Source organism: Amphiprion ocellaris, chromosome 1 (genome assembly GCF_022539595.1).
Source record: "Amphiprion ocellaris isolate individual 3 ecotype Okinawa chromosome 1, ASM2253959v1, whole genome shotgun sequence".
Taxonomy (NCBI): domain Eukaryota; kingdom Metazoa; phylum Chordata; class Actinopteri; family Pomacentridae; genus Amphiprion; species Amphiprion ocellaris.
In genome coordinates this window covers 42,783,703-42,893,702 of record NC_072766.1, presented here as the reverse complement: position 1 = coordinate 42,893,702, position 110,000 = coordinate 42,783,703, and the positions used below count along the sequence as shown (strand labels likewise).

The 110,000-nt window shown below is 37.6% G+C and overlaps 3 protein-coding genes and 2 long non-coding RNA genes across 13 annotated transcripts in view; 1 reads left to right on the top strand and 4 right to left on the bottom strand.

Moving 5' to 3' along the window:
- The window catches only part of cngb1a (cyclic nucleotide gated channel subunit beta 1a), a 41,264-nt gene extending 40,368 nt beyond the window's left edge, over positions 1-896 (bottom strand). The window contains exon 1 of one of the 8 annotated variants that reach the window (XM_055006796.1): positions 661-896. The gene's annotated coding sequence lies outside the window, so the exon portion shown is untranslated. The remainder of the gene's footprint in view (positions 1-660) is intronic. The other 7 variants (XM_035955323.2, XM_035955321.2, XM_055006678.1 and 4 more) reach the window with 7 other exon arrangements.
- Positions 897-8,272: 7,376 nt separating this feature from the next.
- Positions 8,273-20,995, top strand: LOC111578891 (annexin A2). Its single transcript, XM_023285871.3, has 13 exons — positions 8,273-8,367; positions 11,711-11,772; positions 14,109-14,202; positions 14,923-15,017; positions 15,611-15,724; positions 16,747-16,837; positions 17,932-18,011; positions 18,422-18,481; positions 18,626-18,719; positions 19,439-19,534; positions 19,883-19,941; positions 20,014-20,136; positions 20,799-20,995. The coding sequence occupies exons 2-13, from the start codon at positions 11,722-11,724 to the stop codon at positions 20,856-20,858; spliced, it is 1,017 nt and encodes a 338-aa protein (XP_023141639.2). The 5' UTR covers positions 8,273-8,367; positions 11,711-11,721; the 3' UTR covers positions 20,859-20,995.
- Positions 20,996-33,628: 12,633 nt separating this feature from the next.
- Positions 33,629-50,454, bottom strand: LOC129348543 (uncharacterized). The gene is made up of 3 exons (XR_008601120.1): positions 50,001-50,454; positions 40,562-43,757; positions 33,629-37,465 (listed from the first exon to the last, which is right to left on the bottom strand). It is a non-coding gene; the product is annotated as an uncharacterized LOC129348543 (long non-coding RNA).
- A 17,179-nt stretch (positions 50,455-67,633) lies between these two features.
- Positions 67,634-101,925, bottom strand: LOC118471325 (uncharacterized). 2 transcript variants are annotated; one of them, XR_008601118.1, is made up of 4 exons: positions 101,141-101,925; positions 73,842-73,940; positions 70,634-70,694; positions 67,634-70,401 (listed from the first exon to the last, which is right to left on the bottom strand). It is a non-coding gene; the product is annotated as an uncharacterized LOC118471325 (long non-coding RNA). The 2 variants fall into 2 exon arrangements; XR_008601117.1 differs by lacking the exons at positions 73,842-73,940; positions 101,141-101,925 and having other exon boundaries at positions 70,634-72,449.
- Positions 84,026-86,830, bottom strand: LOC111578892 (forkhead box protein B1-like). The gene has a single exon (XM_023285872.3). It carries the CDS (start codon positions 85,719-85,721, stop codon positions 84,816-84,818), a length of 906 nt encoding a protein of 301 aa, XP_023141640.1. The 5' UTR covers positions 85,722-86,830; the 3' UTR covers positions 84,026-84,815.
- Positions 101,926-110,000: the final 8,075 nt, after the last annotated feature.

Here is a 110,000-nt window from a genome sequence, read left to right as displayed (position 1 = left end):
CAGCTGTTCAGGACATCAGTCAGTATTTAACCAGGTAGTAAACCAGCTTGTTACTCCAGAACCTCAGGTTTTAGGGTTTCAGAGTTGATAAGTCTTCAGACCATCAGATCTGAGAGTTTCCATAAACAGTCGTTTGTCCAAACATTCTGGTTCTGAGCAGCTCAGAGGATCAGAGGAAGTTCTCCAACAACTGAAGTCACTTCTTTCCTACAGACGCGAAAATGTCTAAAACACCTTTAAAGAACTGAACATACTGAGTGTTCTGTTGGTTTCTGGTTCTGTTGGATCTTTACAACATCCTGAAGTCCTCTCTGATAAACATGATACATCTTCTCAGACTCACCAGACTTTAACTGAAAACACAAGTAGGTAGTATTCACGCTTTCACCCAAACACCAAACTCAGGAGCCGTCCCAAAATAGTCGACTCCAGAACCAGAATCTGGCTCCTCTCGGGCAGTATGGAGGTGGTGTGTGGTTGTGTTGATGTTCTTATGTTGGTGGTCTTTGTCTTGTTGTGTTGGTCTTTGTGTTGGTGTTGTCTTGTTGGTATCATGGTTTCTTGGTGTGTTGGTGTCATTGTGTCGTTGTGTTGATAGCTTGGTGTGTTGTTGGGCTTTATGTTGGTGTCTTGCTGTGTTGGTGTGGGTTCTGGTCCTACCTCAGTGTTCAGTCAGGTCCAGCAGCATCCCACAGAGCTGCGGTGAAGAAGCCGTGGAGCCTTGCAGGGATCTGGGAGGATTACTGAGGAGCTCTGCTAACAGGATTACTGAGGGAGTGAAGGGCAGAGCGGGACAGAGCGGGACGAACCGGACCTCAGATTACACCGTCAGACGCTGCAACGTGGAGGGAACCTCTGCAGAACCAAACCTCCGTCCTCGGGCTGAACAGAACCAAAACCAGACGAAGCAAGAAGATGGAGAGAACATTTAGAGAAATCCTCTTACTGCCTGGCAGATAAATATCAGTTTCACTTCTGTCCACCAGCTGCAGAGAAATGTCCAGCAGGTGTTTATGTTCAGGACATATGGAGGTCTTTAAAAAGCTCCATATCAGTGTCTGTCTCTATGCAGACGACTCCCTGCTGTTTGAAACTGATCTGAAGAACACTCAGTGAAGAACATCCTGCTTCTGATCAGAATAAAATGGATGCAGAGAATTTTTAGAAACACATCAGTGTCTCTGACTCGCTATAAACCCAAGATTCAACGTCTGAAATAGAGTTTAGACGAGTTTGAAGAAAGATCTTAGTCTGATCTGGAGGTGGAGCAACAGAGACATGATCTATTTTGAAATACTTCACACATTTATTACTGAAACTAAAGATGTCTTTGATAATACACACTTTAAGGACAATAAAAAAACTATATAACTGCAGCTCTGCATCTATTAGAGGGTAAATGTAGTATTAGAGGGTAAACGTAGTGTTCAAGGTTTTTAAAGAAGAAAAGACAAAACAAACTGGTAAAAGGAGGTAAAAAAGAAAATTATGGCCAAAAAAAACCAAAAGAAAAAACAACAACACATAGTAAAAATTGAATTTGATCCAGAAAACCACTAATGCGGAACTAAATGATAACAGAAGTTAGTTCCAGACATCTGGATCAGTTTATTTCTTACATTTATCTCAATAAACTCAGTCATGTTGTGGTTCAGACAGAACCTAAGGAACCTGAAGGGTTTTTCATCATTTCAACAAACTTTAAGTCTCAGACAACCTGAAATACCTGAAAGAACATCTTAAGGAAGCCTTAAGGAGAACATTCAGGTGTTTCTTCCAACAGATTTCATTTTGAGGAACCTTGAACTTGAAGTCTGAACTGAAGGTGTTCTGATGAAACACCAGCAGCTGAGGTCTCTGAGATGATTCTGTTGTGAAAATAGTTTGGTTTAACTGTCTTAAAGCCGGTTCTGGTGTGTTTGTCTGCAGCATATTGTGGCGGCGGCATCAGGTTAAAGCTGTTAATGATGCCCCAACCAGGATTAGCTGCTAACGAGGTTAATTCCAGCGTCAGCGAAACAGAGGATTGGAGCTGCAGCTACCTGAACCACATCCAGAGAACACTTCAGACCAGGTTCTGGTTCACTGGGTCACCCTGAAGTTCATCGTTCCCTCTCTGCTCGTTCTGCCTCTACAGTCTGCGTTCAGTGTCTTCATATTATCATCTTTATCTTCAGAGTCTGTCCCCATAAAACCAAACAAATCTGAACCAAGTTCCCCCAAAACCTCCCCAGAACCATCTGATTATTTAGTTTATTTAATGATCAGAGTTCTACCTTCATACTGGGAATATTTCCAGAGTTCCAGGTCCTTCAAGTCCATAGAGGAGAACGTCCCCTGGAGAAAGTTCTAGAGTAGACCTACCGACAACTGGAGAAAGTTCTAGAGTAGGAGGAGGTTTGGGAGGAACCTTAGTCCTATTTGGTTGATTTTTTTGTGCCAAATTTGAGTTTTTGTCCCAATTTCACCTGTTTTGTGCTAGCGTTGGTCCTTTTTGTGGTGATTTTTCCGTAGTTTTGGCTCTTTTTGTGGTGATATTATGTCTTTTTGTAGTAATTTTGGCTGTGCTTGTGGTGATTTTGCATGTTTTTTGTGCCAAATTTGAGCTTTTGTCAAAATTTCACCCGTTTTGTGGTAGTTCTGGTCCTTTTCGTGGTAAATTTGGTACTTTTTGTGGTGCTTTTCCATGTTTTTATTGGCATATTTGAATGTTTCAGGGTAATTTTTGGGTTTTGCTTTGCAAGTTTTTTGTGCCGAATTTAAGTTTTTGTTGCAATTTCCCCTGTTTTGTGGTCCTTTTGTTCCTTTTTGTGGTGATTTTGTGTCTTTTTGTGGTAATTTGGGCCATTTTTGTGGTGATTTTCCAGTGTTTTTTTTTTTATTTTTTTTTTTTTAGTTCTTTTAGTTGCAGTTTTTCCCAGAACTCAGATGTGTTTTCCTCCTAAATATCATGGTTCTATCTGCTGGACTGATGAAGTTCTGAGGCTCAGAAATGATGGAAAAGTCCATTAAAAGGTGATAAATCTGGACCCACCTCTATGGACTTCAAGGACCTGGAACTCTGGAGATGTATTGGTTGGTTTTAAAATCCTTCATACTGCTTCCTTCTGACATTAAAAATAATTTCTGTATTTATTTAAAATAACCCAGTTCTTCTTTAGTTTTATAAATGTTGTGTTTTGTCATTAAATGAACCATCTATCAGTGTCCAGGTGAGCTGCTGCTGCCCTCTGGTGGCTGACCTGTGAACTGCAGCTGATGGATCTGGTCCAGGTTCATCAGGAAGGAAACTCCTGAGATCCTCCGTTTGGCTTCCTGAATGTTGTGTTCACGTCTCTGGACTTTCACTGAGCTCAGAGTTTATCGTCTCTTATCTGACTGTGATTGTGTTGCCGTGGAAACGCAGTGTTGTGTTCCAGCGAGGACAGTCTGAACTCACATTCCTCTGGGTTACAGCAACGGGGAGCAGATAGAAGACAGGATTCATGTCAGAAAGTCTCAATGAGCCTTCAAACATTCGCATTTTGTTAATAGATTAGGAAACCTGCCGACAGAACAGCAGCATGGCACCGTGGGTAGAAACTTTATGGCTTATTAATTATTAGGACCATATTGTTGATAGCAGCATTTCACAGAGTTTATAAAATTAATTACAGGCCACACATTCAATCAAATTAAATCAACAACATTAGAGGTTTGCAGAGCAGCTGATTGTTTGGTTGAACGACTTAATAGCGATAAAAAAACATGAACCTGCTGAGAATAAACTGTAAACAAAGATGGCCCACACGTCCTCCTACTGGACAGAAGTGGAATCTGACCAATCAGCTGCTGCCGTCTTAACAGTCATGGACGCTATCTATAATGAGCTAGCTGTGCAGGTAGCTAGCTACATATAAGCATTTTTTCCTTACAGATTGTTGCATTCTTAGCTTGCTAGCTATAGTGTAAATCTTTTCTAATTAAGTTACCTCACAAAGTTCAGCTGCTGCCACCTCAACTATTTCTGACTGTTAGCATCAATGATTAGCAGCTGCTAGCGGTTTACCTAGCTGAAATCATGTCAGCTACGGCTATGCTCAGCTTCCTAACTACTACATCAGCATAAACTCGCAAATTAAGTTCAAAACACAAAGTTAGCCTGAAAAAACTGTATGTTCATGCAGTAATATGAAGCGTCTAACCGCACATAATCCCTGAAAACAAGGATAAACAGCTAGTTTGCTAGCTATACCATTTGTATTATCTTGCTGATTAGCTTAGCTTGTGTAGCTTGTGGTATCTTTTAATCATAAACCGATTTCTATCTTATTCACTTTAGCCTTAACATTCCCTTACTAATTAAATTAGTCTTAAAGTTAGCTTGGTGAAAAAACTGCATTTCTACACAGTAAGTACAAAGCTACAGTCAGTAGCTTGTTAGCTTAGCTTAGCATAAAGATCAGAAACAAGGAAAAACAGCTAGCTTGGCTCTGTGCAACATAATCCACTTACAAATACATCTAAAGCATCTAGACAACAGATAGTAGCTGCTAACTGTTCAACTAGCTTGCTACATGTCAGCTACTTTTCTCCATAGACTGGCTGCACTTTTAACTTACTAGCTATGACATTAACTTGTAAGCTATAATGTTATCTTGCTAACTACATTAGCTTACGTAGCAGTGCTTGCTGTGTGCTGATCATTTTCTAAACAACTATTAGTAACCACTAGCTGTCTAGCTAGTCAGCTGCATATCCACTACTTTCCCCAGTTTTGATTGTGCTCTTAGCTTGCTAGCTACAACATTAACAGCAACTTGCTAATTAGGTTCAAAATACAAGCGAAGTTGTTGAAAAATAAATTTAAAATGTATGTCTGCATTGTAAGCATGATGCTACAGCCAGCAGCTAGTTAGCTTAGCTTAGCATGAAGGCTGGAAAGAAAAAGAAACAGCTAGCTTGTCTGTGTGCAACAAAATCCACTTACAATCACCTCTAAATCTGTTATTTAATAAGCTGTACGCTGATCATTTTCTAGACAACAACAAATAGTAGCTGCTAACTGTTCAACTAGCTATCTATGTGTCAGCTACTTTTCTCCGTAGACTGGATGCACTTCTAACTTGCTAGCCATGGCATTAGCTTGTAGGCTATAATGTTATCTTGCTAATTACATTAGCTTACATAGCTGGGCTCGCTGTGTGCTGATGTTTTTCTAAATGACATTATTAGTAACATATTAGCAGGTAGTTAGCTTAGCTTAGCATGAAGGCTGGAAAGAAAAGGAAACAGCTAGCTTGTCTGTGTGCATCAGCAACAAGGTTCACTTTAAAAACAGCTCAGTAGTCTGTTATTTATTAGGCTATAATTTATTTTGTTTAAAAAAAAAACTAAGTGTAAAAAAACAAAGAGAAAATTTGTTTTTAAGTTTGTTAAAATAGAATTTTAGTCTTTTACCTTCATGTTTTTGTCACAGAATAATGTGTTTTGTCGAGCAGAAGTTAATTATTTGCTCTGATGATTAAAACTGGAGAATTTCTGTGAATTGTTTAATGAATACCACCGAGTGGAGCTGAAACTTCTCCTTACCTCATTAACGTCCATAAAACTATTCGTCTACGGTGCCACTCCTTCATTATCTCCAGCACAGATAAATACCATCTCAGTAAAACCTCCCAGTGTCTCTGAGACTGAAGGTAAAAATCAGTATTAGCAGGAAATCAGGCGTGAACTTTTATATTCTCTGGATCAGAACAGAAAGCCAGAGTTCATCACCTCCACAATCCTCCCAGAACCACAATCAACCAAACAGATGAATTATTAGCATAAAACTAAAAATATGTGAAATTAGAACTTAATAGAGCTGGTGTTTGTTTCCAGCATTAAAGATCATATTCAAACTCAAAATAATGTGAATTTACGATCAGAACAAGAAGAAAAACCATTTGCGCCCTCGTGTGTCCATAAAGTTTTCCAAATGGCTGCTAATTAATGAGATGAACAGAAATAAATGTTTTCCTTCTGACCAAAAGCCACATAAATGTGTTTTAATATCTTTATTTCATACTCAGGTTTTTATTTCTATACTTTGAGCTGCTGTTCAGACCGTTTTCATTGTTATCACCATTATTGACTTGAAGCAGAGATTACATTTGTTTTATTGATCAAATTGTTGCATGAAGGAGTTCAAACTTTTGTTCTGTTTAACAAAAAAAAAAGCTCAGCTTCAATTAACCACCAAGTCTCATGAAAAAAGTGAAAAAATAAGACGGTAGCTCCTAGCTACTGTTAGCATGAGGTTAGCTAATTAGCTGCTGCCTCGTTTGATTATGCGGAATAAATTAAATAATCAATATATCGCCTCATTAAAATGGATATTTTGTTTTATAGATTAAAAAAACGGGAGAAAATCAATAAATAAACGTAGTTTTAAGTAAAGGCTAGGCGTGGCTATGTAAGCAGCTAGCTAATATAGCGCTCTGAGCAGCTAGCGATTTCTGCTAACTTTAGCCATGCAGAAAACATTTTTACATTACTCTGGTTGTGTAATTAGTACTCATATTATAAATACTGAGATGTGATGAAAATCTCACAAGTCAGGTATTAGACTCAAGCTAGTTAAAGCTCATGTTAGCCTTAGTTAACGCTAATCTGGTACTTTTTCAGTAACTAGGAGACAGCAGCTCCTAGCTAGTGTTAGCATGCCTCAGTGCCTCATTTAATTATGTGGAATTAACTAAACAATCAAAATGCCGCCTCATTAAAATGGATATTTTGTTTTAAAGATAAAAAGAAATTGAAGAAAAGCAACAACTAAATATAGTTTAAGCTAAAGGCTAGGCGTGGCAATGTTAGCAGCTGGCTAATATAGCAGTCTGAGTAGTTCGCTAACGTTAGCCATGTAGATAACATTTTTATGTTTACTCTTGTGTGATTAGTACTCATAAATACTGAGACGTGTAATGAAAATCTCACTAGTAAAATTCAGTTATTACACTCCAGCTAGTTAAAGCTCGTGGCTAGCTTTAGCTAAAGCTAATCTGGTACTTTTTCAGTAGCTAGGAGACAATAGCAGCTGTGAGCTACTGTTAGCATGAGGCTAGCTGATTAGTTGCTGCCTCGTTTAATTACGTGGGATTAACTAAATAATGAAAATGTCACCTCATTAAATGGATATTTTGTTTTAAAGATTAAAAATGGACAAAAGCAACAATTAAACGCAGATTTAACTAAAGGCTAGCTGTGGCTATGTTAGCAGCTAACTTCTTCTGCTAACTTTAGCTATGTAGATAACATTTTTCTATTGCTCTGGTGTAATTAGTACTCATAAATACTGAGACATGTTTAATGAAAATCTCAAGTAAAATTCAGTTATTGCACTCAAGCTAGTTACAGCTCGTGGCTAGCCTTAGCTAAAGCTAATCTGGTACTTTTTCTTGTTTTCTGACTTTTAAAATCTCTGTTGATGCTCCAACATTTTAGCAAATCTGTTTGCTCTACAACATAAATATGACAAAAGCTAAGTGTAACATCTTAATGAAAACAAGTTCTGCCAAAAGCTAACTAGCTTAGCAGAGGGACGCTAGCTACCATCTCTCATGGAATTTTTTTTAGCTTTAAATCCACATTTTTAATGAGTACAGCGTATTTAAAGATAGATTTATTAAGCTAACTTAAACAGAATGCAAAAGGCGCATTTTGTTTTAATATATCAGCAGTAAATTAAAGTTAAAGCTCGTGGTTAGCCATAGCTCAAGCTAATCTGGTACTTCTCTTGTTTTGTGACTTCTGAAAACTCTGCTGATGCGCCAACATTTGAATAAATCGGGTTGTTCTAACATAAATATGACAAAAACTAATGAAATGGATATAAATTAAATGAATATAGCATATTTAAAGGTAGATTTATTAAGCTAATTGAATAAAAAGCAGCAGCCTTTAGACTATTTTATTTTATTATTTATTTTATTTTATTTTTATTTATTTTTATTTATTATTTTATTATTTTACTATTTTATTCTATTTACATTTAGCTCATCAGCAAACAAGATTTTTTTTCTTGTAAAGTTTTTTTTTGCATACTTTGAGCTACTGTTCAGACATTTATACCAATAAAGTTTTCAGTTATTACTTCCATGGTTGCTTTATTTGGTTTTATTGATCAAACTGTTGCATGAAGGAGTTAAAACTTCTGTTTAACAAAAAACCTCCACTTCAGGCAGCCAATCAGAGCCCGGCATCGACCCGAGCCTCGCTGAGGAATTTCTGCTTCATCCTGATGTGTAAAAGTTTGAGTCAGAGCTCCAGATAGCAGAGTGGGTGAGTCAGCTGGTATTTAAACGCCACACCCAGACGGTCCTGGACCAGAACTGCTGCCGCTCCGAGGTAAGAACTCTGCAGAACTTCTACACCACACACGGGTTCTAGTGTTTCTGCTGCTTTAGCTGCAGGAAATCAGGAAAAACAAGATGGAACAAGACGAGTTTCTTCACTGAAGGGTTTTATTTTGAAGGAGCTTTAATAGAAACCAACTGGACTTCTACTGGGAGGTTCTGGAAATGTTCTCCTCCGTCAACTGTCCAGTTGAAGGATTAAACACTAACAAATAAAAGCATTAATTAAAGTTTGCAGATTTCAGTGAACATGAGCAACATTTACGACTTTAAAGCTTTGAGTGAAACCCTTCAAAATAAGACTGAATTTTACGGGCAGAAATCGTTTATTTTTATTTACGGCACGTTTTTGTTCATTTATCTGCATCTACGGCGGCAGGAAAAGCACTTTTTCTGCTGGAACAAACCAAATTTCCTTTCAAAGTATTTCTATTTTATTGAGTTTTTCTTTTCAAAAGTCAGAAAACAAGAAAAGGTACCAGATTAGCTTCAGCTACGGCTAACAATGAGCTTTACATTTAATTTACTGCTGACATATTAAAACAAAATGTGCTCTTTTGTGTAGATTATTAATAAATCTATCTTTAAATATGCAATATTCATTCAGAATTTTGATATAAAGCTAAAAAAATATGAATTCCCCTGGAGTTGGTAGCTAGCATCCCTCTGCTAAGCTAGTTAGCTTTTAGCAGAGCTACTTTATCTGATGCTGGTTGTTTTCATTAAGATATAAAACTTAGTTTTTGTCATATTTATGTTGCAGAACAGATTTGCTAAAATGTTAGAGCATCAACAGAGTTTTCAAAAGTCAGAAAACAAGTACCAAATTAGCTTTAGCTATGGCTAACGACGAGCTTTAACCATCTGGACTGTAATAACTAAATTTTACTTGTGAGATTTTCATCACGTCTCAGTATTTATAATATGATACTAGTTACACAACCAGAGTAATATAAAACTGTTATCAACATGGCTGAAGTTAGCGGAAGAAGCTAGTTGCTAACATAGCCACACCTAGCCTTTAGCTAAAATTATATTTAGTTGTTGCTTTTCTCCTGTTTTTATATTAATCTTTAAAACAAAATATACATTTAATGAGGCGACATTTTATTTACTTTTTTCCACATAATTAAACAAGGCAGCAGCTAATCAGCTAACCTTATGTTAACAGTAGCTCAGAGCTGCTGTCTCATAGCTACTGAAAAAGTGCCAGATTAGCTTTAGCTAAAGCTAACCAAGAGCTTTAACCATCTGGAGTGCTATAACTGAATTTTCATCATGTCTGAGTATTTATAATATGAGTACTAATTACACAACCAGAGTAACACAAAAATGTCATCTACACGGCTAAAGTTAGTGGAAGAAGTTAGCTGCTCAGAGCGCTATATTAGCTAGCTGCTAACATAGCCACGCCTAGCCTTTAGTTAAAACTACATTTAGTTGTTGCTTTTCTCCTGTTTATTTTATCTGTAAAACTAAATATCCATTTTAATGAGGCAACATTTTGATTATTTAGTTAATTCCAAGTAATTAAACGAGGCAGCAGCTAATTAGCTAGCCTCATGCTAACAGTAGCTAGGAACTGCCGTCTCATTTGCAAAATGTGCAAACTTTAATTAATGCTTTTGTTGGTTTGTGTGTAAATGTGTCTGAACCAAACATTAATGAAGAAAAGCATTAATTTAGACATTTTAGGGAACGTTTACGACTATGAACTAAAGTTTTGGGTGAAAGTCTTTAAAATAAGACTAAATTTTATGTGGAGAAAGCTGAATAATAATATAATTAGCTGCGATTTTTATCATTTTAATATAATTTCTGGTTCATTGCTGTTATTTCTGTCTTTATGTTGTATTTATTTATTATTTGAAACGTATAAATGTGCAGCTTAATCAATATGTCTGCCGGTTATCTTTATGAATCAACTGATTGTTTGGTTTGGAAAAAGGCAGAAAAGACTGAAAAAAAAACAAAGTGACCAGGATAGATTTTTATATTTCATTTATTTGATCTGAACGACGGTGAAAAACTGAAGTATGTTGAGTTTTAATGACAGAAAACCAGAAATTTTTCCTAGTAAAACTGGATTTTAGGTGTTTTCCTTGAAAAAATAGGTTTGTGGAACAGACGGTTTTAATTCTGGGATCTTCTCATGTTTCATGTAATCATATTACTTTATTTCAAACAGTCTAAAGTGATCCTGGAGCTGTTTTGTTGCTGCCGTTGCTAGGTGATGTAACTTCCTGTCAGCAGGTCGAAGGTGGAGGGTCTCGGTAATGATTGAAGACTTTACAGCCGGACGGTCGGACTTTAATAACGCTGCTGTTACACAGCGACTGTTTGGTTTGTGAGTCATCGTCCTTATCAGTCGCCTCGCCTGGCCAATAAATCAAACACACCTCGGAGTGTTTACTGGAGGATCATTGTTGGGTTGTTTTTAGAGATCCGAGGAGGAAATCCAACGTTTCTCTGCTCTTTGTTCCGGATGGAACTCATCACACGTCTCCGTTTCCTTCAGAGTTTGAAACATCGATAAACTTTAACTTTATTTCACTACAGCTCCTCAGGAATCAGAACATGAGCAGCTAAACGCAGCTGGAACCCACTTTAACAAACAAAATCCATTCGTTTGTTGTTTGAACTCATTTCCTCTTTAGTTCTGTGTTCAAATCAACCAGAACTCCATTAATCCCAAAGAGAAGTTCTGTGATGTTCTAAAAACTTTTTCATTTCATCCAGTCTGGAATCAGCTTCAGTTTGTCCAAAACTTTGAACTTCTGCAGCGATGGAGAGACCAAACTGAGCTAACAGTTAGCTAACAGTTAGCTAACAGGCTAACAGTCAAATCATGTGAATGTTCTTAATCCTCGTGTCGTCCTGTTGGTCAAATTGACCTATTTTAAAGTTTGAAAATGTGGAGAAAAAAAATGTCACACTGAAACTTCTGATGTCCACATTTTCAACATGTTTGGGAAATCTTTGAACATTTTTTGGTGGAAAAAAAGAAATGTTAAAAATGTTTCTTAAGAACATTCACATAAAAATCAACCAAAATCCAGCGAATTTCACTGGATTTTGGTTGATTTTTATGTGGATGTTCTTAGGAAAATATTAGAAGTTTTACAGTTCTACTACATGTAATCACTTTAGATATTTTTAGGATTTCTAGTTTTGTGGTTTTAAGTAAAGTTTCTTCTTTAAAGGTTTTTATAATCTCACCTGACAGGTCGCTGTTGTTCTGCTTCTCTGTTTTATTGTGGAATAATGAATAAAACATGGATAAACGTGAGTTAAACAGCATTAAAGTTTGAAACTCACCTGTGGTTTGTTTCCAGGTGAATCCATCATGGCTCTGGTGTCGGAGTTTCTGAGTCAGCTGACTCTGTCCTATGGAGGGGTGAGTCTGGATCAGACAATATGAGTAAATACTGAGAGGAAATCATCTAAAAAAAAAAAGAAAATGACTGAAAAAACACAAACCAAACACAAATGAGTCTGTAAAAATGTAAACAGTGAAATATCTGCAGTAAGAGTTGGTGACACAATCTTATAGTTTTATAGAATAAATAATAAAGGAAATGTTTTTTTCTATTATTCCATCGTTCTAACGACTGATAGAAGACGTCTCTGAGTTCTCTCTCCTTCTTCATGATGTTCTGGTTCCACAGAGCTGCAGGACTTTAGATCAAAATGAACCACAGTGAAGAAAAACATGGACATATCTAACATTTTTCATTCATTTTGGACAACTTTTGGTGTGTATCAGGCACTTTTTTGTGTGTGTGTGTGTGTGTGGGGGGGGGCAAACTTGAACTAATTTTTCAAGTTTATTTTTATTATACTTCAAGTTGTTGGAGATCCATCCAGCATGGTGAAACATATTTCTACAGATTATGAGCAGAGTAGAGAGGAACCATGGACATAGAAAAACATCTCCAGGATGAGGAGATAAAACCACCAGAAAGAGACACAAAACAACAACAAAAAAAGACAAAACAGGACCTAAAACATCGAAAGCAAGATCAGAAATTACCAAAACGAGACACAAACGGCAAAAACGAGACACAAAATGACAAAAACAAGACACAAAATGACAAAAACGAGACACAAAATGACAAGAAAAAGACAAAACATCTCCAACATGAGGAGATGTTTCTAGAAACATCTTCCAGAAGCTCCTACCATCACCAGGACCTGATGACTGACAATAAATTAAACGTATTTTTAAACTTCAATCTGGCTGTTATTAAACTCTCTAAATATTCTACTGAAGCTTTAATCTTCTATATTATGTAACTTTACAAACTTTACTGCATCTTTACAACCTGACGGAGTTTTACTGCCTCCTAAAGCAGGTAAAGGTGAGTTTCTGAGGCTCTGCCCACAGTTCACCTGCACAACCAGACAGCTGATAACCGATCAATGATCAATCAGAGGTCCTCTGGAAATATTCAGACTCTGAATGAGTCACTCAGGAAACCAGAAGTTCCTCCTGTAGTTCCTCCTGTAGTTCCTCCTGTAGTTCCTCTTGTAGTTCCTCCTGTAGTTCCTCCTGTAGTTCCTCTTGTAGTTCCTCCTGTAGTTCCTCTTGTAGTTCCTCCTGTAGTTCCTCCTGTAGTTCCTCCTGTAGTTCCTCCTGTAGTTCCTCGTGTAGTTCCTCCTGTAGTTCCTCCTTAGTTCTTCCTGTAGTTCCTCCTGTAGTTCCTCCTGTAGTTCCTCCTGTAGTTCCTCCTGTAGTTCCTCCTGTAGTTCTTCTTGTAGTTCCTCCTGTAGGTCTTCCTCTAGTTCCTCCTGTAGTTCCTCCTTAGTTCCTCCTGTAGTTCCTCCTGTAGGTCTTCCTGTAGTTCCTCCTGTAGTTCCTCTTGTAGTTCCTCCTGTAGTTCCTCCTGTAGTTCCTCCTGTAGTTCCTCCTGTAGTTCCTCCTTAGTTCTTCCTGTAGTTCCTCCTGTAGTTCCTCCTGTAGTTCCTCCTGTAGTTCCTCCTGTAGTTCCTCCTGTAGTTCCTCCTTAGTTCTTCCTGTAGTTCCTCCTGTAGTTCTTCCTGTAGTTCCTCCTGTAGTTCTTCCTGTAGTTCCTCCTGTAGTTCCTCTTGTAGTTCCTCCTGTAGTTCGTCCTTAGTTCCTCCTGTAGTTCCTCCTGTAGTTCTTCCTGTAGTTCCTCCTGTAGTTCTTCCTGTAGTTCCTCCTTAGTTCTTCCTGTAGTTTCTCCTGTAGTTCCTCCTGTAGTTCTTCCTGTAGTTCCTCCTTAATTCTTCCTGTAGTTCCTCCTTAGTTCTTCCTGTAGTTCTTCCTGTAGTTCCTCCTGTAGTTCCTCCTGTAGTTCTTCCTGTAGTTCTTCCTGTAGTTCCTCCTGTAGTTCCTCCTGTAGTTCCTCCTGTAGTTCCTCTTGTAGTTCCTCCTGTAGTTCCTCCTGTAGTTGCTCATTAGTTCCTCCTGTAGTTCCTCCTGTAGTTCCTCCTTAGTTCCTCCTGTAGTTCCTCCTGTCGGTCTTCCTGTAGTTCCTCCTTAGTTCCTCCTGTAGTTCCTCCTGTAGGTCTTCCTGTAGTTCCTCCTGTAGTTCCTCCTGTAGTTCCTCCTGTAGTTCCTCCTTAGTTCCTCCTGTAGTTCCTCCTGTAGGTCTTCCTCTAGTTCCTCCTGTAGTTCCTCCTTAGTTCCTCCTGTAGTTCCTCCTGTAGGTCTTCCTGTAGTTCCTCCTGTAGTTCCTCCTGTAGTTCCTAACGTTCTGTTCTCTGTAGGAAGCTGAGCCCAGGTTTCCCACTGTGGTTCCAGTCCGAGATTTCGACCCGGCAAAGGATGCTGCCAGACTGGAGACGGCCATCAAGACTAAAGGTGAGGAGAAGACCTGGACCAGAACCTGAAGTAGAACTAGAACCAGAACTAGAACCAGAACTAGAACCTGAATCAGAACCAGAACCAGAACCAGAACCAGAACCAGAACCAGAACCTCCTATTAAACCATCAGAGGTCTGATATTCAGATCAATACCATCTGATTGGTTTTAGATCAATAAATGATTTGATCCATCTCCCAGCTCTGGTCTGATGATGTCATTACCGCTGCAGCCTATAGGAGGCGTCGCTTTGAGACCTTCAGCCAATCAGACGTTAGGTTTCTAATAAACAGGAAGTTGAGGTCTGCAGAATTCAGCAGCTTCCTGTCGGAGGATTTCCCTCCTCAGAGGAACCAGATTTCAGGAAAACTATAAAAACCTTGTCCTGGTCAAAACCTTTCACAATAAAATACTTTTCATCAACTCTGTTAATGATCCTGGAGCTGAATTTAGTTTCTAATCCATGTTTTTATTCTGTATTTATGTCTAATCATAACTTAAAAAACAAACCAGCAGAAAACACAAACTCAGATTGTTTTCTTTCATTAGAAACATGAAAAACTGGAGTTCAAGTTCCTCGTGTTGCATCTGGAGATAAAATCATAAATTAAAGTGTTTTTAATCCTAAACTTAAAGTGTTTTTATTCATAAATTAAAAGTTTTTTAATCCTAAATTAAAAGTGTTTTTAATCCTAAATTAAAAGTGTTTTTCTCCTCAGGTGTGGACGAACAGACGATCATCGACATTCTGACCAGACGGAGCTACGAGCAGCGCCGAGACATCGCCTTCGAATACGAACGAATCGCCAGGAAGGTCTTTAATTAACTGGAAATAAAGTTTACGTTTATTTTCTGCTCAGATCTGATGAAGAAACAGAGTTTTTAGCTTTTTATGTGACTCTATTGCTAAATTTTTGTTATTTTTTTAAACTAGAAAACAGCGTCAGAGAGGAATAAAGGCTGTTTTTTTATGATATACAAATAGACCAAACATTTATTATTATTATTATTATTATTATTATTATTATTATTATTAGAATAAAACACCTGAACATCTACTGATGACTAAATAATCTTTTTTTTTAGCCTGATAGGAGTTATTTTAGAGATAAATACTAACTTTTGTGAGTTTTTCTGAGTGCGAATCACTAAATATGCAGAAAAAATGAAGCAATTTACCAAAACAAATCAGCAAACTATGAACTACAGAGCAAATTCGGTGTATAGAATAAAATAGACAGTACAAATAATATGGAAAAATTTGTAAAACAATTAAATAAACACCAAAAATGTGGATATTTTGTCCATTTTCAGTTTTATCTTCCCTTCTAGAACCCAGCTTTATGACTTGCTGCTGAATTCTGATCTTAAATCAGTCGTTTCACCTCTTTCCATTCTTATTTCCAGGACCTGCCGACGGCCCTGAAGGGGGCGCTGTCCGGCTCTCTGGAGTCTCTCATGCTGGGTTTGATGAAGTCCACGTCTCAGTACGACGCCTCCGAACTCAGAGCCTCCATCAAGGTCAGAACTGAGGATGTTCTAGATCAGGTCCAGAACCTCCCAGTAGAAGTCCAGCTGAAGGCCTAAACACCAACCAACAAAAGCATTAATTAAAGTTTGGATTTACACCTTTTAGGGAACCAAAGCAACATTAACGACTGTAAAGGTTTGAATGGAAGTCTTTAAAATAAGACTGAATTCTATGTGCAGAAAGTCAAATAATAACATTATTAGCTACTGTTTAAAAAAAAATCATATTTATATCATTTCTGGTTCAGTGCTGTTATTTCTGTCTTCATGTTGTATTTATTTATATAATAAATAATTTATATTTATATAATTTATATAAATAATATATATTTATAATATATAATACATGAATAAATATATATTATATTTTCATATAATATATAATAATACATTTATATGATTTATACAATTTGACACGTGTAAATGTGCAGTTTAAAGGTAATTAACCACCAAGTCTCATGAAATAAGCTCCTAGCTACTGTTAGCATGAGGCTAGCTGATTAGCTGCCTCGTTTAATTACATGGAATATGTGGCTCATGCGTGGCTATGTTAGCAGCTAGCTAGTATAGCACTCTGAGTAGTTAGCTTCTTCTGCTAACTTTAGCTGTGTAGATGATATTTTTCACCTGGTTTGTTTACATCTCATTTGGTTTATTTACTTCTTTCCTGGTTTGTTTACGTCTCTCCTGGTTTGTTTATGTCTCATTTGGTTTATTTACGTCTTTCCTGGTTTGTTTACGTCTCTCCTGGTTTGTTTATGTCTCATTTGGTTTATTTACGTCTTTCCTGGTTTGTTTACGTCTCTCCTGGTTTGTTTATGTCTCATTTGGTTTATTTACGTCTTTCCTGGTTTGTTTACGTCTCTCCTGGTTTGTTTACATCTCATTTGGTTTATTTATGTCTCTCCTGGTTTGTTTACGTCTCTCCTGGTTTGTTTATGTCTCATTTGGTTTATTTACAGTCTTTACTGGTTTGTTTACGTCTCTCCTGGTTTGTGCCTTCTGGTTTTCAGGGACTCGGGACCGACGAGGAGACGCTGATCGAGTTGGTTTGTTCCAGAAACAACGAGGAGCTGATGGCGATCAAGAAGGTTTACAAAGAAAGTGAGTGAAGTTCAAATAACTGACATTAAATATGTAGATTAAATCTTTATTTGTTATTTAGTACCAACATTTAAACCACTTTACATTCTAAACGTCTTTCATTATATCTGTAAGCTTATCTTTATCCTACCTTCTCATGTCATTTACACATTTTGCACATCCTGTCACTCTGTATATTCTGTTGATTTTTTTCTAGCTTAGATTTTATATATTTTTATCATTTTCTTTAATTTTATATAGTATTATTTTGTTTTGCTTTATCATATTTTATTTTATTTCACTTTATCTTGTTTCACTTTCTTTAATTTTTTTATTTGATCTTATTTTATTTTAAATTTATTACACAAAAAAATAGAATTATTTTGACATGGTAAACTTAAATAAATGTACATGTAGGCTGCCATAATATGGTAAAAATAAAACTGGTTAATTTGTCACAAAATTAATCCTAACTGTAAAACAAAAGCAAAGATTTCTCCAGTTTCAGCTTCTTTTATCTGAGATTTTACTTCTATTACAAGAAAATTTAAATAATTAAATGTTTGGGACGTCAATGTCAGAACAAATTACAAAAAATCTAAATTAAAGGCGTCATTGGAAAATGGTGAAATTTTCACTTTTTTTCAACAATTCATACAACAAAAAAACACAACTTATACCTCCAGTAAACAACTTAAAAATTAAGAAAAGTTGAAAAGTTGCAGCTCTTTATTCTATTTATTGTCATCTACAGCAGCAGTGAAGCTAACGTCACTAACGTAATTAATGTCATTACTAGCATCCATATGCTAATAGACGGCATTCATTGCCTACACAGTAATATCTCTATGCTAGCAACTGGCCTCCTTGGGGCTATCGTTAGCATCCCATATTTATTGGGTAGCATCTTTAGGTACTCAATATCTTTGTGTTAGCCACTCCCCAAACTTGTCATTAGCGCTGGTATGCTAGTTATCGCTACAGAGATGGACATGAGCTAGAAATAAAGATTGTAATTGTTCTTTCAGACGTCAGAACATTTGAACTAAACGTCAGTATGTCACTAATATAGCTAACATCGCTAACTTAGCTAACTTTGTTTTTTATTCTGTCAGTGTTTAAGAAGGAGTTGGACAAAGACGTCGCCGGAGACACATCAGGAAACTTCGCTAAACTGCTGCTGGCTCTGGTTCAGGTAAACCACAGGCTTTTATTCTGAAAACACTTCTAACATTAATACATTTCTATACATTTACCTTTAACACAATAAATATTTAATCGCTATTTAAAGTCCTGAAACTCATAGAAATTCAGTTTTATAGAATTTAGGAAATGTTATTGCAGCTTATTTAGATTCTTCTGAACAGAACGAAGACCAGAAGGTGATATTTAATCATGTTTGATGATAATTTATTCAGTTCTTGTTCATTATAAACTGTAAAATGTTACTTTCTTAGTTAACAGTCTGCAGGTATCCACTTTATAATTAATATGTGACAGAATGAGGCATTTTCTCAGCCTAATTTTAATTCTAGGAAAAGAGCACGAATTAGAAGATTAATTTTTCATTTTTAACACCGACTTTTATTTATTTTTAATTTACAGACGAGACGAGACGAACCCTCCAACGTTGTCGACTATCAGACGATTGATGAAGACGCCAGAGTGAGTCTCACCATGTTCATAGAAAGTTTGTTCTCTAAAGAGAAAGTTTTAGATCCTCTGGTTGGAGTTTGTTTCCTGATGTATTGATCGATAGTTGATCGACCATCAATAATCTGATTGATTCGAACCTTCTGAACCTCTCAGCTGCTGTATGAAGCCGGAGTCCAGAGGAAGGGCACCGACGTGGCTGCCTGGATCTCCATCATGTGCCAGAGGAGCGTCCCTCACCTGCAGAAAGGTGAGCTGCTTCCTGAATACTACAAAATAAAAGCCTCACAGCTGCATGTCTACAGATTAACCCTTGTGTCGTCCTGCAGGTCAGAACTGACCCGTTTTAAAGTTTGAAAATGTGGAAAAAAACATATTTTCACAGTGAAACTTCTGATGTCCACATTTTCAACATTTTTGGGAAATCTTTGAAAAAATTTTTGGTGGAAAAAAAGAAATGTTAAAAATGTTCTTAAAGAAAACATTAGAAGTTTTACTGATATATATGGAATCACTTCAGATATTTTTAGGATTTTTTTGAAAGATTTTTACTCATTTTTTGAAAATATTTACTAGAATTTTCTTGCCAAATTTGTGGGATTTTTAAAATAAAACTTTTAAGGGAAACTTTTAAAGAATTATTGGAATTTTCTTCCTGAAGGTTTTGCAAATTTTCAGAAATTTGGGGAATTTTTTTGCTGAATTTTTGGATTTTTTTCAGACAAGGAAATTATTTTTTGGTGCCCGTAAATGAAGACAACAGGAGGGTTAATGTCTTCATTAGACAAGAAAGAACACAAACTGTTTACTTAAAATGACAACCAGTTTACTTCTAATTCCATTTTTAATGTTTAATTTGCATCCAGCACATCTTTCAGTGTCACCGTTTTACCTGGTAATTTACATTTAATACATGTTTTTCTGCTGAACTGAAGCCGTTTCTATGTTTTTTAATCTGTTGTGTTGCAGTGTTTGAGAGGTATAAGAGCTACAGTCCCTACGACATGAAGGAGAGCATCAGGAAGGAGGTCAAAGGAGATCTGGAGAAATCCTTCCTCACTCTGGGTTCGTACAAAAACTTCTATATAACATGATCCAAAATGACAGACGTTTACATCGTAGCTTTGAGCTCTGATTGATCTCCATTAACAGAGGAAGTTAGGAACATCTAGTTCATGTTTTCTGTATAAACTCACCTCCAGCTCCTACCTGTTGGTGGCACTGCAGAGACAAAAGGTTCTTCTTCTCTCCTGCTTCACCATCATCCATTAAACTCAGTCTGGTAGTTTTTATATAATCCTGCTGCTATGCTAGTTAGCGCTACAGAGATGGACACGAGGCAGGAATAAAGATTGTAATTGTTCTTTCAGACGTCAGAACATTTGAACTAAACGCTGATCTTCTTCTCTCCAGTCGAGTGTTTCGAGAACAGGCAGCTGTACTTCGCTAACCGACTCCACGAGGCCATGAAGGTAACGTGCGGCATTTAAAAGCGTCTGTCCTCCGTCTTCCTGCCGCTCTGCTGAAGTTGTGTCTGCTTTCAGAGTAAAGGAGCGAAGGAGAAGGTGGTGACCAGGATCATGGTGTCTCGCTGTGAAGTCGACCTGATGAGGATCAGAACAGAGTTTAAGAGGGAACACAAGAAGTCTCTGTACCAGACCATCGCTGTGAGTGCCTGCAACGCCCCACACTGGCTCAGACCTTGAACGCACCACAGAGACAAACATACAGTTTATTCATAAAACAACAATAACTACATAAAATTAGAAAAACATCTGGTTATCTCTGTGTGTCAGACATCAGAGGAAACATTTAAAATATTAGATAAAATATTTTAGTAACTTTAAGCGACATGAATAAAATAATACCTTATTTTATCTATATATTTTATTTATTTTTTTACAGTGACAGTGTTCAGTAATCAAAATTTCATGCAGATTATACTGAGACTTATTAATAAAATTGTTTTTAAATACAAAATTGCCAAACATATGATCAGTTTTAGACCCATACTATGATTATTTTATAAACCAAACTATTGATTCCTACATATTAATTAACAGCGACAATTATTTAAAAACATCTTCACGCCTCAAAACAGAGATAAAAATTAGTAAAAATTAAAAAAATTATTCATTATATTAACTGTATTATTATTATTATGTTTTTGCTGTGGTTTATTTATATATAAATTAGATATTAGTTAATAATAATAATAATATATTGCTGTGCAGAATGAACTGTAATAATTTTATAGTTCTAGAATATTGTTTTACACAACATTTCTGTCTTTTATGTGATTATTATTATTAATATTCTTGTATTTCAGGAGCACACTAAAGGCGACTACCAGAAAGCTCTGCTCAGTCTGTGTGGAGGCGACGACTGAAACCGTCTGGACTCGGTTTCCCAGAAGGCCGCTGGGTGGAAGCATCAGCTGACCTCCTGTCAGTATTACTGTAAAACTAACGTCACGTCTGCCTGAACAGATTCAGACTGGAAGCAAAATAAAACAGTTTGAATGTTTGTGTGTTTGACTGAATGAACAGCAGGTGGCAGCAGAGACTCACAGCTGCAGCATCCAATACATGCAGAGATACACACACACACACACACACACACACACACACACACACACACACACACACACCCACACACACACACACACACACACACACACACACACACACACACACACACACACACACACACACACACACACACACACACAGACAGACACACACTCACTGGAGATCATCCGTCAGTCTAACTTTATTTAAACTCACCGTTCATACGGGACAGGTGATGAACAGGAAGGTAAATAAGGACTGAAAATAGAAACAGAAGAGGAAATAAAATAAAAATAATAATAGATTAAATACAAAATGGTACAAAACTTATTTCAGAATATTAATTGAATAATAGAGTGAAAGATAAATGTCAGAGAAATTGAACTAATGAAAGCAGAGTCAAGATTAAGAAAAACAAAATAAGCTAATATCTGATGCTCACTATGAACCCAAATATGGTGAAAAAATTAATTATTCATATGGCTGGGAATCATTTTAACTGAAAATAAATAACTCAGGACTTTAATACTAAGAGGTGACAACATGAAGAAATAATAAAAGATGCTAGTCATTAGCATCCCTAGACTACTGAGTATCTCTATGTTAGCCACTAGCATCCTTAGACTACTGAGTATCTCTAAGTTAGCCACTACCATCCCTAGACTACTGAGTATCTCTAAAGTTAGCCACTAGCATTCCTAGACTACTGAGTATCTCTATGTTAGCCACTAGCATCCCTAGACTACTGAGTATCTCTGTTAGCCACTAGCATCCCTAGACTACTGAGTATCTCTAAGTTAGCCACTAGCATCCCTAGACTACTGAGTATCTCTGTTAGCCACTAGCATCCCTAGACTACTGAGTATCTCTAAGTTAGCCACTAGCATCCCTAGACTATTGAGTATCTCTATGTTAGCCACTAGCATCCCTAGACTATTGAGTATCTCTATGTTAGCCACTAGCATCCCTAGACTACTGAGTATCTCTAAGTTAGCCACTAGCATCCCTAGACTATTGAGTATCTCTATGTTAGCCACTAGCATCCCTAGACTACTGAGTATCTCTAAGTTAGCCACTAGCATCCCTAGACTATTGAGTATCTCTATGTTAGCCACTAGCATCCTTAGACTACTGAGTACCTCTATGTTAGCCACTAGCATCCTTAGACTACTGAGTACCTCTGTGTTTGCCACTAGCATCCCTAAACTACTGAGTATCTCTATGTTAGCCACTAGCATCTCTAGACTACTGAGTATGTCTGTTAGCGACTAGCATTCCTAGGCTTTTCATTAATCTCACTAAATTAGTTACTAGCTTCAAATCAGTAACATCTTTGGCTTGTCACTAGCCTCCTACGCTACCGACTAACATCCCTGGGCCTCTCCACTAGCATCTACGCTCCCTACACTAGTTAATAGCATCTCTAGGGTAGTTTCTAGCTTATCTATCAGTTGGTGACTAGCCTACCTAGGTAAGTCATTAGCATCCCTGGGCTAGTCAGTATGTCTATGTTAGTTATTAGCATCCCAAAAGTTTGTCACTAACTTCCCTGAAGTAATTGTTAGCTTCCGTAAGCTACTTAGTAATATATTTATCTTAGCAACTAGCAATCCTACACTAGCTACTAGCATCATTATGTTAATTAATAGCACCTTTAGGCTTGTTACTAGCATCCTAGCCTCCTCAAGTTTGTCATTAGCATCCCTAGGTATGTCACTAGCATCTTTAAGGCAGTTATTAGTGTCCCTCAGCCACTCAATGATACATCTAAGTTAGTGATTAGCATCCTTTAACTCGATGTTAGCAACCCTGAAGTAGCAACTAGCATTCCTAAGCTAGTTACCAGCATCCCCAGGCTAGTCACTGATGTTGTTAGCCTTCTGAACAATATGTCTAGGTTAACCATGTCTAGGTTAAGCTTCTCAATAACACATTTTTCATACAGCTAATGACTAGTATCTCTACGCTAGTTGATAGCATCCCTAAGCTACTCAATATTATCTCTATGGCAGCGACTACAAACTTTAGGCTACTTACTCACATTCTTAGATTACTTAATAATGTCGATTAGCAACTAGCATTCCTTGGCTAGGTGTTAACATCCTTTGGCTACTTACTAGCATCCCTAGGCTAATCAGTAATATGTCTGGGTTAGCAACTAGCATCCCTGGACTAGTTAATAGCATTCCTCTGCTGTTCAGTAATATGTCTCGGCTGGTCACGGGTGTCCTCAGCTATGCTAAGCTATGCTAAGCTAACCTGACCCACAGAGCCACATCAGCTATAAATATTCAGGTGAGATTACCTGTGAAGGTCCTTTTACTCTCAGTGAGCCTCAGAATGAAGAATAAATCAAGTTTACTGTGACTTTGTTGTTGTTTTGTAGTTTGAGTCGGTCACAAACAAACAGGTTGATAATGTTCTGGAGGATTTAACGCCGGCTGATGATGAAACTCTCCGTTCTCTGAGGATCATGTTTGTAGGATCAAAGTCAGTATTTGATGTGAAAATATTGGTTATTAATTTGTCCCCAGCAGACTGTGAGCTGTTTGATCGTTAAGTCCAGAAAGATTCTGCTGCTGCTTCGGGATATTTTTCTTTAATCGTTCGTAGATTTTCTGTTGTTTGGTTTGCTGCTAATTTTTTAATTAAAGATGCTAATTTTACCTCCAGCTACACTCACTGATTTACATTCTGCAGCAGAAGAAGCCGTCTGCTGTTTACACTCCAAGAAGAAGAAGAAGAAGAAGAAGAAAAGAAGAAGAAGGAGCAGAAGAAGAAAAAGAAGAGCGGTGAACATAACAGGATTAAAGGTTTGAACCTTGGATCGCTGCTGAACTCTTCAGTGTGAAAATAAAGCTGGATTCACCGAAGTGTTTCTGATTAAACAACTTAAAAATACACATTAAAAGCTCTATTTTCTTTATTTTAGTAACAAATCCACATCTCTGTTGTTCAGATCTGTATTTTAGTCTGAAACTGAACTTAAGTTTGTCAGAAACGTCTCTTTAGCATTTTTAGTTAAGTTGAAATTTTAGATCTTAATCTTAAAATCTCTTTGGTTTTATTTTCACTGAAACGAGGAGAAAAAATGGATACAATTAGCATCCCTCTGAGTCGCTAATATCTGCACATTAGCAACTTGCTAGTCATTAACATATTTTGATTAGCACCTGGCACACCTAGACTAGTCACAAGCATACCTCTGTTAGTCACTAGCATCGTTTGGCTAACAATTAGCATACCTCTATTAGCAACTCTCACACCAAGACTAGTTACTACAAACTCTAGTTGCTAGTGATAGCATCCCTAGGCTAGAGATTAGCATTCCTTGAGTAGAAGCTCATTTTCTAAGGCTAGCAAATAAGCACTAGCATTCCTTGGTTAGTGGCTAGCTTACTCCTAGCATTTTTGGACTAGTCACCAGCACCCATATGCTAACAGCTAGCATATTTTGGCCAGTCATCTGCAACCTTTGACTAATCATGAGAATCTTAAGGATAGTAACTAGCATTCCAAGACAGTAGCCAGCTTTCCAACAACAAGTCACTAGTATTGCAAGGCTAGTCACTAGCATTACTAGACTAACAGCCAGCAGACCTCATTTAGCAACTAGCATTCCAAGACTAGTGACTAGAATTTCTAGACATTGGCATACTTCAGCTAGCTATTAGCATACCTACATTTGTCATGAGAATTGCTAGGTTAGTGATAGCATCTCTAGGCTACAGATTAGCATCTGTTGAGTAGCAGCTAGCTTTCTAAGAGCAGCAAATAGGCACTAGCATCCCTTGGCTAGAAACTAGCTTACTTCTAGTAACAGCTAGCATTTCTGGGCTAATCTGGGCACCCATATGCTAGCAGCTAGCATATCTTGGCTACTCATCTGCATCCCTGGACTGACCACTAAAATACGCAGGGTAGCTACTAGCATTCCAAGACAGTAGCCAGCTTTCCAACAACAAGTCACTAGCATCACAAGGCTAGTAGCAAAATATTAGCAAAAACAACATGAGACAAAATCAGTCAAATGGTAAAAATGATTGAGGATAAACAGAGCATTTATACGTTAAATTAATCCGTGTTTTATTTCTGTTCTTGTAAAGTTTTAGAGATTCTTTGATGAACATTTAGTCTGAAACCTGCAGAGAAAATTCATCTGGAAACGGTTCATCCACAGGAGAATCAGAACAGCATCAATAAAGACCTTTTCATGGTTTTATGGCGAAGAACAGATTAAATCATCTGATCCTTCAACCAGCTAACTTCATTACAGAACAATAACTGGCTTCCTTCATAAACAGCCTCTGTGGTTCCTCTGACAGATCAGATCAGGTTCATGTTAATGAAGCAGCTCTCAGTCTCAGAGTCCATCAGACGACCTGCGACTCTTATTTGTTTAAAGCTCAGCTAATCCTGGATCGTCACGCTCCTCTAATCCCACCGCCGGCCTCCTTCCCATCCCATCAGGCCCTCTGCTCGCTCAAATCACCACGACAACCACTCCAACATGAACCAAATGTCAGCCGTCGCATTTTCACCGCCTCATCCTCCAACACATCTGGAGCTGAAAGTAGGAGCCAGAAAAAGTTCACAAACACAGATTTACATAAAAAACAGAGAGAATATTCGTCTGAATGAAAACAGCATCACCTGATTCTTCTCCCAGCTGTTGATATTCACAGGAAGAAACAATTAGAGCAGATTTAGAGACGAGAAGACGAAGGCTTCATGAATAATTCAGATCAGAGGAGCATTTAGAGGCTCTCAGCTCCGATCATCTCACATCTAAAAACCAACAATTAGTGGGAACGTCTCTAATTAAGCTCAGAGATCAGCTCCTCTGTTCCTCCAGGACGGTTTCCACCCGGCCCAGATCAAAGCGACGCCCGGGGCGACGACCGAGCGTCGCCGCGACAACACGCCTCGGGCTGAACAAAGATTAATGACAAAACTGGAAGCAGCAGGATCAGAACCATCAGATCAGTTTGTTGAACCATCGACGTCCAGGATTCACCTCAACATGAGACAACGTCTGTCAGCAGCAAAGCATTCTGGGAGCATCGGGGGGGTCACTGGGCCTCCTGCTCATTAGCATAACGCTAAAGTTGAGGCGTCTTTATGCAAATCAGGGCATCCAGCAGCCAATCAGAGCCTCCAGAACTCATTAAATGAAGATGTCATGAACCTCAGACTGATCTTCTGTTTACAGCAAAGTCATGGAGATTTTCTGCTTATGTTTCTGAATCAGTAATTTTCATTACTTAACTATTTTTAATTAATTAAAACACATTAATCACAGGGGCTGCACAGTGGTGTAGTGGTTAGCACTTTCACCTTGCAGCTAGAAGATCCCTGGTTCACGTCCCGGCTTTCCCGGGATCTTTCTGCATGGAGTTTGCATGTTCTCCCTGTGCATGCGTGGGTTTTCTCCGGGTACTCCGGCTTCCTCCCACAGTCCAAAAATATGCTGAGGTTAATTGATCATTCTAAATTGCCCGTAGGTGTGAATGTGAGTGTGATTGTTTGTCTCTGTATGTAGCCCTGTGACAGACTGGCGACCTGTCTAGGGTGTCCCCTGCCTTCACCCGAGTCAGCTGGGATAGACTCCAGCCCCCCATGACCCTAGTGAGGATTAAGCGGTGTATAGATAATGGATGGATGGATGGATGGACATCCAGTAGTGGGTACTGAGACATTAATCACAGTTTGTCCTGAGATCAGGTTGTTTCAGTTCACAGAAACGTGGTTTGTTCTTCAGTCAGATCTGTTTCTATCCTAAAGGAACTCTGTTGTTTCTAGTTTGTCTCAAACATCTGATTTCTGTTTGGAGGTCATTAACCACCACATTAGTCATTGTCATGGTGCCCACTGCTGCTAAACTCCCACAATGCTCTCTGCTTTAACTGAAGTCTGAGTGGCGCCTCCTCTGGTCTCTACAGGATTAAACAGGAAGAACCCAAAACTTTTGAACGGTGGTGTAGATATGTACTACTATTCTACTAGTCTGAACTTAGGATCTACAGACAAACTCATCTTGAAGGCACAAGAAAAGTCTGGGTGACCCCAAACTTTTGAACACTAGTAAAAGCCACCATCTTGGTCCAGTTTGAAGTCAACCAGTGAAGCGTTCGTCCAATCAGGTTCGGCCGGTGTTTGTTTCAGGAAGAAATAGTCGGCATGTACTTCCTGTTTGCAGCTGTCAGTCATTTATGGTCCGACGTTGGAGAACTTCCCTGCAGATACGAGGCATAAACGCAGATTAACGCTGAAAACCGTCAGGAAAAGAGAAAACAACAAATAGCTCGGGTCCTTGAAAGCAGCAGCTTGTTGAATCATCATTACGAACCCAAAACACGTGTTTGTGGGGAAACGGTGGGAGGCCTGGAGCTGCAGAGACACAACATGCAAATGAAGCCGCAGCTTTGGGTTTTATTTATGCTACTGTTCCTGTTCTGGGGAATATTTAAAGCCGATCAGCTGCATCCTGACTTTCATGTTCACGGCGGTGCTGACAGAGATGGAGATCAGGTGGAGGCAGCACCCACCTGCAGGGCTGCTGATGCTAATGGGTGCTGACGTGCTCCTGATGCTAACCGTCATTAGCATCGCTGTTCAAGGGGCTCCGACCTTCTGCGGGACTCGAACGCCTCCTTTGATTGGAGCTCGTCTCCGCTGACAGCTCCTCATCACCGCCGCTTGTCATCTTTTGTGGGAAGTTTTGCAACAATTAGCATAAATATTTCATCTGTTTCCGCCACACCGGATCCGACTGAAAGCTGCCACAAAGCGCCGAACCTTTGTAACGTGTGCTTTAGTCCCGTTAACACACAGAGACGGAGACACTGCCAAACACATGTCGCCTTTGTGGAATCTTTTATTGAACATTTTTGGGAGCAAAGAGAGCAGAGTTTGATTCTGAGGCCAAAGCGACAGCAGATTCTCCTCCGTGTTATTTATCTCACAGCAACTTATTTACATTCTAGATGGAGATGGGTTTAGCGGCTCCCTGCTGACGCTCCCAGTTCTGACAAGTGGGAGAAAGTCAAGAAACTTTCAGGTAAGTAGTTCAGAAAACTCACAGCAACTTGTGCTCCGATAACGAAGCAGGATCCTGAGGAGCATCAGAACGAGGAGCCAATTAGTTCCTCCTGCCAGCGCCTGCAGCGGCTAAATGAAATATACACTCACGTGATTTCAAAGACGCTCGGCCCACTGAGGAAGACTTCACTGAAGGAGGAAGAGCTTCATTAACGGGGAGCCGAGGGTTTGAGCAGCTTCAGCCGCCGGCGACGATCACACTTCAAAACAAACTGCAGGACGAAGAGACGATTAGAGCAGCAGAATCACAGAAACTAAAAACACTGAAAACCACAGAGAACACGTCAGAGAACAGAACCAGAACATCCAGAACTGTGGTGAGTTCACTGACCGCAGGACGTTTCAGCTTCAATCTGAACTCCAAACAGCTTCTGTCTCAGTTTAACTCACTGAAGTTCATTTATAATCTAATGTGGAACCAGAACAACATGAAGGAGAGAAAACTCAGAGATGACTAGAAAAAAATAAACATTTCTTTATTTATTTTATAAAATGAAACAAAAATGATTCATAACTTGTCCCAGATTTTTCCAGAGTGACGTATTCTGTCCAAAATTGTCTGAAACTTTCCACTATTACTTAAAAATGTCTCCAAAATGACTCCAAATTTACCTAAAATGACTCAAAAATTGTCCAAAATAAATTAAAAATTAAAAATATGTTCACATTTTTCCTCACTGTGGATCATTTTAGTCTAAAGTCCTGCAGCTCTGTGGAAGAAGGAGAGAGAACTCAGAGATGTCTTCAAATCAGAAAAAAATATACATTTCTTTGACTATTTATTTTACAAAATTAGTCCAAAATGACCCAAAATTTATCTGAAATTAGCTAAAAATTGTCCAAAATGAATTAAAAATTGTCTGATACAAGATATGAATTATCCAAAATGACTCCAGTTTTTCCAAAACGACCCAAAATTGTCCAAAATTGCTAAAAAAAATAAAAATAAAATTGTCTGACATTGCTCAAAATTCTCGAAAATTATTTAAAATTTGTCCAAAATAAATTTTCAAATTTGTCTGAAACAAGCTAAAAATTATCCAGAAAGATTTCAAATTTGTCTGAGTTAAAATGTGTGCAAAATGACTCAAACTTTATCTGAAATTAGCTAAAAATTTCCCTAAATGACTAAAGTTTTTGCAAAACAACTAAAAAGTCGTCCAAAATTACTAAAAATTTGTCTGAAACAAGCTAAAAAATTGTTCAAAATGCGTTCAAATTTGTCCATAATTATTTAAAATTTGTCCAGAATGAGTTAAAATTTTCTTAAATGACTCAAAATTTGTTTGAAATGAGCTGAAAATTATCCAAAATGAGTTCAAGTTTCCAGAACTGGTTAAAAGCAATGGAACTAATGTTGTCTCCTCAGACTTCTGTGGAGGTTCTCAGTCATCCAGGTCCTGGTGATGTTTCTAGAAACGTCTTCCAGAACCTCCAGTTGGTTTCTCCTGAAGCTCCCCCCATCTCCTCATCCTGTAGATGTTTTTCTATCTCCATGTTTCCTCTCTACTCTGCTCATCATCTGTAGATGTTCCACCATGCTGGATGGATCTCCATAACTTGCTCCTCAGTTCTCTGTTTCTGCTGCATTTATTTTATTGGTGTGTTCAGAGGGTTGATGCTTCCCTGAATGTGTGAACCGAGTGAAAACATGTAAATTTCTGGATTTCGAAGCAGTATTTTAACCGTTCGCTCTGAAGGCCATTCTCCATTCTTCTTCATGGATTATGAAACGAGGCGTCTTGTTAGTGGCTGTAGCGTCTCGTCTTCAGAGCAGGTTTAATGGATTCAGTGACTCAGGAACGAGGATTTGATCTGCTGCTCTGGTGGCAGATTCCACCTCAGTGATCATCCAGGATGAACATCTCAGCTGCTAAACTGTGGAGGAGGTCTAGAACTGAAGATCATCTGACAGATTAACGAAGACGTCAAAGAGATGGACTCAGTCAGCTGGTCCTCCTCCACAGCTCATAGATCACCCCATAATAACCCTCATCCTCCCTCATCCACCCTCAGCTCCACAGGATTTATCACCACACGTCTGCTGGTCTGGAGCTCCTGCTATCATCCTGTCATATTATTATTATTATTATTATTATCATTTGTACGATTTAAAATAAACACAAAACAATCTTTGTACGAGAATCAAGACTTCTACATTCTGTATTTATATTTAAAGCATGTTGTATTCTTAACTTAAACACTTTTATATTAGCCTGCCTGCTAATAGGAGAGAAATGCTGATTATCATATTAGCATGCTAATTGTGTTAGCTCACATAGCTCAGATGTCATTTTGTACATGGTCGCTCTACATTAGTATTTTTCTGATCATCAGCAATGAGTAGCTAGCTAGCTAGCTACATGCTAACTCCTCTACAGATTCTAGTCTTAATATTAGCATTTACTTGCAAACAATGTTAGCTCATGTAGCCCAGCAGCTTCCATCTTAAACTGATGTGATTGTTTTGCTGTGCGCTGATCATCTTTCAGTCATTAGTAACTGCTAGCTGTCCAGCTAAGAGCTATCAGCTACTTTATCCATAAGCTGGTTGTGCTGTTAGCTTGCTAGCTATTATGGTAGCATACACACGGAGCCCAGCTAGCTCCATTGTGACGGTCATGTACGCTAATGTACACTGATGATGACAGTATTTAGTATTTATTCAGTATCTGCTGCGTACTGCAAACCACATTTTGGACCAATCACTGCTGATATAGTAGCTAGCTTCAAACACAGTCAAAGATTTTAGTAGCTGCTAGGTGTCTAGCTACTTATTCATTACTTTCCCCGTAGAACTTAGCTTGCTAGCTACATTACCATTAAGTTAATAAGTAATTTAGCTCACAGCCCAGAAACCACCATCATGTAAATGTTTGCTAAACATCGGTTAATAGTGACTGCTAGCTGTCCAGCCAGCTTGTTACATATGAATTGCTTTCCCCAGAGAGCTTAGCTTTCTAGCTACATTAGCATTAACTTACTAAGTAATTTAGCTCACATAGCCCAGAAACCGCCATCATGTAAATGTTTGCTAAACACTGATCATTTGCTAAACATCAGTTAATAGTGACTACTAGCCGTTTAGCTAGCTAACTACTTGGCCCATAGATTGGTTGTGCTCTTACCCAGCTAGCTATAATATTAGCATTAGCTTGCTAATTCCATTAGCTCACATAGCCCAACGTAGACACCTACTGTGTTTATGAGCTGCTGGTTGTTTAGCTAGTTAGCACCATATTGCTATTTTTCCCTATAGACTGGTTGTGCTGTTAGCTCGCTAAATTAAATGTTATCAATAACGTTAAAGTGTTTTTCTGATGTGATGTTAAAAAATGTGAGTACATGATAGAAGTTCAAGAATTTCCTTCAGGATGAATGAACTTTATCTTTTTTTGTTTTTACTGATTCTGACATGTTTAAACCCTTGTGTCGTCCTGCGGGTCAAAATTGAGTCATTTTAAAGTTTGAAAATGTGGAGAAAAATATATATTTTCACAGTGAAACTTCTGATGTCCACATTTTCAACTTTTTGGGGAAATTTCTGAACATTTTTTGGTGGAAAAAATGAAATTTAAAAAATGTTTCTTAAGAACATTCACAAAAAAATCAACCATAATCCGGCAAATTTTGCTGGATTTTGGTTGATTTTTATGTGAATGTTCTTGAAGAAAATAGAAGTTTTATTGATATATATGGAATCACTTTCGATATTTTTAGGATTTTTTGGCAGATTTTTACTCATTTTTTGAAAATATTTTCTTGCCAAATTTGGGGGATTTAAAAAAAAAACTTTTAAGGGAAACTTTTGAGGAATTATTGGAATTTTCTTCCTGAAGGTTTTGCAAATTTTCAGAAATTTGGGGAATTTTTTTTTTTTCAGACAAGGAAACAATATTTTTTGGTGCCCATAAATGAGGACAACCGAAGGGTTAAAGCTGATCATGCTACTAATAATATTACTAAAAATACTACGGGTACGACGAGTCTCTTCATAGTTCTCATGCTTTTATTCAGCTTTAGTCGTCAGGTAATATTTTTGTTGATTAAATGAAGACAGTTCCGGATTCAGATTCTGGGCCTTTCTTCTGATCCACCGTCAGTATTCAGGTTTAGAATAGAATAGAATAGAATAGAATAGAATAGAACAGAACAGAACAGAATAGAATAGTTTTATTTCTAGTTTATTCTGGTATAATGTGATATAGAACAGCTCTAAGTGTCATTAATCAGATTCCACCTCTGGACCAAACAAAGGCGGCAGCAGCTCCTCAGACAGGAAGTGAAGTCGTTGATGTATCTGAGGATCATCCTGCTGAGCTCATCTCGTCCTCATCTCCATCCAGGCCTCGCTGACTTATTATTACATCCTGAGAATATGCAAATGGAGGCGCCGCCGGTGTGTGTTTTTGATGGAAGAATACAAATCAGGGCAGACATGACACTTTTTTAATTTTGCTGATGAATGTAAAGCTGAGGAGGAGGAAGGATTGATGACGGGGCGTAATGAACTCTTTAGCACAGCGACATGCCGAAGCTCTTCATTAAACCCACCACAGAACACCAATCTGATTACAGGTAATCTGATTACTGCTGAGGGAGGGAACCAGGCTTCTGATTTAGTTTGTAACACTGATGGACAGAAAAGTATATTTATATATAAATCTGATTTTATGTGATGTTTGACACTGAATATAGAATAAACTGAAACTTAGTTGATCTTTAGAGCATCGGATGGTTTTAATCAAACATGAATTCATTAATTCTGTAGCTAACACGACAGAAATATATAAATAAACAGTTAATTAATACGTGGAATTCCTCAGGGTTCTATTCTGGGTCCTTTTTATTTCTTATTTCTGTCAGCAGCTGTTTCCATCCAGATGTTTTTATGCGCATTTTCAATTTGTGCATCAAAACATCTGAAAATAAAAATACAAGTTTATTTATATATATATATATATATATATATATATATATATATATATATATATATATATATATATATATATATATATATATATATAAATAAACAAAATTATCAAAAAATATATAAACATTAGTTCATTTTTGATAATTTTGTTTATATTTTCATATATAAATAAAATTATTAAAACATATAAACATTTGAATCTTTTTACTAAATATTTTGGAAACGTTGCTAAAAATGACAAAACATAAAAAATATCAACATAAAGTCAAAACAGAATAAAATCTAAACATATTAGAAATACCACCAATATATTTTTAGAAATGACAAAACTATAGGTTTAAAATCTTGTATCACTAAATATAAAAATATGACAAAATATTACAAAATTTTAGCAATTTTTTTTAAAATTTACTTTTGAAAACATCATATCTATCTATCTATCTATCTATCTATCTATCTATCTATCTATCTATCTATCTATATATATATATATATATATATATGATAAAAAAATGTAAAATATGATTTTTTTAAAGTCTTCAAAGTCTCCAGTTTTATCTGCTGCAGTAACTGCAAAGTAATCGAGTACTAATGTGGTGTGTGCTAGTGTGTTTCTATATGCTATATATCTATATGTGTGTATTTTAGTGTGTATTTCTGTGTGTGTGTTGCATCAGCAGCAGCAGAGTGATGTCCTCCCTCCATTCATTATGACTCGGGCTGATTTCCATTTTCCTCTCTGAGCTCCAACAATTAACGGGAGCAGCTGAGGAGGTGATGGAGGCGTCGGGACGTTCAGAGGTCGACGGGTACTTTAGGTGATAAATTAAATCCTATTATCAGACCTCCTCCTCCTCCTCCTCCTCTCTATAAACTGTCAAACAGCACTTATGACGACTCAACATCCTCATTTTATGAGTTTAGATTTGAGGCGTCAAACCGAAGCTAACGGCCTCATTTTTGCCACGTTAGCAGCTAGTCATATGAAAATACGTCAACAACTACTGGATCATCTCCACAACATTTAGTGCAACAACTACTGGATCATCTCCACAACATTTAGTTCAGCAACTACTGGATCATCTCCACAATATTTCGTTTCCTCATTCATGAGCCCCAGAGAATGAAAACCACCGACTCTGGTCGAGTTTTTCTCTTGTGCCAACATGAACTAACTTCTGCAGGTGCTTGTGTTCCCCAGAGGATGAACTGTCTTCTTGTTAGCCTAAACTGTTATGCTAATTAGCCAATATTAGCATGCTAATATGCTAAATTGAGACTGGGAAACTAAAAAGTTTTATACAGTCTAATTAGCTGATGCTAGTGTGCTAATGCGCTAAACTAAGATTGGGAAACCAATACATATTTTACGGTCTAATTTGCTAATGTTAGCATGCTAATATGCCAAACTAAGAATGAGAATACAATAAGCATTCTGTATGCTTACGAGCTGATGCTAGCATGCAAAGATGCTAAATTGACTAGGAACAGAATAAGCATTATGCGTGCTAATTAGCTGATGTCGGCATGCTAGTATGCTAAACTAAGCATTATCCATGCCAATTAGCTGATGTTGGCGTGCTAGTATGCTAAACTAAGATCAAGAATATATTAAGCTTACTGTATGCCTATTAGCTGATGCTAGCATGCTAAGATGTTAAATTAAGATGAGGACCAGGATAAGGGTCATACATGCTAATTAGCTGATGTTAGCATGCTAATACGTTAAACTAAAATTGGGAAACCAACTAAGATCAGGAAGAAGCATTCTGTATGCTTATTAGCTGATGTTAGCATGCTAATAGCTAATATGCTAAACTAAAACTGGGAAACCAATAAATATTATACAGTCAAATTAGTTGATGCTAGTGTGCTAATTTGCTAAGCTAAGTTCAAGAAACAATAAGCATTCTATATGCATTTTAGCTGAGGCTAGCATGCTAAGATGCTAAATTTAAGATGAGGACCAGGCTAAGTGTCATGTATGCTCATAAGCGGATGTTAACATGCTAATATGCTAAGCTAAGATTGGGAAGCCAGTAAGCATTATATTCTAACTAATTAATGTTAGCATGCTAATATACTAAACTAAGACTGGGAAACCAATAAATATTATACAGTGTAATTAGCTGATAGTAGTGTGCTAATATGCCAAACAAAAATCAAGCACACAGTCTGTATGCCTATTAGCTGATGCTAGCATGCTAAGGTGCTAAATTAAGATAAAGACCAGGATTAGTATTATGCATGCTAATTAGCTGATGCTAGCATGCTAATACACTAAAATAAAATTGAGCAACCAATAAGATTAATACAGTCAAACTAGCTGATGCTAGCATGTTAATATGCTAAACTACGATTGCGAAACCGTTGATGTGGCCCCCTAATTGGATATATGTCTCCTCTGATTGGCCGGTGCTGTCCTCTGATTGGCCAGTTCCAGACGGAGACTCCCTGACCTCTGCAGCTACTCTGGTGTCTCGTTGAATCAGCGTCATGGTGTGAAAGTCTCGCTGATGGAACGAGGCTGCAGCGGCGGCGGCTGCTCATTGGTCGGTTGTAATTAGAATAATATCCCGTCCAGCGTTAATAACAGAGAAATAAATAACTGGCGGTTAATAGCGGTGGCTAAAGTGCCGATCCAGCGTTCTGTGTTTACTCATGGCTGCTGATCGCTGAGGAGCTGCTGGATTCTTCATGTTGATGGATTCTGGAGGACGACTTAAATTATGGCTGTTTTTCTGAATTAGCTGCTGATGGATGGAGACGCTGCTAAACTCCTCACGGCCGCTTTATTTTCTGCTTCCACAAATATTAATTTACCGGCTGACACTCCGTTCTGCAGCGTCTCAGCGGCTTTAATTGTTTTTCCTCCAGAGGGAATTATTATTTGTCATTTTTAGGAAATTATCAGGAAACTGCAGCGGCTGAAGATAAACATCAAGATGGAAAGTCTTCTGACTGGAACTCAGAATTCATCAAAGTTCCTTCACGGCCTTCATGTTTCTAATTAAAAATCCACTTTTATTCCCAGTGTTTAACCATTAAATGTTCATAACTGGAGTAAAAATGCAACAAAACTCTAAATGAACTCAAAAACTGACCCAGGAGTCAGTTTAGTTTAAGGACGGTTAGTTTGTGTTTGGACGAATGTAAAGACAGTTGTGGGTCCAATAAAGGATCAAAGAATTACACAACCAACCACAAACCAACTACACAAAATGTCTGGAGACAAATGAGACGAAAGATAACCACAAAAAAATGACTACAAAGACATTTTGGACACAAAAGACACAAAAATTGGACCCCATGAGACAAAAACATGATCATAAAGACACAAAAAATTACCACAAAGAGACAAAAGTTGGCTAAAAAAAGACAAAAATGGGAAACACAACTGACCACAAACCAACTACAGCGACGCACAAAATGAGACGGAAGACAACCACAAAAATGACTAAAAAGAAACACAAGTTGCACACAAAAACACAAAAATGACTAAAGATGCAAAAAGATAGAAAATGACCTGAAAAAGACACTTTGGACACTAAAGATACAAAAACTGGACACCATGAGACAAAAACATGATCATAAAAAGTCAAAAAATTAGCACAAAGAGACAAAAGTTGACTGAAAAGAAACAAAAGATGGCCAGAAAGACACACTTTGGACACAAAAGACACAAAAACTGGACACCATGAGAGAAAAACATGATCATATAGACACAAAAAATTACCGCAAAGAGACGAAAGTTGACCTAAAAGAGACAAAAATGACCAGATAGAGACAAAAGTTGATGACAAATAGAAGAATAAGTAGAAAGTTAGAGAAAGATTTAAAAAACAATGATAAAGAGACAATAATTGACATAAAGCTGGTGACGAAAAAGAATGAAGGGGACAATGAGACAAAAAGAGACAAAAGTTCACCACAAAGACACGAAACAATCAGAACAAAACGAACAGGAAGTGACACGTTAGCGACACGGAAACCGGCTGTGTGAGTCTGTGTTGTTGTGTTGTTGTGTGTCTGCTGTTTTTCTGTTTCATGTCTGAAGTGTTTTATTTAAACATGAATCAGAATCTTTCCTCTCAGAGACGTGAACATCCATGGACGTCGAAATCTCGTCTCCGTCTCTCCGTCTCTCCGTCTCCGTCAACCTGCTGCTCTGATCCGACGTTTGAACCAATCACCAGATTCTGATCACAGAGGGACGGATTAGTCGGAGGCGGATTAATCGGCCTCGGCTCGGCTCTCAGTAATGATGTGAGTCTTGGACGGCGAGGCGGCGTACATCTCGAATTGTTCCGCTCGGCGGCGTCGCCTCCTGCATTAACCCGTCCCTCCTCAGGACGACCCGGCGGATTAGACAAGGAAAGAAACACTTCAGATCTGTAGAGGAAGAAAAGATGAGCTGGTTTCTGTTCAGAGATAAACTAGAACTCACAACGGAGACGGAAAAAACATCCGTCTGTTCTTCAGTCAGAGGAATAATACAGGAGAAGATACGGAAATGAACTCATCGATCAACGGAGAACATTCAGACAGAGACAAAAGACGACAACAAAAACATAAAACACAACCACAAAATGACACAAAACCACCACACAGCGTTACAACAAAGACAAAAAGATTCAAAGCACCTAAAAGATGGAAAACAAAAACACAAAAAGACACACAACAGCAGCTAAAGATGCAAAATGATGACAAAGAAATGAACAAGAACTACAGAGATGTAAGACGACAAAAAGAAGAAAAGCAAAAAGAATGAAAAAATATTCAAAACCAAAAGATGCAAAACAACTTCAAAGACACAAAAACTACCATAAAAGACACAAATCTAAAATAAAATGGCAAAAAATGACCACAAACACATGAAAACAAACCACAAAATGATGCAAGATGGACACAGACCAAAGCGAAACAACCACAGACACAAAATGAATGAAATTAAAAAGCAAAAAAGCAACAAAGAGGCGCAAAACAAGCACAAAAAGACACAAAACAGTGAACAAAAGCTGCAAAACTACGACAAAGACGAGCAAAAGAACAACAAAATGATGCAAAACCACCACACAACGTTCACAACAAACAAAAAGATTCAAAACACCTGCAGAGATGGAAAACTAAAACACAAAAAGACACACAATGGCAGCTAAAGAAGCAACAATATGACAAAGAACTAGAGAGGCTCAGAATGATCAGAAAAACATGGAAAAGAACCACAAGAACACAAAAAACTGCCACAAAAAAGGTACAAGGCGACCAACAAAAGATTTCACATGACGACAAGAAGATGCAAAAATCCTACAAAGATGGAAAACTAAAACACAAAAAGGTCTAAAAGAACCAATAAATGATACAAACATCAAAAAGAAGAAAAGCAAAAAGAACCACAAAAAATTCAACACAACCACCAAAAGATGCAAAGAACTTCAAAGATGCAAAAATACCACAGATACAAAATGAACGGAATAAAGATGCAAAATGATGCACAATAACCACACAATGAGACAAAACGACTAGAAGAAGCAAAAGTACAACAAAGACACGCAAAACAAGCACAAAAAGATTTTAAAAAGACACAAAAAGACACAAAATGGTGAGCAAATGATGCAAAACTACGACAAAAACATGCAAAAGAACCATGGAAAGATGAAAAACCACCTCACAACCTTTACTAAAACACACAAAAAGATGCAAAACAACCACCAAAAATACAAAAAGATCATAAAAAGAAGCAAAGGAACAATGAAGAGATGAAATAAAGAGCAGAAAAAGATTGAAAAGAGCCACAAAAAGAAACAAAACAACAACAGAGATAGAAAACAACCATCGAAAGACTTAATAGGAACCAAAATACAAAAAATGACAAAAAAATGACCACAAACGCATGAAAAAAAAACACAAAATGAGACAAAATGACCAGAAGAAGAAGCAAAAGAACAACAAAGACATGCAAAACAAGCACAAAAAGATTTTAAAAAGCCACAAAAAGACACAAAACAAGAAGCAAAAGATGCAAAACTACTACAAAGATCCATAAAATAATGCAAAACCACCACACAATCTTTAGAAAAAACACAAAAAGACACAAAAGAACCACGAAATAATAAAAAATGACCATAAAAAGAAGCAAAGGAACAACAAACAGATGAAAAAATAAGCAGAAAAAAGATGAAAAGATCCACAGAAAGACAAACTTATTGTAAAAATTGAAATCAAATCAAAAAGACGACAATAAAGACGGAATACAGACAATAAAAGAGTCAAAACAGACATGAAAAAATGCAGATTGGCCACAAAAAGATTGAAAATCAGCATAAAACATCTCAAAGAGAAACTGAATTTTGTTCTTCTACCATGAAAGGAGAATTATCTCTAAATTTGTAGGTTTTAGTGTAAATTTAACTAAACTTGACCTGGATTCATATTAATTCTGGTTCTAGTTTCCTTCACAGAAATCAGTGATTCTGATGATTTTAATCAAGTCAGTTTGAATCCAGATAAAAAGCAGAGAAGAGCTGATATGAAATATTAACCCTCCTGTTGTCCTCATTTACAGGCACCAAAAATATTATTTCCTTGTCTGAAAAAAATCCAAAAATTCAGCAAAAAAATTCCCTAAATTTTTGAAAACTTGCAAAAACCCTCAGGAAGAACATTGCAAGAATTCCTTAAAAGTTTCCCTTAAAAGTTTTATTTTTAAAAAAAATCCCCCAAATTTGGCAAGAAAATTCTTGTAAATGTTTTCAAAAAATGAGTAAAAATCTTCCAAAAAATCCCAAAAATATCTAAAGTGATTCCATATATATCAGTAAAACGTCTAATATTTTCTTTAATAACATTCACATAAAAATCAACCGAAGTCCAGTGAATTTCGCTGGATTTTGGTTCATTTTTATGTGAATGTTATTAAGAAACATTTTTAAAATATCTTTTTTTTCCACCAATAAATGTTCAAAAATTTCTCAAAATGTTGAAAATGTGGACATCAGAAGTTTCACTGTGAAATTTTTTTCCCCCACATTTTCAAACTTTAAAACAGGTGAATTTGACCTGCAGGACGACACGAGGATTAAAGCTGCTTTTAATTCCTCAGTAATAAGGTTTAATATGAAGGAAGACGAACCTGATCATTAATAATAAACTAGAAGAACGTCAGTGAATCCAAACCGCTGCTGATCAACAGAAGCAGAGAAACAAGATTTAAAATGACAGTTTAAATAATAAAAGATCTACTCGGATGTTTATTTCCATTTCCAGGAACTACGAAGGAATCAGAGATTAAAGAGATGAAACTGGAGTCTTTTATGTCTTTAGCGCTTTGCTAATTAGCACAGCAGCTTGAAAACATTGTGGAGTGAAACATGGGAGTGAATGAAATGATTAAAGCCCTCAGGGGACGAAGGAAGCAGCTGCTGCCCCATTAAACACTAAAACACCACAGCAGCTCATTACCAGGTAGAGACCCACCCCCATGTTCACCTGGTGACCCTTCACAGGGACACGACCCACGGCTTGGAAACCACTGGAGGAAACAAGAAGAAATTAATTATCAGTGAGATACAAGAACCAGGAGATAAATTCTACACAACCTTAGGACAATTTACTGATGAAGAACAACAAAGAGACACAAAATCCTCCTCACTGTCAGGACTATGCATCTACTGTGGTAGTCCTGGTCAGGTTCTCACCAAACATCTTGACTCCATCTGAGCCCAACTCATTGATCTTCATCTGACCAAAGAATGTTCTCCAACATCCATCAGGCTTCTTCTCATGTTCTTCAGCAAACTTTCATCTGGAAGTTTAGTTCTGAGCAGCAACCAGGTTTAGTTCTGGTCCTCCGTCCATAGAGGTTGATGTTCTGAAGGTTCCTTCACACTGTCTGAGCTTCACACTAACTCTGGTTTCCACGGAGAACCCCTGAGCCAAGTCTGAAGCAGCTGCTGTCTGTTTTTACAGCTGGATGGAGAAAGTAGTTCACTGTCTGTGGAGTCATTTTAGGAGCTCTGATTAGTGGAACTATGACTCCTTCTAGACCTCCTGATTAGTGGAACTATGACTCCTTCTAGACTTCCTGATTAGTGGAACTACGACTCCTTCTAGACCTCCTGATTAGTGGAACTACGACTCCTTCTAGACCTCCTGATTAGTGGAACTATGACTCCTTCTAGACTTTCTGATTAGTGGAACTATGACTCCTTCTAGACCTCAGATTAGTGGTACTATGACTCCTTCTAGACCTCCTGATTAGTGGAACTATGACTCCTTCTAGACCTCCTGATTAGTGGAACTATGACTCCTTCTAGACTTCCTGATTAGTGGAACTACGACTCCTTCTAGACCTCCTGATTAGTGGAACTACGACTCCTTCTAGACCTCCTGATTAGTGGAACTATGACTCCTTCTAGACCTCCTGATTAGTGGTACTATGACTCCTTCTAGACTTCCTGATTAGTGGAACTACGACTCCTTCTAGACCTCCTGATTAGTGGAACTACGACTCCTTCTAGACCTCCTGATTAGTGGAACTATGACTCCTTCTAGACTTTCTGATTAGTGGAACTATGACTCCTTCTAGACCTCAGATTAGTGGTACTATGACTCCTTCTAGACCTCCTGATTAGTGGAACAATGACTCCTTCTAGACCTCCTGATTAGTGGAACTATGACTCCTTCTAGACCTCCTGATTAGTGGAACTACGACTCCTTCTAGACCTCCTGATTAGTGGAACTACGACTCCTTCTAGACCTCCTGATTAGTGGAACTACGACTCCTTCTAGATCTCCTGATTAGTGGAACTATGACTCCTTCTAGACTTTCTGATTAGTGGAACTATGACTCCTTCTAGACCTCAGATTAGTGGTACTATGACTCCTTCTAGACCTCCTGATTAGTGGAACTATGACTCCTTCTAGACCTCCTGATTAGTGGAACTATGACTCCTTCTAGACCTCCTGATTAGTGGTACTATGACTTCTTCTAGACCTTCTGATTAGTGGTACTATGACTCCTTCTATACCTCCTGATTAGTGGTACTATGACTCCTTCTAGACCTCCTGATTCCTGCTGACTCTGTGCTTCACTGGTTTTTAGTTGCTCACTGATCTTCCTGGATCTTTTTCCATCTTTGTCGAGTCTCTCAGTCAGATGTTTCTCTTCCTCTGTTTAGTTCTTTTCCATATCGCGTCCTTTTGAGTAATGTTTACTTATTCTGAAAGTTTCAGTGGTTTTTGACAAGTTTTGACTCGATTTGGACAAATTTTGAGCAAATATGAAAAATGTCGGAGTCTTGTACATATCTAACATCATTTTAGACTAATTTTGAGCAATTTTAAACATCAAATTTTTGTCTTCCTCTGTTCAGTTCTTCTCCCTGTGGAGCCATGATGCAGACAGATATCGAGTCATTTTGGATGGATTTTAAGTCACTTGGTCACATGTTGAATCATTCTGGATCATTTTTACTTATTTTTGAGTCATTTTGCACAAATTCTTTGTTAATTTTGAATGTCTCACTTTTCAGATGTCAATGTGGAGCCATGATGCAGACATAGATAGACCCAGTCCATAGGTCCAGGACTGAGAACGTTCTGCTGTTCAGCTCATTTAGAACCATGTTCATCAGTTAGACTGACTGGAATCACAGCTGTTCAGTTTCTACTTTACAGCCGGGATTTTAAATATGTCCTTTCATAAAATTTGAAGGAAAAATTCTCAGAAATTCTGAACTTATTCAAGAGATGATAGAATACAGATTAATTAGACATTTAAGTGATGTTACTCAGAGGTTTAAAAAACAACCAAACCATCTTTAGATGTGTTTAGATTTCAGTTTTAACTTCTCTAGCTGCTGTGATACTAATTAAAGTGATTGTAATTCTGATCATTTCTCTTCGTCTCTCCTCCGTCCTGAAGCCGACCGACACCAGAACCCGTCGGTTTTTACAGCGTTCCTCCTCCTGATGTCTGGATCTGTGCAGAAGAAGAAGAAGAAGAAGTAGAAGGAGCTGCTCATGTTTAATTCATGGCCTCCTCACATCCCTCAAGTTAATTCCACTGCCGGCTCTGTTTATTTCTGCTTTGTACTTTAGTTTAAAGCCAGTTGTTGACAACTCTTGAACATGTCAAACTATCACCGCTAATAATTGCTTAAGGAGCTGGAACTTTCTGCAAATGTTGGTTCCAGCCGAAGCCTTCCTCTTCTTCCTCCTCCTCCTCGCCTCTTTCCCTTCCTGAAAGTCTCTTAGATGAATTTTTGATTTTTTCCTCAGCGACGCCGGCTCTCAGTAGAAACGTTCGTCTGTAATTCAAAGCGACGCTGCGAGAGGAAGAATAAAAAAGAATAATGTAGCGGCGCTGCTGCTGCTGCTCGCTGGAAAACTGTCATGTGCTGCTCTTTTCCTTTCCTTTTTGATTAGTTCGGTTTCTCTTCTCGTTCTTGACCCAGGAATCCTAAAGCAGCTCCTTGTTCTTCTTCTGTGGTGGAATAATGATGGAGGAGATGAATGGCGGCGGCCCGGGGCAGAACACACCTCTCTCTCTGGGTCAATGCCGTTCCTCCTCAGCCGAGCTGCCAGTTGATTAATCCCAATTAGACGGGCTGTCACTTCTCCCAACAGGAAGCAGGACGCTGCCGCTTCCTGTTCCATTTATTCCACGTCTGTCTGGATACTCCTGCAGACAAACGGACGGAAAACGAAGCTCTGAAATCACGATCTGCAGCGTTTTAAAGTCTCAGACAGACGGAGTTTAAATACCCAGAAACATGTTTACATCAATCAGCGTCGTTCTGATTTAACCTGATACCCTGAACAGACAGGAAACCACTTCCTGTTTGTATTTTCATGTCGTTTACAGCTTTAAATTAAATGGTTAAAGTCCTTGGCAGTGGCAAAAAGAAAAGGTACATTTTCATATCAAGTTAAACAGACATTTACTGGAAAAACCACAGAGATTTAGTCCAGATATCTGGAACTTTAGAAGTCGCTATAAAACAGGAAACACTGATTTACTGAATCAGTCAGGAACATCTGAAAACTGGAGCATTAATCTGTAAACAGACAGGTGGTACATTTACCAGGTACGCATAGTTCAGTCCTGAGATCTCTCACCAGGTAGTTTCACAAATATTAACACCTTGAATCCTCCGTTACCAGACAGTTTCCCAACCACTAACAATCACCCTTCACCAAATAGTTTTGTAAACATTATTACACACCTCAAATCACTCCTCACCAGGTAGTTTAACAGCTATGAACACCTTGAAACCTCACTCATCAGGTTGTTTGAAAACCATTAATACTTTAAATCCTCCCTCTCTGGGCAGTTCAGCCAACATAAATGCCTTAAAGTCACCTTCACCAGGCAGTTTCACAACCATTGACATCTTGAATCGCCCCTCTCCAGGTACTTCCACAACTATTAACATCTTAAATCATCTCTCACCAGGCAGTTTCATGACCAGAAGCATCATTAATCATTCTCCACCAGGCAGTATAGTTAACATTAACTCCTTAAATCCTCTCCTACCAGGTATTTTCACAACACTCATCCCTCTCCAGGCAGCTACACGACGACTAACAATCACCCTTCACCAAATAGTTTCGTAAACATTAAAACCTGAAATCATCCCTCACCAGGTAGTTTGGAAACCGTTAACATTTTAAATCATCCCTTCACAACTATTTCTATCCCTCTATGTGCAGCATAGCCAAGATTAACACCTTAAATCATCCCTCACCAGGCAGTTTATCCAACATTAATGTCTTGATTCATCCCTCACCAGGCGGTTTCACAACCATGAAAATCTTGAACTATTCTGAACTTGACAGTTTTCAAGCTATTACCTCGAGGCTCAGAGTCTTGGTTGATAAACGGAGCATCAGTCATAAATGAGAATAACAACCTGGAACTCCTCATATCAGTCAGAACCAGAGAAACCTCCTGGAGGAAGTTGAAGCATCTCAAACAGACTAGAAGAGAAGATCAGGTAATACATTTAGAACCAGGAGAAAGACGTTCTCAGTCAGTTTCCAGCTCAGGTTTGATTCAATTTCTAGATGTGACGTCAAACATGATGCATTTAAAGATCATCAATGCTTCAAATCTGGACGATTCTTTCTGTTTTTACAGTTTCTGGCTTTTTCAGGCCCAGCAGTGAAGATTAAATGTCATTTTTAATAATATTGAACAAAGAAAAACAGAAATTACTGATTAAATTTATTATTTAATAACATTTGACGAAGAAATCTGTAAATATTTTTGTTCTTTTTTTCTTGAATTAACAAATTAAACTGTCAGTGTTGAATTAAAATGTTTGATTTTAACATCTTGGTGAAATAAATGAAAAGAAATTAATCCCATTTGAACAACTGAATCTGTTTTTCTATCTTTTATCATCTTCTGTTTTCTAGCTCCAGTTCCAGATCCAGTCGGTTCGTTAGCGTCCCGATGAGTTAATTAAGCCCTAACGAGATAACGAAGTCCACATTCTCCCCTCTAATCACCACATTTACACATTTATCCTCCTGAAACTAACATGTTTTTCCATTTTCCTGGTAAACATGTGTCTGACGGCAGCTTCTAATATTTGCCTGTCGCCGGCGTCAGAATGCAAACACCCTGTTGACTCTCAAAGCAGCGGCATGAATATTTAACGGCAGAAATCTAAAGAGTGTTTACAGCCTGCAGACAGACGGAACAACAGGGAGCGCTAAAGTCAGTTCATTACAGCCGACAACAGAGCAAATAAACACGACTGCAGCTCCTCTAATGTTCCAACGCTGACGGTTCAAAGGTGATTTAAGGAAACACGACGACTTCCAATCTCAGACTGTTTCAGAAAAACCCCCGAGATCAAGAAGACACTTTTATTATTAGAACAACCAGAGACGGATGAAATCTGCAGCGACTTCCAGGGAATCTGTGGAGTTTATTTTAGTAAGATTTGTCCTTTCAGGGTCATTTACAGCAACAAGAAGCTGGATTCTAATTTAAACTGTGTGCTAGATTACTGACTTTATGACAGAAAATAGAATGAAATTTAAAATCTGTTGTTGGAGATCCATCCAGCACGGTGAAACATCTTCTACTGCTGAGGACCAGAGTAGAGAGGAGAAGTCTGGAAACATGGAAATAGAAAAACATCTACAAGATGAGGAGATGAAACGACCAGAAAGAGACAGAAAATGACAAAAACAAGACAGAAAACATCAAAAATGAGACACAAAACGACAAAAACGAGACAGAAAATGACAAAAATTAGACACAGCATCAAAAATGAGACACAAAACTTCAAAAATTAGACAGAAAATTACAAAAATTTGACAGAAAATGACAAAAATGAGACACAAAACGTTAAAAACAAGAGTAGAAAGAAAAAGTCTGGAGAGGAAACATGGAGATAAATTTTCTAAATTGCACAAAATTTGTCCAAAATGACATAAATCCTCCAAAAACGTTTCAAAATATTGCTTAAAATTGGCTTAAATTGATCTAAAATAACATAAAATAATCCACAAGGACTCAAAAATGATTCAAAATGACTTCAAATGTGTCTAAAAATGATCATCAGATGAAAACCAAAGCTAAGGATGAATAAAATAAATGCAGCAGAAACAGAGAACAGAAGATCTAGTAGCTGGAGATCCATCCAGCATGGAGGAACATCTAGTAGCTGGAGATCCATCCAGCATGGAGGAACATCTAGTAGCTGGAGATCCATCCAGCATGGAGGAACATCTAGTAGCTGGAGATCCATCCAGCATGGAGGAACATCTAGTAGCTGGAGATCCATCCAGCATGGAGGAACATCTAGTAGCTGGAGATCCATCCAGCATGGAGGAACATCTAGTAGCTGGAGATCCATCCAGCATGGAGGAACATGTTCTACTGATGAGGAGACTCAAACATGGACTAAAAACCATCCAATGGGTCAAAATTGTCATTTTGAACAAATTTTTGAGTCATTTTTAATCACTTTCAAGTCATTTTGGATGGTTTTCATTGTAATTTAGACAGGTTCTGAGTCATTGTGGACCATTTTTGACAATTTATTGTTACTTTGGTAAAGTTCTACCTTACTTTGGACAACTTCAGACCGAGAGGACAATCAGGATGAGGAGATGGTCGGAGCTGAAACATCTTCCAGAACCTCCAGCTGGTTTCTCCTGAAGCTCCAACCATCTCCAGGACCTGGATGACTGAGAACCTCCACAGAAGTCTGAGGAGACAACATTAGTTCCAGTGCTGGTAACCAGCTGTGGAAACTTGAACTCATTTTGTACAATTTTTAGCTCTTTTGGACAATTTTTGAGTCATTCTGGCCAAATTTTAAATCATTTTAGATAAATTTTAAATCATTTAGGACAATTTGTAGTTCGTTTCAGACTAATTTTGAGTAATTTTGGACACATTTGAACTCATTTTTAACTATTTTTTGGCTCGTTTCAGACAAATTTAAAATAATTTTGGACAAATTTTGAATCATTTTGGACATTTTTTGAGTCATTTTGGCAAAATTTTAAATAATTTTGGACGAATTGTATTTAATTTCAGACTAATTTTGAGTCATTTTAAACAAATTTTGAATAGTTTCCAACAAATTTTAAGTAATTTTGGACATTTTTGTTCGTTTCAGACTAATTTTGAGTCATTTTGGCCAAATTTCAAAACATTTTAAACATGTTTTAGCTTGTTTCAGACAAATTTTTATTAATTTTGGCCAAATTTTGAATCATTTTGGACCAAATTTGTAAAATAAATAGTCAAAGAATAATTTTTTTCTGATTTCTAGACATCTCTGAGTTCTCCCTCCTTCTTCATGATGTTTTGGTTCCTCAGGGCTGCAGGACTTTAGATTAAAATGAACCAGAATCTGCTGTTTGTTCTTTGAAAGGTTTAAGTTGAACTGTTGGTCAATTAAAACAAAACATTCAAATGACAACATTTTAACATTTCTACAACATAATAAACCACGTATCTGAAAAATAGACTCATAGAAACCAAATTCACCACTAGGATGTTTAGTAGCTCTGATGCTAACATTAGCTAATTAGCATCGTTTGTTCAATAACAGTAAAATGCTGATCCTTTAAACTGTGAACCGTAGCAAAAGATTCTACAGTCTACAGGTTTATTTAGGACTCAAACTGTTCCAGAAACGTTCTACTGAACAACTTTAGTCCTCTGATCAGAAACTAAAGTCTTAAAAGCCTCCAGAAGTCGGTTTTCTGCTGCTGTTCCATAAATAAATCCCAGACCGGCGGCTACGACCCTTTCCTCTGATTCATGGAGGCTCGTCGGACGTAATGAACAAATTAAGGACATTTAAGGCGTAGAGTCGCGTGTTTTGGTTCATCCAGGGGCCACCAGGACCCCATCAGAACATTACGGAGGAACCTCGGTTTGTCTCCGAGCTCCGGCAGCCAGCGTGGTGCCAATTAGCACGGAGCACGCTAACACGCTAACACCGGCCTCCTGCAGCTGCTGATTAAAGCCGACGCTGATGGTATAAATTATCTGCGGCTACAACGGATGGCCGGGCATCTATATGTAAATGTTTAATTAACCCGAGGCTGAATCGCCGCAGCGCTCCACAGAGCAGCTTATTAATCTGACGGCGGTGGCGCTAACGGGTCGTCTGGACGCGGCGGCAGATCCATCAGAGGTTTCCTAAAGAGCTGTTTGTTCTCGGTGATGGAGTCGCTCCTTAAGGTGGACTCAGGTCTGCTTAATGGCTCCCAGAACCAAAAGACCAGCATTAGAAAGTTCAGAACTGGAGGAAAACAGGAGCTTTAATTAGAGCAGCGAGTCTTTAGCAGTAGAGAGAATAAAACACAATGACTGGAGCTAACGGAGCTAACGGAGCTAACAGATGGTCCAAACACCTCAAGTCAAACTACAACACTGAGACTAAACACGTCATGAAAAAAATAATCAGGACAAGAGATTTTATCAGCGATGAGGAACCACGATGGAGGAACTTTTACTGCTAATATTAGCAAATGAACTCCTTAATGACATTTCTGAGGTCCCATATTGTTCCTCGTTTTAGCAAATTAATAAAAATCTTTCATGTTTCCAGATGTTTCTTTGAGTTTTTGCTTCATTTTGTCCTCAACTGTTTTGTTCAAAAAGTGAGAGGATTAAAGTACAGTTTAATGAGCACAGACAGCAGGAGAGACGCTAACAGATGCTAACAGAAGCTAACAGATGGAAACAGCAGCTGAGTTCAGATTTAACATGAAAACAACAAAGCTAACATTACTACTACTATCATCAAAGCTAACATTAGACACATTCCTACTACTACCATCAAAGCTAATATTAGCCACACTACTGCTACTACCACCAAAGCTAATATTAGCCACACTACTGCTAAGACTACAACTATCAAAACTAATATTAGCCACATTAGGTGCATGATGTTCCAACACTAAGAATTCTCCTGTAGTTGTAGCTAATGCTAAAATTAGCTCACTAGCACTAAGGATCCTCCTATAGTTGTAGCTAATGCTAGCATTAGCCCACATTAGCCTACAACATGCTAACACTAAGGATCCTCTTATAGTTGTAGCTAATGCTAACATTAGCCAACATTAGCCTACAACATGCTAACACAATAGATCCATAGTTGGAGCTAATGCTAACATTAGCCCACATTAGCCTACAGCATGCTAACCCTATTGATCCTGCCATAGTTGTAGCTAATGCTAGCAGTAGTCCACATTAGCCTACAGCATGCTAACGCTAAGGATCCTCCGATAGTTGTGGGGACCATCAGTAATCCTCAGGGGCTGTCAATGCATAGAGACTCTTGTTTCCACTCTAACAGCAGAACATTTGGTGAGTTTTTAGACATTTTAGGAGGAAGTAAACAAATCAGGTGGACTGAGAGGTTCATTCTGATTGGCTCACCTGGTAGCAGTGCTGGATCACCATTGGTTAGCTATCCCTGCTACCTCACAGCAGGTACCATGCATCAGGATGTCATCTCTGAGGAAGAACCACCAGCAGGAACCAGAAACTCATCCTGAAAACAAACATTTGCTCCCATCAGACATCTGCACCTCCACAAGACTGAAGAAATGAAACATTTCAAAGAACCAGCTGAAGATTCACCAAGGAACATCTAAAGAAACCTGGAAAACTGATCTTCTCCACGTCTCATCTTCAGGTTGTCCTCCAGGATTTCATTTACCCTCTACCTTTAAAAGCCTTCCAGGACCTGCTGCTGAGGAACATCATGATGCTGCCACCACCGTGCTTCACGTCATGATGCTGCCACCACCATGCTTCACATCATAATACTGCCACCACCATGCTTCACATCATGATGCTGCCACCACCGTGCTTCACATCATGATGCTGCCACCACTGTGCTTCACATCATGATACTGCCACCACCATGCTTCACATCATGATGCTGCCACCACCATGCTTCACATCATAATACTGCCACCACCGTGCTTCACATCATGATGCTGCCACCACCATGCTTCACATCATGATGCTGCCACCACCATGCTTCACATCATGATGCTGCCACCACTGTGCTTCACATCATGATACTGCCACCACCATGCTTCACATCATGATGCTGCCACCACCATGCTTCACATCATGATACTGCCACCACCGTGCTTCACATCATGATGCTGCCACCACCATGCTTCATGTCATGATGCTGCCACCACCATGCTTCACATCATGATACTGCCACCACCATGCTTCACATCATGATGCTGCCACCACCGTGCTTCACATCATGATGCTGCCACCACCATGCTTCACATCATGATGCTGCCACCACCATGCTTCACATCATGATGCTGCCACCACCGTGCTTCACATCATGATGCCACCACCATGCTTCACATCATGATGCTGCCACCACCGTGCTTCACATCGTGAGTCTAAATTTTCCTGAACATAGAATCAAGAATCACTTTCAGTTGCTTAGAAACAACAAATTTCAGTATTTTCTAATGAACTAACCCATTAAATGAGCCAACAGTAAGAGTTTCCTAAACCAACACTTCCTGTTGTGCTGCAGGAAAAGTCCAATTAGTTTTCTCCAGTAAACAACCTCGCAGTGACAAAGTGCTTAAGAAGCTGCTGGCTGCTAATTTATGGAGGCCGATAGATATTTAATGTAGCATGTTATGGTACTCGGGCTTTTATTACTCCACTTAATTGCTTTTTCGTCCTTTGTTTTCTTTACGGAGACGTCAGCAGACAGTCATTGGAGGGAAACTAGTTCAACTAATGCAGGGAAATCTGACGGCTGCACTTCTGTAGATCCAACAAACACAACAGTTAGAGAGTCTGAGCTTCATCAGAACGGAAAGTGTCTGATCCAACTTCCACTGGTCCTGGACGATTCTTACAACACTTTTTATTCACGTTGTTTAAATTACAGCCAATGAAAATGACCAGAATCCTCGTTTAACTGAACAATCTGCCTCCAGAAACACCTTCAAACCTGACAACTTTCAAAGTCTCATTTACACTCACTGAGGTTCATTTTAATTTAAAGTTCTGCAGCTCTGAGGAACCAGAACATCATGAAGAAGGAGAGAACTCAGAGATGTCTTTTGTCAGGAGGAATTTACCCAAATCAAATTGAAATTAGGTTAAAATGAGAAAATCTGATCTAAAAAGACTTAAACTTTGTCAAATTGACTTAAAAATTGTCGCAGATCACTCAAAACTTACTTAAAATTTGAAAATGTTGTCAAAAAATACAAAAAAATGTCGTAAATGACACGAAATTTGTCTAAAATGATAGAAGAAAATCATCCAGTGTGACTAATACACCGCATAAAACAACTCAAAATTGGTTTAAAATGAAATTTTCTTGCTTGCTTTGGTTCCTTATTGGTTTAAAAGTTGAGTTTTAAATGTAAAAAGCAAAACAAAAATACCACATACTGTTCCAAAGATGGATGACGGATTTAAAATAACACAAAAAAGAGACAAAAAACAGGAAAACAACACAAAAAATGACAAAAACAAAACCCAGAGCAGCATTTTTAACTTCTTTGCTGACTTTTTAAAATCTGAAATTATTTGACTTCTTTTATTTCAAATTTTTTTTGCCTAAAACCAACCAAAACAATCGATGATCAAAATAAATACCGATCACTTCCTGTGAATTAGTTAATAGCGTTAGCCATGATGCTAACATACGAAACTAAGATGGTGGGATTTATACCATGTTAGCATTACCTGCATGTTAGCATTAGCTGGATGTTAGCATTAGCTGCATGTTAGCATTAGCTGATGTTAGCATTAGCTGCATGTTAGCATTAGCTGCATGCTAGCATTAGCTGGATGTTAGCATTAGCTGCATGCTAGCATTAGCTGGATGTTAACATTAGCTGCTTGTTAGCATTAGCTGGATGTTATCATTAGCTGCATGCTAGCATTAGCTGCATGTTAGCATTAGCTGAATGCTAGCATTAGCTGCATGTTAGCATTAGCTGCATGTTAGCAATAGCTGCTTCAGCAGATTTATTTTAATGTTTAAAATTGTTTTCCAACTTGTCCAGACAGAAAATATAACACATAACAGACATTATATTGGAAACTACATGATGATGCTGCCGCTATGCTTCACCCAAATGTCAGTACGCAGCTAACTGTTAAACACTGAAACAAATAATTCAACTTTACTTTCATTAGCAGGAACAGACACACTTCTCCTTCACCAGTGAACATCCAGGGAACAGACATTGAGATTGTGGACTCTTACAGGTACCTGGGTGTTCACTTAAACAACAAACTGGACTGGACTACTAACACCAACACACTTTATAAGAAAGGTCAGAGCAGACTCCACCTGCTGAGGAAACTGAGGTCCTTCAGGGTGCAGGGAGAACTTCTGAGGACCTTCTATGATTCTGTGGTAGCATCAGCTATCATGTATGGAGTGGTCTGCTGGAGCAGCAGCATCACGGCTGCAGACAGGAAGAGACTAAACAAACTGGTAAAGAAAGCCAGCTCTGTCCTGGACTGAACCCTGGATCCTGTGGAGGTGGTGGGAGACAGGAGGATGATGACAAAGCTGTTGTCCACCATGGAGGACACCTCCCACCCCCTGCAGGAAACATTAACATCACTGGAAGCTCCTTCAGTGACAGACTGCTTCACCTGCAGTGTCTAAAGGAGAGATACTGCAGGTCTTTCCTTCCTGCTGCAGTCACACTTTACAATCAAGCTGCTCTCAGTAGTTCAGTTCACCCACCTACAAACTGTGCAATAAAAATGTACATAATGATGCTGTGCAATTTCATAGAAACTCTGCTGTAAATATTGTATTTTTTTCTTCTAGAAGGAGAAAATATTTATATCTATGCACTGTGTGCTGCTCTCCTTTTTATTCTGTTCCATTTGCTGCTGCTGTTACACTGTAAATTTCCCCACTGTGGGATCAATATAGGTTCTATCTATCTATCTATCTATCTATCTATCTATCTATCTATCTATCTATCTATCTATCTATCTATCTATCTATCTATCTATCTATCTATCTATCTATCGATCAAATATTTCCTGTAGATTGTAGAAAATCAGCATTTCCGTCAGAACTGAGTGTCATAAAAGAACAAACTGCCTCCATCAGCAGTGATTCATCGACAACAAGCAGCGATTTTTATTTTAAAAAGATGTTTAATCAGGTTTTTGGGTTCAGGAGGTTAAATAATCCTGACTGGTCTCAGATCTTTATTATTTCCGTCTGTTGTTTTTAAATCTGCAGCCTGAAGGTTTGTCACATTCTGCTCTAATTAAGATTAATTACCTCCAGAGACGAGTCCTTCGGTCAGAACCTCGTCAACGAAACGTCGTCAGATGCAGGAGGAAAATAATTCATAAAGAAAATCAGACGTCAAACTGAAGCTTTAAATACATTTAACCCCAAACAGATAAAAACAGACAGAAAACAGGATTTAAACCCAATAAATCAGTTCATCTGGACTCTCAGGAAAAAGTGGAAACTGGAGCTAATAATAATAATAATAATAATAATAATAATAATAATAATAATTCTGATTAAATTAACCAAATTCAGGCTAAAAACTAGAAACAATGAAACTCCCAAAGAAATTTATTGAATCAATTAATAAGAACCTTTTTCTCACTATTAGTTCATATTCTCTCAGCTTTATATTGTTTGCAGTTTTTATTCTACTGAACTACTTAAATATCTATCTTTCTATCTATCTATCTATCTATCTATCTATCTATCTATCTATCTATCTATCTATCTATCTATCTATCTATCTATCTATCTATCATCTATCCATCCATCCATCCATCCATCCATCCATCCATCCATCCATCCATCCATCCATCCATCCATCCATCCATCATATCACATACATATATACATATATCATATCATCATATACTTATCATTTAAATTCTGTGTGATTTTATGGACAAGTGTAAAAGAATAAATTCTTTAAAATAACACAATAGAGTTAAATTTATTTATTTAATGTAGATTATTTTTACAGTGTAAAGGGACAAACTTTTTTAACGTGTAAAAAATGGTTTTATATTTAGTAGATTCCTGCAGAATTATCACTTTTACTGCAGTATTTGAACATTTCTAACCAAACATAATATGAGGTAATATTTGTAAAACTTTAATATTTTTAGCTGATTTAAATATAGTAAAAAACAAAACTGTGCATTTTTAAAATCAAATGCTTTAGAAACTGATTTTTTTTAGCCTTATCATTTGTAATTTACCAAAAACAGGGGGAAAAAATGAAGTTAAAGATTTATGTACAATTTTAAATCTCAATATTCATAATTTTCTTTTAGAAACTGTCAAACACATACAAAATACTGATATTTCCACAGAACTGTGATATCATCTGTAGTTCACATCTCCTATGGAGCTAAATAATGAATAAATATGATCAATTCTGCTGTTTTTGACATAAAATATTAGGAGGCAAATATTTATAAAATTTGAATATTTTAGCTGATTTAAATAAAGTTTAAAAAGTGCAATTTTACAATCAAATGCTTAAAATTATGAGTTTTCTAATGAGGATATCATTTACAGGATTGTTTGGTTTTTAGACATCTGTAATTCAACAAAAATAAAAATTAAAGATTTATTGAATCACAATAAATGTTTTCAGCTTTAAACTCCTGCTCTTCCTGCAGATGTAAACTGTGATCTTATGAGCAGAACGGAGCTGTTAAATAAGGAGTAAACGTGATAAATTCTGCTGTTTCTGACGGTCTCCCTGCAGAGATCCGGTTCCACTCAGCGCCTCGTTCCTGGAGAACATTTCCCCGGAGTGGAGCGTCTGTCAGCATGGAGGGGGAAGCATCCTAATCTGTTCTGCATGCTAAGCAGCCCCCACATTGTTATAAATGCTGTTTATGGCGCCGCGATGACAACTGTGAAGGGCACCGAGGAGGATTTATCGCAGGATTATCTCCTAGAAAGGCTGCCGGCTAATAAAAGAGAGGATTATTAATATTAATAATCAGCCACAGATGGACAGAAAGACTCCTTTAATGCTGCTCTGTTTGTTTTCTCTTTGTCTTATTGACTTTAAACATCTTTACATTATTTCACCTGAAGTTTAACCTCTGAAGCCCCGAATGCTAAAAACCCTTCATCTAGAGGAGGATATGGAACCCAGAGAGTGCCAAAAAATAAATAAAAACTAAATAAGAAACATTATTTCACCTGAAATTTAACCCCTGAAGCCCCGACTGAACTCAAAGCCTTTATCTAGTGGAACCCCAACAGTGGCAAAAAATAAATAAAAACATGACAAAATAATAAATGTTGATTCATTAAACTTCACTAACTGTCATTAAAAATGGAAATTAGTTTTAAGACATTTCAGGTTTGGCAATTTTAACTATGAAGTTGATGTTTTTTGTTGTTTTTAGTCACTGATTTCTATTATTTTTTTATTTTTAGACGTTTTAAATCTCTGTTCTGTTTAGTTTTGTATTTTTGTTGTTTTCAGTCACTGTTTTTTCTGTTTTTGTCATTTTTTATTCATGTTCTTTTTAGTTTTTTGTTTTCAGTCACTGCTCTGTTGTTTTGTTGCTGATTTAATTCACTGTTTTCTGTTTTTAGTTGCAGATTTTTCTTCTTTTCAGTCGCTAAGTTTTGTGTTTTGTGTTGCTGTTTTCTATCCTTATTCGTGTCATTTTTAGTCGCTGCTTTTCATCATTTTCAGCCATTTTTTAAGTATTTTTCAGTTGGTGTTTAAACAAGAAAAGTGACCTAAAAACCTAAAGTGTCAAACTAGTGTCTGTTTCTGATTAACATCAGGATCTCAGGACAGCTTTGGTGGTTTTCTTGGTTCACAGATGAACTGATTGATCTATGATCTGATTTATCAATGATCTGATCGATCTGTTTTCCCAGAGTGTCTCCAGATTTCTGCTGAGGAGGAGGAGATGATGAAAGTGAAAATAGGTCAGGAGGACTCTGAGCTGTCTGCTGCCAAATGCTGCACATTTTAATGAGCCAAGAGTCTCGTGTTTGACTTGATTTCCGAACATATGGAGGCTGGAAGGCCTGCAGTCCCCCAATACCGCCGTCCCCGAGGCCCCTGAAGGCCCCCGAGGCCCCTGAAGGCCCCTGAAGCCTCCAAGACCTCGGGGTATCAGTTTAGAGATGTGAGCCACAACAAAGACAGCAGGACTAATGTTAGACGCTCCGTTGAACTGGGTTCAAGTCCACATGTAAACACAGGAAGCTGCCAAGACCGAGGACATGACCAGACCCCAGGGACACTGGGAGACACCAGCAGAGAACCAGCAGAGAACCCAGCAGAGAACCAGCAGAGAAACCAGCAGAGAACCAGTAGAGAACCAGCATAGGAACCAGCAGAGAACTGACAGAAGATCATTAGAAAACTGTCAAGAAACGTCACCTCCTTAAACACAAATGAAACGTTCTTCATGAATGACTCCAACCCAACAGAACGTCTCCACAGAAACCTAGAACCTCCTCAAACATTCACATCACCTCCTAGAAATCTGGATGCTCCTCTAGATCTCTTCATTCAACCCAAAATCTCCTCTTCAAGAAAAATTACATATCACCTTATTCACCCTAGAACCTCCTGAATCACCATTGGAACATTTGTTAGAACACCTAAACCTCCAAAACACACTAAATCTGCCCCCACACACCTCAGAAACATCTAGAACTTCCTTTAACATCCACAGAACTTCCCTGAAGATGCCAAGAAAACCCACAAGATGCCTCAAACTCACATAATCTTCGAAAAATCTAGAACTTTCTCAACAAAACAAAGATCTCTTCAGTCACTCCAGAACCTCCTGAAGCGTCCCTAGAACATCTGCTAGAAAAACTAAACCCATAAAGCTCAAAGAATCTCCTAAAAAACAACCTCCTAAAAACCTTAAAACATGCCATAGACAGGAACACCCAAAGAACCTCCTCAATCACATATAAAAAGTCTCGTAATGTAGAACCTTTTCAACTTCCTGTCTACATTCCTTAAAACCATCTAGAACCTCATCAAAGATGCCCAACACCTCATTGAACACCAACAAACTTCCTCAAAAATACAACAAACTGACCCTAAATAAACCTCCTAGATCCTTAGAACCTCCTCAAACACAACTGTCTAGAAATCTAGAACTTCCTCCAGAAAACAAAGACCTTTTTTCTTTTTTCAAAGAAACTTAGAACCTTCTCTACAAAATCAATATATTTCCTCACTTATCCCAGAACCTCTTTAACCACCTACATGACTTCAATGATGCCAAGAACCTACTTCAACACGACTAGAACCTTCTCCTGGATATACCCAAAGCTCATCACCCCAGAACCTCAATGATGGCTAGAACCTGCTCCAAGACCACTAGAACCTCCCCATGCATATATAGAACCTTCTCAAAGACGAGAACAAAAGACCTTTATGAACCTTAAAGACATCTGAGACCTTCTTAGAGACATTTAGAACCTCCTCACACATCCATAAAACTAAAGAAACCTAAGACCTCCCAGAACCTCCTCTTAGATAACCATCACCCACAGAACCTCCAAACCAAAAACAATCTTTAAGACAGAAGTTTATTTACATTTAATCAAAACAACCATTTGTCCTGATCCTGAAGACTCTGGATCTGAACCAGGTCTTTGGTGTTAGTGTTGGACTTTGTACGTCCTCCATCCACCCAGACCTCCTCCTGAAGACAGTCCAGCCAGATATTACACTTCAGTACAATCTAGATGAAGACACTTAATGAACCTTAAAGACATCTGAGGTCTTCTTAGGGACCTGAAGAACCTCCTCAAAAGAAACCTAAGACCTCCCAGAACCTACTCATATATTACTAACACTCACTGAACCTCCAAACCAATAAACTCTTTGACGAGTTTATAGACATTTAACTAAAAGCACCTTTTCTGAACCTTAACTAAAGTGTAAACTCTGGATGTGAACCTGGTGTCTGGACCTCCATCTACCCGAAAACCTTCAGAAATATAAAGATTAATTTTAAAACCCAAGTTCAATCAGCAATTACACTTCAGCACAATCTTCATGTATCATTTAATGAACCTTAAAGACATCTGAGACCTTCTTAGGGATCTGAAGAACCTCCTCAGACATCCATAATAAAACCTAAAGTCACCCAAAACCAACTTATCCATTATAAACATCCATAGAAGTTCCCAAACAATCAATTCTTTGACAAGTTTATTGACATTTAACCAAAACTATCATTTGTCCCGATCCTTCAGACTCTGGATGTGAACTAGGTCTTTGGCTTTGGTCTTTGGATTCATAGAAAAACCCAAATCTAAGCTGAGATTATCTTTGACCTAAACCTAACTGGGAGTTAGTTGAGTATAAACGTCATTTCTAAGAGGCAGGATTCATTCAGGTACACTTCACGATGAGAATTCTTGTATCGTATAAAGACAGGAACTTAAATTCACAGAGATCTCTTGGATTCGTCTCCAGCCTCATCTGATCTGTTGAACTCTGCGTCTTCTTCACCGTCAGATGATCGACCATGAGACGTGAAAGCAGATTAACCAGACGGACTGAAGGGAAACAAAGCAGCGCCTCCCCAGGAGACCGAAGACTAATCCTGTTAAACCCCCCATTAAATATTTAATGAGCACAAAGAGGAACCGACAGCGAAGAAAAACTGAGCCGTCCACATTTAAAGAAACGTCCCGAGAGACAAAAACCACCGACTGAAGCTTCACAGTAGAAAAATGTCAACCAGTTAACCAGCTCAGTTATCAAAAGGCTGCTTTTTAAAACAGGAAGTCACCGGAGAAGATAAATGTTTAAACAACAGTGAAGTTAGAAGAAAACTTTACCTCAGAAACGAAATAAAGATGAACTGAACTGTGTTTTTAAAGGATTTTAGTTTTAGTTGTGTTTCATTTTCGTTAGTTTTTGTCGCAAAAAACAGACGTTTAAAGTCAAGTTTTCCGTTGTTAAAATGACAAATGTCTTTGTTGTCATTTTAAGATGTGGTGTTAAATATAAATAAACAATGACTGAAAATGACAAAAAGCAACTCGAAACAGTGACTGCAAACTATCAAAAAAGTGACATAAAATGACTGAAAATAGCAACTGGAAACTATGGTTAAAGGTGGCAGAAAACAACAGAAATCAGTGACAGAAAACAATAAAATAACAGAAAACAGCAACAACAATAAAAGACAACTGAAAATGACAGAAAACATCATGAAACAGTGGCAGAAAACAGCAGCTAAAAATGACAAAAGCAACTTTTTTTGCCATTTTAATGTGTGGTGTTCTGTCGTTTTTAGTCGCTGTTTTCTGTTGTTTTTGTTTGTTTTCAGTCACTGATTTACGTTGCAACTGAAAGTGATCAAAAGTCACAAAACAGTGACTTAAAACAACAGAAAACAGCAGCTGAAAATAACAAAATGACACAAAACCACAACTGAGGACATGACGAGATTCCAGGCATGCTGGGAGACAACACAAGAGAACCAGCAGAGAACCTTCAGAAACTGTATGAAAACCTTCAGAAAACTGACAAAAGATCATCAGAAAACTGTCAAGAAACATCACCTCCTTAAACACCCTTAAAATAACCTTCATGAATGACTCCAACCCCAACAGAACGTCTCCATAGACCCCTAGAACCTCCTCAGACATTCACATTGTCCTAAAGTTAGTCCAACCAGAGATAACACTTCAGTCCAGTCTTGACGGACGCTTAAAGAACCTTAAAGACATCTGAGGCCTTCTTAGAGACCTATAGAACCTCAAACATCCAAAAGACTTCCCAAAAGAAACCTTAAATTAACCAGAACCTACTCGTACTTTTTAAACACCCATAGAACCTCCAAAACAATAAATTCTTTGATGAGTTTTTTTGACATTTTACCAAAACCACCATCTTTTCAGAACCTTAACCAAAGTCAAACTCTGGATGTGAACCTGGTGTCTGGACGTCCTTCTACCTGAAAACCTTCAGAAAACTGTCAAAAAACATTACCTCCTGAAACACCCATAAAACGTCCTTCATGAACGACTCCAACCCCAACAGAATGTCTCCATAGAAACCTAGAACCTCCTCAAACATTCACATCACCTCCTAGAAATCTGGATGTTCCTGTAGATCTCTTCATTCAACCCTAAATCACCTCCTCAAGAAAAATGATTGATCAACTTGATCACCCCAGAACCTCCTGAATCACCACTTGAACATTTTTTAGAACACATAAACCTCCAAAAATCATCTAGAACCTCTTTTAACACCCATAGAACTTTCCTGAAGATGCCAGGAACCTATTCGATTTCCACAGATACCTAAAACCATCTCAAACTTACATGACCTTCTAGAAATCTAGAACCTCCTCAAGTAAACAAAGATCTCTTCAATCATTCCAGAACTTCCTGAACCGTCCCTAGAACATTTGCTAGAAAAACTAAACTTGTAAAGTTCAAAGAATCTCCTAAAAGACAATCTCCTAAAAACCCTAAACCATGCCATAATCAGGAACACCCCAAAGAACCTCCTCAATCATAAACAGAAAGTCTTCAAAAGATATGGTAGAACCTCTTGAACTTCCTGACTACAGATCTTAAAAACATCTAGAACCTCTTCAACTTCCTGTCTACACACCTTAAAAACATCTAGAATCTCTTCAACTTCCTGTCTACACACCTTAAAACCATAACTCTTCAAAGTTGAAGAGGTTCTAAATGTTCTGTCGTTTTTAGCTGTTGTTTTTGCTGTTTTTAGTTGTTTTAAATTCTGCTCTCTTTTGTTTATGGTTGATTTCATCTGCTGTCTTCTTTTGCTTTTAGTCACTGCTTTCCCTGGTTGTTTTTTTGTCAAGTCATTGCTGTTTTCTGTCATTTTCAGTTGAAGCTTTTTGTTGTTTTAACTCACTGTTCTCTATTGTTTTGTTACTGATTTCTGTTGCTGTTTTTTAGTCATTTTAATTCACAGTTTGATGTTTTTGCCGTTTTTTGTCATTTTAAATTTATGTTTTGTTTTTAGTGACTTCTTTCTCTTGACAAAAACTGAAGTAAATATCAATGCTGTTGATGCTAATGCTAACGGTAATACTAATGCTAATGCTAGGTTAGCGGTACCTGCAGAAAAAGTGCTTATGTTCAATTTTAGATTAAAAAAGCAAAACACAAAGACATTAGTCCATAAAATTGTGTTTTCAAGACAAAAACTGAAGTAAATATCACTGTTGTTAATGCTAATGCTAACACTAATTCTAATACGAGGTTAGGCATTAGCATTAACGTCAATTTGTAGCTATTTTCTGTTGTTTTCATTTTTGGCTATCTTTTGTTTTCAGTCACTACTTTATCTTCCTGTTTTTTTGTCCATTTAGTTCTGTTTTCTATAATTTTCTGTCACATACAGCAGCTAAAAATGTCATAACGGCAAAAAACAGTGACTGGAAATGATAGAAAACAGAAATAAATGGACAAAAAACAGGAAGAGAAAGCAGCAGCTAAAAGCAAAAGAAAACAGGAAATAAAAGAGAAAGGAAAAACCACAGAAAACAATGAATTAAAATGCCAGAAAAGAACCACAAATTGATGCTAATGCTAATGCCTAACCTAAGATTAGCATTAGCATTAGCATTAGCGTTAGCATCAGCATCAACAACATTGATATTTACTTCAGTTTTTGTCATTAAAACACAATTTCATGGACTAATGTCTTCGTGTTTTGCCTCTTTAATCTATAATTAAACATAACCACTTTTTCTTCAGGTACCGCTAACCTAGCATTAGCGTTAGCATTAATTTTTTTCAATTTCAATTTTATTTATATAGCGCCAATTACAGTCAAATTGTCTCGAGACGCTTTACAGAACCCATATGCCTGACCCCCAGAGCAAGCCAAAAGGCGACAGTGGCAAGGAAAACACCCTTTTAACAGGGAAAAAAACCTCGAGCAGAACCCGGCTCTAATGTGGGGGGACCCATCTGCCTGCTGGCCGGGCGGGTTGAGAGGGACAGAAGAGGTAGAGAGATAGAGATAGAGGGGTAGAGGTAGAGATAGAGGGATACAGATAGAGGGGTAGAGATAGAGGGGTAGAGGTAGAGATAGAGGGATACAGATAGAGGGGTAGCGATAGAGAGGTGGGGGGTGGGACACAAGGACCATAAAACACAGCCACACATCTGAAGCATCCAGCATCCAGCTCTGGGACCAGGGACACTCGGAGAAAGGACACAGAAAGAAACAGAGTGAATGTAATGCAATAATGGTATATATAGTAAATACATAGGTAGTTAGAGAAGGGCTCAGTGCATCCAGAGAGGTTCCCCAGCAGCCTAGGCCTATAGCAGCATAACTAGGGGCAAACTAAAGGGACGTCAAGAGGGGAAGTCAGTTGTGCAAATGAAAACACCAGCTCACCCCGTCAGGGTCACCCAGTCAGCCCTAACTATAAGCTTTGTCGAAAAGGAAGGTTTTAAGCCTGGTCTTAAAAGTAGAGAGGGTGTCCGCCTCCCGAACCCAAACTGGGAGCTGGTTCCACAGGAGAGGTGCCTGATAACTGAAGGCTCTGCCTCCCATTCTACTTTTAGAGATTCTAGGAACAACAAGTAAGCCTGCAGTCTGAGAGCGAAGAGTTCTGCTAGGGTAATATGGTACTATCAGATCTTTAAGATATGATGGAGATTGGTTGTTAAGAGCTTTATATGTCAGAAGAAGGATTTTGAATTCTATTCTAGATTTAACAGGGAGCCAATGAAGAGGAACCAATATAGGAGAAATATGATCTCTCTTGCTAACTCCCGTCAGTACTCTGGCTGCAGCGTTTTGGATCAGCTGTAGATGTTTCAGAGAGCTATTGGGACAACCTGATAATAAGGAATTACAGTAGTCAAGCCTAGAAGTAACAAATGCATGGACTAGTTTTTCTGCATCACTCTGAGACAGGATGTTCCTGATTTTCACAATATTTCTCAGGTGGAAAAAGGAAGTCCTACAGATTTGTTTTATGTGCGAGTTAAAGGACATGTCCTGGTCAAAGATAACACCGAGGTTCCTCACAGTAGTACTGGAGGCCAATGTAATGCCATCCAGAGTAACTATATGCTTTGAAAGCAATTCTCTAAGATGTTTGGGGCCAAATACAATGACTTCAGTCTTGTCTGAATTTAGTAGTAAGAAATTATAGGTCATCCAGGTCTTTATGTCCTTAAGACAATCTTGCAGTCTAGCTAGCTGATTAGTTTCATTTGGCTTCATAGATAAATACAATTGAGTGTCGTCAGCATAACAATGGAAATTAATACAGTGCTTCCTAATAATGTTGCCTAAGGGAAGCATGTATAATGTGAACAGTATTGGTCCTAAGACAGAACCCTGAGGAACTCCATGATTAACCCTAGTATGCTCAGAAGAGTCATTGTTGACATGCACAAACTGGAACCTGTCTGATAAGTAGGATTTAAACCAGTCCAGTGCTGTCCCTTTAATGCCAATACAATGTTCTAGTCGCTGTAATAAAAGTTTGTGGTCGATTGTATCGAATGCTGCACTAAGGTCCAATAAAATAAGTATAGAGACCAGTCCATTATCTGACGCTATGAGAAGGTCATTAGTAACTTTCACCAGAGCTGTTTCTGTGCTATGATGCACTCTGAAGCCTGACTGAAACTCTTCAAACAGGCTATTCCTTTGTAAATGTTCATATAATTGATTTGCAACTGTTCTTTCCAGAATTTTAGAGAGAAATGGGAGGTTGGAAATTGGTCTATAGTTGGCTAAAACATCTGGATCTAGAGTGGGCTTTTTAAGTAAAGGTTTGATTACAGCAACCTTAAAAGCCTGTGGTACATAACCTGTTACTAGAGAGAGATTAATCAGATCTAACATTGAGGAATTAATTAAAGGTAAAGCCTCCTTGAACAGTCTAGTTGGGATAGGATCTAAAAGACATGTTGATGGTTTGGATGTAGAAACTATTGAAATTAGTTCAGAGAGATGTATGGGGGTGAAAAATTCTAAATATCCATCTGGTCTTACAGCCAATTCTAAAGTGTCTGTACTCGATGATACATCTGTGACATTTGCAGGAAGGGCCAGATTAATTTTTTCTCTAATCATAATAATTTTATTTGTAAAGAAGCTCATGAAGTTGTTACTGCTCAAAGCTAAAGGAATACAAGTTTCAACAGAGCTCTGACTCTTTGTCAGCCTGGCTACAGTGCTGAAGAGAAACCTGGGGTTGTTCTTGTTTTCCTCTATTAAAGATGAATAATATGTTGTCCTGGCATTACGAAGAGCTTTTTTATAAATTACTAGACTTTTTTTCCAAGCTACATAAACTTCCTCTAAATTAGTGGAGTACCACTTCCTTTCCAGCTTTCGGGACGCCTGCTTTAAAGTCCGCAGCTGGGAATTATACCAAGGAGCAGGTCCTCTCTGAGATAGAACTTTCTTTTTTACAGGTGCAACACTATCAAGTGTTGTACGCAGTGAGGCTGCAGCATTATTAACAATATAATCCACTTCTGTGGGGGTAAAATTATAATATTTCCCTTCCATTATATCAGTAAGTGGTGCTGGACTAAATAGAGAGGGTATTATTTCCTTAAATTTAGTCACCGAATTGTGAGACAGACATCTACTGTAATGATATTTATTCTTAACTCCTATACAATCTATTGTTGTAAATTGAAATGTTATCATAAAATGGTCAGAAAGAAGAGGGTTCCGGGGAAATACTGTTAAATGTTTGATTTCTATGCCATAAGTCAGAACGAGGTCAAGGGTATGATTAAAACTATGAGTTGGTTTATTTACATGTTGAGAAAACCCAATTGAGTCTAATATTGAATTAAAAGCAGTCGTAAGGCTGTCACTGTCCACGTCAACATGAATGTTGAAGTCACCCACAATAATGACTTTATCTGAGCTGAGCACTAAATCAGATAAAAAGTCTGAGAATTAAGATAAAAACTCAGAGTAAGGAGCAGGAAGACGATATACAACAACAAATAACACTGGTTTCTGAGGTTTTAAATCTGGATGAGAGAGACTGAGAGTAAGATTTTCAAATGAACTGTAACTAGGTTTAGGTCTCTGGTTCATTTTTAAGCTAGAGAGGTAAATTGCTGCCACTCCTCCTCCTCGGCCCGTGATTCGAGGAACATGACAGTTAGTATGACTAGTAGGAGTTGATTCATTTAGACTAACATATTCTTCCTGCTGCAACCAGGTTTCAGTCAAACAGAACAAATCAATCTGGTTATCAGTTATCAAATCATTTACTAACAGAGATTTAGACGAGAGAGATCTAATATTTAACAGACCACATTTAATTGTCCTGTTTCTTCGCTCAGTTGAAATAGTGGTATTAATTTTAATTAGATTTTTATGGTTATCGTTACCATTAGCATTAGCATCAACAACATTGATATTTACTTCAGGTTTTGTCAAGAGAAAGCAGTGACTAAAACAAAAGAAAACCACAAATGAAAATGACAGAAAACAAAAAACTGAAATTTGAAATCAACAGAAATAAGTGACACGATATGATACAAGATTGACAGAAAAGCACACAAAACAATGACTGAAAACAACAGAAAAGCACACAAATAAGCAACTAAAAACACCAGAAAACAGCGACTGAAAACAGTGAATGAAAATGACAAAAAACTATAGAGAACAGTGTTGAAAACAACAGAAAACGTCAGGAAACAGTGACCAAAAATGATATAAAATAGCAACTGAAAATGATCAAAGAGTAAAAATAAACAAAAAAAAGACACAAAGTCTTGACTAGAAATAAGAAAAACTAAAGAAAACAACAACTAAAGGTAACCAAAGGACACAAAACAGTGACTGAAAATGACAGAAAACTACCCAACTGAGCAACTAAAAACACCAGAAACCAAGGAAAGAAAACAGCAGCTGAAAATGACAGAAATCTGTTTTTATTCTAATGGACTCGACTGTCTGACGGTGGAAATAAATCTAAATAATTTTTGTTAGTTTTGGGCGCAAAAAACAGATGTTTAAAGTCCAGTTTTCCTCTGTTAAAATGACAAAAGTAAAGCGACTGAATGGACAGAAAACACATAAATGTGTTTTCTGTCCATTCGGTTGCTTTACTTTTGTCATTTTAATACGAGGTGTTCTGTCAGTCATATCAGAATATAAAAAAACTAAACAAAATAGCAGCTGAAAGCAACAGAAGCCACTTATTTTGTCATTTTAATGTGCAATGTTCTGTCATTTTTGTTTTCTCTGATTTATGTTGCAACTGAAAGTGACTGAAGGACACAAAACAGTGACTGAAAAAGACACAAATAAGCAACTAAAAACAACAGAAAACAGTGACTGAAAACGACAGAAACCAGATCCAGATTTTTGCATTTTCTCTCAGCACATATCTTCTCCTTCATTTCATGATATATAATGTTAGAAATCAGATGTTTTTCCTCCTGATTCTGACCTGAGTGTCGTTTTTCCTCGGAGATCTTGTACTAATCTGTTTTTATTCTAAGGACCTGTCTGCTGGAAATAAACGAGGTGTGGCCTCCGATCTTCCTAAAAGTTAAACATCCATAAAAGGCTGCAGGAACTCCGACCTTCAGGACGTAACCGAGCAGGAAAAGCCAATGATGTGTACAAGGCCCCGCTAGCCCCGGCTGATTAGGATAAAATATGTCTGGGAGGAAAGAGAACGTCTCCGCTGACAGATACGATCGGCTGCTTTAATAAGAGCTGCACTAAAATGTTTTACTGGCCTCCATAAAACACGTCTGACAGCAGAAGAACCTGAACCACGTGGACGATTCTAGAAGATCTAAACATTTAGAAAAACATCTTCAGAAGAAGAGAACATCCACCTTCAACATGAAAGCAGCTCTAGAGGATCATTCTGGTGGATTTATGGTTTAGAGATTCAGAGAAACGACGACTAAACTGTATAAAGGACAAACTTCATGCAGATTTACAGAGAAAATAAAAGATTTCTACACAAATCAGCTGCTTGAACGAACATTTAATAAACTGCATTATTGATCTACGTCTAGAATCGGGTTTATTTACGTGGAAATAGACTGAAAATGACAGAAAAACAGCGACCAAAAACAACAGGAAGTGACATCAGCCTAAAAACCACTGAAAACGACGACAAAAAAAGGACAAAATAGCGCAAAACCACAGAAAACTGCAATAACACAAAACAAATGACAGTAAACCGCACAGAACGACACAAAACAGCGACTGAAAACTGCAAATTAATGACAGACGATGACACAAAACACAAAAAACAACAGGAAGGGACATCAAACAGTGGCTGAAAACCACAGAAAACGACGACAGAAAAGGACAACAGACAAGGACAAAAACAGCGACTGAAAACAGTGACAGACAATAAAAACAACAAAAAAACAACAAAAAACTGCAATGCAAAACGACTGAAAATGAGAGAAAAACAGCAACAAAAACAACAGGAAGTGAAACCAGACAGTGACGGAAAACAACAAATTAATGACAGAAGATGACACAAAACAAAAAACCCAACACAAAACAACTGACAACTACAGAAAACAGTGACAGAAAATGACAAAACAGCAACTGAAAACAACAAATTAGTGACAGAAAACAAATTAAAATTCACAGAAAACAGCACAAAACAAAACGATGACTGAAAATGACAGAAGATAACAAGAAACAGGGACCAGACACCATGAAAAATGATGAAATAAAATGAATGAAAGCAGCGACGGAAAATGAGGTGACAGAAAATAACAGAAATCAGTAAAAACAAGACAGGAAATGAAACTTTGCCTCTTGGAACCACCTTTTAGTGAACTCTGTTTTCCATCTACCTAAACATGACAGTTTGGAAACATCTAATTAAATCTGTCATTCTGATCACTCCGATGTTCGGTTTTAATTTAAAACTTCATCTTTCGGTTAGTCTGGATGTTTTTCTACATCTTTGTGCTCCAGAATAAAAACTCCAGCTGAGCTTCCACACCTGTTTTAGTCAGATTTGTTGGGAAACATTAATGGAAAAGACTAAAATCAACCTTAAAGCTGCGTTCTGTCTGCCGGCCACCAGGGGGCGACTCTCTGGTTAGAGGAAGAACTGCACTGAGGAGAAAATCAGCTGATTTCTACGTGGATCTGTGAACTCAGACAATATAATTTATGTAAATTTACTGGACTAATTGAAATGTTAAAGTTAGGACCCTATGAATATGATTAATTATGCAAAGTTATCTAATTTAAATATTAAAATTAAGACCCTACAACATCACTAATTGGGTGAATTTAGGTCCTTTAAAAATAATGCTTAAAAAATCACTAAAATATTTTACAGTATTCTGTAAATTTACACGACTAATTTAAACATTAATGTTAAGACCCTACAATATTATAATTTATGCAAATTTGTCTAATTTAAAGACCCTACAATCTCTCTATTTCTGTAAATTTATCTCATTTAATATGTCTAAGAAACCATAATATTAATATGTAAATTTACCGGACTAATTGAAATATTAAAATTAACTACTACTACACCTGTATTAATTATGCCAATGTATCTAATTTAAATATTAAAAATAAGGTATTACAATGTCACAAATTCTGTAAATTGATCTTTAGATGTAATGTCTAAGAAACCAAAATATCATGATAGTATTTTACAATTTTATTATGTAAATTATTCAGACTAATGTAAATATAAAGGTCATGATCTGTATGATATTAATTATGCAAATTTATTTAATTTAAATATTAAAGTTAAGGCCCTACAATATCACTAATTATGGAAATTGATCTAATTTAAATAAAATGTCTAAGAAACTACAATATTATGTTAATTCACCGGACTAACTGAAATGTTAAAGTGAAGACCTGGCAATATTATTAATTATGCAAATTTAGCTAATTTAAATATTAAAGGAAAGACCCTACAACATCACTAATTGGGTGGATTGAGCTCATTTAAATATGTCTAAAAAAACACAATATCATTAAAATATTTTACAACATTATTCTGTAAATTTACATGATTGAAATATAAATGTTCAGACCCTACAATTTTACAATTTATGCAAATTAGTCTAATTTAAAGACCCTACAACATAACTAATGTAAATTTAAGTCATTTAAATATTATGTCTAAGAAGCTATAATATTATGTACATTTCCCAACCTAATTGAAATATTATCCCTACAATATTATGTAAATTTATCTGTGATTTAAATAATAGGATTAAGACTTTATATATTAGAAAAAATACTAATTAACCCAATTATTTAACAGTCTCAGAAAAACAGAGTTTTACGGATTGTTGTGGCATTTTTTATTTTTAAAGTCCTTCAGAATTCTATATATTTCTTGGTTTTAAGCATGTATTGTTGGTGAATTTATTTACAATTTATTTATATTACTGTTTATTTTTCTTCTATTTTTTTAAAATTTACATTTAGTTTATGTACAGCTGCTTTAACCTAGCCTCTGGAGCTAATAAAACCCTGAACCTTTCTAATGTTTCTGACAGAATGAAAAGTTTTCATCGTCCGGCTCTCGACAGCTCCAACACTCAGGCTTGAAATCTGTTTGGAAGTCCTCGAGGGTGAAAAGCTGCGAGAGAAAAGCGAAGCTCCACAAAAAGGCCGGCAGCAGAGCGATTGGGCGGGAGGACGTGGTCGTGTGTGGTCCTTCTGGAAGCTGTCAGCGGCCGGACGGCGGCTGAATCCCGGCGAGCGATCAGGACTTTCTGCGGCTGACACCCCATTGAGGCCGAGGGCAGCCGTGAAATAAAAGCTGGAGGAGGCTGAAAGAAAGAAAGAGACGCTCCGGTAGTTTATTTAGCCCCAACAAAACCAGAGCTGCTCTGGTGGAAGAGAGTGATTGAACCGAGCTTTGTGTCGGCCTGAATGGATGTGAGCAAACACTGCTGGAGCAGCTCTGTTAGTTTTACCCATTTTCACGGAGGACTCCAAAGAAAGCTTCAGCGGGAACAAAGAGGCGCTGAGATAATTTCCCAACAATTAATATTGACTCACCGACACACTTAGACACCAAAACGCTCCATGGATGGTTAGAACTCAGCTCATACGCCCAGATCTGTGTTTAAAATTAAGGAAAATATCAAATGTGAGAAGATTTTGTGTCTCCAGATTTAAGCTAAAATAAACTGTTAGTCATTTAGAAGAACAACAAAGAACAGTTAGCTAAAACTAAACTGTTTCTAGAACCACCAAGAAAAGTTCTCCTGAAACTAAACTGTTCAAGAACCGAGTTTAACCGAAATATTAGTTCAATCATTGCATCGGCCAACTGTTAGCTAACCACAACTCGACTGGTTGAACTAAACCAGGAAAACTGTTCTGTCGACTAAACTAAACTGTTAACTTCAATTAAACTGAGCTATTTGCTAAACTGTTAGCTAAAATGATATAAACAGTTTTATCTGCTAAACTGAACCAAGCAAACTGTTTCCAGCTAAACTAACCTGCTAGCTAGTCAAAACAAAACGTCTTAGCTGCTGAACAAAACTCTTAGTTAACAGCTAACTATACCTGTTAGGCTGAACTAAACAGTTTTAGCTTTGAAAATGAACTGTTGGCTAACCTGAACATGTATTTATGAGGTCAATCGGACTTCTGCCTGCTAAACTGCACCATTAGCTAAAATCAGCAGAGTTATTTTAGCAGCTAGCTGTCAAAAGAACATTTCTGCTGCTGTGTCCTGTTAGCTTATCAAATTTAGCTGCAAAACTTTAGCTACTTTCATATGAGCAAAACTTGAGCAAAAATTGCAAAACAAAGCAAATTAAAGAAATTTGTTTAGCTGCCAAACCGTGCTGTTAACTGAACTGAAAAATACAATTTTAGCTGCTATACCGAAGCCTTTATTAAAATGAACTAAAACGTTGTAGCTTCTAAGCACGTCTCTTAGCTCACCGGACCAAACAATATTAGCTGCTCAGCTGAATTGTAAAGTTAGCTAACAGATTTTAGCTTCTACACAGGCCTCCTAACCAAACTAAACAAGACTTTGGCGGCTAGCCTTAGCTAACCAAAGAATCTCAGTTTTGAAAGGTAGCTAACTTGAACAAAACTAGCATTAAAATCAACAAAGCTCTTTTAGCTACTAAACTGTAGTGTTAGTTAATCTAAAGACCTAGCCTATGTTAGCTCCCATCATGATTCTGATTATTTAACATCACGGGTAACATTTTAGCTGCTAAACAGACCTGTTAGCAATCCTGAACTAAGCTAGTTTAGTTGCTATTCCAAACCGCTAAATTAAAAACAGCTTTTTTCAAATGCTAACACAAATTCAACTGTTTCTGCAGTGAAATCTGAAATAAAATGTGTAGCTAATCTTTATTTAGCAATCTGAACTTTTACAATTATTTCATACGTTTTTTTTGAATAAGTGTAATTTGGTACTAAATATGTAGAAAATGGAGAATAAATTCAGAATAAAGACCTTCTAAGATTCAAGAAGCAAACAATTAAACCGTGTAGAAAACAGTGACTGTGATGAAATTTCGCTATTTTAAGCTAGAATTTAAATTTTCAGATGTACCTTGCACAACAAGGACTCCCGGAAAGCTGAGTATCTGATGATTCTTTCTGTATTTACCATTGATAAATCATGTCTTTTGGAGTGGGTTCTGGAGCTCAGATGGTTTTAAGTTGCTCTTTTGTTGATTTACTGAAACGTTTAGGGTCAAATTTTCAACATTTCCTGGTCTTCAGTTGGAATGATGGAAGTGACCTTGACGGATTTGGAAGCATGGTGGTGGCATCATCATAACATGTTGCCTCTGGATCTCAACATTTTGCCATCACAAAATGCTGAGCTCCAGAGGCAGCATGTTATGATGATGCCACCACCGTGCTTCATCCAGCACTCGTTAACCTCATTCTGCGAAACATTTCTCTTAGTTTCTTTTGTGTTAAATTGCTGTCAAAGCGAGCAGCGAACACATTAAAGCTCAGACTTCAGTCATCCAGAGCAGGTTGATGCTCCGCTCTTTAAGGAGTCTTCTTTCAATTAGACGTTAGAAAGAGGCCGTGATTAAAACGCTACAAACACGCCATCTGAATGCAAACTCTACGACTGAAAGAGTCTCTGGAGTGCATTAAGAGGAGTCAGATGTGAATTAGCTCCTGAGAGGAACACAAAGGCTTGGCTGGCGTCTCCTCCCCTTTTTGTCTTCAGCCTCCAGCAGCAGAAACCAGCGAGGAGCTTTTCCAGCCGCCGTCGAGTCTTTGAGGCTCTGGAGGAGGAGATCCGTTAAATGAGGCCTGATCTGGACGTGTTCAGCCTCGGAGTGTCCTGGAGGACGGCTGCAGGTGCACAACGGCCGTAAAACACACAAAACACACTAAAGACCAAGAAAAGAAGTGGAGGAACGACGAGCTGCTGGTCGACTAAAAACCACAAAAAAACCTCCAGCCTAGATGACGGTTAAAGACAGTTTCTATCGACTAGACTGATGTCAGTATTCATATATAAGAGTCATTCCACAGCTGGACGACATTTAGGTCAAATACCAAATAATCCAAAGTTTTATGTCTCGTTTCTGTCGTTTTTTGTACTATTTTTGTAATTTTTGTTGTTTTCAGTCTCGTTTTTGTCATTTTATGTCTCATTTTTGTCGTTTTGTGTCTTGTTTTTGTCGTATTCTGTTTTGTTTCTGTTGTTTTCTGTTTCATTTTTGTCATTTTCTGTCTTTTCTTATTATCAGTTTGTTATGATACAACAGCTGGTGGCAGCAGCAGGTGATTTTGGGAATGTTTTGGATGAATTTAAAGTGTGAACAGATTCCATTAGCATTATTAGCATTATTAGCATTGTGGTCCTCTCTCTTTATTGAGAGTTCCTGCAGGTTGTTGAACTAATATATCTCCTTTTAATGCAGAGCAGCTTGTTAAACTCTAAGTTTTCTGTGGATAGATGGCTGCAGCAGATGTTGATTGGTAGATAAAGAGCAGATTATCTCCTGTAAAGCCTCTGATTTTACAGACTTCCATCAGAGACTGTAGCTGTGGGAATGTTTCAGGTCCTCTGGTGTTTCCTGAGGTGGTGGTTGACCTCCGTCTGCTCCTTCTGGAAGCTGCTTTTCCTGTTAGAACTCCTCTGAAGCCCGAGGCCGACCTCTTCTCCCAGCTGCAGCGGCGTTCGGCTTCTTTCCTGCGATGGTAATCTACGACGCCTCGGCTATCTGCTCATCTCTGAACTCTGAGCCGTTCTCACCTGAGAGGCTTTGAAGTGTCGAGAGGTGTGACTTTACTGCCCCAGATAAGATTCCTGAACGGCCGTAAATCAAAAGACGTCGCTGCAGGAGAAGAAAAGCTGGAGGCGAAAACACAGAGAGGCTGTTTGAGATGAAACATTCTGCACATACAAGACCAGAAGTTTACCAGCCGAGAAGACAGGATTTAGACCTGAAATATACTCCAAATGTACTCTAAATATACTCTAAATACACACTATATATGCTCTAAATATACATTAAATGTACACTAAATACACACTAAATACATGCTAAATATACATTAAATATACTCTAAATACACACTATATATGCTCTAAATATACATTAAATATACACTAAATACACACTAAATACACATTAAATATACTCTAAATATACACTATATATGCTCTAAATATACATTAAATATACATTAAATATACACTAAATATACTCTAAATATACACTAAATATACACTTAATATACTCTAAACATATGGTGAATATACATTATATATACACACTATAGAGTCAGGGATAAAATGATTAGGTCATTCTTTTTTTCTTCAGTTTCTTATTCATTTTAATGCCTGGTACCACTAAAGGTACATTTGTTTGGACAAATATAATGATAACAACAAAAATAGCTCATAAGAGTTTCATTTCAGAGCTGATATCTCAACATTCTCCGTGGTTTTCTTGATAATAACCAAAATCATTTCAATTCTTCCATCAATAGCTATGGCATTGTACTGCCAAAAACAGCTTTTAGACACTCCATGTCTTCTTTTCTGTCTGTTTTAGTCACATGATACCAGGGGCGGATCTACTGGGGTGGCATAGGGTAGCAACTGCCACCCCTAGAAGATGCCTTGCCACCCCGGCTGCCACCCCAGTTCTGAATGATCTAATTCAAAAATATGTATATGAAAGTTTGTGGCCTAAAGAGTGAAAGTCCAGGAAAGACGAATAACGAGTGAAACTCCGATGTCCGAGTGCTTTGAATGCACCATGTAGACGTCATGTCCTGTACAGTCTATGCTGCTACAGATACGAGGTAAAACACCCCCCTGAGGGAGCTGATCTTATTAGACCTCACTCATGTGGATGACAGCTGGACTTCAGTGTGACAGTAAGACACTAGTTAGACTGGGTTAGACTACATGCTAATATAACTGTTCACTATGTATTAAATGCTAATAGTGGCTAAATTCACATAAAGTGTTTGCTTGCGAGATGAGTCATGGTTTCCAGTGAGTCTGGGCCTTGCTAATTTTTACTTCTGTAGCTACAGCTGAAACCAAACTCCTTGTATGTTGTCTTCATGCTTGACATACTTGATATTAAAGCTGATTCTGAATAATTTAAAAATGTTAAAACTAGGTCTGTTGAAGACGTGAAAACTGTCAGTTCTCTGTGACGCAGGTCAACAAATAAACTTTAAATATCATCTCAGGTTTAATTTCTAGTAATTCAGTGTTTTTCTGGGATTTTATTGTTTGTCTTTTCTGTTTTCTAAAATCTTTTTTATGCTCAAATTCTTGTTCCTGCCAAACCTTTCATGGAAACAATGAAGCCTCAGCTAAAAACAAATAAAACTGTAATTATTCAGAGAGTTAATTAAACATTATTCTGATGAATCTATGTGTAAAACCACACGTGTGCTAAGTGTGTCAGTGGCGTGTTGACAGCAGCTCTATCAGAGGAAGCCTGTTATTTGGGTCACACATGAAATCAAACAGCTTCACCTCTAACGGAGACAGATGATTTATTCAGATGCTGGCAGACGCTCTTTGCTCGGCGACAGATTGTGTTCTTGGTGATCGGCCTGAAGGCTCCGAGGCTCTGAGCTTAGCTTAGCTTAGCAGCAGCGCTCCGGGACGCTAACGCAAAACAAAACACGACATGTAAATGAGGCGAGTTTGGATCTGATGGAGCAGCTTCAGTCTGTTTGGACTCTCAGTCCTGCTGCATGATGAATTAATCACGTCAGATTTATGTAAATAACTCAGTGATTAAATCTTTTATACTGTTCCCGTCTGACTCCAAGGAAAAGACAGAATACAAGATAAATATTGAATTGAAGCTTTAACTGTGAAACAACAAACCAGCACTTTAATTCAGATTAGAGAATAATTCAGGCTATAGAGGCTAAAACAGAAGCGCTAAGATATAAAGGCTAGTGAATGTTTAGTTTAGAACAAGCTAACTTTAGATACTAGTTCAGTTTAACAATTTAGCTGCTAAAAGTGTCAAGTTTCACTGAATTAGCCTTCATGCTACAGAGCTAATAGTTCCATTTATTAGATATCGAACTTTATTACAAGTTAGCTGAAAGAATGTGTAGGATCCCATTAGATAACTAGCATGCTAAAGGTTAGCTAATTTAGCATTAGTTTGTTCAGTTTAACAAGTAAAACATACAGGTTTAATAGTATTCTTAGATAGTTTAGAGGCTAAAATAGGTTTACATTGTTTATAGATTAGCTAACAGTACAGTTTAACCTCTACAACAATCATGCTTTAAGGAATTAGCCACCATGCTTCAGAGCTAACAGCTCTGGTTAGCAGCTAGAATGCTTTGGTCCAAATTAGTCAACCTTTTATTTGTTAAAATACATAAATTCTAGTTTGTTACTGGTATGCTTTAGCTTAGCTAATTTATCAGCTAAAGAAGGTTTACATTATTTACAGATTAGCTGATGGTTCGCTTTAATAATTTAGCTGCCAAAATAGTGAAGTTTCACAGAATTAGCCTTCATGCTACAGAGCAAATAGTTCCAGTTAGCTGTTGAAGTTTACAACACGTTAGCTAGCAGCTTAACTGAAAAGATGTGTAGGATCTTATTAGCTAACTAGCATGCTTCAGGTTAACTGAATTAGCAGCTAGAATAAACATTAGCTACACATTAGTTAGCTCAGTTTAACTTCCAGGTTTTATCTCTCAGGAAGTGAAACATCTTCCAGAACCGACCGGTTGGTTTCTATGGCAACCAGCTGGTGGTTAGTTTGGTTTGTGTCACTAACAGGTTAGCGCTACCTTTCTGGTTGTTTCCCCCCATCAGTCATCCTGTCGTCGTAGCGACGGTGAGGGATCGCAGCTCATTAATGATCTTCTGGAACCCTTTGAAGTTTGACGGTAGTCGATCAGCTGATCAGACGCCTCCAACCAGAAGCTTTTAGAAGTTTAGTAGAGATCAGCTGATCAGAAACCAGTTTAACTGCAGGTCAACAAGTCGTAGCTCCTCCAGGTGAAGATCAATCAGCTGATCAGCTGTCAGGTTTAATGAGCTCAGAACATCTGATGGATCAATAGTTCTACAGAGTTATGTTCTCCCTGAAGGATCCTTAGAAACTGGAGATCCTGAAGATGATTTATGGAGAGAAGAACACAGTTTACCCCAGTGCACCATGGGAAACCACAGCGTTGGTTCAGCCTGTTAAAGATGTTCCACCATGCTGAATGGATCTCCAACTACTAGATCTTCTGTTCACTGTTTCTGCTGCATTTATTTGATTCATCCAGTAGATTAGGTTTTTCTTTAATGACCGTTTTTGAATCAGTTTTAAGACTATTTTTTCAATTATTTTGGGAAGATTTATGTAATTTTAGACGAACTTTTCAATATTTTCGGTCAAATTCAATGATTTTGAATCATTTTTTCAAAAATGTTGGACAAATCTTGCATCATTTTTAGCATGAATATTTTAATTTTTAAAGCCTTTTTTGTTGTTTTCTGACTACTTTCTGTCATTTTGTGTCTTGTTTTTGTTGCTTTGTGTGTCGTAGTTTATCATTTCCTGTGTCTTTGTGGTGGTTTTATCTCCTCATCCTGTAGATGTTTTTCTATCTCCATGTCTCCTCAGATGTTAAACTCTGAGCTAATGTTGTCTCCTCATTCTTCTGTGGAGGTTCTCAGTCATCCAGGTCCTGGTGATGGTAGGAGCTTCAGGAGAAACCAGCTGGAGGTTCTGGAAGACGTTTCTAGAAACGTCTTCCAGAACCTCCTCATCCTGATTGTCCTCTCAGTCTAAAGTTGTCCAGAATAATGTAAAATTGTATGAAAGTAACATTAAATTGTCAAAAATTGACCTAAAAATGGTCCAAAATGACTCAAAACTGTCCAAATTAACTTGAAAAACTAAAACTGTCCAAAATGACTTAAAACTGGTTTAAAATGACTCAAACTGTTCAAAATGACAATTTTGACCCATTGGATTGTTTTTAGTCCATTTTCAAGTCTCTGCTCATCATCAGTTGAAGATGTTCCTCCATGCTGGATGGATCTCCAACAACTAGATCCTCGTTCACTGTTTCTGCTGCATTTATTTATTCATCCAGTAGCTTTGGTTTCCTCTAAGTCTCTCTGTGAAAACACTGCCTGCAGTTCAACCTGAAAACTCTCTGAACGTTTCCCTGTTGTTCTGTTGAAAACGCTCCATTTTTGGTAAATTTTTAAATGAATGAAGTGATTTTGATTGACCACGATTTAAAGTTAATAAAATCAGTTTATAAAATGAGTTTGAACCGTTTCTGGCTGATAAATGGTTTAAATTTGGAGTTGAGAGGTGAAGATTTGATGCTGTTTTCATCACAAACAACTTTAAACTCAAGGTTTTCTGGTTTCAGTTTGTTGATCAGAGAAGAACAAAAACATTGATTCTGTTATCGCTTGTTTTCCATCAGTATTTTGGGGCGTTTTCCTCTTTTTTCTGTCATTTTATCACCAAATCGATTGAACCTCTCAGATGAATTAATGGAAGTTGTCTCGTCCTTCGTGTCTTATTGACGACTAAAACCTTCTTTCACAGCGTTTTGTCATCCGATGAATTCATTCATCAAAGTAAATAAGCCATGTGTTGTTTGTCGCTCTGCACGGTGTCATCATCATCATCATCACCATGTTATTCTTGTTGTTCTCCTCCTCAGCCTGATCTCAGTTTGTTAATTAGCGTTTTGGTCGTCACACCTCCAACCGGAGCTTCTAATTAAGCAACACTAACGGCAGCAGGTGATTAATTACAGCAGAGTCAACAGCCCACGTCAACTTCCTGCAGAGATTCAACTCTAATTACCACACTTTGAGTCTTTGGGTTCGTTCGACTGAAACTGAAATCCTTGACGTTAAAAGTCCGTTCATGTTCAGACGCCTGGGAGTTACAGGAAGAACTCTGAAAACTGAAATTGAAGGACTGTTGGTCTTTCAGTGAAATATGTTCCAACAAAATCATGTATTACACATAAATTTTATGTTTTGTCAAAGCAAGACGCTAAATTCAGCTTTACGAAACTCTGAAGAAATGGTGGAAACCAAAGATGGAACTTTTTATTTATGACAAACTCAACTATGTGTGATTATTTATTGGCAAAGTCGCTACAAAAAGTCAGATATTGCTTGTGCATGTTACTGTTATTTACCTCTCAGTTTTACCATTAGCATTAGCAGTAGGTTAATCCAGCAGTTCAGCCAGCATCTTCAACCTTGTTGGGTAAATTCTCCCAGTCTTTATTCTCTGTTCTATTTAAACATGCAGCTAATAACTTTAAAATAACAATTAAAAACTTTGTTTTTTAAAATATTGGGTTCTGACTATCTGAGTTTTCTTTAAAATAACTCGTGTGTTTGAATATTGTAAAATTATGTAATTTTACAGTCAAAAGTGTAAAATCCATTTTATTATTTGTAAAAATGTGGATGTTTTGTGTGTTATTTTATAGATGGAATGTTAAATAATGTTATTTTTTCTGTCATATTAATATATGAATTTTACTGCTTTCATGTTTCCAAATGATCTTTCTGCTGTTTTTATTTTATTGTTAAATGAACCTGTTTGATTAGTTTTAATTGAATCTTTTCACATTTCTATTTATTTCTGGAGATCATTCAGTCTGTTTTGCTGCTGTAGTTTAAATGTTCAGATTATTTCCTCTAAAATGTGACAAGTTCTGCTCTGATTACTGGTTTGAGGTTCCAGCCTGTGGAGGATTTATGGAAATGAATCTTCCAGTAAACTTTCTTGGTTTAATCTCATTTCTTGTACTCTTCTGGCACCACTTGAACCCAGTAAACGGCTGAAAGCGGTTGTGTGTGTTATTTGTTTTCAGTCTTCCTGTCTAAACCTGGTATGTTGAACTTGTGTGTGGTCAGGAGGTGGAGGTGGGGGGCGCCACAGACCCACATTTTTACCAAACCACTCGCCGTCTCTCGGCAACGCAACCAAAGACCTAAACGCATTGACGGAGCACAATTGTGTTTGGCACCAGGGAAGTGTTAACTGGATAATCCCTGACGGCCGCCCAGATGCTGCCTGCTGCTAATTCACCACCGGACAGACGGCTACTGTTCAAACAGCAACCAGAGACACACAAAACATACAACAAGTTTACATACGCTGGAAAATCTGCCCAATATCTGGAGCATTCCAGCACTGGAGGACGTTGGGCTTCAAAATGTCTGGAAAATAAACCTTCTCTTGATCAATAGTAGGTATTGATTGGTTCAGCTTCCACATCAATGGTAGCATTTTTATTCCATGTTTTATTTATTGTTTGCTAACCCTATTCTCAGGGAAATGTCAAATATTTTTCCAATATGTATATTTTCTTGAAGACTTCTCTTCAATTGAGTCATTTTAAAGAACTTTTTGAACGCTTTGGATACATTTTTAGTAATTTTTCACTTTTTTTGGCAATTTAGAAATGTTTTTGTCATTTTAGATAAATTTTGAGCAATTTAAGGCAAGAACCGAGTCAGTTTGGACAGGTTTTGGGCCATTTTGGATAAATTTGGAGTCATTTTAGAGACTTTTTTCCATTTTAGACAAGAATTGGGCCATTGTGGACAAATTTGATTGAGAAAAAACTGGACTTCTCTTTACTCGAGTCATTTTAGAAAAGGCTTTGATCATTTTGGATCCAATTTTAGTAATTTTGGACAATTTTTTTTCAGTTCATTATATGATTTTATTTATTACCTAAGTATCATTGCCAGCACTGCTTTTTCCTGGTCTATTCCAACCTCATGTTAGTTTATTGATTGTATTTAAGTTTTGTATTTAGCTAAACAAATTGAATCGTTAGCTAATTGTTAACCAGCTAATGGTTAGCTAACAGCAATAAATAATTCTTAACTGTTTTCTACAAGTAAACATTTTTAGTTAAAAGTAATACATATTTAGCTTAAAGTAATAAATAGCTAGTTAAAAGTTAGAATTGTGAAGTAAAATAAATATCTAGCTAAAAGTAATAGTTAGGTAAATGTTTTAAATCATTACATATTTGTCAGTCAGCTAATCCTTAGCTAAAAACAATAAATGATTGTAAACCTTTTTCTAAAAGTAAATATTTTCATTTAAAATTAAAGCATATTTAGCTAAAAGTAAATAGCAGCTAGCTAACAGTTATAAATGTGAGCTTAAACAAAAGGCTAGCTAAAACTAAAAGTAATTGTAGTTAGCTAAACTTATTGAATCATGACCTTATTGTTAGCTAAAAGCAATAAACCATTCTAAACTGTTTTCTAAAAGTAAACATTTTTATTTGAAATTAATGAATATTTAGCTGAAAGTAAATAATAGCTAGCTAAGTTATAAATGTGAGGTAAAATAAATTTCTAACTAAATTAATAAGTAGGTAAATGCATTGAATTGTTAGCTAATCGTTAGCTAAAAGCAATAAATGATTCTAAAGACTTTTCTAAAAGTAAACATTTTAGTTAAAATTAATTATTTAGCTAAGAGTAAATTACAGCTAGCTAAAATTATAAATGTGAGCTAAAATAAAAGGCTAGCTGAAAGTAATCAAGGTTAGCTAAATGAATTGAATTGTTTGCTAATTGTTAGCCAACTAATGGTTACCTAAAAGCAATAAATTATTCTTAACTGTTTTCTAAAAGTAAACATTTTTAGCTAAAATTATTATTCAACTAAAAGTAAATAGCAGCTAGCTAAAAGTTATAATTCTGAGCTGAAATGATGGGCTAACTAAAAATAAGTAGTTAGGTAAAGGTATTGAATTGTTAGCCAGCTAATTGTTAGCTAAAAGCAATGAATGATACTGAACTGTTTTCTAAAAGTAAATAATAGCTAGCTAAAAGATAGAAATGTAGCTAACAGTAATCAAAGTTAGCTAAACGCATTGAATTATGAGCTAATTGCTAGCAAAAAAACAAAAAAAGATTCTAAACTAAGTAAACATTTAGACTTAAACTTAATTATTTATCTTAAAGTAAATGTTTAAATAATAATAATTTGATTATATTTTACCGATCGGTTGATGAGAACAAATGCTCTGATCCATAATCAATCAGAATCAGTTATTAACGTCAGACGGTAAAGATTCTGACATTAATCCTCAGATTCATCCGGCAACAATAAAACTAATAAATGTTTCCTGAAGGTTGCCTTCAGAGAATCTGATGTTTAGTCAATCATTGATTATTGATCAGGAATTTGCTCCACTTGTTTATTAGAATCATATCAGACGTTTTCCTGTCAGTTTATAGATTAAATAAACGTAAAGCAGCAGCAGATTCACATTAAAACGGAGAAAAACTCTGCAGTAAAATAATTAAATCCAGCATTAAGACGATCCGTCTGTGATATTAATATCTGAGAATTATTTCATATTTTATTGATACAGAATCGACCGATCAGTGACGGATATTTAATCACATCAGTGTCTAGTTTTCTATTTCTTTCTGCCTGTTAAAGGATTTTGGGTGAATTTATCTTCATTTGAATCAGAATAAAGATTTATGATAAAAAAAAAAACTAACAAGAAATTCAATATTTGTCTTTTTCAGTTTCTTAATTTGCGGCTTTTCTCTGTTTTTGCATCACTGACTAAAAACTGTGATGTTAAAAGCAGACGTCTCTTTGAGAAAATCACATTTATCTGAACAAAAATTCATACATGAAGCAATAAAAGACTTTATTATTATTAGAATTATTATTAGTTGAGCCTAAAAGAAGATTAAATAAAAAACTTCTAAACTCAGATTGAGTCTCTTTGATTTGAGTCAAATTAAACATAAAAACTGAACTGAAACGTCTGATTTCAACAAGTTAAACAGCATCAAAACTATTAATAATTACATTTATTTTAATGTCAAGTCAACAAGTTGTGATTATTATAGCTTATTGTATTAAAATGATGATTTAATAATTCAGTTTCTTTTGGTTTGAGGAATAAACACACAGAAGTAAAATTATGCTTTTATGTTGGTTTTGTTGCTTAATAAATCAGATTTTAATAATTTAAATAGAAACTGAACATTTTAGTGAAGAAAAAGAAGAAAATATTAAACTAAATGTCACAGTTTGATAATTAAAGTTAAATAAATGAATATTTATCGGATTAAAAACTGAGAACTCGTCACTGATACGAGATAAAGATCAGTTTTTATGTCATTTAATTTCATGAGTTTTACAGTTTTAACGTCTAAATATGAGATTCATTCATTTTTTTTAATTATCGTAAATTTTTCTGCTATTTTGTTGTCTAAATGTTGGTTTTCTGTCTTTTTTTGTCCGACTATGTTAAAAGAAACAGTTTTAAATGATTGATTTGATATAAAAACAGAGAAAAGCAGCAGCCAAAGAAGTAATAATGAAAAATATGAATTTATTTTAGTTGATCAATAATTTTCCTCCAAAACAAAACACAGAATCAGAAAATTCATTAAAATGAAGCTTTAGTCTCTGATCTGAGGCCCAAAAAATATTAAATTCTGCTTTAAAAAAGTCAAAGTAAAATGAGGTTTTATGTTTTTGTTAGAATAAAAGAAAAACTGAAGGTTTAAAATCTAAAACTACAAGATTTTTATGAGCAGAAGGTGAAATTAAAGCAGAAATAAAACATTTATGTGGCGTTTAATCCCATCAGAGAAATAAATCTGCTCCTCTTAAAGCGCACAGAACATAATTAAACTGAATTATTGGTTCATTTAATTAAGAAAATGGATCAAACACATTAATTAAATTAAAACCATTCTTTAGTTGTTGTTCAAGCAAATGTTCAGAAGATTTTTATCTCATCTGACAGTAAATTAAAATAATTTAAGTTTGAGCTGAAAGATGACATAAATCAGCAGAAAATCAGAGAGTTGAGGAGAGAATTAAAGCATTTCAGGTCTCTTTTTTTAGAGAATTTAATTTAGATAGAAATCAGATTTGCTCTCAGAACTGCAGGAATCCTTTAATGATCCGATGAAGAACACAGATTCATGCTTTAAGCTTCAAACCCCCAAAATAAAGAGAAAATGCCAACAGCGAATATCAGAGTTCAGCATGCAGCAGCAGCAGCACAAACACAGCAGCTCAACACAAAACAAAGTGCTTCAGATCCAACATCCCATAATTACAGCTAAAGTTCCTCTGATAGAAAAGGTTCAGCTGCTTTAAAACACCTTCATCATCTTCATCCTCCTCAGGAAAAGAAAAGAAGCAGCAGAAAGACTGAAGAGTTAAAGAGTTAGAGTCATTAATCTGACTTCATTCAGTCCAAAGAAAAGAAGCAAACAAAAGCTCCAGAAAGACTCAGAACAAGATCCAGCGAGCCGTGAAGAAAAGAGGGAGGAAAGAGGACAAAGTGGAAGAAAAACGAGGAGAAAACCAAAGAAAACTGGAAGAAAAACTAATTTAAATATAAGAAAACTGGAAGAAAATCAAATAAAATTAATAAAACTGGAAAAAATCCTGATAAAAATTTTTAAAAATAAAATAAAATAAATCTGGAATAAAAACAGAAGAAAACTGGAATGAAATGAAATAAAGCTGAATAAAACGGGAAGAAATCTGAAATAAAAATGAATAAAATCTGAAATAAACTGAAAACATTTGGAGTAAAACTGGAATTAAACTGAAATAAACTGGAGTAAAAGTGAATAGAAGTGGTTTTATTCTGCTGGAGGTCAGAGGTCACAGCCAGATGTTTTGTATTTTCGGTAAATTAACGGATGAACCGGCTCCGGTCAGTGAACCGTCACCGCGGACTGCAGCGTCTCTCCGGGCGCCGCCGGGCTGCTCTGTCCGGTCTGCGGGGACGTGGGGCTCAGGGACTGGGGAGAGTTCGCCAGGAAGGCCGGGATGTGGGCGGGGAGCCCCGGCAGCCCGGGCACCGAGCCGGGCGTCGGTTTGATGGGCACCGGGATGGCGGGCAGCGTCTGTCCGTGGCACATGGACTTTAACGGCATCCCGTAGGCCGAGTAGTCGCCGATGGGCGCCGCCGGGTCCATCATCCCGGAGCCGTACATGTGCGGCCAGGCGGGCGGCAGCTGGCTGTGCAGCGGGTACCCGGCGGGGCTGAAGGCCGCCAGGCCGCCGGGGACCTTGTACTCCCGGGCGATGATGTTCTCGATGGCGAACGGATGCTTGAAGCCGGACGGCGGCGGCGCGGAGCTCAGGTTGTATCCGGCCGGCAGCGGCGGCAGGTGCGCGGCGGCGTGCAGCGCGCTGAGCCGCAGCTTGGCCTGCTGCTGCTGCAGGAAGTGCGCGGCGTCCTGCGGCTTGCTGGGGCCCAGCGGGTCGGGCGGCTGCAGGCTGCCCACCTTGAAGCGCTTCCTGCGCCGCAGAAAACTTCCGTTCTCGAACATGTCGCCGCAGTTCGGGTGCAGCGCCCAGAAGCTGCCCTTCCCGGGCTGGTCCGGTCTGCGGGGGATCTTGATGAAGCAGTCGTTGAAGGACAGGTTGTGGCGCAGAGAGTTCTGCCAGCGCTGCGTGTTCTCCCGGTAGTACGGGAACCGGTCCATGATGAACTTGTAGATCTCGCTGAGCGGCAGCATCTTCTCCGGGCAGCTCTGGATGGCCATGGCCGTCAGGGAGATGTACGAGTACGGAGGCTTCTGGTCGCTGTACGTGTTCCTGCCGGGACGAGGCATTGTTCTGGAGAACCGGACCGGAGCGGACCAGGTTCAGTTCGGTCTGAGTCGGTCCCGTCTCTGTGGAGAAACTTTATCCAAACTCCAACTCTACTGCGTCTTTACGCACAGACTCCAACTCTGTCTGTCCCGCATCGTCCCGCACACTTCTAGCTCCGCGCTCGGGAAAGTTCCGGCAGCAGCTGCGGGTCTCAGCGGGTCTCCGGCAGCTGCAGCGCGGTGTCCGTCGTCCTCCTGCCCGCTGCGCTACGCGGCCGCCGCCTCCATGACCGGGTCTGGACGGCGGAGACACCGGAGCCTCATTAAACTGGTTCACCGTCACATGACCGGAGGGAGGGGCGGGGGGGGGGGCTCCGGTTCATTTATTTACACCGAAACACGGCAAGAGTCCCGTTAATGCACCGGGAGAGGAGCCGAGCAGAGGAGCCTCCAGCCGGGGAGCAGAAGAGCCGCTCTGGAGGTCTGAGGGTCTCAAGGCACGGAGGGGGTGTGTGTGTGTGTGTGTGTGTGTGTGTGTGCGTGTGTGCGTGTGTGTGTGTGTGCGTGTGTCACTAATTTCAGAACAAATCGCTCCGCTGAGCTGCTGGGTTTTTTTTTTCTGGTTTCAGTATTTTTTCATTTTGTTTTTAATTCGTGTTTTTCCTCCGCAGTGAATGTGAACCGGAACCAGCAGCGGGTTTCTCTCAATTTACAAACTGAACTTTGAACATTTTTCTTCCATAAATCGCTACGTTTTTATCCATCCATCCATCCATTATCTATACACTGCTTAATCCTCACTAGGGTCATGGGGGGGGTGGAGTCTATCCCAGCTGACTCAGGTGAAGGCAGGGGACACCCTAGACAGGTCACCAGTCTGTCACAGGGCTACATACAGAGACAAACAATCACTCTCACATTCACACCTACGGGCAATTTAGAATGATCAATTAACCTCAGCATATTTTTGGACTGTGGGAGGAAGCCGGAGTACCCGGAGAAAACCCACGCATGCACAGGGAGAACATGCAAACTCCATGCAGAAAGATCCCGGGAAAGCCGGGACGTGAACCAGGGACCTTCTAGCTGCAAGGCGAAAGTGCTAACCACTACATCACTGTGCAGCCGCTACGTTTTTATGCTTTTTTTAAAATGTATTTTTCGCTGAAATGATCTTTTAATTTGAATGTTTCTTCAGTTTTTCTCATTTCTACTCAGATCTTCATTAAACCTTTAATTGTTCTATGTTTTTAAATTTTAATAGAAGGATTTAGTTTCTTTATTTGCCCTAAACTCACCTTTGATTTAAAATCTTTTCTGTAGAAACGACGAGGAACATTTTAATTGAGTCGTTCTAAATGTCTGAATCTTAATTCTATTTTCTTCTGATTATTTTAAATCTTAATTAAAACAAATCTGCAGATTTTATTAGAATTAAGGAGAGAAGATGAATTTATCAGGAGCTTCTGTTCACCGTTTTTCTATTCAGATGAAAAAATAATGAAATATAATTATCAGATCTTCTCTATTAATTCTAATTATTATAATTATTATATTTATGTTTAATTGTTCTGTAGAAACAATTAAATTAACGAGATGCTGCAGCTTTATTTAGATTTATAATCAGAATATTCTGAATTTAACACTAATAATCATTTTCTCACATTTGAGGGATAATATTAATTATTGATCATTAATTAATCAGGAGTTAATTATCTGACAGCATTTATAAAATCCATAATCAATAATCAGTCATCAGTAGAGCTGTTTTTTCTGATGTTTCTGCTGTTTTTTTCTTTCCTCCGTGTTTCTCGGAGCTAAATGCAGCTGAGGGAAGATTAAGGAGGAGCTGCAGCTTTAATACCCCCAGAGGGGCATCAGGGCGGCGGGGGGCAGATAACAGCCCCAGGAAGAGTCACTTCCACACGTCCGACCTCCGACCTGCAGCTCCGCACTCATCCATCCCATAATAATCAGCTGCTCCTGGTTTATTTATGGATGATTTTCTCTGAGTTCCTGCTTTAGTTTCATTTTAGAGTTTATTTATGAATGTTTCTGTTTTAATGTCAGAATCTGTCAATAAAGAATAAAATATTAAAACAGTCATGAAGAAAATAAAGTTTTATTCAGATTCTTTATTTTAAATGGTTTTGTTTCTTCTTATTTTCAGTTTTAGTTTGAATCTTATTTGAGCTGAGATTAGATTGTTTAATAAACATAAACATTCATTTTCTTTCATTTTATTTGTCATGTTTAATTCTTATTATTTTAAATCTGAGAAATCCTGATTTTATGCCGCTGTTGTGAAAAATATCACTTGTTTGTTTTATTTATAATCTATAAAATACTATAATTACAATAATTTAATATGATTCTATAAAATTAACTTAGAATCTGATGAATTTTACACAGAATTTAATCACTTATTGAGTCAAAATCATCACATTAATTAATTAATTCAGTTTAATAATAAATTTAACATGTTAATTATTGTTATGAATTATTAAAGACATGAATTAGTTTTTGTTCTCAATGAGTAAACAAACAAACAAAAGTTTGCTTTTTAAACACATAATGTGTAAATATTTACTGGGAGCCAATTAGAAACGGACTGTCGAAGCTCTCTGATTGGTTTTCTGAGCAGCCAGTCAGAGAGCTGGAATCCTAATGATGTCATCCACGTAAATTACGTTTAATTTTAACCTTCAAACATGTTCATTAAAACATTTACTGGAATCTAAATAATAAATCTGGTAACAGAGGAGAGCAGCAGATCAGACCGTTATTGATTTATTAGTAAATGTATTGATTGATTAATTAGCAGATTCATTTATTAATTAACATAATGATTTATTAATTACCGTATTGATCACTGTTTCCACACATAAATAAAGTTGAACTGAATTGAATGAATCTCAACACACTGATTTAATTTAATCACCGATCAGTGCAACGATAACGATATTGATCATAAATATTCAATCAGCTGTCAGTTCCGGATCCTTAATTGATTAATTAATTAATTAACCAGCAGCAAAAACACGGCAGAGAGCAAAGACGTCTCCACGGGTTGAACAAAGAACTCCTGAACCTTCCTCATCATCATCATCTTTCACTGTTTTCTTTAAAGCTGAGAACATTTAGACGAACCTGAGCTCCATCTGCTCCTCAACCCTCCACTAAATCTCCAATATTAATGCCTGAATTAGCATTTTTCATGCTTTAAATTCATAAACAATAAAAGAGTAGAAACTAAACAATCACTGAATGATGTTGCTGTAAATTATGAATGTTTTACTATAATTTTCTACAAAGATGCTGCTATTGTTACAGATTTTTCTCTTTTTTGGTACTAATAAAATGACAAAAAATAGAAATAATGTGCACATTAATCCTCCATATAACTGTAATTTGTGACTTTTTAAACTACATTTTTACTGTATTTAAATCAGCAATCTTATTTTACAGATATTTGCTGTCATTTGAAAGAAAAATTCTGTATATTGAGCAAATATCTTAAGTGTAGTTTTACAGATTTTACATGTTTTGTTAAATTACAGATAATTATGAGCAAAATCTCTGAATAAATGTATTAATTGATGTCTTAACAATTTAAAAACACCTAAACTGTTCAAAAAGGTAAATGTCCACAACACAGCCCTTCTCTATTGTTTGAAAATAAAGTAACACTATTAAGTGAATAAGTAATGATTTGATGTGGACATTATTTCGTAATTTTGGCCTGTTTTTTATTTGATTTCATACATTTTTATGTTTTTACAGTGAACATGTGAGTGAATACATTAGTTTTAGTGATTTTATTTGTTATTAAAGGTGTTGATTTAGCACTAAAATTCTGCGTATTCATTTATTGATGCGTCTCTGAGATTCAGTGTAAATCTCATTTCTACCTCAGTGTGACTCAAAGCTCTTTACAACGACTTCCTCATTCTCATATTAACAAACATGAAGGGGATCGAACCGTTGGCTGTGATTAGTGGGCAACCCACTTCACCACCTGCTCCACAGCCACCCACCGGGAGCTTCAGATGTTGGGGGGACTCTGGTTCTGGTTCTGGCTTTGGTTCTGTTTGAGAGTTCAGGTTAGAACCAGGTTTAGGTTCAGGTCCTGATTATTGATTATGCTAATGAAGGTCCCCATATGATGAGAAAGACGTGTATGTGTGTGTTGGAGTGTGTTGGTGTGTGTGTGATTTTAAAGTGATGAAGATGATGGAAATGATGAAGGTGGTCCACCATCCTCATCATCCATCGACACATCAGATGCTCTGAGAGAGAAACACACACACTGGTAATGGTATCTTTGTGAGGACACTAATTAACGTAACGCATCATGAAGACCTGAATCTGATTCTAACTTGAAACTGAGTCTGAGTTGTCAAATAAACCTTTGAACGCTGATGTAAAAAAAAATCCACATTTTTCTGAGTGTGTCTCCAGTGTCCATGATGATGGAACCATTTCTTTATCACGTCTGATGTGGGTTTGGGCTCATTCTCTGGTTCAAACTTCCAGCTGTGTCCAAGATCAACCTTCTGCTGATGGTTTTAGGTTCTCCTGAAGATCATGGAGGTGATCCTCCTTCTTCATTATTCCATTTACTTTGTGTAAAGCTCCAGTTCCACAGAGCATGATACTGCCACCTCCATGCTTAATGGTAGGTTTGGTGTTTTTGGTGTCAAAAAAGACCAAGACCGTCTGAAACCAGTCCTAAAAAGGTCTATAACCAGGACTGAAATCAAACCTAAACCAGTGAGAACCAGTCAGAATACAGCCCGAAACCAGTCCTAGAAAGTCAAGAACCAGCATAATCTTGGCACCAAAACAAGACCTAAACTACTCCTAAAAAACAAGTCCAAGACCATCTGAAACCAGTCCTCATCCAGGACCAGATCCAGAGTCAAATAAATCCTAAACCAACTTTAAATCACATCCAAAACCAGGAGAACCAAGACTGGAACCAAACATGAACCAGTCCCAAGAAAGTCCAGAACCAGTCCAACATCCAGTCTGAAACCAGTCCAGAAGCTCTTCTAGAAAGCCCCAGAGCATGATACTGCCACCACCATGCTTGATGGTAGGTTTGGTGTTCTTGGGGTTAAAAAAGAGCCGTCCAAGACCATCTGAAACCAGTCTTAAAAAGGTCTAAACCAGGAGCAAAATCAAACTTTATTCTGACAAACACATGATTCTGGATCTGAAGCTGCTTTCAAACGGCTCCAAGTCACTTTCTGACTGGAATCATTTTAGACATATTTCCAGTCACCTTGGACTATTATTGAGTCAATCTAGACAATTTTAGCATCAATCTGGACAGTTTTAGCATCAATCTGGACAATTTTAGCATCAAGCTGGACAATTTTAGCATCAATCTGGACAGTTTTTGAGTCATTCTAGATGTTTTTAGTCACTTTGAAAATAGTTTTGCATAAATTTCGACAAATTCTGGGTCAACTTTAACTATTTTTGAGTCAATTTGTGCAGTTTCTGAATCATTATCAAAATGTTTTCAGTCACCTTGGAGTAATTTTGTATAAATCTGGACTAATTTTGAGTCGACTTTAACAGTTATTGACACAATTTGGGCAGGTTTGTAATAATTTTAGACATGTTTAAAGTCACTCTGAACAACTGTTGAGTGAATTCATGTCCATGTATAAATCTCTTCAGTCAGTTTAGGATGTTTTTGAGTCAATTTTGACAACTTTGGGCAATTTTTTTGCATCAACTTAGGCAACTTTTAAGTTCAGGTCAATGATTTACTTTTTCAGATCTTTGCTGAGCTCCTCAGACTTTCCTGCTGTAGTGTTTGAGTCTAATGAGTGGATTTAATGGTTCTATTTAAACTGGATCAGAGGAGTCAGCAGCTGTAGCCGACTGGAATCACTCAGAAGTTATAAAACTAAGAAAATTTGATGACCTCAACTTTTGAGTTGAAACATTTGAATTTCTCAGGTCTAGTTGAAAGTTTTGCCATTTTTTAAATTGTCATTATTCTTTGAGAGAACAACAGTTAAGATACAGCAGAAAATGTGAAATTTGAAGAAATGTGGAGACACTATGCTGAACCTCAAAGACCTGAGCTTTGGTTGGGCAGCATTTAAGATTTCTTCTAGTTATTTGGGATAAGGAGCAAACAATAAATATAGTAATCAGATAATATCTAATATCTGATTAGTACACTTATTATATTTTATTATATTTATATTGCTATTATTATTATTATTATTATTATTATGAACAATATGCTCTTTTTGAAAAAAAATGTCCACATATTTTGTCATCAGCTCCTCGGAGGTTAAAGAGAATTAAATCTGATTGTGAAATTTTAATCAGTTAGAAAACCAGAGTTTTATTTCATGCCGATAAAAACCCAGAAAACAGACGGTCTTCACTAAACCAGGAAGATAAATGAGATTCATGTGAAAAAGAACTATGAAAGTGAATATTGTGACTTCTTTTCTTCATTAAACTAAATCAGTCTAACATCGTGGTGATCTTTGACGGCGTAGCAGCGTCGGTCTAAGGGTCGGAGGTCGGATCTGTTTCGATTCCCCTCGACTCTCACACTCAAGTGCTTCCCGGCGTTCAGGAGACGATCGCTCCAATTAAACCGCTGATTAAGCAAATCGGAAGCTGATTAGTAAACGAGCAGGAGAGCTGCTAATTAGCGTGTGAATGAGGCGCCGGCGCTCGTTAAGAGGCTCGCTGACAGATTATTAGTCCGCCCGGCTGCCGATAGACGACGGAAACAACCAAAACAGCTTTAATGGACGTTTTATTGCTCCTGATTCTGCTGCTTAATTGGATTTGATCTTTTATCTCGTCTTTAAGCTGCCGTTTGGATCCATTTCTGCCTGATTTTAAAGCTCAATAACAACAAGAAAAAACTCTTCACATTTCATATTTCCTGCTTCTCGTTCTTTTCGTCCAAACTTGTCCCAAATGTCAGCTGAGATATTAGATTAGATATAGACAGTTAGTGAGCAGTGGCCAGATTAAATTCCTTAAAGAGTCAAAATGTGATTTAATATTTCAAGAAAATATGTTTATTTCGTGAAAGTATAAATAAAAAATGATGAAAACACCTGAAAGTTTGTCAAACAGCACAAAGCAGCTTTTTCTTCACCTGTCACTCGTATTATTTAGATTTTTTGCTCTTTGCATAAAAACAGTGGCTCTTTTAACCTTCCAGTTTCATATTTCTGATGAACTCCTGATGATCCTGACGGCTGCTTTAGTTTCACTTTAATATGAGTTAATGAGTGACTGTTTACGGCCTCCACACAGCAGGGTGCGCTGCAGCACAGGGAAGCTGTCAGAAAGGTTTTAAGTTGCAGATATTTTGAGGTTTTTATCATTTTAAAATAATAAACAAACACTAATGACGTAATGGTTTCATATTTTCTGGTTTCCAGTGAAAACCAATGGTTATTTTTAACTAATTAAAGAGATAAACTGGATGAGACCAAACATGGAGCTAAAACTGAACAAATATTTGATTTATAACCACGAAAAAGAAAAGGTTGACCTGGAAATGAATCCTGCTGCAACCAGAACAATAAAATAAAACATGATGTCAGAATTAATATTTTCATTTCACACTTTTAATTCAAACCAATTTGAGTGTTTCTCATGTTTTACCTCATAATTCTGAATTTTAAGTTGAATTTTATGTTTATTTCATTATTTTTACTCTGTTTCATGATGTTGAACTTTACATTTATATCTCATAATTCTTATAAAACTTACTTTTATCCAATTAATGTAAGAATTTCTCATTAGTTTGACTTTTTTCACACAATATTTAATTCTTATCCTCTTAATTTTTAAGTGTATTCCTTAATTTTTCAATTTTTTCCCTTTATCTTATTCCCTTTTCCAGTTTTACATAAATAACATTTTAAATTTACAATTTGAACTCAAACTAATTTGAGTTTTTCTCATGTTTTTTCCTCATAAATCTGAGTTTTGAGCTAAATTTAGTGTTTACTTCATGAGTTTTACTCGGTTTCATTAGCATTTATTCATAATTATTTTCATATTATTTTATCTCATAAGATACATAAAAATAGGAATGTTTTCTGTCTTAAAGTGTTTCTCATAATTATGACTTTTTATTTAATAGTTTTCACTTGTTAGCCCCCCAGTTCTACATTTATGTCTCATAATTCTTATAAAACTTATTTTTATGCATTTAATCTAATAATTTCTCAGTTTGACTTTTTCACACAATTTTTGTCATCTTGTTCATTTTTATCTCCTAATTTTCACTTTGTGTGCAAATTTTATGTTTATTTCTATTAATTTTAAGTTTTGAAAATAATCCTGACCTTCATCTTATATTTTTTTCACTTTTCTGTCATAATATTAACTTATTTTGTCATTTATCTGATTTTTGTTTTAATTTTTTTCCAAATCTCAACCGTCGTTTTTACCTCATGAGTTTTTATTAGTGTCTTATTGTGAATAAATCTAAAGACGTGAGGAGATTTATTCCGTTTTTCTTGCTTCTGTTTGGAGACAGTGATGTTTTCTTCTCTAAACGCTTCGACGTTCCAACATGTGAATTTAAACACGTGGAGGCTGAAGCGTGTCTGAAGGACGATGCCATGATGGGAGAGGATGGAATCATTAAATAAACTCTGGTGTTTTTCTGCAGAGGCAGCTGTTATTCTCGGTGAAGTGCTCCCCGCTCGGCTTCCCGTGTGATTACCGGCTTCATAAATGCAGCCGATCGCAGACGCGAACATCGCCGTCGCTCGGGATAACACTCCACAACAGTTTGTCCGGGGCCTAATTATTCCATTTGCTTGGACCCGGGTGCCATTTAGATAGGAGCTAATTCAGCGTGGTATAACTCAATTAAAATCCTCCTGACTGGGATTTATGGGACATCAGCAGCTCCTCAGTGGGACCAATGGGAGCGCTCCTTATTCATCCCCAAGTCCTCCTGATATTGCATTTCTGCAGCTCAATTAAATGCAGGAGCGATGAGGATGTTTCCTCCGTCTGTAATGAGGACGAGCACATCTCCGTCCTCGCCGTGGGTTCAAGGCGTCGCTGAATTAGTGGGAGCTCAGCGCTCATTACGCCTGAAATTAACTTTTAAAAATGGCTCAAAGTGTCCTCTCTGATTAGACCGCAGAGCTTCTCAACCTGCAAATATCTGCAACACACATTTCTGCTTCATCAATGCGGTAAATTTAGTGTCTATTGGTTCTTTTCAGGCGAATTCGATGGTAAATCAGACGCTGCAGAGACGCCGGACTTCAAGATGCTCAGTTCCACCAAAGTCAACAACAGAGACGAGTTTCTAGAAGATTCAGAGGCAGGATGGAGGTTGGGTCATCTGGAGAACATCTGAAGTTCAAAACACGAGGACGAAATTCACAACAAATGACTTCAATAAACCGTCAGAATAGTTTCATCTCTGAGCTTCTTAAGAAGACCAAATGGACCAGACTAGAAATCTGCAGAGAATCAATGAAACCCAGACTCTGAGGATGAAACCAGGTCTATCCAGAGTCCAGGTCCAGTAGAAAGACGGAACCAGGTCTGAACTGAGTCCAGCTACAATATAAAGATGGAACCAGGTCTGAACCGAGTCCAGGTCCAATATAAAGATGGAACCAGGTCTGAACCAAGTCCAGGTCCAGTAGAAAGACGGAACCAGGTCTGAACTGAGTCCAGCTCCGATATAAAGACGGAACCAGGTATGAACCGAGTCCAGGTCCAATATAAAGATGGAACCAGGTCTGAACCGAGTGCAGGTCCAATATAAAGACGGAACCAGGTCTGAATCGAGTCCAGCTCCAATATAAAGACGGAACCAGGTATGAACCGAGTCCAGCTCCAATATAAAGACGGAACCAGGTCTGAACCGAGTGCAGGTCCAATATAAAGACGGAACCAGGTCTGAACCGAGTCCAGCTCCAATATAAAGATGGAACCAGGCCAGAACCGAGTCCAGCTCCAATAGAAAGACGGAACCAGGTCTGAACCGAGTGCAGGTCCAATATAAAGATGGAACCAGGTCTGAACCGAGTGCAGGTCCAATATAAAGATGGAACCAGGTCTGAACCGAGTGCAGGTCCAATATAAAGATGGAACCAGGTCTGAACCGAGTGCAGGTCCAATATAAAGATGGAACCAGGTCTGAACCGAGTGCAGGTCCAATATAAAGATGGAACCAGGCCTCCTGAAACCACAAACTGACGTCTTTTATATACAAGACGTCACTGAAGGCTGACGTTTCAACCCGATAAATCCAGTTTCACTTAAAAGACACAAAATAATGAAGAGGAAAGAGAGAAGGTCAGAAACCAGACTGAAACTTGATCCAGAACCAAATTTAAAACATTATGAAACCAAATTCTAAACCAGTCCAAGAATAAGTCCTACACTAGTCTAAAACCAGTCTGAGCCAGACCTAAAACCAATCTAAACCAGACTAATAAAAGTCTAAACCCGTCTAAACCAGACTAAAACCAGTTTAAGAAAGACTAAAGCCAGTCAAAACCAGACTAGAACCAGTCTAAAGCAAACTAAAACTGACAAATAAACAAGGAACATAACTACAAAAAATACAAAAACAAACACAAAATGGCACAAAAACAAGACAAAATGAGAGAAGGGAGATGAAAAATTATGCATTTTGTTGATTCTAATGTAATACAACTGTAATTTTACTGACACTGTAAAATAATTAAATATTAAATTTTTTTACAATAAACTTGGAAAAATCTGCAAAATAAGTTTAAAGATAAATTATAATTTCTCAAACCTTACAGTTTAATAAAATAAATAATATTAAATAAAATCTAACTTTCATTTAGAGTTACAGCAAATATCTGTAAAATCTGCTTTGGTTGAAAAACGGTTTCATTTTATTTTCACAACTTTTAAAAATATAGATTTTAACGTGGACGTTACTTACAGTTTTGTTTGTTTCTACAGTAAACATGTAGATGAATCCCTGATATGTGATTTTTTTTAGATATTTTATATAAATTATCTGCTCTAAACTGAGTCTAAACTTGCTAAACATTTTTTACAGTGTGCTGGCATGAATCAGGATTTAATTCGACACCAGAAAGTTTAAATATTCACTGATTTCTTCCTGCTGCAGCTCCTGATAATGAATTAAATATAAATATGAAATATAAAATGAAATCCAGCTGTTCTGATCCTCAGATTACAGCCGTTTGCTCTGCGAGCCGTTAGCCGCCGCCATGAATATTCAATTAATAATTAGTCATGTAATTCCTCCTGAGGAGTTATGATCCTGAATGTAATTATTAGCAGCCTTTTTGTTTCGTCCTCATTACTGTCAGGATTGATGTAACATAAACTCCATTAAAGATTAAAGTGGCTCCTTTAATTACGGCGGCGCCAGAATTAGCCGACTCAGTGAAGTGCAAATGAGAGCATCGTTCAGAGCAGACTGGGAGCTGTATGCTAATGCTGTTCACATGGAGACGCAGTAGAGCGACGCAACGGCATGGCAACGGCACGGCAACGGCACGGCAGCAACAGCACGGCAGCAGCACGGCAGCAACAGCACGGCAACGGCACAGCAACGACACGGCAACAGCACGGCAACGACACGGCAGCAGCACGGCAGCAGCACGGCAACAGCACGGCAACAGCACGGCAACAGCACGGCAACAGCACGGCAACAACAATGCTTCAGCAACAGCACGGCAGCAACAGCACGGCAACGACACGACAACAGCACGGCAACAACACGACAGCAGCACGGCAACGACACGACAGCAGCATGGCAACAGCACAGCAACGCAATGTTCTTTTATCCAGATTTATGGACCAGAACTCACTTAAAGGACCTGTTTAATTAGCCAGGAACCACTGGAACCAGGTCTAAACACAGTGTGGTATACGGACAGAACCAGGTCTGTACCGAGTCCAGGTCCAGCATAAAGAGTGGAACCAGGTCTAAACCCAGTCCAGGTCCACAATAAAGGATGGAACCAGATCTAAACCCAGTCCAGGTCCACAATAAAGGACGGAACCAATAAAGGACGGAACCAGATCTAAACCCAGTCCAGGTCCACAATAAAGGACGGAACCAGGTCTAAACCCAGTTCAGGTCCACAATAAAGGACGGAACCAGGTCTAAACCCAGTCCAGGTCCATAATAAAGGACAGAACCAGGTCTAAATCCAGTCCAAGTCCAGTATCAAGGATGGAACCAGGTCTAGACCCAGTCCGGGTCCGGTATAAAGGACAGAACCAGGTCTAAACCCAGTACCTGCAGACAGAACCAGGTCTAGACCCAGTCCAGGTCCAGTATAAAAAATGAAACCAGGTCTACACCAGTCCAGGTCCGGTATAAAGGACAGAACCAGGTCTAGACCAAGTCCAGGTCCAGTATAAAGGACAGAACCAGGTCTCCTGAGACCACAAACTCGTGGACGTCTTCTATTTCATTTATTCGAATTGACACCAAAGCTGAAGTTTAAAACTCGATGAATTCAGTTGGACTCAAAAGATACAAAATAATGAAGAGAGAAAAACTAGAAAAATATTAAGAAAGAAAGAAAGAAAGGAGGAGGTCTGAATCCGGACTGAAACATGATCCAGAACCAAGTTTAAAACATCATAAAACCAAGTCCTAGACTAGAATAAAACCAGTTTAGACCAGTCTATGTTCTGCATCTCTGTAGCTTTTTTCTGCATCTTTGATGCTATTTGTTGCATCTTTCTGTTTAGCTTTTATACGTTTTTGTAATTTGTGTCCTTTTAAGAATTTTTTTGTTTCTCTTTGTAATTTTTTGTGTTTTTTGTGTTATTTTCTCTATAGTTTTTACAACTATTTTGAAGCCGCAGATGTCACCAGTCACTAATAAACTCTTCAGGTCTTCAGGTCCAGACTCGGTGAACTCGTCCACGTCTGAACCAAACAGAAAACAGACGCTGAGGGCGAACAGTGAGTTTAGATCTGCTTTAATGAATAATAATGAAACCGACCGCTGCTCTTTGACACCAGCTTCCCTCTTTCTGCTCAGGAACACGTTTAATTGGCTCCTTTACAAAACAGCCAAACAAGACCATAATTACAGAGCATTATGTGGGATATAAATGAAGCTGTTTTATCTAATAAAAACCTCCCGTCCTCCATGCATCACGTTAAACTGCTTCTAATGAAGGCGGCTCGTCTAATGGAAGTTCAGATTTAAACGTGTTCAGGTGCTTCTGTGGGTTTTTATTGAGGGACTGAAGAAGGGTTTCTAATGCAGCTTTTAAATCAAAGAATTTAACAAGTGTTTCTGATTTTTGTCTCTTTGTAGCTTAATGCACGTCTTTACAGCAGCTTTTTGAAGCTTTCTGCATCTTGCTGGAGTTTGCATCTTTGTATCTGTGTCATGTCTCTCTGTTGCGTCTCATTGTATCCGTCTTGTATCTCTTTAAAGCTGTTTGGCATCTTTTTATAGCTTTCTGCATCTCGCTGTAGCCACTTTGTTTCTTTGTAGCGTTTCTTTGGAGCTGGTTTGCATCTTTGTGTCTCTTTACTACATCTTCTCCTTGTATCGCTTTTGCCTCATCTCTTTGTAGCTGTTGGCATCTTTTAGTAGCTATCTGCATTTTGTTGGAACTGTTTTGCGTCTTTGCGGTTGTTTTTTGCCTCTTTGTAGCTTTGTTTGCATCTTTTAGTAGCATCTGAATCCTGTTGTAGCTGTTTTGTGTCTTTGTAGTTGCTTCATAATTCTTTGAGTCTTTTTTGCATCTCTTTGTAGTTGTTTTTTTTCTCTTTGTCAATATTTTGTGTCTCTTTGCAACATCTTGTAGCCATTTAGCATTTTTGTAGCTGTTTTGTATCTGTGTCTTTTAATGTCTCTTTTTTACTATTTTTATCTCTTTGCAGTTGTTTTTTGTCTCTTTGTAACTTTGAGTAGAATTCTGCATCTCGCTGTAGCTGTTTCGTGTCTATTCATATGTTTTGCACCTTTTGTGTCTCTTTGCACCTCTTTTGCATCTTTGTGTTGTTATATGCATCTCCTTGTAGCTGCTTTTTGTCTCTTTGTAGCCATGTTGTATCTCTTTACAGCTGTCTGACATCTTTTTGTAACTTTCTGCATTTTGCTACAGCGTCTTTGTCTCTTTCTAGCTGTTTTGCATCATTTTTTAACTGTGCATCTCGTCGGAGCTGGTTCGTATCGATGTATCCGTTTCACTGCTTTGTATCTTTTTGCTACATCTTGTAGTCATTTTGCAGTTTTGTATCTTTGTCTTTTTATGTCTCTTTGTTGCTTTTTAAAAAATCTTTTTGTAGTTTGTTTGCATCTTTTTTGTAGTTATATGCATGTCCATGTAGCTCTTCTGTCTCTTTTTTTTACTGCTTTTTGTCTCTTTGCAGTGGTTTTGTGTCTCTTTGTAGCTTTGTTCACGTCTTCTAGTATCATCTGCACTTCCTTGTAGCTGTTTTGTGAGTTTTTGAAGCTGTTTTTGTCTCTTTGCTACATTGTTTTGTAGTCATTTTTATTTTTTTGCAGCTGTTTATCATCTGTGTCTTTTCATGTCTCTGTTATTTTGGTCTCTTTGTAGCTTGTTTGTTTGTAGTTTGTTTACACGCTTTAGTAGCTATCTCTAGCTATCTAGCTCTTTCATGTCTGTCTATTTTTGGCTCCTGTTTGTCTCTTTGTAGCTGTTGTGTATCTCTGTTGCTATTTCTGATCTTTGTATTGCTGTTTTGTGTCTTTGTAGTCGTTTCACAACTCTTTGTGTCTTTTTTGCGTCTCTTTGTAGTTGTTTTGTGTCTCTTTGCTACATCTTTTTGTAGCTATTTTGCATTCTTGTAATCATTCTGTATCTGTGTCTTTTTATGTCTCCTTGTTGCTATTTTTGTCTCTGTGTCTCTTTGTAGCTGTTGCACCTCTATATCTTTACGCATCTCTTTCTAGCTTCTTTGTGTCTTTGTAGCCATTTTTGTGTCTCCTTGCTATATTTTTCGTAGCCATTTAGCATTTTTATAGCTGTTATGTATCTGTGTGTTTTTATGTCGTCTTTGCATCAGTTTTGCATATTTTTGCAGTTAAATGTCTGCTTGTTCTGTTTGTCTTTGTAGCTGTGTTGTTTTTGTTGAAGTTTTATGTCTCTTTGAAGCTGTTTTATGTCCCTTTGTAGCTCTTTTTCTGTCTTTGTCTCTTTTTTGCTGCTTTGTGTCTCTTCGCAGCTGTTTTTTGTCTTTTCTAGTCTCTTTGTATCCGTCCTGTGTCTCCCTGTCACCTCTTTGAGTCTGTAGTTGTTTTTCCCTGTTCAGTTGTTTCTGTATATTTTTGCTTTGGGACTCGACTGCGGCAGAATAAAATGTTTTTCTCCTCAGAGATCCGCCGGTTTCTCCTGCAGCTGCTGAATCCGATAAGCTGACGAGTGTTTGTGATCTGTGGTACATTTACCTCTGCTGATCTCAGGAGCTTTTAGTCTGAAACACCGAGGCTTGGCGGCTCATAGATCAACACGTCCTCGTGTTGCTGTTTGCTGCTGCAGCGGAGAAACAGATTGGACAATCAGCGAATTAAACCCACAGATCACCTGCAGGAAATCCCAGCCGGCTGCAGCTCTTCCAGGAGTTAAAGACGTCTGGAAGAGAAATGAAACAACGGCCTTCTTTAAGGTCAAGATTTGCAGTGGCGGCTCGGCTCAGGCGTCTCCGCTGGACGCCGCCGGCTCGGCTGATTGCTTTGCTCTCCAGACGATGTCAATTTTAGTCCGAGTCGTGTCGAGGGCCCTCTGCAGCGCCGCTCTATTATCGGCGGCAGCTCACACAGTAATAGCGCATTACAGTCCTAATGTTTCCGATTCACCAGCCGCTCCTCGGGATCCTCAGACTCCCGGTCGGAGCTTCAGCTGCTCGGCCTCGTCGGGCCGCAGAGCATTAATCAGAGCGAGAATGGAGTCATTAGAGACGATGAATCTGCCGTATTTACTCGTCTGTGACACAATAATAAAGACGGAAAGCAGCGAAGGACAAAAGGAAACGATCTTTACACAGAAGACACCATTCATGCCATTTAAATAGAAACCTGCTGCAGAACAAACCAAGCGGTTAGAGCAGATAAACATCTGGACACAACAAACATCTGGACACAACAAACATCTGGACACAACAAACATCTGGACACAACAAACATCTGGACACAACAAGCATCTGGACACAACAAGCATCTGGACACAACAAACATCTGGACACAACAAGCATCTGGACACAACAAACATCTGGACACAACAAACATCTGGACACAACAAACATCTGGACACACCAAACATCTGGACACACCAAACATCTGGACACAACAAACATCTGGACACAACAAACATCTGGACACAACAAACATCTGGACACACCAAACATCTGGACAGAGCCGCTGTAAAACCTGCTGTTTTAACTATTATCAGCTGGTATTTTAATAATTTATCAAATGACAGATAAATGGTGAATAAACATTTAAAAATAGCAAAAAACAGACTTTAAAACATCTGCATTTTTAACTGTTATGTTCCAGATATATTAAAAAACAGATTAACAGTAAATTAACAAATAATAATTGTATTAATTTACCTGTAAACATGAAAAAAATTCCAAAATTATAAATGTTCGCATCAAAAATCTGTATTTTCATGAATAATAATAATTTGTGCTTTTTAGATGTTTGACTGTTTTACTAATACTGCAGAGAACATCAATATTTTTAAAAGAAGGTTAAAGACTCACCTTTTTAATCATGCTTTTAACTAACCTCTTAAATCTTTATGTTCTTATCATTTTCTATTTATTTCCTTATGTATTTTTACTCTTTTAACCTTTCACCTTTTTACTTATGTTATAGGTCTTTTATTGTATCTTATAGTTTTACATTTTTAGTTATTTAACTCCAGTGTTTCCTCAGGAGACTTCTCTACACTGGGTCCTGTATGTGGTCTGCTGCTGGGGGTGCTGTCCATGGGTCCCCTCGGCCCGGCTGGTTGGGGGGCTCCCCACCTCCGTGTGGGGTCCCCCTGTCTGTCAGGGTCTGGGGGTCTGTGGGTCTGGGTGCCGGCGCCCCCAGTGGTCATGGCCTGCGACTCCTCCCAGTGTGGACGACCCCAATGGAGGCGTTTTCCACAATCGTCGGTGCCATGCCATGTCTCCCTACAGCAGTGGTGGGAGTGTGTGTCTGTGGGTGTGTGTGTGTCTGTGTATGTATGGGTGTGTATGTGTGTGTGTGTATGTGTGTGTGTGCGTGCTTCTGCAGTTGTGTCCATATATGTATATATGGAGGGAGGGAGGGACGGGTTTTCTTGCTTTTAATGTTTTTAATGTTGTAAAGCACTTTGTGTTGCATTTTTAACTGTATGAAAAGTGCTCTATAAATAAAGTTTGATTGATTGATTGATGCTAATAGTTCTTTCTGTGACTTTACTAGATATTATTAGATATCTGTGGTTTAATGAAACATATAATAATGCTAAGTTTTTGTAGCTTTTCATGTCAATTTTTAGTTGTTTCACATCTATTTGAGGTGGTTTTGTGCATCTTTGTAGCTTTGTTTTCTCTTTGTGATCATTTTGTGCATCTTTCAGGCTAATTTCTGTTTCTTTGAAGCTATTTTGTGCATCTTTGCAGCACTTTTCTGTTTCTTTGTAACTATTTTGTGCATCTTTGCAGCTATTTTGTGCATCTTTGTTGCTATTTTGTGCTTCTCAGCCTCAGCATTAATCAGAGTGATTGCAGCATTGATGGAGACAGAATAAAATAATGTTAAATAAATCTAAATAATAAACAAATAGAACACTTATAAAATGTTCTTTACAGAGTAAAAAACTGCAAAAAATATTGTACAAAACATCGACAGCACAATTTTCCTCAATTTACGTAGAATGTTTGAATTTTTAACCTAAAGTTGGTTAGAAACGTAGAACTGGTGGCTCTTTGCTAGTTCCTGATTAATTTGTATGAAAAACAACAACCTGACTAACAGTTTTTCAGATTTTCTTGCATATTCTGACCATCAGATGAACAGAAAATGTCTGTTGAAGTGACAAAATTAACCAAAATGAACGAAACTGCTTTAAAACGCCGATTAAAAGCTCAAATAAAAAAAACTTTAATGCAGGAAAAACTCAGTGAAACTCCACAGAAACATTCAGCTGCTGCTTTATTTGTTCTCTGCAGTAAAACTACTTTTCATGCCATAAAAACATGAACCTGCTCAAATACAAACTGAGACTTTATTTCTGGATCTTTTATTTCTGTCTAAAGGTGTTAAAGTCTGAACATGAAAGCATCCAAATAGTTCTGCTGATTCTGGTTTATCTTGGTCAGCGTTAAATAAAAGGCCGTCGGTGAGTTTTCTGTTTTCTGTCTGTGCATATATTTGCAGCAGAACTCCATTAAACTGAAGCTGCTTGATAAATAAAGATTAACCGATCAGAAGATTAGCCGACGCTTTTGTTGTGAAATTAACTTTGAAGCGTCGTCTCTCCTGTCTGAAGCCATAATTAAATCAAAATCCTCCTCAAACACGTCGCTGCGCTCAGATTTGGGAACCGTCCGGAGTTTTTTAAACAGCTTTAATCTTTCAATTAATTCTCAGGAAACTTCAATGAAACAAGCGGAGCCTCTAATCCACCGTCGGACTCATTAAAACTTCTCTGCAGGTTTGAAGAAGCGGAGTTCGGCTGCTGGATGTTTATGAGTCAATAAGAATCAGATTTTACAGCTTTCTGTCCCGTTAAACTGGAGGAAATGTCCAAAATATGTACGCCAGGCTCACATTTATCAGCTGATAGGAAGCAGGAAGCATCACGATTCTCTGTTTGGACACAATTCAAGTCAAAATGACGCTTTTTAGGCTGTTGAAAGTCAGAAAATCAGCTTTCTAATTACAACTCTGCTTCTCAGAGCAACAAAATAACTGAAAAAATGATGTTTTTACAGCACTTTAATGTTGCTTTTTGTCCACGTAAAACTGAAAAAGAAGCTTTTTACTCTGATAAAAATCAAACTGCAGTTTTTTTTAAACTTAAACTTTTAAACTTTACACAGCACTAAATGACAACGTTGTTAGTTACGCTGAAAAAAAAGCTGCTTTTTATTAATGCAGCGCTAATTAAGATGCTAATTTATACCATGTCAACAGTCAAAGAGGCTTCTGAACTACAACACAGATTTTCACATTAAATAAAACCCTAAAAAGTGCCTTTATTAAAACAACGTTTTAATTTGAACGTCGCTTTTTATTGGTCGAAAACTGAGAAAGTGTCGCTTTTTTTTTGGCAGAAAAAACAAACGAGATGCTTTTTTTTTTACAGCCCTCAAACTACAACATCGTTTATTACGCAAAAGAGACACTTCATGACGACACTTTAATTACAACTTGTTTCTATGCGAGCAAATAACACTAAAATAACTGTTATAATGACAACAGTGTGTTTAAAGCCGACAAAATATGTTCCCAGTCTTTACTTCGGCTAACGCTAACATAACGGCAGCGTTCTACTGACACGTATGAAGACGTTGTTTTCTACGCCGTCCGTGAGACGGCAGAAGACGTTTTGATGGTGAACACAAGTTTGAAACCATCTGAGCGTCACAGTATTTACTGAGATAACGTTCACTTCAAACCAATCAGCCAAGAGCATTCTGGGAGTTTAGCTAGCAACGGGCACCATGACAAAGACTAATGAGGAGGTTAATGACCTCCGACCAGAACTAACATTTAAGTGCTGTCACTTTATATATCAGCTAGCATTTTAGCTAACATTACCTTCAGCCAACTATTTATTATGTTAGTTAACATTTTAGCTAACGTTTCATCCACTAATTTTTGCCAACGATTACTGTCCGCTAACATTTTAGCACCATTTCTTCAGTGAACTCGTGTTTAAGACAAACTGGGATGAACCAGTGATTGTTTCTATCAGTAAGAAACAAAAAAAACATCTGGCTTTACATCAACAACCACGAGTCTGTTGACTAAAACAGAATCAATCTGTTATCAAGTCACCAAATACTGATTAATGATGCTGCATTTATTTAGAAAATTATCCAAAATTAGCATCTCTAGCTTCATGCCACGAACTGTTGTTCTTTTCTATCAGCTGTTTCGATAAACTGACGATGAAACTTCTTCTGTGATCGATAACCGACAACGAAGCTGCTCATGTTTCCGAAGTTTGTAGTTCATAGAATGAACCTGATTCTTAATGAGCTGCTGCAAAAAACTGTAAAACTATACTAACATTAGCATTGAGCTAACGGTTCACACACATCAGGAAAAGAAAAACTTGCATAAATATTTAATTTGTATAAGTACTTCTATACATATAGACACCTCTTTAGAAGTTTGATGAAGCTACGATCCCACTGTGTCCTGTTGAACCAACGTTCCCCAGGCAGTAGTTCACCGTCCACAGAAACATCTGGAAGCCAACAGCCGCTACTTTCAGCACCTCTTTAACTGTAGAGGCCAAAGGTAACATGTATTAATCTGGTGATGTCTGAATGAATTTGAAATATTTATGCAAGGTTTTCTTTTCCTGATGTGTCCATTATTTTGGCTGACTGTATTTGAGCATCTTATTGGAGAACACATTTAAAATCTGGAGTTCCTGTTTGGTTTTAGGATCATGAACACAGATTCTTCACTGCAAAAACTCTAAATCCTACCAAGTCTATTTGTCTTATTTTCAGTCTAAATGTCTCATCCCACTTGATTTAAGATAAATTCACTTAACAAGTGACATTTCAGCAGATGGAGGGACTTGTTTTAAGAAAATGCATCTTAAAGATATTGTTAAGTCAAACAATCTGGAAATTATCTTGTTTTGAGTTGAATTTTACAAGAAAACTCAAAATAAGTTTAACCCTCATGTCGTCCTGCAGGTCAAATTAACACGTTTTAAAGTTTGAAAATGTAGGAAAAAATATTTTCACAGTGAAACTTCTGATGTCCACATTTTCAACATTTTGGGGAAATCTTTGAACATTTTTTGGTGGAAAAAAGAAATGTTAAAAATGTTTAAGAGCATTCACATAAAAATCAACCAAAATCCAAAATTTTGCTGGATTTTGGTTGATTTTTATGTGAATGTTCTTAAAGAAAATATTAGAAGTTTTACTGATATATATGGAATCACTTTAGACATTTTTAGGATTTTTTTTGAAGATTTTTACTCATTTTTTGAAAATATTTACAAGAATTTTCTTGCCAAATTTGGGGGATTTTAAAAAAAACTTTTAAGGGAAACTTTTAAGGAATTATTGGAATTTTCTTCCTGAAGGTTTTGCAAGTATTCAGAAATTTGGGGAATTTTTTGCTGATTTTTTTGGATTTTTTTCAGACAAGGAAACAATATTTTTTGGTGCCCATAAATGAAGACAGCAGGAGAGTTAATATATCTCAGATTAGGAAGTTACATGAAAGTAAAAATCTATTTTTGAGTGGAAAAACTGCTTTTTTAAAAGCATATCTGTCTTATTTTAAGACATCTAAGCTTGACAATCCTGGTAAAATAGAGCTTGAAATAGTTTTCCCAACTAATTTTAAGATCTCAATATTGTAAATATCATATCTGATTTCTAGAAATCTGACCAAGACATTTTTCACTTGTGCTATGATTTTTTCACTTCAAGGTAAAAGTTCCTTGAAATCAGGTAGTTTTTTCTTGTTTTATGTTTTCCAGCGTGTAGACTGGTTTTGTCTCTGATTCTTGGTGTTTGTTTTAAAGCCGTCGGACTGTTTCCTGAAGGCAGCGCTTCCTGTCAGTCCGGCGGCGTCTTCATTTCCAGAACAGTGAAGTTGTGTAGAAATGCCGACGCTTGGATCATCATTATTCATCAGTGAGCAGATCGCTGCTCACAGCTCCGTGTTTGATGCGTTTCTGCGGCTGGAAAGCAGAAGAAGTGCGAGTTTCTGCAGAATCAAGATGGATGCCGAGCGCAGGCGGCGAGGCCACTCCATCCTGCGTCTCCTGGTATCTGATCATTAGTGCAGCCGACAGTGATGGAGCGCCGCCCCGCCGCCGGGACAAAAGGAACCTTCTTTCCATAATAACCGCCATTCGTCACTTCTTTAACTGTCACCGGACGAGAGGCGCAAACAAAGTGGGATTTAAGGATCTGGGGGGTCCGGATCCACGCCGTCTGATGTGTTCAGGGACCGTGGGACCAGACAGCGCCGCCGTCATTAAACAGGAAGTCCTCCATTTTTCTGCTGCCGCGTCCCCGAGGACCAACCTCAGGTTCAGGTTGATCCTATGAGACGCTGCTGAGGGCCGAGAGCTCCAGAGTTCATTTAACCTCCTGCTGTCCTCATTTACAGGCACCAAAAATATTGTTTCCTTGTCTGAAAAAAATCTAAAAATTCAGCAAAAAAATTCCCCAAATTTCTGAAAATTTGCAAAACCTTCAGGAAGAAAATTCCAATAATTCCTTAAAAGTTTCCCTGAAAATTTTTATTTTAAAAAAATTCCCCAAATTTGGCAAAAAAAATTCTTATAAATATTTTCAAAAAATGAGTAAAAATCTTCCAAAAAAATCCTAAAAATATCTAGTGATTCCATATATATCAGTAAACGTGTAATATTTTCTTTAAGAACAACACAGCTGTTAAAACAAGGTTTTTTTTCATTAGTCCCATAAAAAAATCTAAAATTTCAAATATTACAGCAGCAAATGAAGTAGAAAATAAAAAATATCCCAAATAAAGCAAGATTTACAGAAACAAGATTCTGCTGGTGGCTTTACAGATTCTTACATAAATGGAAAATATTGACAGAAGTATTAATATAGAACAGATTTTTATATTGTAATATGTTCTAGATATGAATAAGAAATAATAATATTCCACAGGATATTTTAAATGTCATCATTCACAGAATTATCAGTTCTGCTTTGCATTTATTAATTTTATCCAGATGCCATTTTTATTTCTATTTACTAACAAGCTGTTCTTATTTATTTATTTCTGTGTTCCGTTGCTCTTTGAATAAACTTCACTTTTCTTTCCTTTCTTTCTGTTTCGTTTATTCTCGTTTTTCTTTCCATGAACTCTTTATCTTCTCCCTCAGTGTCTTTATGGAAGTTTCTTTGTTTTAACGCTGATTTTCTTTGTGTTATCTCCAGTTTTCTCTGTATATCTTCTGTTTCCTGCTGGTTTCACAGTAAAGTTTATCCATCTGGTGAATATTAATCTGGTTCCTGTTAACAGTTTGTGGTTTTCACTACAGACATTAACAGAAACTCACAATAAAACCAAAACTAACCAGGAGAACAAACACCACAGTCGACTGAGTGTTTATTACTGTGTGTGTGTGTGTGTGTGCGTGTGTGTGTGTGCGTGTGTGTTCTGACAGACAGTCAGCTGATCGATTTCTTCACTAACAGCTACAAACACAATCATCTGCTCGTTTGTCAGCTTAACTGAGACGTCGATACTGAAGAGTCTGAAACACATTAAACCTCCATCTGTCACAATAACACACACTAATACACACTGACACACACTAACACACAATAACACACAGTAATACACACAATAACACACACTAATACACACTGACACACACTAACACACAGTAATACACACAATAACACACACTAATACACACTGACACACACTAACACACACTAATACACACTAACACACACTGACACACACTGACACACACTGACACACAATAACACAGTAATACACACTAACACACTAACACACAATAACACACACTGACACACACACTAATACACACTAACACACACTAATACACACTGACACACACACTGACACACACTGACACAATAACACACACTAATACACACTAACACACACTAACACACACAGCTGTGCATTTCCACACTACAGAGGACATCACAATGAAGCAGCTTCGAACTGCACATCTAACATCAACATCTGGACCTCTATGAACACCTAGACCTCTATGAACATCTGGACCTCTATGAACATCTAGACCTCTACGAACATCTAGACCTCTACGAACATCTAGACCTCTATGAACATCTAGACCTCTATGAACATCTAGACCTCTATGAACATCTAGACCTCTATGAACACCTAGACTTCTATGAACATCTAGACCTCTATGAACACCTAGACCTCTATGAACATCTAGACCTCTATGAACACCTAGACTTCTATGAACATCTAGACCTCTATGAACACCTAGACCTCTATGAACATCTAGACCTCTATGAACACCTAGACTTCTATGAACATCTAGACCTCTATGAACACCTAGACCTCTATGAACATCTAGACC

Coding starts and splice junctions, on each gene's coding strand:
- LOC111578892 (XM_023285872.3), bottom strand. CDS start 85,721: ATGCCTCGTCCCGGCAGGAACACGTACAGCGACCAGAAGCCTCCGTAC.
- LOC111578891 (XM_023285871.3), top strand. CDS start 11,722: ATGGCTCTGGTGTCGGAGTTTCTGAGTCAGCTGACTCTGTCCTATGGA. Junction 18,482..18,625: donor CGATTGATGAAGACGCCAGA/GTGAGTCTCACC, acceptor TGAACCTCTCAG/CTGCTGTATGAAGCCGGAGT. Junction 20,137..20,798: donor CTCTGTACCAGACCATCGCT/GTGAGTGCCTGC, acceptor CTTGTATTTCAG/GAGCACACTAAAGGCGACTA.